Source organism: Pimephales promelas, chromosome 21 (assembly GCF_988280905.1).
Source record: "Pimephales promelas chromosome 21, fPimPro1.hap1.1, whole genome shotgun sequence".
In the NCBI taxonomy this organism is placed as follows: domain Eukaryota; kingdom Metazoa; phylum Chordata; class Actinopteri; order Cypriniformes; family Leuciscidae; genus Pimephales; species Pimephales promelas.
This window is the reverse complement of record NC_142789.1, coordinates 2,115,356-2,259,534: the sequence shown is the minus strand read 5'-3', so window position 1 is coordinate 2,259,534 and position 144,179 is coordinate 2,115,356. Positions and strand designations below refer to the sequence as shown.

General features: G+C 37.2%; 4 protein-coding genes and 1 long non-coding RNA gene across 15 annotated transcripts in view; 1 reads left to right on the top strand and 4 right to left on the bottom strand.

Moving 5' to 3' along the window:
* The window catches only part of kif21b (kinesin family member 21B), a 100,629-nt gene extending 76,222 nt beyond the window's left edge, over nt 1–24,407 (bottom strand). For all 6 annotated transcript variants that reach the window (XR_005621595.2, XM_039663338.2, XM_039663342.2 and 3 more), the window contains exon 1: nt 24,035–24,407. Coding sequence is in view for 5 of the 6 variants with exons in the window: in XM_039663338.2 (XP_039519272.2) it covers nt 24,035–24,075 (41 nt within the window). In the remaining variant the exon portion in view is untranslated. The remainder of the gene's footprint in view (nt 1–24,034) is intronic.
* Nucleotides 24,408–28,940: 4,533 nt separating this feature from the next.
* Nucleotides 28,941–32,790, bottom strand: LOC148969661 (uncharacterized). The gene is made up of 3 exons (XR_016148506.1): nt 32,613–32,790; nt 32,035–32,115; nt 28,941–31,703 (listed from the first exon to the last, which is right to left on the bottom strand). It is a non-coding gene; the product is annotated as an uncharacterized LOC148969661 (long non-coding RNA).
* Nucleotides 32,791–36,642: 3,852 nt separating this feature from the next.
* Nucleotides 36,643–41,606, top strand: lhfpl5a (LHFPL tetraspan subfamily member 5a). Its single transcript, XM_039663243.2, has 3 exons — nt 36,643–37,193; nt 40,886–41,125; nt 41,524–41,606. Exons 1-3 carry the CDS (start codon nt 36,782–36,784, stop codon nt 41,532–41,534), a joined length of 663 nt encoding a protein of 220 aa, XP_039519177.1. The 5' UTR covers nt 36,643–36,781; the 3' UTR covers nt 41,535–41,606.
* Nucleotides 41,607–45,862: 4,256 nt separating this feature from the next.
* On the bottom strand, nt 45,863–101,064 carry srpk1b (SRSF protein kinase 1b). Of its 4 annotated transcripts, XM_039663346.2 has the most exons (16): nt 100,961–101,064; nt 99,141–99,195; nt 65,519–65,634; nt 62,711–62,819; nt 62,527–62,614; nt 62,221–62,308; nt 61,229–61,335; nt 60,977–61,142; nt 58,508–58,533; nt 58,209–58,413; nt 55,759–56,160; nt 52,672–52,772; nt 52,404–52,511; nt 50,601–50,670; nt 47,363–47,455; nt 45,863–47,146 (listed from the first exon to the last, which is right to left on the bottom strand). In XM_039663346.2, exons 1-16 carry the CDS (start codon nt 100,971–100,973, stop codon nt 46,962–46,964), a joined length of 1,932 nt encoding a protein of 643 aa, XP_039519280.2. In that variant the 5' UTR covers nt 100,974–101,064; the 3' UTR covers nt 45,863–46,961. The 4 variants fall into 4 exon arrangements, with proteins under 4 accessions (XP_039519280.2, XP_088981006.1, XP_088981007.1 ...); XM_089124880.1 differs by lacking the exons at nt 99,141–99,195; nt 100,961–101,064 and adding an exon at nt 95,159–95,351; XM_089124881.1 differs by lacking the exons at nt 99,141–99,195; nt 100,961–101,064 and adding an exon at nt 82,135–82,413 and having other exon boundaries at nt 55,936–56,160.
* A 725-nt stretch (nt 101,065–101,789) lies between these two features.
* On the bottom strand, nt 101,790–143,857 carry mapk14b (mitogen-activated protein kinase 14b). 3 transcript variants are annotated; one of them, XM_039663291.2, is made up of 12 exons: nt 143,458–143,857; nt 131,541–131,670; nt 125,419–125,477; nt 120,511–120,622; nt 118,850–118,879; nt 117,191–117,238; nt 116,917–117,031; nt 114,197–114,268; nt 107,549–107,628; nt 105,755–105,833; nt 104,205–104,378; nt 101,790–104,126 (listed from the first exon to the last, which is right to left on the bottom strand). In XM_039663291.2, exons 1-12 carry the CDS (start codon nt 143,574–143,576, stop codon nt 104,059–104,061), a joined length of 1,086 nt encoding a protein of 361 aa, XP_039519225.1. In that variant the 5' UTR covers nt 143,577–143,857; the 3' UTR covers nt 101,790–104,058. The 3 variants fall into 3 exon arrangements, with proteins under 3 accessions (XP_039519225.1, XP_039519224.1, XP_088981434.1); XM_039663290.2 differs by lacking the exon at nt 107,549–107,628 and adding an exon at nt 109,097–109,176 and having other exon boundaries at nt 143,458–143,856; XM_089125308.1 differs by lacking the exons at nt 107,549–107,628; nt 143,458–143,857 and adding exons at nt 109,097–109,176; nt 135,274–135,296.
* Between the last annotated feature and the right edge of the window lie 322 nt (nt 143,858–144,179).

The following is a 144,179-nucleotide window of genomic DNA, read 5'->3' as shown; positions in this document are numbered from 1 at the left end:
CACTTTGAAATTATTTTTTGATATGTTTTATCTTACCTCAAGGGCATCCAAGATGTAGGTGTCTTTGTTTCCACAGGATTTTCAATTTTGATATTTTTTAGGTCAAACCGTTCTTGTCTGTCAGTCATATAATGGAGGTCTATGGTCACCACCTCAAGTCCAGATTAAACATGATTTAATGACTCGTAAATGTAAGTACACATTGATGGCCGAAGACAAGAAACGAGCGGTTTTTGTGAGAAAACCAACAGTATTTATACCGCTTTTGCTAAAGCCAGACCGATATTATCGGCCGATATTAGGCATTTTCCAAACTATCGGTATCGGCAGTTATAATGGCCGATACACGAATATTTCAAAAATAAAATAAAAATGGACAAACATACATTGCTTGAATAACAATTAAAAGAACATCTCCATCAGTTCTCTTATCTCAAACAAGCGTCCAGCTTTGCCGCTGTTAAATAAGCCGAGAGTGAAGCGGAATTAGCTAGTGATAGTTACGTTACGTTACGTTGTTACAGTGTAGTTGACTGACTGTCCTTTTAACTTTTGACAATGTGACTGAAGTATTCCTTTAATAGCATGTAAAAGTTCTCTCCTTGGCCTGTTATATTGAAAATGTATGTTACAATTTGCAGTATGACGTTATCCATTGCTAAATTATGGCTCATCATAGACTAGCTAACCAAAGCTAGCTAACGCCACTATCATCAGTGGAAGACCGTTAACGTTAACGAGCTTTGGTTCCTCTGGTCTGTTGCGACAATAAAATAAACAAGTTTCTTTTTAAAATGCATTATCATATTATTTTAGTTAAAACTCATACATAACTACAAATAACTAATGTTAGGGAAATCTGTTAATGTTTTGTTGCGCGTTTCTGTAAAGAAAATTTTTTTAATTATCGGCCGATATATAAATATTTGTATCGGTATCGGCCTTTAAAGTCCTTTATCGGTCGGGCTCTAGTTTTTACCTCTTGTAATCACAGTCACGTCCAAGTGATCTGAGGGCGCGGGTGCTTCGGTCTGCGAAAGCGCCGGAAGTGACCTCTCGCGCGGTTGCTAAAAAAATTCAACGCTGTCTGTTGATGTATCAAAATCATCTTCCATTACAATTTCCTGTATATCTAAATATGTTTAGATCTTCACAGTGAAAGGTAAAACTTCCGAAATCTTTGTGTAAACAATGAGTGACGTACGCATGCGAGAGATCACTTCCTGGGCTTACGCAGACCGAAGCGCCCGCGCCCTCAGATCACTTGGACGTGGCTGTGGTCACAAGAGGTAAAACGCTATAAATACTGTTGGTTTTCTCACACAAACCGCTCGTTTCGTGTCTTAGGCCATCAATGTGTACTTACATTTACGAGTCATTAAATCATGTTTAATTTGGACTTCTCTGTGCATGCTCTTTGAGGTGGTGACCATAGACCTCCATTATATGACTGACAGACAAGAACGGTTTGACCTAAAAATATCAAAATTGAAAATACTGTGGAAACAAAGACACCTACATCTTGGATGCCCTTGAGGTAAGATAAAACATACCAAAAATTAATTTCAAAGTTAACTATCCCTTTAAGTTCATAACAGTAATGAAGCAAGTAAAGCGGAAGTTTGTGTGTAGAAAAGCATTTTGACATCATCACCTCCCCCTCCAAATCTAAAGTCAACTCTTCCTCTCTCTCTCGCTCCATCCAGCGCCTGGAAAAACAGATCAGTGGGTCATAAGGGAGGGGCGGCAGTGCAGGAAACGGACCTCCATTTCCTCTCGCGACAGACCCTTTAACAGCCAGATCTCACGCGTGATTCGCTGAACCCGTTCACGCCAGCTGATGCCAGGTTCTCCCCCGTACAAACCATAATGTGAAAGATTTGAATGAGCGCTCGTTCACTACATCGCTCGGACAGAGACGTTTTGTATTCGTCTCACTCACCGGTTGGACGACACAGGAGCACTTCTTTAAAAGCAGTCTCTCAAGACGACAAAAGACACGTACGTGTGTGCCAAGGCTGCTTGTATTGTGCTAAGCATTCAGCATGCACTTGTTGCAAAAGCCATGACAACACATTAAAAACGTAAAATTACACACAGACACAGTAGTTTTATTTATTTGTTTTAATTAAAGTATATCTACAGACTAGGGCTGGGTAATAAATATCGATTTCTCGATATTAATCGATTCTCATTTTTAAGAACCGATATTGATTCTTAAACCTCAAGAATCGATTAGTCATCCTGTTTCATTTGAATGAATGAAGATCGCAATAATCTTTGTCCTTTGTTACTATTGATATTAAACAAAGTCTCAATTTTCAAATTACGTCCATTTTCTTTAGAAATTCAAAAACATAAATAGCGTTTTGGCACTTTGGCGCAGCTTAAGAGAAGCAGCAGCGCTGATCTCTCTTCCGGCTTAATAATACCAGTTACAGCGCCAAATAAACATGAATGAGCATCTGAAAGTGTGTTAAAAGATAAAGTACAACTTATCGAAATCCGTATCATGTCACATTGATTCGCTCAATCAGCGTTTCAACCGTGGAAAGACGTCAGTTAAACAGTTTGTAATCAATGTCATGTATCGTCATATTTACCTCAGAAAACCCACATAAACTCGTTAGTCGGCTAGAAAAAAATAACTCTAGAGAGGAGGATTTTGCTAAATATATACACCATATTACATATGCATTATAATCTTAATGTTCTTCAATATTTAATGCATATTTGAATAAATCTGGCAAGTTTTTATGACAGCCACCATTTAAATGTTTATATTTCATATAATCTTCTTATTATAAAAATAAATAAAAGTGTAATTTAAGTGTTTTTATAGCTACAAAACAGTTCATTGTTATCTTCATATTAGGATAATGAAGCCTATAGGCTACAACTAGACTCCCATAGTTTACAGCATTAGTTGAGAGATTTGATTCCCTTGAGAAAATTTGCCATTTATTGTAACTGAAATCCAAAACAATCGATATTGAATCGAAATCTCAATACCCAGCCCTACTGCAGACGTGCATCTCACACACACTAAACACACGGTAACCAAAGCATGACACAACGGGTGATGACACCAGTACAAAGCCTGTAGTATGGCACCTTTTACTCAGTCAGATTCATCATTCAGCAGGTCCAAGTCTCCTAAAAACAAATGCTTTAGTGTTTTGACTGTGGCGTTGACTGAGCTCCAGTTGTGTCCAGAAGCCGTCCGGCTGATAAGATAAATCGTGGCAAAAAAAAACACCAGTGGACCAATCAAACCAATAATAGGTTTATCTCCTTTTCAGCACCTGTGTGAGGGGTACTGCACACACACACACACACACACACACACACACACACACACACACACACCTCACAATCTTCAACATGTAGGTGTGAAATGCCCAAGCGACATATCCAGGATTTCCCTCGGCGGCCGCCAGGGCCAGATCTGATGCCGCCGGTCAAACTGAACAAACAAAGTGTTCATATCCCAACCACCCCAGACCAGGATCGTATTCATATATGCTACAGGTTCCCCACATTGGGAATATGTCTATATGTTATGATTAGAACAAGAACAGGAAAATATCTACTCAGGAAAGGCTTTCGCCGAACTCCCATCCGGGGCAGAGCTGTCTCTCCTCACTTTCCCAGTCTCTCTCTGAACCGTCAGCCTATTTGCCTGAGGACTGGGACCATTTGCATACAACCCTCAGAAGCACAGACATTATGGAAAGCTCATTTCCCATGCAGTTTTCCTTTAGCTCATTCATTTAAATAATATCCATCGTGGATTTAAGGCACTAAGAACAGATAACAATAAAGATATTAGCGTCCACACCAATGCAAGCCATCGTTCTGTTTATATGTTTGTTATATGTTTATTTGTAAAATTGGAATTAAACAGGGGTGGGAATAAAACAGCATGTGTTAAAAAAGTCACTTCCTGTGAAATTGCCGCAAAATATCTGTAATGAAAATTGAAAAAGAAAACAACTTTTTTCTCCATCAAAAATGTTTGTTCAGGTTTTTAGAATTTAGGATTATCTTGGTGTTTCCATCCAATGTTTTGTTTATGCAATATCCCAAATGCACATAAAAACAGATGGATGGAAACGGCTATTGTGACAGGTTCACAAAACATCTGCGCTGAAATGTTTTTCTCAAACTAGGCCTGCACTGATATATTGTCAAGTAACTGATAATACAATTCTATACAAATTTGGTAAAATACACTCAAATAAAACGCCAAAAACGAATTGGCGTTAATTGTTTTATATGCCACAAGTAATTGAAGCATCATATTAGAGTTTGAAAAACAGATTTTCATTTTGAAATTTGCCAAAGATTACATTTTATAGTGTTATTAAATTATTAGTATTTTTTAAAAGAACTAAGTCAGCGTTAGAAATATCTACCACATTTTACTCTTATCATTAGTTCTTTAGGAATAACGATATCCATCCAAATTTATCCGTATTACTTCAGTATTATTTATAGACCATTTTGCAAGATGTAAACAACACTGGTCCAGAAACACTTCCTGTTTCAGTTTGTAACTGTTTTCTTTATTTCACATGTAAAGAAAACATTGTTTAACTTTTTGATTCATATTTATATGTTCTGTTGGTTGTATTTTTATCCCAGCTTTTATGTAGTGTTAAAAAAATGAAACAGGAAGCGCTTCTGGACCAGTGTTTACATCTTGCAAAATGGTCTATATACTGTTATAGTGTTTATTGATATTTTTGATATGCTTTCATAATTAAACGTTTTTTAGTTATTAGTTTTGTGAACTATTTAGCTATATTTTTACCTTTAACTTCAAAACTCACTAATATATATATATATATTTATAGTTTTAGTAATAGTAAACAGGCACTTGAATGTGAATGATCATGTGTTAATGTGTTTATCTGATTTTTTGGACTGAGGAGGAAGTTTTGAGCGCTGAAAGCAGAAGTAGATCAAGCTCTTTTCAAGGAAAATTAGATCAAGGAAAATTAGATTTCATATAACATGCCCCTTTAAGCATATTAACAGATGAATACAAGCTGTAGTACGACCTCACACACACACACACACACACACACACACACCCTCTGCTCTGTGAGGTTTAATGAACTGACCACAAACAAACTCACACATACAGACAAACTTGGCTGCCAAGCCAAGGACAACAATCAGAATCCGCTTACAGTGTGTGAGCCATCTGCCTGAACCTGTCCGTCACACACACACACACACACGAGACATCAGAACCATGTCAGCACAATTTAGCAGCAGATCAATCCTGCGACTACAGGCCAGACGCCCGAAAGCAACAGTTAAAGGACTCTTATTCTCGTCTCCATCACAGAAATGACTTCATTCTGAAGACTCTATTTCTGCTCACACACACACACACACACAGCGCAGGCCGGATTCGAACCCACATTTCCAACATGAGCACCTCTGTGCAGCACTGTTTCCCAAAAAAAAGAAGGAATTGTTCAAATATCATTTAAATACATTTTAAAAGATTAAGTAAATTGTTAAGTAATTAATTAAATTTGATTAATAACATTTGTATGCATTCATTTGATTACCACCCTTTTTAACAATTACTAAACTGTATTAAATCATAAAACACAGAATCCATTTTCGGTGTTACCAGGAATAACAAATTATGTTATTAATGTACCATCGTCTTGACATTTGTATAGTATAGATGTTGTCGTTGTTGTTTTTATTATTATTATTTTACTTTTTTTTCTGTGCTTGTTTCAATGTAAATGTTTCTAAAATCAATAAATACAATGTTGGAAAAAAAAAACACAGAATCCATACAAAATTCAAACAGAATTAACAACAACAACAAAAAAAATCATAGGGCCCTATTAATGTAAAATTTTTAATTAATTGTTTTGTTTTTTTTTATTCAATTCGATTTTGATTATTAAAATTGTAGTAAACCATTAAAAACAGAATGCAGACACATTTACAGAAAACTGATTTTGGGAAAAGAGGAATTTGGAGAAACAATAAAACAGATTAAAAACATAATAAACCACTAGGTTAGGTCAAATGACGTTCTCTTGATTTGCGTACATGAAAGTGCAATAAGATGATGAGCAAAACAACAAAACCAGAGAGATTATCAGCTTGACCTTTATCGTGAACCCTACAGCCTTGCCTAACTCTCATCTGGAGAACATCAGATGAGTATGACCCCTGATGACCCCCAGGACCTGAAAGAGACATGGGTTTGCATCCTCAAACACAAATCACCTCAGAGCTAGTTACAAGCCCTACAGGAAGCACATTTCATGTGTGTTTATGGGTACGTGTGTGTGAGTGTGTGCTCTCATTGCCCTGCGGGCCCCTTTTTAAAGGTATAGAGTCTCTCCAGATGTCAGATCTCCTTCCCACGCTCCACTTTTCTTTTTTTTAAATACACCTTTCCCTCTTAAAACTGGTTTCTTCAGCTCTAAGAAATGTCCTCTACTGTCCTCAACTCCATCCCGGCCTCTTTCCTAAACTCAATCCCCCAAAACGAGTTCCCTCATCGCTCATTTCTTCTCTCTCCCGAGTCTCAAGATACAGTCTGATGACCCAAATGTGTTCTAGAGATTAGGATTAACTTGTCCCGTCATGCACATGCGCATAAACACACGCAAAAGACACACACACCTGGCAAAGAGTGTAAACGGCTGCTGCCAAAAGCCCGTGTCCCTTGATTATATCTGCACAAAACACATCTACAGGGTTTCATCAAGCTTGAACTGAAATACGGAAGAAGAGGAATTCATGAAAATGTAAACAGTAAAACACGTCAGCATGTGTGTGTGTGTGTGAGAAAGAGATAAAAAGAATGACTAAGTGTGTTTGTGGTTTTCTTGGACCTCTCAAGGAAGAGGAGGATGTCTGGAGCTTCACCTCAAACACACACACACACACACATTCATGCCCTTTAGAGAAGAGGTTATCAAACTGCTGGATTTAACCGAACGGGAAACTCGCCCCGCTCCTGTTCACTCGTCCTCCCCTGCTGTTTCTTAACCACGCTAGAGAGACTCCATCCATATCCCTCTGGAAAACAGATAATGTGTTGCATAATCATGTCACGGTCATATTCTCACGTTTTTACGAGCAAGATGAGGAGCATGTGAGCGTGGCAAGAGAAGTACAGTAAACAAAAAATAGGGATGCACTGATATGAAAAATCTAGCCGATACGATAACTCTTTATATTTGAAAGCCGATAACAGATATATTGGGCGATAAATCTAAATCCAGAAACATTTAACAGAACATTTACAAAAACAAAAGTCTCACCATTCAAAGCCACACTGTAAAAAAAATGATCGTGATTTTAACGGTAAAAGAAAACAGTGCAAAACTGTTAATTGGTTAAAAGAACCTTTCCTTACTATATACGGTAAATAACTGGGATAGAACTGTAATTCATGTAATGTTGCAGGATGTTCTCATTCCCTTAGAGCTACAGTCCACACTACATGACTGTTCATGTGGTGTGTAATATAGCTCTAAGGGAATGAAAACATCCTGCAAAGATTTATATCTGAAAGTGCACCGTATATAAAGTTATTGTCTTTCAAAAGTGAATTGTTGAATTGTTTTTGAAACGAGTCATTAGCAGTCTCGTCGTGACGTAGATGCACACTGGCCGCGCGCAGACGGAAGTGTAAACTTGAAGTCTACACATTCAAATACTTCATCATAGCATCATGTCGAGAAGACGCTGTGTTCTACATTGCAAAGATAGTTCAGCCACTTTGTTTTCATTTACCAGGGACGAGCATGTGAAGAATCGCTGGTCAGAGTTCATATTTGCAACGATACCACAACAGTATAGCCCGATTGTGTCCTCATCATTTTATTGACGAATAACGTTAGTTCAAAAACATAAATGAATTCAAATGTGGATCGCAAGCGGTTGTTTCTGAAGGAGGGCTCAGTAACTCACTTACCCAGTGTATATGGATCAGCTTCCTCCTTCGAATCACAACCTGTAAGTATTATTAATAATTGTTGCTTTTATGGGTTTTGAAGCGTCGGGGCGCGAGGAGGGAAGGCACAATAAGTATGTGTGTGCGCACACGTGTGTGTGTGTGTTACGTTCAGCGCAGCTTCTAGGTCTCCAATGTCAATTTTTTTTTAAATATGTGAAATGTTTGTCGCTGTTATTGGAGTTGTCATAAAGAATATCAATATGTTTATGCGTTATGCTAACAAACAATAACTGACTGGGTCTGTCATCTGACCAATCACCGCCGATTAGCGTCACGCAAAGGAGTGGTTTGGAAAAATGAGTTGTACGAATCATTTGGGAGTCGTTGAGCAAACCAGTTAAAAATAAATGCATATTATAAGACAAATAAAGTGTTTTTTTATCCTTGCATGCATGTTAAACTGTTTTTGGAAACTCCTAAAACAAAATTAGGAACATTTCAAATGCTATGATAAGGGCTCTTTAAATACACATGCATGTGTGTGCATTTTAATATATATATATATATATATATATATATATATATATATACACACACAAAATAATTATACACAGTGCACCCACATATATTATGTAAACACAAACTTTTATTTTGGATGCGATTAATCGCGATTAATCATTTGACAGGCTTAATAAAAACTAATGAAAAATGCAAAACTATAATAACCTTGTTTGAGATATATAATTTTAGAAGCTTTTCAAGATCAAAGAGGTTCAACTGTGGCCCGGCTCTTTTGTTTCACCGACATATATTGATGTATCGCTGAGCAACGGCTTGTAAGTAATTTTTCTCCTATAGTGGGCCATAAAAAGCTCTCGTTCATCGCCGACAGGTAATGAATAGAAAGCGGACGTCTACTCCGTCACCACACTTCCTGTCTTCTGTGTGTCGAGTCACCAAGGTGGCTGTGTTTTGACTGCCACACTGGTGCCTGCTCAGAGAACAATGCAAGCATGGGGTCGTAAACCATGTGGCCCCAGAAAGCCGAGGGTCATGTGTGAAGCTGATACAGCAGCGCTGAAGTGACACTGAGAGTCTTTGAAGTCAGAGAATGAGGGAAACTGTTGTTCAGTTCATTCAGTGTCCGAGTAACCAGAGCTTCGAATCTGGAAAATAATAAACTGAAAAAGGCCACAACAATGACTCTGAAAGGTTTCACTGTGAAGGGCTGATGCTGCTGTACTGGTGTCAGTTTAACTGTTTGCAGTTTAGTGTAATGGCTGATACGGCTTTGGTTTCATTTAATTACATTCGCCAAATAAGTCAAGTTGACTGCATTGTGATACAGTACACCAGACAGGTTCTGCAAATTATATACAATATCCCGGAAATCAACGTGTGAGACAGAAGCACACTGTGTTTGTTTAAATGTATTTTCACGTTGTTTAAAAAGTGTTTTTTGAAGAAAGTTTAATTAAATGGCATGAATCTGTTTTAAAAAGTTATGAATTCAGACTGCAGCTTAAAGGAGAAATTGATTTTTTTTTTAAACTTTTGCTGATAATTTACTCACCCCCATGTCATCCAAGATGTCCATGTCTTTCTTTCTTCAGTCGAAAAGAAATTAAGGTTTTTGATGAAAACAATCCAGGATTTTTCTCTATATAATGGACTTCAATGGGAACCAAACGGTTCAAGGTCCAAATGAGAGTTTCAGTGCAAACTGTTCAAAGGGTTTTAAACGACTCTAGACGGTGAATAAGGGTCTTATCAAGCGAAACAATCGCTCATTTAATAAAAAAAATAAAGTTTAAGTTTTATAAGCTCAAATGCTCGCCTTGCTCTGTTCTGTGATGAGCGTTCGTGACTCTCCAATTCAAACTTATTTATCAAAATGAACAAATCTTTTCCCGAATCAACTCGTTCATTTCGTTTGTTGAATGAACCAAATGACATGAAAAAAGATTTGTTCACTTTTATGAACAAGTTTGAACTGGAGAGTCACGAACGCGCATCACAGAACAGAGCAAGGCGAGCATTTGTGCTTATAAAACTTAAACTTTATTTATTTATTAAATGAGCGATCGTTTCCCTTGAAAAGACCCTTATTCATCGTCTGAAATCGTTTAAAACCCTTTGAACAGTTTGTAGTTTGCACTGAAACTGTCTTTTGGACCTTGAACCGTTTGGTTCCCATTGAAGTCCATTATATGGAGAAAAATCCTGGAATGTTTTCATCAAAAACCTTAATTTCTTTTCGACTGAAGAAAGAAAGACATGGACATCTTGGATGACATGGGGGTGAGTAAATTATCAGCAAAAGTTTTTTTAAAAGTGAACTACTCCTTTAATGGAAAACATTCAATACGAATTCTTCTAACACTAAATGATTTTGGTCATCCAGGCAATGTTTTAAAAATGATTCACTAAATGGTCATTGAGTCGTTTGCCTATCAGTGTTTCCCTTTGTGAGCCGGTGTGTGCATCCCATTATAGATCACATTGATTTTTACAGAATAATACATCACTCTCGAAACTCCATTAAAAAACACAGAGGAACAGAGCGCATGGAGATCCAGGTCATGGACAAACACAAAACTAGCCTTTGTTCACGCTGCTAAACCACAAGAACTATAAAAACCAAAGACGTTTTTTGATCTCATGTTGACCTAACCTAAAACTGAACAAAATAATCCAAAGCAATCATTATCTGCAATGTGTCTATTTCTACTTCATCATCGAAGCTTCCACTTTTGCATGGAGACTCCACAGCTCCGCAGGTGAATAACAGCCTAGCGTGCTAACATCTGCTACCACAGACGCCATATGAATCTCATGAGCACCGCTAGCAGACCATCTTATGGTGAATCGGGAGTTTCTGGCTTGGTTTTCGAGTCCCTTCGCGATTTTGGCAGACTCTGGGATTTTCGACTGTGTTAAACTCTACCTGAAGATGCGGTGAGAGAAAGAGAACGGACTGGCCGCAGCAGGTATATTGGCCCACCTCATTTATTAAAAGCTGGGAAAAGCAGATGAGGAAACAAGCTAGTGAGGATTGCCAAGGTTCAGGTCTTCCAAGAACAGACATTAGCTAGGATATTCAAAGCCCGGAACCAAACAACAGCAGACAATCTCATCTACAGCAGGGCTTTATTGTGCTGCGACCCATTCTAGCTCCTCAGCATATCAACATGGTCTCGTGGCCAGACTGAGATTGTAATTGAAAAGCTTGAGGTATAGTCCCTGCATGCTCTCTCTCTCTCAAGTCACTTTGTTAGATTGCATTGCTTAATCTCCATAACTCAACAAATCCCATTGCCACTCCCCTGGGCTCACAAAACCAAATGCATACGCATGCAAAACCAACACGTTTAAAAATACACTCATGCAAACACACACTATATGACCAAACCGCAGTTCAGACATTTACAATCTATAACGTTCCATATAAACTTGCAAACACAGAATTATAAAGCTTGAAAGTGAATAGAGGCTTAAGTACAGTCATTACTCAAAATGATCGTGTCGCTTTAGAAAACGTACAATTGAGTCGTATGGAATAATTTGATGTCCTTTTTGGAGCTTAAAGGGTCATTCCACCAGTGGAGACATGAATATGTATTGAAAGTGGGTCATATATGTAGTAGAATAGTATCATAAATTTCTAATTTGGGTCCTTCTTGACCGATAAAGTGCAGAAAATGACTTTTTAGTGCTTGTGGATTGTAGACAACAATCCCCATAGTCCATTGCAACGCTCATCTCCGCAGGCCACTCCCACTACTCCGCCCATCAATGCAGACTAGAGTTGAGCTTCACTCCTGGGAATCATTTCGCACAATGACATCAGATAATGCGCGCTAATATAATATGACGACGTAAGAGCGTCAAGCGTCCATCAGCCAATGGATAGGCGTGATTCTATATGAGCTTCAGACGATCGACACACTTACTCTGACGTGTAATTTTACACGTGAAATGCAGCCAAACCTTGGAGCGTTTTGTCTTCGGCATCTTCGTTAATCCCCTCGCCATCAGACGTTCGGGGAGTCTCCCGCATATTGATAACGGCTCCCTGATGCCCGTAAATTAGTTAAAATCTCCCGAATCTAGAGCGAGCGAACGAGAGCGCGCATGCGAGACAGATCAGACTGCGCTCCACACCGTATAGTGCGTGTACGAGGGAGAGAGAGAGAGACTTTATGTGTGTGCGCCTCATGACACAGAGACTCAGGCACCGAAATCGTTCTTATTCGTTCTGGTTATTACCGTTTTACTCCCTATTGGCACCACGTTTCAGTACCCAACCCTACCCATAATGCATCAGTCTGCTTATTCGGTACCGCCGTCCATATTTTCAAAAAGTTTCTGCCGGTGAAATCAAACGCACTGGCACTGATCAGTGATTGGTCTGTTAGCGCATTAGGCCACACCCCCTATGGGCGGGTTTGAAAGGGTGGGATCTACTGCTTGTAGTCTTTACAGAAATCTTACACTTCCTCCTACAGTGATCTAAAATGACGATTTTTGCGTCATTGTAGGAGGAAGTGAAAAAGGTAAATAGCGGATTTCTCTCTCTTTTGTCTCAGGGGAAAATGAGAGAGTGTTGCACGACCATTCAATAGTGTAACTGGGTTTCTAACAATGGAAATCTTAATGCAAATGGGTGGAGTGCCCTTTAAGAGTATTGGGCCCTACTGACATTTACTGGGTGGAAAATATAATCTGTGTGTCACACAGAAGCAAGTAAGTTTTGGAACAACATGTGGGTGGGTATGTATATCTTTTTGTTTTTGTTTTTTGTATGAACATCATTCAGGTTTTGTAACAAAGCAAGAGGACTTATTAGGACAGACTGATTTCCACTCACCGATTAACAGTCTGATGAATGAACCAGTCTCTCTGAACCGTCGACAACAGGCCCAATTAATGGTTCACACAGACCTTGAGCTCAAAATCTCCCGTTCTCAGGCCTACAACTCCCAGAGGGCCGTTCAGAGATCTGTAAGATCTGCAGGATGGGATTACCCCCATTACAGAGATCTGAGGAGGGCTTTGCGCACAAAATAATCATGTGTCGGCCAGTCGGAGAGGCGAGAGCAACAAAAAGCAGAATAATGATCGAAAGAAAGCACAGACATCAGGGAAAACCATGAAAACTGTGTGTGTATCCCAGCTGCGGGAGTGAGGTGAACAGGTGAACAATTACTCAGCGTCTGCGTCCAATTATGGACGTGATACAGTAATGCCACAGTATTCCACCCAAAGAAAAAAAAAAAGAGAGATTTTGGGCCAATCCACACCATCACATTACATTATCCACCTTATTCCTGACGAGTTTACTGTGTTTTGAATTATGGGCGGCATTTCCGGTTTGGGGAACTTCCATTCAAAAAGGCTAAAAAACGAATCATTTCAAATCATAAGGTTGCCTGATCCATCAGTTTTCCTTCATGATTTATTTTCAGTCATCATGAGAATAACGTTATACTTGGTATTTTAACGTGACATGTTATAACATGTTTTTCTTTTGCAATCCGCTGTAAAAGTATAAAAAAGAACAACATATACGGCACATTTGTGGTCTGTTCTCCCGAATTTAATTTACGATATTCCATTAATAATTCACTGAAATGCACTGAAAGTTATTCTCCTCAAAACTTCACGTCTCTTCCAGGTTTGTTTTCACAGGTAAATCTGTCAAAATGACGGAAATCACTTTGATATTGAAGTTAATGAACATTTTTGATTAAGCTTGTTATACAATACATATATATTTGCCTACAACAGTGATATTTAACCAAAAACTCGCACTTATGGGGCTATTTTTTTTTAAATTTCATTTTAATGTTCGATGGTTGAAGGGCGAGTCTATTAATGTCATCGCATTGTGACACTTTTGTAACGTATTGCGTTCGTAGAGCAAGCCTTTCACTGATTGTTTAACGGAAGTCACACCCATGATTCGTGCAAACCGTCATTGGGCGCAGGAATACTATGGACAGAGATGCACAAAATATCGGCAACCATATCGGTATCAGCTGAGTGGTGATAAGTTTTAAAGTTATCATTATCGGTCCGATAAGAAAATTTGTCCGATGTATATTATAGCCGATAAATAATGTTTTTTTCCTTTATCTGAGACACGTCATGTGTACTGTTCAACGTGATGGATTCAAACGATTAAAATATTTAAATCGCGATAAATCACATTAATGTCATAGTTAACTCACGATCAATAGCAATTAATCGCACATTTTTATCTATTCTAAATGTCTCTTGATTTCTTTTTGTCCCATTATTATTTCTCATTTTAATGCTCTCATCAACATGGAAAAGTGGATCGGCTTGCTTTGTGCAAATGTTTTTTATTGAAAACAATATTGTTTGTAGACTTGACCATCCATTTCCAGTGTGATGAATGAAGCACCGGTCTCGTATCTCTCACGGAGGAGCGGGGATTTTCTTACCAATGTTTAAACGCACATCAACCGATCACTTGTTTAGCGTTCATGTAAACACTACGTTCAGATTCACCAATCGGAATGAATTCAGTTAGATTGAAACAAAAGCTGCGCATGTAAACAATGAATGGCGACTGCAGAAAGCAAAAGCTGAATCCCGGACATCCACGGCCAGACAAGTCCGGGAAAAAGAGGACGGTAACCCCTACTACTAAGAGCTTGCTAGCTTAGCTTCCAAAAAAAGATTTTTTTGACTGTAGCCTTTAGCCTCTGACGATTTCGTCATCTGAGGATTTTTTCCAGACAAAAAAATACATAAATCTCTCGCCTCAGGGTGGAAAAGCACGGTAATTCGAAAATACTACAGGTTTCCTACTAATACAAAGCTTAATGCTAAATCCTGAAGTATCCGTTTAAATGTTGGCGTATATAATGATTGCTTGTTTCTGAGTTATAAAAAGTGACGCTTGCTTTAAAAGCTGCCTTATTTGCTGCCATTAATAAGGGAGCAAAACCCGTTTCATCAGAGACCCCCGGCCCCGTTTAAGCTCCTTACTGCTTAAGATACCTAATCACCAGCTGGCCCCTTAGATCCGTTAAACAACTTCTTTATTATCGTTTACAAGCTGTGCGATGTCCAGAAGGTCCCTGTGAACAAAGCAGACGAGCCCAAGCTGAGCGCTCCAAAACCTGGGTGGACTGAACCCGTGGGACCGTCCCGGCCCTGGTTCTGTTAATGCAGTGTGAAAAGAGTATTACAGGGACCAGCGCAAAGGGTCCAGTTCTATTCACTTCATTGTCCCACAATCCCCCCTCCTCCTCAATTCGCAGGAGAAAAGCGGGACTATGGGAGGGGGTTGGAGAGGGCAGCAGGGGGTCAGCATGATTTCAAAGCCCAGGGTACGAGCTCATCCTGAAAGGCTCTCGGACGGTCCGGCGGGGAGCCAAGAGAGTCAAGCGGAGCATGGAGGAGGAAAAATAGCCCATGTATGTGTATTTAAAATTCACAAAAGAAAAGCCCTATTGAAGTTTCCTGAACCTTTGCTGAAATTTGAATAAGAGCAAAAAAGGCCTTCTGTCAGCAAATGGTTCAGAAACACAAAATGGAAAAAACCATGAAGTCCTCCAGGTTAATTATTTTATAACTATGATAAGATTAAACACGACCAAAGAGGATACGCTGGGAATTACTAATGCCATGCCACCTTGATCTCAATTAAAGTCTTGTAACAAAGTAAAAGTACAAGTACACACACACAGCTTAAAACACCTAATCTCTCTTAAAGGGACAGATCACCCAAAATTAAAATAGTTTCCAAACCTTTATTCTTTTCTTGCAAAAGGAGAATTTTTACAAAATGTTCATGGCTCTCTTCCATAACATTTTTATTTTATGGTTCTTTTTTTACAAATGCAGCAAAAATTGAAAACTACAGTTTATCCGTGCATCAAAACACTTCGCTGCTACAGTGATGTGAATAAGTTTGGACACCCATGCTAAAGTTACCTAAAAAGAGGAATAAAAAAAAAAATCATCTTTTGGATATTTGGAAAAATGAGGAAAACTCCAACCTTTAAGGACACCTATTTTCTTTGTGAATGAATAATGTATAATAAATAAATAAATGTTTTTTCCTTAAAATACAGGGTGCATACAGTAAGTCACGGCACCCCTATGTTAAATTCCCATAGAGTCAGGCAGATTTTTATTTTTAAAAGCCAGTTATTTCATGGATCCAGGATAATATGTATCTTGATAAAGTTCCCTTGGCCTTTGGAATTAAAATATCCCCACATCATCACACACCTTCCACCACACCATCTCTTATGCATTTTTATTCATGTTATTTTTGTACAATTGCTCCGTCAAGAACATCTGACCGTAGTGTCAGTCCTGTAGTGGCTTCCCTCAACGGACCAATGTCATTGCTCTGCATGAGAGAGTTTAACATACAGCCGTTTCTTAGAGCCTTCAAGACACACACACACAAAACAGCGATCCATCACACGCACATAATTAATAAATGCCTCTCTTTGTACGCTTCCACTGAGAGCTAATGTTGATTTTCCTATGCAGTCCTTTGACACACGAAAGAGAAAAAGACACTTCCTGTTTTCTCTTGCCCTCTCTGACTCTCTCTTTCTCTCGCCACCTCCCTTCAAGCCTCTTCCCCTTTTCATTTGAAACACAACCGGCCTTTTCTTCCAACCAGAGGACGACGTCTAAAAGAACAGCGTCTAATTGACTCCGAGAGACATTATCAATTGAGGCTCTCATGTCAGTGAATCACGCTTGTGGGTCTGGAACGGCTTTTAAAGGGAAGCCTGAGGCAAACTGCATTCAACCACACGTCTTCACTGAAACTAACCTCACAGAAACACACCTCGGACCCCCTCGCTATCACTTCCTGTGTGGGGCTCTGAACTCTGAACGCAGTCAACTGCACAATCTACTGCCTTACATAGCAAACGATTTCCGGTGGAAACGGCAGGAAGGATAGTCATAGTGAAATTTTCACAGCACAAAATGCTAGTGTCTGTCTAACCTGTGTGACTTTACTTGACACGCAGTGAGGAGTGTGTGATGATGACATGGTTTGTTAATGAAAATGTTGTCTAGCACACATCCCAAACCAAATACTTATAAAACACCCTAAAAGTAGTTATTTTTGTGAGGGAAAAGTAGATGCTTTTGAGCAGGGGTTGCCAAGTCCATTCCTCGCGCCTCCACACATTTTGTATTTCGCTTTTATTTGACATGATCAGTTGAGAGGTGTGTGCAATTCAACAGTGTGTGTGCGCTATGAAGTGGACTTAAAGGGGTATTTCGTCATCTTAGGGAAGCTTGTGCTGTTTCTGGGTCCAAACTGGAAAGCGCAGGTACAAGTCAGCTATCATGATTACGGGTTAAATGAGATCAGACACTGTATTACCAAATTACATTTATTTTCATATGAAACATAGCTACATATATTCATCATTCATATTATAGTGATTTTGAATTGGACAGAAAAGATTAAGTGAAGTTTGTAATTAAATTATATTTATATGGAGATATATGGAAGAGGATTAGGGCCAAGCAATAATAAAAAAAACAAAACCATCGAGATTAAAGTCATTATAATGCGAGATTAAACTTGTTAAATTTCAATAAAAATAGTCGAAATACAATCTTGAGAATAAACTCATTAAATATCGAGATTAAAGTCATTATAATGCGAGATTAAACTCGTTAAATTTCAATAAAAATAGTCGAAATACAATCTTGAGAATAAACTCATTAAATATCGAGATTAAAGTCATTATAATGCGAGATTAAACTCGTTAAATTTCAAGAAAAAGAGTCGAAATACAATTTTGAGCATAAACTCATTAAATATCAAGAATAAAGTCATTGTTTCTCGAGAAAAAAGTCGAAATACAATCTTGAGAATAAACTCATTAAATATCAAGATTAAAGTCATTATAATGCAAGATTAAATTCGTTAAATTTCGAGAAAAAAAGTCTTGAAGTCTCTAAATTTAAAATTACGTTTTTTCTCGAAACACGACTTTATTCTCGATATTTAATGAGTTTATTCTCAAGATTGTATTTCGACTTTTTTCTTGAAATTTAACGAGTTTAATCTTGCATTATAATGACTTTAATCTCGATATTCAATGAGTTTATTCTCAAGATTGTATTTCGACTTTTTTTTTTCGAAATTTAACTAGTTTAATCTCGCATTATAATGACTTTAATCTCAAGATGGTTTTATTTTTTGTTATTGCTTGGCCCTAATCCTCTCCTGTATATATTAAATAAAAGTATGGTAATTTTTATTAAATATTATTGCATTGAGCCACCAACTCCTCTAATACGACATTGAAGGGTATTCTGAATAAATGCGAAGTGAACTTCAACAGATATCCCCTACTCAGGGAGTAGACTTCTTAGGGACCGCGTCAGCTTCATGCACATTCACCATATTTGCAGTTTTTTGTGTTTGTAGTTCTGAACTGAATCCTCATTTAAAGTGCAATGGGTTGAGGGCAATATCAATTTTAACATCTTTGCTTTGGGACACACTTATTCAAATCTCACATTTACTATTTAGAATGGCTTTATTCACATATGCTTGAGTTTTAAACCCACGGGACCCCACCCTTCCGGCCCCACAGGCCGTAAACATTTTATCAAAACTAGTAGAGAAACACACTGACAATGGTACAGCCCATGAGGCTGTTGAGGAAGTCATTGTATTAATGAGCACTATCTTATTCCACATTTATGCAGCCGACTTGAGAGCATTTCTGTTTGCTTAAATGAATCCTAAACTTATTTAATCATCTGATCTGCCGCAGGCTTAAATGGTTACTACTGCAAGTGCAGCTTAATGAAATGTTCAGCTAAATATGGCACATACAAACCAATCTCTTATTCATATTCCTATTGAACCAGAGAAAAGACGCATACATTCAGTGTATACAGCATAAGGGTTACAGAACAGCTAGTAAGCAGGTCACCTTTACAAAAGACCGTGCGCTGTGGGACGTATTTTAACTTGAGCTGCATTGTACAGGTTCTTTAATAGAGCTTAATGGGTGGCCGAATGGACTAGTCTCGATTACAAGAAAAGCAACCGCTAAGGTCAGAACGCTTTCAATAAACTCAACTGACAATCACAGAGGGGCCAATGTCTTTTATGCCCAGAAAAAGATTTTAATGTTTTTAAATTGCTTAATTAATTTTTTTAATAATATATATTATATATTTGTATTAATATTATAAAGAAAAAGAAGTGAAGCAGTTCATTAAAATACAATTAATTTTTGAAAAACATTTGTCCGCCAAATTGAAGTCATGTGGTGCAGCCATCATGCAGAGAAAAAAAAAAGGAAATGACTGTCAAGGTCAATAAAGTTTCTTAAAAATCACAGCTCGTGTTTATGTATTTATGTTTATGTGGTACGACTGCCCCAAAACAATAATCTAAAAATAGAAATCTAAAATAATGATTGAGATGTGTAGACTCGTACTCAGGGATTCAAGGAGTAAGTAAAACATTTTATTACGTTTTAATGACATTTAACCATCAAATGGTCTTCGTTTCCTGTTTACACTTCTGGGTCTATACGACCCCAACAATTGATTGAGTAATTGTACAAAAAATATAAATTTTTAATCATACAAATAATATATCATTTTTTGTTTACTTCTCATCTATTCATTAATGCTGTGTTTTTGAAGATATAAAGTATCCATATACCACACAATTCCTCAAATACACCATTAGCTTGCATATGAAACATAATTTTTATGATACATTGCATTTATGCTCTAGTACTAGACCTTCATTTCTATCTAAAAAATATCAGATTTAAGCCAGATTTTTTTTTTGACCCATGAAGAAAATATATATATTTTTTTTTTTTTCACATTTCCCATTCATTTCAATGTGGGCTCATATTGACCCCAAAGACCAGAAATGTAAAAATTTTTTTTTTTTACATACGTTCAGAACAACCGAATCAAGCCCAGTTTTTGTGTGCGTGTATAGATAGATAACGTACGAAAAGTCACAAAATCTTATTCCACTGAGATGAAGGGAACCTTTTTTTTATTAAGTAAAATTCGATTGGGGTCATATAGACCCCATGACCCGATTGAGGGCTCTGTCCTTTGTTTATTAGACTAGACTATATTTCTCTGGATCATGCACACTCTTATTTGTCATTGACCCAGTGATCGCCATGTAACTCCAGAGCATGCCAAGGACCCTAAAAGTCTTGGGGGAAGCTATTCCCATAAACAAGGCAATTACGAGTCTGGTTCCCAGGAGCCTCAACTATTAACATGATCCCCCTACAAACTCCTGCATTCTCAGCCAGACCCTTGAGAAAAGATCAAGCCGTGTCAGGAGGAAGCGGACTGGACGCATAAACGGGTCAGGCGTTTCTCAAACTGTCAGATGCAGGCACTTATCGGTTTGAGCTCAGTTCAAAGAAATATTTCTAAAAACAGTTTGAGATGTTAGAAGATTCCCAATGAAATCATCAGACGCGTTATCTCGTCGAGACCCCGGAGGACAGACAGTCTGACGCCACAGTATGGATAACCTTCTTTATCAGGCAAGAAAATCATCAGCAAAACAAATTTTCACTTTGTGTCTAATTTTAACAGCACTGGTGAGTCAACGCTCATGGAGAACGTCTCACTTGTCTATACCAGGAGGGAGAGGAGAGATGGCCTGCAGATGACATACACACACACAATACAGATGCAAACTCCCACCCACAGAGAAAAACACAATCAATCTCTCAACCGCAGGCTTTGATGGTGATTAAGAGGAAATGAGGTAGAAAAAGGGTCAACTCATGAGAAGTGAAGCTGAGCTTGCTACTTCGCTGTTGAGGTCACGCATTCTCACTGTGGCAAGGACATGTAATAATGGAGAAGTAGTTTATTCACAAAGGATAGCAATGACGTGACATACTGTAAATACAGAAGCGTTCATTTAATCACTCGCACTACTGTAAATTAGTCTACTGGTAGGAATTTCATCAAGAAAGAGCTTCTAAACTATCCATCGTCGTCTCGTCTCGTGCGTTGTTAGGGTGGGCATCAAGGCAGATTCTGGGTCAGCAATAAAGACAATCTGATTGGCTGATGTCCTTAATTTCTCAATGTCCTCCAAGCTCAGTCATATCCTTCCTGCCCTTATCCAATGACTGCTGGGAAATTTCAACTAAGAACTGCCAATGATGAAATAAACACCATTTTTGTGATTTCGCTGCTGTTATGTTTTGATTTCATTGAATTTAAACTTGCATAACTTAAATATAATTAGAGTGGATAAGATTAAATGCATATTTGGCGTGCAGAGCACTCCCCCCATGTAAGTGTTTAGGACTGGAAGTGTGGAGAAGGGGCGGTGGAGGGATGCTGCTAAACTATCAATGGAGTAAGAGTGAGCGAAATAGATCTAAATTAATTCACAATCTCGAACTTCGAATTAAAGAAATGGAATCGTCGATGCGGCCGTCCACGTCCCCATGTCACGTCCGTTCAGCTTGCCGCAACGCAAGACAATTTTTTTCTTTCGTATCGCAATCGATTAACAATTTACCTCACACAACTGGGGGTAATAGATAATATAGGACAAATAATTAAAAAGGTCAATTTAAAATTAATTTAAAACAAACAAAACTACCTGTAATTGCAAAAATCTCAAAAGAATTCTTTCAGTGCAACGTTTCGATCCCATGACCTTCATCAGGGACACACGTATTGTTCTGAAACGGATTATCGGAGAGAGAGAAAATGCAGGGCTGGTATTCGGTTCAATTCATTGGCTGATTGGATGGACTCAGTCCATGGACTCAGAAATAGCGCAATCCAATTTCCAAGTTATATACAAGTGGGAAACTCCGAAATCTACGAGATGCCGAGTTGGAAGGGCATGACAAATTTTTATCCTCAAACTACAGTATTCAATCTAGAAGATATCAAACATTTATGATATTTGGAGCCAACTTTAGATGAAAGATGCATCCAAATAAGGTGGGTTCATTTTTCAACAAGAGCAGCCACATGCAAACTTTACCAGATTTGATTTTCTAGAATGCCATATTCAGTGTTATGATTTCACCCATTCATTAAAGGGATAATTCACCCAAAAATCTCAATTCTATATCATTAATTACTCAGCTTTTATGTCGTTCCAAACCCGTAAGACTTTCGTTCATCTTCGGAACATAAATTAAGATATTTTTAATGGAATCTGAGAGCTTTCTGTTCTTGCATTGACTGCAACGTTATTTCCACTTTTAAGGGACAAAAAGTAAAGACACCGTTAAAATAGTCCATGTGACTACTGTGGTTCAACCTTTATGTTACGAATACTTTTGTGTAGTCTATGGAGGCACAGAAAGCTCTCGGATTTCATCAAAAATATTTTCAATTGTGTTCTGAAGATGAACGAAAGTCTTACGTGAGGATGAGTAATTAATGATAGAATTTTCAACGCGTCTACCCTTTAACATACTAAACCGCATCTGCTATAACATATCTGCACTCTTAGAAGAAAAGGTTCTATATAGAACCTTAAAAGGTTCTATCAGCGCTATGTATTTGGAACCCCTAAAAGGTTCTATACACTCTTAAAAAAAAGGGTTCCTCTGGGTTCTATATAGAACCCTGGGGTTCCATACTTGGCCAATAGAACCTTTAACCAAAAAAATAGTTCTATATACAACCATTTTGGAGTTCCATATATGAAGCGGGGGATGGAACCATTTCTGGTTCTAAATAGAACCATTTCTTTTTTTCATTTTTGTCTAATTTTGTCTAATCACTTTAATTACCAATCAAGCATTGAAAATAATTGACTTTCGGGTCACTGCACACTGCGGTCAGTGTGAACACCCCTTTATGTTATGAGCAATACTAACAGTGATGCTCGACTTAAGCAGCACTTAATAGTGTGTTTGAGGAATATCAATCCAGCCATGCCTTGCGAGCACTGGAACTCGCTCCACACAACAGTCTGGATATCTAGATGAAGTATAGCTTTAAATAACAGTCCGCCTTCATGATGTTCAGAAGAACACGTGGTCCACTTCATTCATTGATGTAATGCTCCCCCTCCTCTCGTCTGCAGGTGTGAGCAGCAGACACAGTAAAGCACGCTTACTACACAAACCGTGCATCAAAAATCAACCATGCACCTGCAGACACACTCCCTGACACAAAAGATCCACTTCAATCTTACATTACTGCAACAGCAGGTCCATTTGGCCCTTTCAAACAACACAATGCATGCATGCAAGCTCACAGGAGAATTGGAAATGGGGAGATAACACACCCAGACACCGGGTTTGATCTCTAAACTGCTCTATGTTCTGCAATCGGAGTCTGAAGGGGATCCAGACAGTCCTCAGACCACCGCCTCGAGTCATGCTCGTTCACTGCTCCTGCCTGCTGACACGCGCTTCAGTTTTACGACTGAATAATGGCATTAGTGTGATTGGCAATTCTGGTGATCATTGCAGACGAGGGCGAATCGAATCGACATTGATCTATGGCGATATTACTCACTGATGAGGGGTTTTAACAAAGGAAATAAGGACACTGAGAAGGAGCGCGCGCGCGTCTTTGTCATTATCACCTTGCAGACATTCCTGCATTATCGGATGTCCTTCAGCATTTATGCAAAACTCATAAAGCAATTAAATGCACCTTACAGCGATTAAGTGCACGAGACAAGTCAAACCTAAATGTAACTTATGCATTACGCATGTAATTATGCATGCATGTAACATGCATGTGGCGGCACATGGGAAACTATAGTTCGCGCACATCTGTGTTTGACACTTGCAAGAAATTTTACACTCAACGGGTTGCAATATTGCATCTGTGTGCATGTGCATCATCACCGGGTCTTACCTTGTGCAGCACACACCCTGAGCATTGCAACACCCTGTTTGTCCTACAAACTCTTTGTTGTGAACGTAAATAAACAGTGCATGATAAATAAAACATATGTAATAGCACGAACAGTGCATTATACTACAAACAATGCGAAATGATGGTTGCATATGGGCACAGTCGGCTGATTCTGACAGGCAGGCTTACCTTAAAGAGACCTTGACAGAGCAGTCGTTTTGTGTCGCCATGCTTTGTGTTGTCGTTTCACCTCCCCCGTCAAAAAGAGAAGTGATGCCGCAAAGTTCTCGCAAAGTTGAGCTGAAAACACTGGTGTGCGTTAAAACGCGCGCGACCGCTCCGGTCCGTCAATCAGCGTTACGCAGCCAGACATCGCCGTTCACCTCTGTAATACTGACGAAATCAGCACAGCGATGTATAAATCGCATGATACGTGAGGAACACTGGCATATTTTCTTCTTTCGAGCTTGTATCCTGTCATATGTGCGAGTGGCGCTCGAGCTTACTAACATCCGAAACCTCACACAGCGTCTGTGTCCTCGCGCGTTCAATGTGCAGCGCTACTGAGAGAGGTGTGGGCGTGTCCACACAATGATGATTGATAGGTCTTTCGACCACACATAGCTCCTGTTCCCGCCTACACGTGGATGTAATTGACCAATTAGAGCTCGGTGGATTAGCCTTTAAAAGCAGACTCAGCGGTCATTGAACGCGACTTCAACGTCTCTGAACGCCGCGTTGGGAAATACGGTTCATATGAATGAATCGGTTCGTTCGAACGCTTCACTGCAAAACAAAAACCGTTGAAAAATGATTCACCAGCCCGTTTAATTCGTCACTCAAAGTTAGCGAGAAATCATTTAACGTGTTGTTTAAGTTATATGTAGCCTAATTCAAATGAATGTTTCTCTTAATTAGCCTATTACATGTTAAAAACTGTTGATTCGAACAGCGTAAACCATAGCCAACTTATTGTGTGACTATTATTTGTTCACTTTCTCTCAAATTATGACAACAACCACTAATAAAGTTTTTTTTTTTTTTCAAATTATCATAACACAACGCAGAGGGGGACAAAAGCCCAGTTACATAGGCTTACTTGATAAAGTGAAGAGGTGAAATATGAGACGTGAAAGCTGATCAAAATCAAGGTAAATATTACTGAACAGTGCATCATCTTTAGTCAAGCTTTAATTTGGTCAAATTATGCGAAAATGTGAACAATAATTTGTCTATATTTATATACTTAACAGAAGACAAGAACAAAAAGGTCTCCTTTTATTCATTTTGTTTAGTAATGCTCCTGTGATGCATTTTGACAAATTGCGAATCGGTTCAACTGAGTCGTTCAAAAGATTCTGTTCAAATGAACAATTCATTCGCGAAACTAAAGTCACATCTGAAACACATTTAAGGGCAGCAAACGGAGAATTGCTCTGGGTTCGAGACGTATGATGTAAAAAACAGCACATTAGTCTCAGACCATGCAAAACAAAACAGAAATGTATTGGATACATTATCATATGACAAGAAGCATGTCCTCAGTAACAGATTGGGAAACAGAGATGACTTCACTTCTGCTTTCAACGTGGAACCATAAACGTTAAAGTTTAAATGCAAATGTGTGAGGAACAAAAGACTGGTTTATATAATATGATCCTTACATTTTCAAGAATTTCTCTTCGAATAGAAACCAAATACAATTGTTTGGGCTTCTACACTCTCAGAAAAAAGGTACAAAAGCTGTCACTGGGGCAGTTTTTGGTGCTACAAGTACATTTCAGGTGCTAATATGTACACTTTAAATGTTAATATGTACATTTTAGGCTCTAATATGTACATTTTAGGTGCTAATATGTCCATTTCACAAGCTAATATAACCATTTTAGGTTGTTATATTTACATTTTAGGTGCTAATATGTCCATTTCATGAGCTAATATGTCCATTTTAGGTGGTAATATGTACATTTTAGGTGCTAATATGTCCATTTCATGAGCTAATATAACCATTTTAGGTTGTTATATTTACATTTTAGGTGCTAATATGTCAATTTCATGAGCTAATATATCCATTTTAGGTGGTAATATGTACATTTCATGTGCTAATATGTACATTTTAGGTGCTAATATGTCCATTTCACGAGCTAATATAACCATTTTAGGTTGTTATATTTACATTTTAGGTGCTAATATGTCCATTTCATGAGCTAATATGTCCATTTTAGGTGGTAATATGTACATTTTAGGTGCTAATATGTCCATTTTAGGTTGTTATATTTACATTTTAGGTGCTAATATGTCCATTTCACGAGCTAATATGTCCATTTTAGGTTGTTATATTTACATTTTAGGTGCTAATATGTCCATTTCACGAGCTAATATAACCATTTTAGGTTGTTATATTTACATTTTAGGTGCTAATATGTCCATTTCATGAGCTAATATTTCCATTTCAAGTGCTAATATGTACATTGTAGGTGCTAATATGTCCATTTCATGAGCTAATATGTCCATTTTAGGTGGTAATATGTACATTTCATGTGCTAATATGTACATTTTAGGTGCTAATATGTACCACTAAGGTACCTAATATGCAGCCTTTGGGTACAAAAGTGTACCTTTTGAAAAGGCACAGTCCCAGTGACAGCTTTTGTATCTTTTTTTCTGAGTGTACGGGAGCACATTTAGCAGTTGCTCTGAGATGAGGAAAAGCACTTGGTCCAATTCACCACAAAATAATTTCACAAGAACAGTAGTTTCCCGTGAGGATTACACTTATCCTGTTGCAGATAGCAGTTAAAACATAAAGAAGCTGTTTCATATAAATGAACGCATGTTGCACAATGCACTCTGTTCAAACAGATGATGAAGCAGTTTATAAGACACGAATCATTCACATAATGTCCCATCATGACACTGCAGAGGAGAATGTTTAATAACATCCTTGAAAAAAAAACTTTTCTGGATTATTCACTTACGTAAGTGTTATTCAGGGCTTGCATATGAACCTTCCACGCTTGGAGGTTTAAAGCATCACATGATGCGGTGTTAGAGTCTTAGGAGAGGATTGTTTTTGTGGTAATTTGGGTAAGCCGATGTTTTGAAAATGCCTCAGTCTTTCACCTTATTTTTTGCATCTACATATAAACATAGAAAATGTAGGAAATTTTAAATTCTGAATGTGTGTGTGTGTGTGTGTATGGACCTACAGCAGAAAATGACAGAGACTGTGACTTGCATTTTCATTTTTCTTTGATGTTTCCATAATCCCTTTTGCGCAGTTTGCTATATTTAGCTTTGAGGTCATAAGCTGATTCAATTTCACATTCTTTAATCAACCTTTTCTGCTATCTGGAAATGAAGATTATTATGTAGGCAGTTTTCGCTGTATGTGTCCATGGGTTAACAAAGGACTAAGCCTGATTCATTCAACTCACATTTGAACGAATTCAAGTGGCAGTAGAGTTTTTGATGACAGGTGTGTATTTACAAGTCCCGGCACACTTCACACTAATGGTCGCCCCACACCAGACAAAAGCTTCATACAATAGCCAGGAGTGGAGCGGTGCGGATGACTCGTTCGGCGCATGTGTGTGTGAGGGAGTGTGTGTGTGTGGGGGGCAGATTAGCCACAGTCCATGTCTGTTTCTATCCCGTGAATACAGTAGCCGCACATTTGGGTGTAGAGCGAGGGAACGGCCAGGCACAGAGTCAGCTGACAGCTCTGACTTCATCTAGGTCAGTCTGCTGTGTGTGTGTGTGTGTGTGTGTGTTTATGTCTGTGCCCCTGGGCTACACACGTTCACATATACAGACTCCCTCATCCATCCCCAAATTACATCCATCCTCCCCCCAGCAACATCACCATCTGTGTGTGAGAGGGTCCTGCCAGACACAGGTTACACTCCATTCAGTCTAATGGGAAAACTCACCCTGCAACATGCTGACTGTGTATTTCACAGCAAATAGAGCGTTAAAACGATTGAAAAAATCAAATTCTGTCATTATTTACTCACCCTCAAGTCGTCCCAAACATTTCTTTCTTTCTTCTACAGAATAAACCAAACCATTTCGGTGACTTGCTTTTCTCAGAATATCCTCTTTTATGTTCCACAGAAGAACGAACATCATAAAGCTTTAAAACAACACGACAGAATGATCATTTTTTTGGTGAAGCACGTACTTTGTGAAAAAGAAGTGTGCTTTATTCTATTAAATGTGCTCTGCATCAGATCTTAAAAGTAGGGCTGTCAAACGATTAATCGCATCCAAAATAAAAGTTTGTGTTTACATAAAATATGTGGGTGCACTGTTTATAATTATTTTATATGTATATAAATACACACACATGCATGTATATTTAAGAAAAAAATATTATTTATATATAAAATATTTATATTTATGTATAATACAAATTATATACAAATCTATATACAGTACATGAAAAAATTTCTTAAATATATACAAGCATGTGTGTGTATTTATATATGTATATATTTATAAAATAATTATACACAGTGCCCCCACATATATTATGTAAACACAAAGTTTTATTTTGGATGCGATTAATCACGATTAATTGTTTGACAGCCCTATTTAAAAGTATAAATTTTAGTTTTATTACAGGTTATAAGTTGCAGGTTATATAATAATGATGAAATAAAATCCATGTATTTCAATAGAGTGCACTTTCATGTGTCTTGACACACTTAAGTATGCTTTTAAAAATGCACTTTGTAATAATGTCAAATTTAATCTTTTGTCGTGCTTTAAAGAAGTATGCTTATTTTGAGTAATGCAAATACTTGAGTATAATTTCAGCTGTGGTGTTAATCAGCATCACATTTTAAGTTAAAATATTTCAATTGTACTAAATGTAATAAACTGCATCATTACAAATGTGTATTTACAAATATGTTTTATTAAACACATGATAAATACATTTCCATAGGAAAAAAAAATACATTTAAGTATATTTTAGTAATGCTTGTTCGTAGCCTAGTACAGAATTTTGGTAACATACAATAAGGTTTTGTTTGTTAACATTAGTTATTAAGTAACATGGACTAACAATAATAATACTTGTTTTTTTAATAATCTTTGTTAATGTTAATTTCAACATTTAGCCTACTGTGCATTATTAAAATCAAAAGTTGTATGCTATCATTAGTTAATGCACTGAACTAACTAGCTAATGTTAACAAAGATTAATAAAAACTGTAACAAATGTATTGCCCAATTTTTAGTTATTTATATAATTTTAGTCTAATTTTTATTTAGTTAGTATTTAGATAGTTAATCAGCTAATGTTAACGAATGAGACCTAATTGTAAAGTGTAAAGTGAATATTTAAAGATTATATATAGAGCCTGTTTAAGTTTGTCAAAAATATTCAGCTGATTGTATTTAAATATAAATTAAACTAAAATACATTTTTAATTAATTGCAGTTAATGCATTATATGTCTTAAAACTTTTAGTTTACACTTAAGTTATTTTATAGTAGATTTTAATGTCCCCTTGTAGTCAATAATTGTTTTTTTGCCTTAAAGGATTAGTTCACTTTGCTTATGTTTTTGCAAATCTTTTTTTGAGTCATTTGGTTAATTCAACGAATGGCATGAATGAAATAACTTGAAGAAGATTAGTTCATTTTGATGGACGTGTTTGAACAGGAGAGTCACGAACGCGCATCACAGAACAGAGCAAGGCGAGCATTTGTTCTTATAAAACTTAAACTTTTTTATTTATTTTTGAAATGACGATCGTTTCGCTTGATCAGACCCTTATTTATCGTCTGGTGTCGCTTAAAGCCCTTTGAAGCTGCACTGAAACTCTCATTTGGACCTTGAACCGTTTGGACCCCATTGAAGTCCATTATATGGAGAAAATCCTGGAAAGTTTTCATCAAAAATCTTAATTTCTTTTCGACTGAAGAAAGAAAGACATGGACATCTTGGATGACATGGGGGCGAGTAAATTATCAGCAATCTGATAATTATCAGGCTCGTCTACAATGGTAGCCTAATGGGTTTTATGTGTCACTCTATATGTCGGACACATAACGGTAGGCTAATTAATACGATTAGCCTTTTGCTTGAATGTCCAGAGAAAGCAGGCTGAAGCATGGATCTACATGTAGGGGTATATAATAAAGAAACAAGCATACAAAACATACGCAACACATAAAACAAAGGAAAAGCAAAGGAAAAAACAGGGACCGACACATTCAACAACTGACAAAGAACAAACGAAACACTATATACACAGGCCAAACAAGCGAGGAAACAAGATACACCTGGATAGACCAATCAACATTCGGACAGTCCAGACAAGACATGCGGGATATATGACACTTGACTACGTTATCAAACAGCTAATAATGTGTTGCTAATGTTCCCGTTCTCCTTCTAAAATCAGTATCCTTAGAAACGCTTTCAACAACTCAGAACGTCAATGGAGAAAGTGGCGTGTAGTTCATCATAACATCATTTACATAATTCTCTCATATTCTGCTGTAATATTATAAACAACATTAAAAGCTTGATTTTTTACCACAGAGAACTTTTCTCCTTAAAACTGAAGTGAACCGATGACAAAGCTGGTGTTTCTGACGTCACAAACGACCTTGTAACCAATCAGATCAACGTGTGATGGTCTCTGAGCTGAGTGAGTGAGTGGAGGCGGGGCTCATTTACATATTCATAGAACAGCGTATACTAAATGAGGCGAGGGTAGAGTTACATAGTAGTTAATTTAAGGCATTACGTTTTTAAAAATAATTTTTTAATAATCACAGATGAGTTTTATGGGATTAAATTATCGACTACAGGGGGACTTTTATTATACACTGTCAAAAAATATTTTCATGATTTCTAACCACAACATTTTTTCCTTTGTCAAATCAACTTAGATCAATTATGTAGTTCAGAAAACCTAATATTTTGAGTTTCTGGTGATTAAATTAACCTCTTTCACTGTATTAACTATATATATATATATTAATATTATATTAACTACTTAATAATTTTTCCATTTCAATGAACTTAAAATTTTAAGGCAACCAGGTTACTTATCTTTTTAAGTTAAACCAACAATATTTTTTACAGTGTACACTAAAGTGTACTTCTTCATATTTTTTTTAGTTTTATTTTCACAAAAGCTCATTTTTAAATGTTTTTCCCCATAACGTTTTTTTTCGCCAAAGATTCTCCCAGCCAGCGCTTTGGTTGTGGACTAATTAAAGAGCTAATCTAGCTAGCGGCCACTTACCATGTCTCTCAGCGAGAGCTATTGGACAAATGTTATGCTACCTAATTAATTAATACCACCTAGTTTATAATGTGTCCCCAACACTTTTTAGATAGTTTCTATGCCCTGATGTTGTAACGTTTACGATTTATGTGTTTGGGGCGCATGTTTTAAATTAGTGTTTTTATTAGCTTGCCCTGCTAATCAGATGCTTGTTCTGTGCAACAAATGGCGTCTGGTTTTCATAAAGGAGGGAATAATTACCCCACCGAATGTTGACAAAGGCAAAGATGGTGTGATGAAGGCACAGTTGGCGGAGGAGGAAGTCAATGGTCGGGTCGGTCTGGTGGTCAAAAGAGTGTCTCTTCAGGGGTCCTTCATTGTGTGTCGCGTGCTGTTTCCACACACACACCCCTCCCCTGGGCTCCTAGATTTCACGCTGGGCCTGGTTTGGGTCTGGGGCGGAGGGGTTGAGCATAGCCTGTGGGACTTACCCCACTGACACGGTTATTGATAGTGTTAGTGCCACATGACGGACAGAAAGGCCCGCTGTGTGCAGGGATGACAGCGAGGTCACGGAGGAGCAGAAAGGGAGAGATTTCTTTTGTCTAGATGGGTAAAAAGAACAGACAAGCCTAAACTAGACCACTTGGAACCATATGAGTGCACATGACAGGAGAGACCGCTCACAATTGGGCTGAGCGATAGAAACAAAGACCGTGATGTGTGTTAAGTGAGAGTGTACAGTCCACTGGTCATCATTACTGATGAATAAACCCTCCGGTTTTTGAGGATGTCCACCAGTTTTGCAATAGAAATATCTATTAAGTGCATTTTGCGCCTTGTTTCCATGGGAACGGTTTTAAAAAGAAAAGTAGAGCCCATGTCCTGATATGACAACAAAAAAGGCTTTTGTGTAGTGTGTGAATAGAAGCTCACCTGAGGGCGAAACACATGACGGGTGAGCATCTGTCTTCAGCCACGGGGAACACTGCTCTTATGATCTCTGCTCACACCTGACTGTTCAAAATAGAGATTTAAAGGTCACGTTCTTTATGATCCCATGTTTCAAACTTTAGTTAGTGTGTAATGTTGTTGTTAGAGTATAAATAATATCTGTAAAATTATAAAGCTCAAAGTTCAATGCCAAGCAGATATTTTATTTAACAGAAGTAGCCAACATCGAACGGCCCGTTTGGACTACATCCCTCGACGACTTCCTTCTTTAATGACGTCAGTAGATCAGTTTCTTGACTAACGTCCGCCGCCCACAGGAACGCTCCCTCAACTTACTGTGTTTACTCAGGTCTTACAGTGATTTTCTGAAGTTAAAAACTGACGCTTCATCTTTTGTGTGATGTACAATAAACTTTATGAAACTCATCAGTATATGTTTGATCATCATTCGGACCTCTGGTCCGAAACAGCAGACTTGTAGGCTATTAATAATAAATAATGGATACATATAAGCAGATGACAAACGTTATAATAACCGTAATTAAACTACTAAACTATACCTGTTCCATCTCTATACAGCACTCTGAATCTGTAGGCATTATTGTCCGACTGGAAATGAACACCGTTACTGAGAGTTTCTGATATTATCATCATTCTGTGAGGTGAAATTGTCCTGTGAGACTGAGCGCGAGCTCATGAAGCTCCGCCCCCTGTGCCGGCTGCAGCAGCTCATTTGCATTTAAAGGGCACACACTCAAACAGCGTGTTTTTCTGAGCCCCCAAAAATGATTATTTAAATATGCTGTAAAAAAATGATCTATTTTTAGTTGAAACTTCACATACACATTCTGGGGACATCAGAGACTTATTTTACATCTTGTGAAAAGGCGGGGCATAATACAGGACCTTTATTATTAAAACCCTTAATAATAATATATAAAGGGTTAGTTCACCCAAAAATGAAAATGATGTCATTAATGACTCTCCCCCATGTCGTCCGTCAGACCGTTCATCTTCAGAACACAGTTGAAGATATTTTAGATTTAGCTTTCTAGATAGAGCTAGAAGGGCTTAGATAGAGCTTATAGAGCTTTCTGATTATAGATAGATCTAGCTTTCAGATTCTTCATAGTAAAAATCTAGTTATATTTTGAGGGCCCAGACATGCTCGAAAACTCACGAAACTTTGCACATGCATCAGAATTGGCGGACATTTATATCTGATATAGGTTTCAGAATCGGGCGTGGCAAAATGGCTCTATAGCGCCACCTATAAAAGTTCAACGGAGTGTGCTTTCCACTACGTTTCACGTACGTGTACGAAATTTGGTACATACGTGTAATGACCCAATACCTACAAAAAAGTCTCTTGGAGCATACCCCTAAACACAACATGAAGTCAGCCATTTTGAACTTCCTCTCAGATTTTTGTGCAGTTTTTGCCATTTTCAGGCCTCGTACTTTAACAAACTCCAACAGTTTTAACCTGGTCATCTTCAAATTTGGTGAGTGTAATCGTGAGGCCTTTGCGATATTAATTTTATATCAACACTGTAAAAAATATTGTTGGTTTAACTTAAAAAGTAAGTAACCTGGTTGCCTTAAAATTTTAAGTTTATTGAAATGGAAAAAGTAAGTTAACACAATGAAGGAGAATGAATTAATCGTCAGAAACTCAAAATATTATGTTATCTGAACTACATGAATTATTTAAGCTGATTTGACAAAATAAAAAATGTTGTGATTATAAATCATGAAAATATTTTTTTACAATGAAAATGTAAATTCCTGATAATTATCGAGAACTCAATTTTTACTAGTTGAAATGTTCATTCTTGATATCTGTAAGTGTACTTTAACATGTTACATTTGTTATTTCTGATATCAATAGTTATAGGAGAGTAATTTCGGATATCTAAAATGGCTTTCTTACAGTAACAATCACATTCATGTTATCAGAAATTAACATTGTCAGAACTATTGATATCAAGAAGTAAGAACGGTATTTCTTTCTAAAATGTGAAACTGAAACATATATATACTAGTACTGTGCAAAAGTCTTAGGCACATTAGTATTTGAACAAAAAAAAAATATTTTAAGCCAGTTATATCTTTTGCTGGTGTCAGAAATGTAAATTGCATTTAGAAACATTGATTTTTGTAATAATCCATTGATCTCTTGAAGAAACCTTCCTGTCATTGCTTCTTCTCCACACATGTTTTAAAGGTGTGTGTGTGTGTGTGTGTGTGTGTGTGTGTGTGTAGTTACCAATCAAAGGTCAGTATTTAGTGTTTGTTTGTGTTTCAAACTTTAAGCAAGGACATATTTGTGACTTTGCCTATTAACAATTCTAGGAAAATAGGAATATTAAAGCCTTTCAAACCAGCCAAACAATCTATGACTGAGCTATCTTTTAACATAAAGTGATACAAACATGACAAACACAGCGGATCATGGGTCTGACAGATTCATTTACCCATAAACATTATTAAGGAATAGCAGGGGGTGTGTGTGTGCCCGAATCGTCCCAGAGGACATCACATTATCATAAAGGCTGCAAAGCATTGTAATATGTCAGCGTGTTCGCATTAGGAAGCGCTCTGTGTTATTCATCAATGCTTTCACGGCTCTGACACTCAGTGGTGAAGTAAAATAAACTAAAATAAGCCCTGTTGGTGCGCTATGGAGAACACCAGATGGTGCGTCCCTCCCGTCCCTCACTTGACATGCGTCTGTCGGCTCTTCGTGACAAAGCCAGTGGGACGCTGGAGTCGGGCAGATGAGCACTTCATTGATTTCCTCGTTCGACCCCAAGGGGCCACTGTATTGTGCTTTTGTCCCAGCACCTTTGATTCATATGTTTTAATGATGAATTATTGTGCAATTATGCACCGGAGGGACAGGTGATGGGGATGGTGACATTATTCTCTCTTAAATGTCACTGCTGTTTGTCACTTTCTGAAAATGGTAGCAGGGCCAATTGTTGAAACTGACAGGGTGATTATGTAGTGGTTTGCACATATTATTCCACTGACAGCAGGGCTAATCTGATTTTGCCAGACAATATCTAGGCTATATGTCAAAGCGGAACATTCATAAAGCTCTGTCTGAACTCTGAACACAGAACTTGACTGTAATAGAATAATAAATCAGTGATTAAACTGAAGACGAGACGGCCAGTCTCCTGTTCCTCAGTGTAGAGCTTCTGTTCTGTTCCTAATGTCACAGCGCCTCCTGCTGGCTGAAGCGGATACTGCTGATCTATCTATCTATCTATCTATCTATCTATCTATCTATCTATCTATCTATCTATCTATCTATCTATCTATCTATCTATCTATCTATCTATCTATCTATCTATCTATCTATCTATCTATCTATCTATCTATCTATCTATCTATCTATCCATCTATCTCTCTGTCTGCCTGTCTGTCTGTCTATCTATCTATCTATTTCTCTGTCTGTCTGTCTGTTTGTCTATCTATCTGTCTGTCTATCTATCTATCTATCTGTCCATCTATCTCTCTGTCTGCCTGTCTGTCTGTCTATCCATCCATCCATCCATCCATCCATCTATCTGTCTGTCTGTCTGCCTGCCTGCCTGCCTATCTATCTATCTATCTATCTATCTATCTATCTATCTATCTATCTATCTATCTATCTATCTATCTATCTATCTATCTATCTATCTATCTATCTATCTATCTATCTATCTCTCTGTCTGTCTGTCTATCTATCTCTCTGTCTATCTATCTATTTCTCTGTCTGTCTGTCTGTCTATCTATCTATCTATCTATCTATCTATCTATCTATCTATCTATCTATCTATCTATCTATCTATCTATCTATCTATCTATCTATCTCTCTGTCTGTCTATCTCTCTGTCTGTCTGTCTGCCTGCATGCCTATCTATCTATCTATCTATCTATCTATCTATCTATCTATCTATCTATCTATCTATCTATCTATCTATCTATCTATCTATCTATCTATCTATCTGTCTTTCTATCTGTCTGTCTGTCTCTCTCTGTCTGTCTATCTATCTGTCTGTCTCTCTGTCCATCTATCTGTCTGTCTATCTTTCTGTCTGTCTATCTATCTGTCTCTCTCTCTCTCTCTCTCTCTGTCTGTTTGTCTGTCTATCTATCTATCTATCTATCTATCTATCTATCTATCTATCTATCTATCTATCTATCTATCTATCTATCTATCTATCTATCTATCTATCTATCTATCTATCTATCTATCTATCTATCTATCTATCTATCTATCTATCTATCTATCTATCTATCTATCTATCCTGATCAGAGAGATGCACCAAAGCGAGTGAGTACAGCTGTAACAGAATCTCCATCTGTTGAGTGAATGCGAGAGCGGTCTCAGACACAGTGTCACTGAACACCTCCATTAATTAATAATCCCATGATCTCACAGAGTTTGTCTGAACGAAGAGAGCACTTTCATCCGTTTCCAAACTTTCTCGTCAGTCAGATAAGTTGAAGAGCACACCTGACTCGGGTTACAGGGATTCTGGGTAACTTGAGCTGAGGGACCAGAGCCGTAGTGTACCGTTCCTTCAGAATGGAGATCTTCATCGTCAGGTTTATTTCAAGACGTGGACTGATTCAAGGAAGACTTGATCATCGGTTCTGCATGTGACTAACAGGACTTCTCACATCTCCTCTGTGTTAGCGGACACCTGCGGGTGGACCATCGTCTCCGGCTAACATGACGAAGCTGTTATCGGCCCAGGAGGCTGCCAGGATCTACCACACCAACTACGTGAGGAACTCCAGGGCGGTCGGCGTGCTCTGGACCATCTTCACCATCTGCTTCGCCATCATCTGCGTGGTGATCTTCATCCAGCCGTACTGGATCGGAGACAGCGTGGACACCCCTCAGTCGGGATACTTCGGGCTCTTCCACTACTGCATCGGGAACCCCATCACTGGAGAGCTGGTGTGTAAAGGCAGCGCGCTGGACTTCGGCTCCATCCCTTCGGGCGCCTTCAAAACCGCCATGTTCTTCGTCGGGATCTCTTTGCTGCTGATCGTGGGCACCATCGTTTGCTTTAGTCTGTTCTTCTTCTGCAACTCGGGCAGTGTGTACAAGATCTGCGCATGGATGCAGCTGGCAGCCTGTGAGTTTTTTATGACATAAACCTCAATAATAATTAGGGCTCTCAAACGATTAATCGCATCCAAAATAAAAGTTTGTGTTTACATAATATATGTGGGTGCACTGAGTAGAATTATTTTGTATATATAAATACACACACATGCTTGAATATATTTAAGAATATATTTTCATGTATATAGATTCTTATATAATTCATATTATATTTTTTTCTACAATATACATGCATGTGTGTGTATTATATATATAGCACACCCACATATGTTATGTAAACACAAACTTTTATTTTGGATGCGATTAATCGTTTGACAGCCCTAATAATTAAAGAATAAAATATTAAACCATAAATGAAGAAATGTAATTATATTATAGTTAGGGCTGTGCAAAGATTAATTGCGATTAAAGGTCGCACAAGGTCAGTCCTTGTCTTATTATAATATTATAAGATATTATTTATATCATAGTTTTTTTTTCTCAAGATTTTGAATTAACCTGTTTTTATATTTTAGTTTTAATTTTATGTATTCATTTTTGCTTGTGAAATATTTGCGTTTTTTTTTTTATTTGTTTCAGTTAGTTGACAAGGGAACATTTCAGATTTTTCATTTACGTTTTTCAAAAATTATTTATTGTAATTTGCAGCTTTATTTCAATTATCAAAAACAAACATCTTTTGACAGATTGTTTATCAGTACAATGGGTGTTAATGGCATATGAAGGTTATAATAAAGAACTGAACTCTTCAAAACTCGTTCATCTCGATTCTTGAGGCGGTAGAGACAGTGTTGTGAAACGCACGAGGACTTCAGCGCCCTGGATAGCTCCACATGACAGATTAGACACTGCTTTACTGTATTAGTGGAATATATTTGTACTGCTTTGTGAAATATAATGCTTTAAGTCTGGTCCCATATAATGAATCACTGAGGACACAGATAACCCTCCCATCACACCAAATTACATAACAATGCATTTGCAATGCATACTCATTAAAAGAAAGTGAGTGTGAAACTGAGAGAGTGTGTGTGTAAAGCAATATCCAGCGCAGCACCAGCTGCCCAGCAGACAGTGTATTGTCATATGAATAATGAATAATGAGTTAAGTGTGGCTGAAGTTGCCAGGCAACAGTCCTAATGCAAAGTATTTCTGAAAGTCGAGAGAGTATTTCTAACAACGATAAAAGAGAAATCAAGGTCATGCTTTTCCTCCAGTGGATATATTTCAGAGCGGGTTTGTTTTTAAGAGTTAGTTTGCTGTATGGACTCAAACATTAAAGTATACAATAATTCCTGAACAATTTACACCATTGTCTAAAGACAGATTTAATAGTAATGATCAAACTAATGGGAGTAAGGAGTAATCTGCTGTTTGGGAAGAGTAGCTATAAAAAAAAAATATAAATGAAAAATATAACTGCATTTTATTGAGAAATATCACACAAGCGAACATGCTGATGTTTTCTGAATATGATGCCCTATGAATATTGAGCTTTTATGGCTCAATAAACAGAAAATAGGTTTTAGAAATGCCATTACCTAGAAACACTAGTTTTTTATGCTCTTCAAGGATGATTTATTTGATCAAAAATTGTTTTTACGAACTTTCAACAGCCATTACTCTATTACGGTCTTCATTCTATTGTAATATGATGATTTGCTGCTCATGAAACATTTCTTATTATTATCAATGTAGAAAACTGTATTTTAAAAAGATTCTTTGATGAATCTTACTCGATGAAACTAATAAAAAGAGCATTCGTTTAAAAGATAGATCATCTTAACTGTAACATTTGTTCAATTTTATGTATCTGAATAAAAGTAATAATTTCTTTAAGTCGGATCTTTTGAACGATTCCAAACTAAAGCTGAAACTGAAAAGAAGCTGCAGAACACGAAATCCAGGGGGAGGAGTTGGATCCAGATCAAACTCCTCCCACCTTACATACACCTAAACATACCCATCTCCACCCCTGACCCCACCCCTAATCTTACCTAACCCACCCCCTGATCCCTAACCCCACCCCTAATCCTACCCGTCTCCACCCCCTGATCCCTAACCCCACCCCTAATCCTACCCGTCTCCACCCCCTGATCCCTAACCCCACCCCTAATCCTACCCGTCTCCACCCCCTGATCCCTAACCCCACCCCTAATCCTACCCGTCTCCACCCCCTGACCCCTAACCCCACCCCTAATCCTACCCGTCTCCACCCCCTGACCCCTAACCCCCACATCTCCGCCCCTGACCCCACCACTAAACTTACCTGTCTCCACCCCCTGACCCCTAACCCCCACATCTCGGCCCCCCTGACCCCACCCCTAATCTTACCCGTCTCCACCCCCTGAGCCAACCCCAGCCATCTCCACCTCCTGACCCTTAACCCTAATCTTACCCATCTCCACCCCCTGAGCCCTAACCCCACCCCCAATCCTACCCATCTCCTCCCCCTGATCCCTAACTCCACCCCTAATCTTACCCGTCTCCACCCCCTGATCCCTAACCCCACCCCTAATCCTACCCGTCTCCACCCCCTGACCCCTAACCCCCACATCTCCGCCCCTGACCCCACCACTAAACTTACCTGTCTCCACCCCCTGACCCCTAACCCCCACATCTCGGCCCCCCTGACCCCACCCCTAATCTTACCCGTCTCCACCCCCTGAGCCAACCCCAGCCATCTCCACCTCCTGACCCTTAACCCTAATCTTACCCATCTCCACCCCCTGAGCCCTAACCCCACCCCCAATCCTACCCATCTCCTCCCCCTGATCCCTAACTCCACCCCTAATCTTACCCGTCTCCACCCCCTGGCTTCTAACCCCACCGATCTCCACAACCTGATCCTAACCCCACCCCCAATCCTACCCATCTCCTCCCCCTGATCCCTAACTCCACCCCTAATCTTACCCGTCTCCACCCCCTGAGCCAACCCCACCCATCTCCACCTCCTGACCCTTAACCCTAATCTTACCCATCTCCACCCCCTGAGCCCTAACCCCACCCCCAATCCTACCCATCTCCTCCCCCTGATCCCTAACTCCACCCCTAATCTTACCCGTCTCCACCCCCTGACTTCTAACCCCACCCATCTCCACAACCTGGTCCTAACCCCACCCCTAATCTTACCCGTCTCCACCCCTGATCCCTAATCTTACCCGTCTCCACCCCCAGGCTTCTAACCCCACCCCCTAAACCTACCCATCTCCACCCCCTGATCCCTAACCCCACCCTTAAACCCAACCATCTCCATCCCCTGACCCCACCCCTAATCTTACCAATCTCCACCACCTGATCCCTAACCCCACCCTTAAACCCATCTCCATCCCCTGACCTCACCCCTAATCTTATTCAGCTCCACCCCCTGATGCCTAACCCCACCCCTAATTCTACCCATCTCCACCACCTATATATCTGGATCCAACTCCGCCCCCTGGATCTTGTGTACAATAAGGTTCTACTGGGTATTGGCGTAACAACGTAACCTGCAGAAACGGTCCCTGAAAACACATAACCGTCACTGAAAACGTCTGTCTCTGGAACAGGCGAACACAAGCGGAGTGATTCAAAGAGGGAAAAGTGCTAAACGCCGCTTAGCCAATCCAATTTGAGGACCGCAATAAACGTTGTATAGCCCATCTTTCCTAAACAAATCTTTTTGTAATATTGACCTGACTGGGCATCTTTTTGATATTCAGCGACTTGCATGGTGGTTGGTTGCATGATCTACCCGGACGGCTGGGACTCGGAGGAGGTGAAGAGGATGTGTGGGCAGCGGACGGATAAATACACACTGGGGAACTGTACGGTGCGCTGGGCGTATATCCTGGCCATCATCAGCATCATGGACTCCCTCATATTATCCTTCCTGGCCTTCGTACTGGGAAACCGGCAAGACAAACTGCTGCCAGAGGACTTCCAGGTGGATGACAAGAAAGGTATGAATCCAGAAGACTTGGGCGTGCTACTAAACGATTGACAGAAGAAATGAGCAGTGGAGCATGCATGTTTAAAATAGCATCGGTGGAGCAAGCCGGTATCTTGTGTCGTTTAGCAAAATTGAAGTCCAAAGAGACGTGCTGAATGTGCATATAGGATTTCTTTTACGTCCACGGCAGTTCTCTCTGTAATCCCAGAACCCTCTTCAAGCATGCAGTGCTAGCAAAAAGAAGTCTATTATCTGCGCCGGATGTGTGTGCACCTTTCATTAGTGCGATTATCCACTTGAACAACTCTGCAAAACACTATTTATCATGTCAATCCGGTGCTATATTCCTCATACACTGAGGTGAATGCTGTTGATAAACTAATATATCTGTGTTTTCTTTCTCTTTAGAGGAAGCATGAAGACTTCTGCACATCATCAGGCTCGACACACTATCTGTCCATCTCTGAAAGATGAAGGACAATCATCCTCGATGTCTGTAAAAGGGTGTTACCACCTTTCAGTTTACTAACATTTTTATGTAAACTTCTTAAATATATTTTATATTTTGAGACCATGGCCAAATTGAGGAATTTTGTTAAGAGCATTTGTTTAAAAAAAATCACTTTTGAGTTTAGTAAAAAATTAAATCAGTAAACCAGAAAGATCTGAGCTGATTATTATTTATGTGATATAGCAGTGACTCAAATATTTGTAATTCGTAAACTCATTCAGTGGCTTTTTCTGCTAGTTAGATGGTTTAGAGAGCGAAGGAAGAGTGAAGAAGGTTTACACTTTGCTTGGTTTGGTGAACTTTGACCTGTGAATTTGTATCACGTGTGACCATAGATCAGGGATGGGCAACCTCTCAGTCCTTCGGTCCTTATCTCCAACACTAATCTACACACATGAACAAGCTTAGCATTACGTGGTTAAATTACAACTAAACAAAAGAAAACAATGACTTTATATCCAAAATATATTTTTCTTGAATGACAGTGAAATTGGACAAACTCTACTAATTCTTTCTCTGTATGGAATGTGTGCAAAGGATTGTGGGCGATTAGAGGAGACAAACGATACACTTATAACGCATCCTTCAAAACAGGCGGAATGAAGAATGTGATGCGCAGGCTCCCTTCAAACCGAGTCAGCCGAGATACAGCCTTCGAAAACACATTTAAAAAGAATTTCATGAAATATTTTTCATAAATATAACATCTACACATCATCATAAATGATTTGCTATTAAAGGGTTAGTTCACCCAAAAATGAAAATTAAGTCATTAATTACTCACCCCCATGCTGTACCAACCCCGTAAGACCTTCGTTCGTCTTCGGAACACAAATGAAGATATTTTTGATTAAATTTGAGAGCTGTATAACTACCACATTGGCTCCTAAGGGACTGCCTCTTGACGGCCCAAAAAGTCAATGAAGAAAATGTTTAAATATCCCAAGTGACTACCGTGGCTCAACTATATGTTTATCAAGCGACGCGAATACTTTTTGTGCGAAAAAACAAACAAAAATAACGAGTTTATTCGACTATTTTTTTCTTCCTTGTAGGCCAGAACGAGACTTCCTTATAGATTTCCACGACGCATGCGCGAGATTTGCGATCTGCGTACACCAGCTTACACCACTTCAGATCGCAATTCTCGCGCATGCGTCGTGGAAATCTATAAGGAAGTCTCGTTCTGGCCTACAAGGAAGAAAAAAAATAGTCGAATAAACTCGTTATTTTTGTTTGTTTTTTCGCACAAAAAGTATTCGCGTCGCTTGATAAACATATAGTTGAGCCACGGTAGTCACTTGGGATATTTAAACATTTTCTTCATTGACTTTTTGGGCCGTCAAGAGGCAGTCCCTTAGGAGCCAATGTGGTAGTTATACAGCTCTCAAATTTAATCAAAAATATCTTCATTTGTGTTCCGAAGACGAACGAAGGTCTTACGGGGTTGGTACCGCATGGGGGTGAGTAATTAATGACTTAATTTTCATTTTTGAACTAACCCTTTAAAGCAGCTGTATGTTCACAAACCATTATAATTTAAACAGAAAAGCAAGCATACTATTTGCACAATTTGGCACGGCAGCCATCTTGTATAATAAATTAACATTCTCTTACCTAATGCAGCAAAACTAAAGTTTAATTCAAATTTTGAATGGATTATACACTCACATAAAGGATTATGAGGAACACCACACTAATACTGTGCTTGACCCCCTTTCACCTTAATTCTACGTGGCATTGATTCAACAAGCATTCTTTAGAAATGTTGGCCCATATTGATAGGATAGCCATTGAATCACTCACTCAACCAATTCGCTTAAAAGCTCAGCCATTCATGACTGAATCAAGTCTTTTTACCTTTAATTTAAATGCTCACGTCTAGTAAGAGACCATCACACACACGTTTTAGTGCCGCTCCGAATCTCCTGAATCAGAAATGTGCCTTTACAGAAATGCTATTTGTGTTGTTCTTGTAAATGGCATTATTAATAATAAAAATCTATACCTGTGCTATAATCATTCTGTGAAGACATGAAAGCACTAGCTCACGTTACAACAGTCTTCCACAAATTAAAATCAACGTGCACTTCATTTATTCAGAGAGGAAATGGGACATGCTGTTATTTCGTGATATGAATCAAAGTTAATCATGTAACACTTTACATTAAAGGATTAGTTCACTTTTGAAAAAACTTTTGCTGATAATTTACTCACCCCCATGTCATCCAAGATGTCCACGTCTTTCTTTCCTCAGTCGAAAAGAAATTTAGGTTTTTGATGAAAACATTCCAGGATTTTCTCCATATAATGGACTTCAATGGGAACCAAACGGTTCAAGGTCCAAAAGACAGTTAATAACAGTTTCAGATGCAGCTTCAAATGTCTTTAAACGACATCAGACGATGAATAAGGGTCTTATAATGCGAAACGATCGGTTATTTCAAAACTTATTCAAAAAATGTAACTTTTCTAAGGACAAATGCTAGCCTTGCTCTATTCTGTGAGGCGCGTTTGTAACGTCACATAATACGTAATTACGTTCAAAAGGTCACGGTAGCCGGAAGTTCAGAATCAAAATCGTCCGACATCGTTGTTTTTCCTTTTAATTCCTTTTTTGTAAACGGTGTTTGAGTTAGTTTGCACGTTCAACCTATGCGTTCAACTTGTAAACACTGACTCTGTACTTTCGGCTACGTCGCCCGTGACCTTTTGAACGTAATTACGTATTACGTGACGTTACAAACGCGCCTCACAGAATAGAGCAAGGCTAGCATTTGTCCTTAGAAAAGTTACATTTTTGGAATAAGTTTTGAAATAACCGATCGTTTCGCATGATAAGACCCTTATTCATCGTCTGGTATCGTTTAAAGACATTTGAAGCTGCATCTGAAACTGTTATTAACTGTCTTTTGAACCTTGGACTGTCTGGTTCCCATAGAAGTCCATTATATGGAGAAAAATCCTGGAATGTTTTCATCAAAAACCTAAATTTCTTTTCGACTGAGGAAAGAAAGACGTGGACATCTTGGATGACATGGGGGTGAGTAAATTATCAGCAAAAGTTTTTTCAAAAGTGAACTAATCCTTTAAGGTCTCATTTGTTAACATTAATTAATGCATTAACTAACAAACTAGCAATGATCAATGTACTGTATCTGTACAGCATTAATTAGCCTGGTTAATGTTAGTTCACACTGCATTAACATTAAGGGATACAACTTTGGATTTTAATATTAAAAGTATTGTTCATTGTTAGTTTGTTAACAAATGAAACCATATTGTAAAGTGTTACCGTTAACAAAGAGTATAGAAGAACAATAGGCGAAACTCTGATGCTTTTTTGGTAACAGCCACTAGGTGGCGCGGCCGCCATTTTGGGGTGAAAATTCCAACTGGAGTTACTGGACAACACCACAGATAACAGTTTTTTGAGGTAGTTTTTCTTGCATTAGTGAGTATTTCCATTTTAATCAACTTTACACCTTTACTACTATTATTAGTTACCAGCTCCACTAGGCCTGAAATATATTGTGTACGTTTTAATCCCCTGAATCGTGCTACAAACATGATGATCTTATAGAACATGATGCATTGCTATGTAACTTTAATTGCCACTTTGGACAGTGGCTGTTTTTTTTGTTGTTGTTGACATAGTCTAGCTTTAACGCTCATTAATATAAGATAAAACTGAAGAAAAAAAAACAGTTTACTGTAAAGCTATTCTATTGGTGTTATATATTTATTGTCCAACATTTACATTTTAGTACAATTACATTTATTTGCTGAATTCATTTATTTCATGGATAACTTAATTTGTAAGTAACGTTATGTGTACCTCCTGGAAACGGTCTAACGTTATTATAACTTTATGAACTGATATCACTTTATTCTTACCAGTCACACTTAATGTAGACAGTAATATAATTAATTAACTTCCCTGTCTCAAGTTATGTGGGGGGGGGGGGGGGGGGGTTTAGCCTGGTTACGTAGCAACTTCTTTTTTATCTGGTATAACGTTAACTGTTGTGAGTTAAAATAATCACCTAATCATTTCAACCTAAAAATGACCTCTGCACTGGACTAAATATATGTATAATATATGACCGCCGAGCCGCTTTCACCCCAAAATGGCGGATGCTGGTGTTGCAATGAAACGTTCTATTGGCTTTCACTTCTTGTCAATATACGTTTTTTGCCGTCAATCTAAACTACATACACTTTGAAGTCCCAAAAGCCATTTCAAAAACTTTATTTAAAGTTACTACAGAAACAATTTGAGTTCAGTGCTGAACAAGCAAAAGCAGAGACATTCATGAAAACAGAGAGCAGAGAAGCAGAGGATGATGTTTGTGATCAAGCTCAAACGAAACTGGCTTATCCAAGAGAACGCGAAGGCCTTTCAAAGTTAAACTAGGACAAAAACTAATATTGCTTGAAGCAACACTGGGAAGAAAAAGCATCAAGAGATGCACAGATTCATTTCAAGGCATCTCCGAATCAGTGATTCTTAAACATTTTTCTTAAGCCATTCATTTATAACAAAACTGTACACAAATAATGGGGCTTAAGACTGTACAACACTGATCGTGTGACGAACCAACTCTTTGGTATGAGTATGTACACAATGTGAAACGTTCTCACTGATTTTAGATTATGTTACTCAAAAAAACCTTGATCCCAAAACTCCTCCCTGGCATTCACATATTAAAGGTCATTATTACTGTTATACGACGAGTTATTCTAACCATGATAATCCTAAAATCAAAATGGGAAATTCTAACCTTTTATTTTTGCCCTCTGTGGTAAATCTACATGTGTGTGTTTCTCCTGCACTGTACGGTAGCTCACATTCAATTTGAAGACACTCACAACTTCAATAATGTCCCTTCATGCTCCCTTCATTCAGACATGGATGTGAAACCCTCTGTGAAGACAAGGAAAACATCGTTTGTTAAAACACTGAAGAAAAACTACAATCAGCTACTGAGTCCGTTTTACTCTTGCTTTTAAGAAAATGGACACCAAGTTGACAAAGTCCAACCTGTCGAGAAGACAAATCAACCCGGACACGTTTCAAACCATCCTGTGATATGACGGAAACTGATAGAAAAGTGATTGTTAGAGAAATCACCACTGAAATTACGTAAAAAAGCAACGACGAACAACTTCAGATTAGATCTGCTTGACCGGACCTTCTCGTCCTTGCGGCTAATTTCTGCCAGGACACCAGGAACGGCTCTTAAGACAGCGTCTGTCAGTGGTGAGCATTCATGAGTTCAGAGAAGTGCGCATGTGTGTGTGTGTTTGTGTGTGGTTTGGAGGGTTTTGGCCACTAGGAGGCGATCCAGGAGTGACGGAGGCATTCGGCAGCCGTGGCTCTTTTCTCTGGGATGAGGTCTAACATCGGGATGAGGAAGTCCGCGAAGTTCTGGGCTTCGTCTCGGGCCCACTCGTACTTCTCCACCAGTACGTCCTGCAAACCCCACGGTTTCAGCTTGGTGATGTGCCTTAGGTCACCTAGCACACAAACAAATGGATGGACACACCCAATTAAAAGTTAAAGTGAGAACTATAAGTTTCAGAATAGTGACATTTACGCACGCTCCCAAAAATGTTTGGCCATCCCATAAATGGCAGCGCTGACATACCTCGTTAATCAATCTATGACGAGTAAGTGAAACACATTAGCTGAGCGATTACTCATGTGACACGTGTGTCTATTGACAGATGTACCTTTCTTGGTGAAAAATTCCTTGGAGTATTTGCCATTCATGATGAGTTTACGAGGAATCTTCCCCAGCAGCTCGATAATCAACGCGATGTGATCTGTTCACAAAAGACAACCATTTACTACAAGCATTAGATGGAACTTTTAAAACTATTGACTTGAATTGGTCTGATAAAACCTTGAATGTTTGTCCTTGAATTTAGTGAACAAAACAAGTCCTATTGTACCTGTATATTAAAGAGGACATAATGGGCCTTTCTCTTTATTTGAATTTTTGAAAGAGCATATATTAACCCTCTGATGGTCTTCGTTTAGGAGTCACGTCCTGAGCATTCCCAGTCAGAAGTGACCGCCGGACACATAAAAATAAAACTTCATCCATTCCAAATTTTTTTTTTTGTGGAGGATTTAAATATATATTTGAAACAATCTTAAAAATGATTTCTTATTAAGTTTTAATTTTTTTTTTAGAAATAGTGATAAAAAAGTGTTTCCCATTCATTTCCTATGGGGGTCATTTTTGACCGAAGACCAAAATCGTGACTAATTTTTTACGACCACTTAGCATGCTCGGATCACGAACGCAATTTTTTTTGTGTTCACATCCCCAATGCCAGAAGTGTCACAAAGTTTCGTAAAATTCAGATGAAGCTGTGATTTTAAACAATTCAAAACAGATTTTTTTTAAATCTGAATTTATTGGTGTGTATGTGTATAAAAGTGTGTTTGTATGTGTGTGTGTGTGTGTGTGTGAATTTTTTGCACTCTTGATGTTGTAGAGTGTCACCCCTTTACTGCGATGTACTGTCTTTTAGAATCGTGGCCGATTTGTAGATTGTACAAAAATTCAGAGAACTTTTGTGTTTTTGTAAATTTCCCATTCAAATGTCCAAATTTCCTATGGGTTGGTCATTTTTGACCAAAGACTTAGCATGCTCGGATCATGATCTCAATTTTTTTTTGTATTCACATACCAAATGCAAGAAAAGTCACCAAGTATCATAACCTTCTGATGAAGCTGTGATTTTTTTAAAATTCAAAACTTATTCAGTCATAAGTGACCGAAGACCATCAGAGGGTTACTGATTTTGATTTTTGGGCTCTACTAGAAAAGGATTTTATGCTTGAATGTTCAAAAAACACATTATTTCACAAATATTCTCCATAGTTGTGGCTCCTCTATTCCCAGTCTGTCAGTAACACTCTGTTTAGTTCCTGTCTCTATGAAGCCCCGCCTTCTGATAAGCACAGTGTGTTCTGATTGGTCGGCTGGATCAGCGTGTTTGGGGAAATATCGACCTCAGTATATTATGTGAACCAAATTTGCTGTCCAGACTTTCAATAACCCATCTTGATCAAATCTGGACATACAAAAAAAATGATTTTTGCTGGCGGTCTGAACACAGCTTAGAGGACACAACCTCTCCAGCGATTCCCCTCCGTAATGACAGCTCAAATATTACACTGCGCTTGAGAGATGGATGCATTGGGAGTCATTTGTAAACTTGCAATGGCTCTCGTTCAAGTGCTAATTAATAGGCATAGTGTGATTTGTTCTCTCGTCGTAACTGTTTGTTCATGTGTTAGAGCTTTTTTGATTCACGGCGGGTCTGGAGAAGTTGTGTGGGCGGAATCCAAACCATGGGATTCGTATGGGCGTAAAAAACCTGGAAAAGTCATTGTCTGGAAAAGTCATGGAAATTTGTTTCACAAATATCTTTCTCTCTTATTATGACACGAACGGCTTTACATCAGCACTTGCGTCTGCACTGCACACAGTGATACAAGACTTTCGCTCAGGTTTCCGGACAATTGGCCAATCAGGACAGTGTTGCATCGTCACAAAAGTTTATCATTTGCACATCTATTTAAGTCTTGTCAATTTAAAAATTCAAGTTTTTTTTAAGTGATTCCAAGCAATATTTTTAATACAGTGCTTAACTTTTCTGTGCGCTCTCAGTCACGTCCAAATCGTGCGCACATCGCAAACAGCTCGCAAGAACCACATTTTCTGTGGCATATTGTGCTTAAATGGACAAAAACACAATTATCTCAAAATGTTGGTCTTGGTGAGTATCCTCGTCAACAAAGTTTGTTGTGTCTTCAAATGTAAACAGTCTGTTTTTAATTTACAGTGAAACTATCCAGTATTATTTCACATTTGTGCACTTATTTTTTTTTTTTGTATTTCTGTACCTGAACACTACTATTAGATCTGCCCAGTGCATAAAAACCCCAGTTCATTTCTATTTATTCTATGGTATTTATTTGTGCAACTGCTTGTAATTTATTTGTTTTTATTTTTCTGACTTTGTAAGTTCAATTCAAGCTTCCCTGTACGATATTGTGCAAAAATTACTCTAAAGTAAAAACACATACAGTACACAGAGCAATCATTTAGGATTTACCCGAGGTAATTGTATTGTTAAAAAATATATGTTTTCAATTAATTACATCATCCAAAACAAAATTCATGCCCTGGTTTAATTGCTAATATTTTTAAAACAAATTTCAACACATTCGGGCATCGCATGACGTGGGGAAACCTCTGGCACAGTCACAGCTTTAATTTATTAAAAATAGCAAGCAATCGATTAGCAATAATAGTCATTGATTTTAGATCTATGATACATTTAAACTAGGGCTGTCAGTTTAACCCGTTATTAACGGCGTTAACGCGAACACATTTTAACGGCGTTAATTTTTTTATCGCGCGATTAACGGTCTTTTTGTCCTAGCAAACTTTTTGCGCTTTGGTCGAAGAAGCAAAAAAACGTCCTCGCGCGGCGCAAGCCATTGAAATGAATGGGTTTCAGAGCGCAGCGTGAGGACGTTTTGTGCCACACACACTCGTTTCGGCTTGCGAGCCGGCCAAATAGTAACGTTACGTAAAAAATAAAATAAATAAATAAATAAACATTTGCACTAAACAAGCCAATCCACTTTTCCATGTTGATAAGAGCATTAAAATGAGAAAAAAAATAATGTAACAAAAAGAAATCAAAAGACATTTAGAATAGATAAAAATGTGCGATTAATCACGAGTTAACTGACATTAATGCGATTAATCGTGATTAATTATTTTAATCGTTTGACAGCACTAATTTAAACATGTTTTTTATTCTTATTTTGCCAGTATACAAAGACTGTCATGAATATTGCCTCAAAATAAAATGGGAAAGTCATGGAAATGTATTGGTAAAAATGTGTGTGAACCCTGGCAACCTGTGGAAGAATAATTACCTTCATCTCTGGAATAATCCTCTCCGGAGTGAGGCTCAAACAGGTAATCCCCTGTCGCCAGCTCAAATGCCTAGAAAGACACACACTTTGAGAAGACCAATATATGTGTGTGCGGACACAGCGTTCCTAGTATCCAGTTCTCTAGATGGTAGGTTGCTATCTGAAAGGCCAAACCAACCTTCTCACCCCTGCCCGAACTGAAGCCGCCACGACGTGACAAGACTCTTTCGTTACGCAGCGGGCTTGAAATGCTGATACAGATGGAGTTTAACCTCACCTTACTGTTTATTACCATAACAAAATATTAAAGAAAATTTCATTTTGGAGTACAACTTAACGGGATAATTCACCTCTGGAAAGATGAATGTGTATTTAAAATGGGTCATAAGAAATGTGAAATTATATTTGAATTTGGAGCTTTCTAGACTGAGAGAAGCCAGAAAATGTATTTTTACCACTTGTAACCAGATCAAATGGACGTGGCTGTGGTTACAAGAGGCAAAAACTATATAAATACTGTTGGTTTTCTCACACAAACCGCTCGTTTCGTGTCTTAGGCTAATGATGTGTACTTACATTTACGAGTCATTAAATCATGTTTAATCTGGACTTCTCTGTGCATGCTCTTTGAGGTGGTGACCATAGACCTCCATTATTTGACTGACAGACAAGAACACTTTGACCTAAAAATATCAAAATTGAAAATACTGTGGTAACAAAGACCTACATCTTGGATGCCCTTGAGGTAAGCTAAAACATACCAAAAATTAATTTCAAAGTGAACTATCCCCTTAGCTTCCAAAAAAAGATGGCCGACACTATGTGTTCATTCTGTGAGTGAGATCACCCTCTATGGGCGGGTTGAGGACATGCGGGACAGACCCGAATACTGACTGTAGTCTTAAGCCTCTGGACAGAACATCCTCTGATGACTCAAAATAACGATTATTGGGTCATCGGAGGATTTCCCAGACAAAAAATACATAAATCTCTCGTCTCGGGGGGATATGAGGGTGGAAAGCACGGTAATTCAGGTTTCCTGCTAATACAAAGCTTAATGCTAAATCCTGAAGTATCCCTTTAAGTATAGGGTCATTACTTTAGCAACAGGCTAACACCAAACTCAGTCAAGTTTCCACATGGAAAGCTATTTGGGTCATGGAAAGTTGGTGCTCTATACAGTGTTGTAGTCGAGACCACCTCACTCGAGTCCGAGTCTAGACCGAGACCAGAGAGAGTCGAGTCCGAGTCGAGACCGAGTCCAGTGAGGTTGATTACCTAATTTACTTTTATTTACTTAGAGAAATTCTTTTTTTTTTTTTTACTGAATTTACTTGGAGTTTAAAAAATATGATCAGTTTAGGGTAAAAAGGCCACATAGTAGGTGGTGTTAAAAGTAATTTTATTACAATTTGTCATGCGCAGTTGCACACTAGAAAATCACCAATCACTGGGCGTGTCAATCAATTTAAAGAAATATTTTATTAACATACATTAATAATCATGAAAAATATTTTTAATTGAACTCGAGTGGACTCGGGAATAAGTCCGAGTCCTAAAAAAAAAATGTTCGAGTACGAGTCAATTCCGAGTCCAAATGCACACGAGTCCATGACAAGACCAAGACCATTAAAATATGGTCTCGAGACGAGTCCGAGTCTCGAGTACTACAACACTGGCTCTATACCAGGCATCTCACTAAGAGAGACTCAAAACCTGGATGTTTTGGAACTGCACACTTCACTAGCGGAGTTTTATCCCATATATCAGAATCAAAAACAGTGTTTCTTATGTCAAACGCACCATGCAGGCTGTGCTCCAGATGTCAGCTGGGGTCCCATATCCTGATCCAATCAGCACCTCCAGAGAGCGATACTGCCGCGTCTGAATATCGTCTGTGAAGTGCTTATGCTGATGACGACAAACCAGTTAATTTAGGAGGAACCAACCACTGAAAACCCATGAAGATATCAGTAAATTCAACTAATGTATCAACCAACCAGACTAAATATAAATGACGTTCTGATTGAGCTGTTTTTTGTTATACATGTGTTGAAAACTCCAGACTCACCACCCAGCAGGCGTTTCCCAGGTCAGCGATTTTCACCTGGATCTTCTCCGAGTTCAGCGGCTCCAGGGGGTTAAGGAGCAGGTTTCCCGCAGCATTCTTAGCTGCAGTAAAACAGAAGCAGGAGAAAGACGATTTAGAGTCAATAACACACACACACACACACACTCAGTGTCGGTTCTTATGAGGTTCAGTGTTTGCTGATTTATAAAGCTTTGTAGGATGTTGAGTCTAATATAGAAGCAGCTCTCTATTAATCAATATCAGCAGCAGAATAAAAACATCTATCTGTCCGTGAACACCTGTGGTAACACACTCAGACAGACAGACAGACGCATGATTTTAGTTCTAGGAATGCCTTTAGGGGAACTAATTTAGCTCCAGTTTCAGAGTAGGGTCTAAAACAACACCATAGGAACTACCAGTGATGTTAGCATACGCTGATTGGCCGAAACACCAGCAGCCGCCATTTTTAAAGCTGTGTAAATAGTCTATATATTTACTCCACAAACTTATGCTAGGTTCACACTGAACGCGAATAGCGCGTCAAATTCGCGCCTGACGCGTGTAGTTTGACGCTTGACCACTTTGTGTTAATTCGCGCGTCAAGAGTGAAACTGACGCACGTAAAAACAAAAGTTTGAAGCGAAATGTTCATTGTTTTTATGTCGATCGAGCATTCATCAAGAGATGATAAATAAAGCCAGCCTTCAAAAGTTATTAACCTGTCCTGTGATTTTTCTCTCTCTCACGTCCAGACACGAACTTATGCACACGTATGTTGGTTGTCTTTACATCATATTAATATTTCATATAATCTAGATATGGAATGAATAACATTCAATACAAAATGAACATGTCTCGTATATTGAAATAAAGTTTTAAGTGATAAAATATTTGCTTTGCTGTGCATTAGAACCACACCAGGCATTTAGTCATATTACAAAATAATTTATTGAAGCATCCAGATACTTCACCATGTGAGCAAGCAGCTAGGCTCCTGATTGGTTAACGTGGCGCAAATTGACGCCAAAGTTCAGATTTTTAAACTTGGGCGGCAGACGCGAATTCGCGTCAAACGCTTTAATGCACAAATAGCACTAACTAAATCATTCGCGCTTAACGCGGCAGAAGTTGCTGTGCGGTCACGAAAGCTTATCGTTTGCAATGCATGCGTCTTTTAACAATGCCATTTATGAATAGGTGATTTTAAACCGCAATAAGCATCAAGAGTACTCACTCACAGTTCTGTAGACTGAACTGACTGCTTTTTCATGCCTAAATGGGCTAGAACGGTGAAATACTCATACCTGTGCCAAAATGGCCATGCATTTGCAAGTGTAAATAATAATTTGTCTGAACGGAAGTAAAGAAAACACACGAGTATAATGGATCCGTGTAGCCGGTCTTAAAGTGACAGCGTCCAAACGCACTGTTGTTATTAGTGTTGATCAAACAACAGCAAACAAAAAAAAAATCTCTCACTGCTCTTGACTGAATCGGTTTCGTAACTGTAATAAGAATACATTTATATTTAATTTTAATAGAGTTTTTTTCATATTTAAAGAATTTCTTATTTATGCTCGACATTTTTCAGTTAGGTTTATTTATCACTTTACTGGTCTTCAGTAAGCTTGAGAGTTTTTTTTTTAGGCTAGTATTAGTTTTTTAAACGATATTGAAAATGGTGATAAGAATTATGAAATTTCAAGGGTACGAAATATGTTGATATCAATATCATAAAAACCAAAAATAACTAACTATCGTTATTGTAGTGTTGCTTTCGTCAACGAAAATTATGACTAAATATCATCGTCAACGAACCTTTATCCAGTGACAAAAACGAGACGAGACGCAACGTGAATGCTGGTCATGTGATGATGACTATAACTAAATGATAACAACTATGCTAAAATGTCTCTTCATTTTTGTTGACCAAAACGAGACGAGGCGAAATGTTGTTTAACGTTTACTATGTCTTTCGTCGACTAAAACTAGACTAAAATGTCATCAGTTTTCGTTGACTAAAACTAGACTAGACTAAAAAGAGTATGAACGTGACTAAAACTAACAAAAACTAAAATGTCAGCTTGACACAAAGACTAGACTAAAACTAAAATTAAAACAGGCCGCCAAAAACTACACGTGAAGTTATCGTGAAGTAAAATTACTCATATCTTGATATAAGATTTTGATCATAACGCCCACCACTACTTCATTGAAAGCATGTTGTGTGTGAACTGTCCCTTTCCTGGATTAATACTGCCATTAAAGGAGTAGTTCACTTTTGAAAAAAACTTTTGCTGATAATTTACTCACCCTCATGTCATCCAAGTCATTCTTTTTTCAGTTGAAAAGAAATTAAGGTTTTTGATGAAAACATTCCAGGATTTTCTCTATATAATGGACTTCAATGGGGACCAAACGGTTCAAGGTCCAAATGAGAGTTTCAGTGCAAACTGTTCAAAGGGCTTTAAACGATTACAGACGATGAATAAGGGTCTTATCAAGTGAAACCATCGCTCATTTCATAAATAAAGAACAAAGTTTACGTTTTTTAAGCTCAAATGCTCGCCTTGCTCTGTTCTGTGATGCATGTTCTTCTGTTCGAACTCGTTCATCAAAATGAACAAATCTTTTTCCGAGTCAATTCATTGGTTTCGTTCATTGAATGACCCAAATGACTCGGAAAAAGATTTGTTCGTTTTGATTTCGAACAGTTTGCAGTTTTCACTGAAACTGTCTTTTGGACTTCGAAGTCCATTATATGCAGAAAAATCCTGGACTGTTTTCATCAAAAACCTTAATTTCTTTTCGACTGAAGAAATAAAGACGTGGACATCTTGGATGACATGGAGGTGAGTAAATTATCAGCAAAAGTTTTTTCAAAAGTGAACTACTCCTTCAAACACAGCAAAATCAGACGGTTTTAGTATATTAGCAAAACCAGTTCAGTGTTAGGAGACTGTAGGAAACACCAAAGGCGGAGAGAGAGAGAGAGAGAGAGAGAGAGAGAGGGAGGGCAGTTAGTAAGGCGCAAACAGAGAATTAAAGAGAGGGGCGTTCCTCCAGCGAGGGCTCCGCACTGACCGTCCTTCAGGCTCTCCTCCTCTGTGACCGCCTGCGCGCTGGGATCCACCTCCATGGTGAGGCCCACCTCCACTCTGGGGCCCTCAACAGAGCCGTTCAGCTCCGTCGTGGGGCTCTCTTGATCCTGCACCCTAGGGCACTGTGACTCAACAACGCCACAAATCAAAGGTCCATTACCGTCTGTGGCGGCAGGGGACGGAGGACTGGGCTCTTTCTCTTCGGTGCCGTTGCATGCTGGGTAAGGGTTAGTAGGGTCGGAGCCCTCGGTGCCGCTGTCGTAGGGGTTCACGGGGGTGTCGTCCTTCATCTGCTGCTGGAGATCGAGGCCCGGCTCGTCCTCGAGGCCCGGGCTGTGGCCGTTGACGCCGCCTCTGAGCTGAGACCAACCATCTGAGACTCCGTCTGGAGTGGGAAAAAGATCAAAAGGTTGGATTTCAATACAATCTCGCAGTTGAAACGCTGATTTCTCATGGCGGAAGTCTCTGAAGAGCAGCAACACCAGTCATAATTGATGAAGACAGTAGCTGGAAGCATGTTTTTTTCATAACGACTGGGATGCGAGGGGCACTACACATATTGCACAAATATTAGCGCCTACTGAGCAGAGCTAGTTAATAATGATATAATTAATTGCATTAACAACTGCTTTAGATTTACATTTAGTTTTCAAGAAAACGTATGTGATGTTTGCCTGTGCTTGACGATATAATGCTAAGGTGTTGCTGATGGATGTCAGAGCATTGCTAAGCAGTTGCTAAGGTGTTCTGAGCGCACTGATCTGCGGTTGCTAGGCGCTTGCTTACTGGGGCTAGGTAAAATTATGTTTTTTCTAATTAATTGCAATCTAATACAATCTAATAGTTTGTTAAAATCTCAGCCAGTATAATTCAATTCACAATTACTCTTTAAAAAAAACGCTTCTGTTTAGTGAATCGAAATTATTTCATTAAACAGAACCGGTAGTTTGAAATGGAATGAGGATCACCACTTTTGAAAACTAGCATAACAATAGCTGGTTTCCACATGCTTGGGAACATATTTTTGGAAATGGACAGATTTATTACCTCTAATCTCTTTATTAGACAAATGATTCCGAATCACATAGAGAGCTGGTGAATCAGAACTGAATCAGGAAGTGTGTAGCAGCTCTATTGCTTACTAGAGCCCGACCGATATTGGATTTTGAAAGCCGATACGATACAAATATTTTTGGGTTTTAAAATCCGATATTCCGATATATCGGCCGATATTTATTTATTTACTTTTTTGATTTCAGAAATGCGCAACAAAACATTAACAGATTTCCCTAACATTAGTTATTTGTAGTTATTTATGAGTTTTAACTAAAATAATATGATAATGCATTTTAAAAAGAAACTCGTTTCTTTTATTGTCCCAACAGAACAGACCGATGATAGTGGCATTAGCTAGCTTTGTGGTTAGCAAGTCTATGATGAGCCATAATTAAGCAATAGATAATGTCATATTGCAAATTGTAAAACTTACATTTTCAATAGGGCTGTGCAAAAGTTAATTGCGATTAATCGCATCCAAAATAAAAGTCTGTGTTTACATAGTATATTTGTGTGTGCTGTATATAATTATTTTGTATATAGAAATACACACACATGCATGTATATGTTTAAGAAAATGTGTTATTCCTATATAAAATATTTATATTTATAGAATATAGATTATGTATTTATATATATATACAGAATTTAAGCGCAAATAATTCTTAAATATATACATGCATGCATAGGTATTTATATATACAAAATAATTATATACAGCACACTCAAATATATTATGTAAACACAGACTTTTATTTTGGATGCGATTAATCGCAATTAACTTTTGCACAGCCCTAATTTTGAATATAACAGGCCAAGGAGAGATGATACGTCTCATTGCTGTAACTGTCACGCGCTATTAAAGAAATACTTCAGTCACATTGTCGAAAGTTAAAAGGACAGTCAGTCAACTACACTGTAACAACGTAACGTAACTATCACTAGCTAATTCCGCTTCACTCTCGGCTTATTTAACAGCAGTTAAACTGGACGTGATAGTCACAAATTTTGAGTTATTTGAGTTAAGAGAACTGATGGGGATGTTCTTTTAATTGTTATTCAAGCAATGTATGTATTGTGACCAACTCAACGAGTGTTGCCAACAGGAACGGTGTAGAGTGCCCTCTGGTGGACAAACTATACAACTCCAACACTCATGACATGGTTCAAGCGTGTTTCGTCCGTTTTTATTTTATTTTTGAAATATTCATTTATCTGCCATTATAACTGCCGATACCGATAGTTTGGAAAATGCCTAATATCGGCCGATAATATCGGTCTGCCGATATATCGGTCTGACTCTATTGCTTACCAGCCCAAGTCAAGCCAAGCCTTGCTCTAACCATACTAATCCTAATAATCAAGTGTCTCCCTCACCCAGCGTGCCCTCGGCTGTGATGTCATGCAGTGTGTGACCGCTGGGGACTGATGGGGTGCTGTCGGGCGTCTCCGTTTCATCCTCCTCTTCCTCAGGCCCTTTCTCCAGTCCTTCGATCTCCAGAATCCTCTTCTCCAAGAGCTCAGCCTGACGCTTCTGTTTCTTCTTCATCTTTTTCTTCTTGTTCTTGGACATTTTGGCCATCTGAAGGAGACAATCCATCGAGACGAATTTGAGTTTTATTTGAATAACAGATGTGGAAGAGTAAACGTGTGAATCGACTCCGGGGAACACTCACTTGTTTGGGGGCTGGAGCTGTACTCACTGCAGTGGAGGAAGAGGAAGAAAACACAAGACAACATCAGCATCTTGTTGCGCACAATCAACATCATGAAGCTACACAGAGTTCAAAAGTAGTGCACATGAGCTTCTCCAGAGATTCACACTGTGGGAATTTGTCATCCTTCAGTTGTTTAGATGAGCACATGAGTCACTGCTCTCCATTTAGAAACATCCCGCAGACTTTACGTCACTCCGAATAATATATCAATGGAGATGTTCAATGCTGAGAGGTAGCACTCTTTAGTTACAGCTAAATAAACCTGCACACGATCTCATAAAATCACATCAATAACAATATTTTGTAAGTAACAGAGCATTCATGAACTCCCTGATCCAGTTGAAATGTTTTCGACCAATACATGTCCAGAACCGTTACAGTTATTTGTGATTTCTAGCCAATAAAAACACATTTTAAGAATAACTAGATATTCCTATTCTTTATACATTACAGTTCCATTCTGTTTGGGGCGCAGTATGTTATTGCATTTTTTTTTAAATAAGCCTTAAAATGTCATTCATTCCTGTGAATAGATAAAAATATGGACATTTTGCAAGATATTTAAAGGGGTCATGAAATGTTCTTGATATTCAAACAAATAAGAGGTTCCTTTACAATAAAAACATACTGCAAGTTTCAGAACTCAAAACGAACTTTCCAGTTTAAAATATGAATTATTCTCCTCTACCATTGTACCTTTTAACCCTATAAGGACGGATTGGGCGGTAGCGCCCAAAAAAACATACTTTTACAAATGTGTACTTATCTTAAAACAGTGATAACCGGATACCCGGAGAGACCCGGCTTTTATACACACCGTCAAAGGCCAATGAAATCGATGTTGTTTGGCAGATTCACAAGCAACAACCGATGGAAAAATTGCAGATGGAGAAATGTTTTTCTTACCCAATCAGGAAAAGGTTACCATGACGTATTCTAGCAAATCGAGGACTCTGTAGCCCTGCAAGGGGTCGTACTATATAGTAAGGGATATGACGCAAACAGCGTCGAGTGGAGGAGGAGACGACAGAAAGCGAATGGACGCGTATATATATATATATTAGAGCCCGACCGATAAAGGATTTTGAAGGCCGATACCGATACAAATATTTTTAGGTTTTAAAATCCGATATATCGACCGATATATATATATATTTTTTTTTCTCAGAAACGCGCAACAAAACATTAACAGATTTCCCTAACATAGTTATTTGTAGTTATTTATGAGTTTTAACTAAAATAATATGATAAAGCATTTTAAAAAGAAACTTGTTTCTTTTATTGTCACAACATAACAGAGGAAGATCTAAATATATTAAAGTTCTGATAAATAAAATAATAATTAGTCTCTACATTGCCTTATAAGCTACCTTATAATTACAATGTCAGGTTAGCCAGTCTGTGATGAGCCATAATTTAGCAATAGATAACGTCATACTGCAAATTGTAAAACATACATTTTCAATTTAACAGGCCAAGGAGAGATGATTGAAGCGTGTTTCGTCTGTTTTTATTTTATTTTTGAAATATTCATTTATTGGCCATTATAACCGATAGTTTGAAAATGTCTAATATATATATATATATATATATATATACACACACACACACACAATTATAGCATTATTTATTATTTTAGCTCTTTTATGATGGCAAGCAGTAAAGGATTTACGGTGGAACAGGCTCAATTACTGGAGAGTGACGAGGAGAAAGCATTGCTTAGAAAATTCTAAGCATTCCTAAGAAAAACGCCTGGGACTATTTGTAAATAAAGTTAGATTTCTCATTGTTCTTTACACATTTTATTTAACAATTCCACATGTCTGTCAAGCAAAGGCTTTGACAAATATATTTTTTGTCCAAAAACTATTCACTATTTTTGTGCGATGTGTAATTTTCAAAATTTCCGTTTTTGAAATTCTCTAGTATTTTGTACATTTTTCAGTCATACTTCCTTTATAAACACATCACATGCATGCTTATGTTCGCTTAGGGTCTTCTGAATGCATAGATACCAAACACATAGTGTTGCATCTCCATTACATATAGTTTATAAGCCCAAATGTAAAAATAGAGAAAATGGACCCAGAGGGTTAATCAAGATGTGCTCTGAACAACTCATGTCTGTCCATCAATCGCAGGCGCGCTACTGATGTTGGATGTAAGACCATCAGTAGATGTAAAGTAGAGAGTAAAAACGAGGATGGAAAAATTATAATTTTTTTTTTTTACAAATATTGAACCTTTTTTATGCACTTTGCAAACCTAATAAACTAATTCCAAGAAACATAACATAAAAATGAGCCCTTCAATATTTTGGGTATTTGTATATGTTTCATCAGCATTTTAGCTTGATTACTGACCCTAGTGGGAACTCTATTGATAATCTAAACGTTGTTTCTGAAATGTTGTAGATCTTGGGGTCACCTGCGGATCCAGATGGAGGTGGAGCTCCAGATTTCTGCCACTCTGTGGCCTCCGCCGCCAGTCTCTTGACATACGCCTCATTCACATCCATCAGGATGTTCTCTGGCTTTATATCAGTGTGAATGATCTTACACTTGGTGTGCAGGTAGTCCAGGCCTTGCAAAACCTAGAGAGAGAGAGAAAACCCAGTTGTTAATTGCATTTGACCTTCTGTACAACCAAACTATACGACAATGAATGAAAAATATGCACCTGTCGAATAATGCTCTTGACACACGGCAGAGGCAGGCCCTGATAGTTAGACTTAATAATCCACTTCAGCAGATGGTGGCCGAGGACTTCAAACACCATACACACATCTGACAGAGCATGTTAAAGGGAAATGATGCTGAACGTATCTCTGGAGCTCTTCAGGAACACAAGCCAAAAGCTCCAGCTCACTGCGAGCTGTCCTCCAAAAATAAGAGAGCTGAATCTGGGCAAAGCGCCGAGTCTCACAGCTGTGGATCAAGAGATTGAGCTGCGCCTAAAAGCAAATATAGAATACACTGGAAACACACCAGTGGACGTCTCACGGAGATTTATGCATGTACAGTGGTGTGAATAAGTTTGGACACCCATGCTAAAGTTGCCTAAAAAGAGGAATAAAAAATCATCTTTTGGATATTAATCTTAATGCCTTAATTAGAAAAATGAGGAAAACTCCAACCTTTAAGGACACCAATTTTTTTTGTGAAAGAATAATGTATCATACATAAATAAATGTTTTTCCTTAAAATACAGGGTGCATAAGTCACGGCACCCCTATGTTAAATTCCCATAGAGTCAGGCAGATTTTTATTTTCAAAAGCCAGTTATTTCATGGATCCAGAATAATATGCATATTTTAATTCCAAAGGCCAAGGGAACTTTATCAGGATACATATTATCCTGGATCCATGAAATAACTGGCTTTTAAAAATAAAAATCTGCCTGGCTCTATGGGAATTTAACATACGGGTGCCGTGACTTATGCACCCTGTATTTTAAGGAAAAACATTTATTTATGTATGATCCATTATTCATTCACAAAGAAAATTGGTGTCCTTAAAGGTTGGAGTTTTCCTCATTTTTCTAATTAAGGCATTAAGATCAATATCCAAAAGATGATTTTTTTATTCCTCTTTTTAGGCAACTTTAGCATGGGTGTCCAAACTTATTCACACCACTGTATGTAGGCAGTGTTCTCAGTACTGAAAGGATACGGGTCCCGTTCACGCCTGAGATCTTGAAGTCGTCCAATAACTGCACCACTTTCTCCCTGCTGGGATCATTCTGGTCCGTGTTCCTGACCTGAATCCACCAGATGGGGATTGGAGAAAATAACTCTCAGACAGATTTACAGGGAACATTTCAAAACCATTTTCTTTGGTTTATTACAAAACAAACAGTGTTCTCCTTCCATGAAACTACTTTCCTCAGGCCATGTGGCTACAACTGACTTCACCTGACACTAAATGGTCTTGCGAATAATTCATCGTAATGGTTTCTATGGTGTCGGGGTCACTCACCGCTCGCAGGAGCTTGATCTCATCGAGTGCTGTTTCTGTGTAGTGCTCGGCACTCTTAACCACTTTCATGGCCACAAAACGCTTCCCTCTGCAACCAAAACAATAAATTACCTCCACGTACACACACTTCAAATACATAAATGGGATTACTGAAAGAGAAAAACCATCAGGTAAGTGAACATACTGTGTGTCCCAGGCCAGCCAAACAGTGGAAAAGTGACCCCATCCCAGCTTGCGGATTACGTGGTACCGCCCGTTGAACAGGTCGCCTATTTTCACATGGTGATATCCACCTAGAAAATGTTGGGGATGTTAGAAAACACTGCTAGAAACAAAACATCAGGGTACAAAATGAACACTGGTTATCTTTTGATTGATTCAAAAATGCAATCCATTTATTTAAAGATGTTTTAAAAAGATAACCTTAAGCAGTTTGGCATATTCCTTAACTATTGTTTCTAAAAAAGAATACAAAAAAAACACTTCGCTGCTTGCTTAATGCTTTAAAAAAGACAAATAAATAAAAAGAAAATAAATAAATGAAACAAGAAAATTATATATTTTTATATTTTCTATATTTTTATGATCAAGTCAAGGTTATAGAATGTAAAACAAATTAATTAAAGAACAAATTAATTCTTCATGATCTTTATTCACTGTTATGATTGGTATATCAAACTAATTTTCAGAGAAACAAAATATCACCCATTCTAACCCAACATGGGATTTTAGCAAATGTTTACTTTGTTTGAATTATTTATTCCAATAAAAACTATGATTTAATAAAATAAAATTGTATTTATTCCAATAAAAAATATTTTTTTATTTATTTAATTTGCATGCATGTTTTTAGGTTCTAGGTTTGTTGTGCTTGTTTGAGGGTTGCACAATATGGCAATAAAAATCATATTATGATTATGTATTAATATGATAAATAATGATAATTATTATTAGGATTATTATGATAATGATTTTTATTGCATTATTCAACAAAATAAGAACTATAGCGTTTGTAATAATAGTATTTCACTGTAAAGTAAAAAAAAAAAAGAGAATGTAATAAAAACAATAGTTGAATACTATTAATTTTAAATAATTTGAATACAAATAATTAAATTTTTTTTCAGTACAACTGAAAGCTTGCGATACTAATATTTATGTCTTCATTTCTTAAGTTTCAAACATTAAACAGGTAAGCTTTTATTTAGTCTGAAAACCACAGGGAACCCTTAAAGCTTCTCATTTGCAGACAATAGAGTATAAGATTATAAATGCTTCTCATTACAAATCTGGCGGATGTTGTTTACATAAGCGACGCAAAAGAGTCTCTGTGCTGTGCAACAGCATTTAGAGGGAATTATGCCACTCCGAGTCACTGAAAACACTGGATCATGAGTTGCTTGTGTGCATTAAGATAAGTGCTGCGCATCAATCTATAATGTGCAGCGCATATATTCATTTCATTAAACTGCAGCCTTTGTGATTTAATAATCGCACTAAACCATATCGTGATTTTATTTCGACGAATCGTGCAGCCCTTTAGCCAAATCATTATTTTGAATCCTGTTTATCATTCTATATGTGCAGTGTTTTCCAAATATGGCAGCCCTAAGAATAATCTGAACCAACACAGTTTAATAATGAAGTTTCTCATAACAGTCTCTAATGTTGTTTTGTGCCATTGCTTTGTTAAAGTATTTGTCAAAAGAACTAAAATCGAAAGCGCGGTATCGCCTCGTGTCCTTACCAAATAGCAATATCACTGTGATTTAATGAAATAAGCACAATGGAAGTGCACACATTGCGTTTCTTGCGTTTCCAGTGAACTCCATCTCACCATGTGCTGAGGGTTTAGCATGCATTGGAACCAAGCGGGCAACAGCTACGCATTTTCACACAAGCATAATTTCCAATATTTTTTGGGACAGATGTTTATTTTACTTTATTTGTAATGAGACAGGTTAAAGTCAGGTTTTCCGCCAAAAAAATAAAAGCTCAACTGCAGTTTCCGTCTAAATAAATGCGTTTTTAAAAGGGTTTTTCTCCTACAAATGTAGAAATTGGGTAGAAATTAAAACTCTAGCGCAAGGAAATACAAATATATATATATATATATATATATATATATATATATATATATATATATATTAGGGGTGTAACGATACACGTATTCGTACTGAACAAACATTGTGCCATGAAGGAACTATCCAGTGAGTTTAGCAGTAATAGTAGGCTGTAATGCTTTCAAGTAACATCACATCGGTTTAATTTTGACATTATGAATACAATTACTGCCCTCAAATGTTAATCTGAACTCAAATAAACCTGTTTATTACTACTACAATATTTCATTTCATTTTGTCCAAGGAGCCGTTTTGTTTAATAAGCTCCTAAGAAAAGTCAAGTATATCTCCATCAAAGTTAAAAAATATCATACTTTATGATGTTAGTTTTAATAAAAATATAATTTAAAAAAATTAAATCAAGGAAATCTCTTTGGCATTTCTTTCTTTTTGCTGTATCGGAAACATAACGAACCGTATCGAACCGTGACAGGTGTATCGTATCGAACCGAACCATGAATTTTGTGAACGTTACACCCCTTATATATATATATTTAACAGTGCATTTGTTTTATAATATATGGCTATTACTGTTAGAGGAATAGTAATATAAATTACTATATTATTATTATTTTCTAATTGATTCACTTTCTAAGACACCAGTGTGAATGTAACTTAGACCGAGACACTATCACAACTTAAACGAAGGTGAAGTCTAAAGTTTAGAAGGTACAGTACGTCAATTCACCAACTTTTTCCTTTGTTTAATTTGCACTGTGAACATGGGTTGGAGCTCAAAGTGAACACCAGACTGATTAATTTAGCTTTAAAATCTACAAAATTCCCCCCTAGAGGGAAAAATCCCGTGGGAAACACTGTAAATGCATATAATATGCTTTCAATTAAAAAAGTGAGGACAGGACTCCTACCCTTGCAGTAATCATTAGGGTCCTCTTGCTCTTCATCGTCTGAACCCAAGATCTCCTCATCTTGCTCCTGCAGTGAGTCAGGCTGCTGTGCGGCTCCCCTCGGGTGGGGATCAGGCCTGGAAGAACCAAAGCTTATCGTTAGAAAACAGATGGCCACCTCAGGCTCTCCGGCCAGACGTCTTCACACATCTCAATCTAGATGCGCTTCTAGATGTTACGGGAAGGCAGCCAAAAACAATCCAATGCCTTTAAAAAGCTGTTATTGGCCATAATTGAAAATCCTTTGTGGGGTTTGCTGCGTTTACAGTTTAATACCGCCATTATTTAGCTATTGCACCATATAATCTGTGGATGTCCACAGAGGCTTCTCTAGTGTGAGGGTCAGACATTTATGAAACCTATAAATCAGTGCAGGTGCAAACCGAAGGGACTGCAAGCATATTGCAGAATCAGACAGTCTGTCTTCTCTGGTTCACTGTAGCTCAGCGGGAGCGCTGAAGGAAATCTTAAGAGGCGTCAAGCTAAGCGAGATCATAAAGAAGTCAGTCGTCTCGAGTCGAAACTTAAAGGCATAGTTCACACCAAAATAAAAATTGTCATCATTCCAAACCTCTCTTTCTCATGTGGAACACAAAATATGAATAATATTATGAAAATATACAATGAAAGAGTCCCTTGCACACCCCACAGAAGAACGTCATACTGCATGCATGAAGACGATAATTTTAATATTTGGGTGAACTATCTAAGCATTTAACATTAGAATGAATGATACTGATCCTGCTTTACCTGACAAGTACAAATATGATTTCAATAACACTTTATATATATATATAAAAATGTTAAAATTGCTACATCAATTCTTATGCCTATTTTGTAATTGCAATAAAAAGCTAAAGTAGATTTGAATGAGAGCATTTTCATCATCCTGTCACCATGTCATGATACAGTATGTAGGTCAATTAAGGATTTTAGGCACAAAAAAGGGGCTTGTGCCAATATACAATTTTGCCATTCTGATTGTTTTAATCATAGACTTGTTATTAATGAATTCTACCTGCATTGTATCTAAATATCTCTTTGCCCTTTAATATCTTGCAGTGTTATGTCTACTGGCTGGCTGCATCAGCTGGGCATTAATGCGATTAGATATGCCGTTCCCGCTGATGAGCTCGCCTCGCTGCGTAGTGTAATCTCACTCACGCAATTGGCAATTTTCTGCATCCTAAACTGGGCTCTCAACTGCGGCTTGGAAGTTTGAAAGTCCAAAATAACATAAGCCATTACAAGGACACCTTCTGAATTCCCGCTATGGCTCATGAACAAAGCGCTGAAGATCTCACATCAGGTTTGTTTCTGTTCGTTTTAAAATGTGAAGCTAGCCTATACATCAAGATTATGGTCTAAATAAACAGGTTGAGAGGGAAATAGAAATGTGCAAGAATTATGAATAATAAATGCAGTTAAAGGTGCAGTGTGTGATTTTTAGTGACATCTAGCGGATCGGTTGCGAGTTGCATTAATGGCTCCGCCCAATGCTCACCCCTCCCTTTTGAAGAAGCTACGGTGGCTCAAACAGGACAAACATCTCGTCGTCTGAAACAGCAGAGAATAGCCAGAGGAAGCCAAGAGTGTGTAACATTGTCACTGTTTCTGTACCACAGTCTATTATAAACCACATCATGGATAAAGTTTACAACGCCATAGTCAGGTGAGGATCAAGGGTCTTAATATATAATATAATATAATAATAGTAATCAGCTGATTGTCTCACAAATGTAACCAGCACATTTCTCCCCACATAGTAAACCCATAAAACAGCGAGGGAGATTATTTATTTTTTTTTTTATTGAATTATTTAAATTATTTAATTTTTTTTAAATTATCACGATAATTTTTTTTATATCAGTCGATATCGATAATTATCACGATATATGTCAAATCTTTATTTCTTTTAAGTTTAAAGGCAGATTTTTGCTCCTAAGTGAAAGTTGTATAAACCAGAGAGTTAATTGTGTTTTTAAACTACTCTTTTAAAAATGGTGTGATTGTAACAGCGCGCGCACCTCCGCATCCCATAGACACCATTTACTACACACTAGTGTTGTCACGGTACCAAAATTTCAGTATTCGGTACCAATACCAGTAAAAATTCATGGTTCTCGGTACCAATTTCGGTACCAAAGCTTAGTTTAAATTTACATATATTTAAGTGTTTATCACGGTTACAAGTATGGAAACTGTACATTTGTATTATAAACACTTTAGAAAAAAATTGACCTAAAATAAACAATAGTATACACTTACACATTTTTAAAGTTGTTTGTAAAGTTCTAATCCGTTAACATTTATTTAATGCACAATGAATGAAGTGAACAAACATGAACAATCAAGTGTTTCTATTAAATAACATTTACAAACATTAATTAATGTTGTAAAAATATATTGTTCACTCAATGTGTTGATGTGAAGTAGCTAATGTTGATAAATGGTATCTTATTGTAGCATTACCAAACTATAGGCTACAGGAGAAAAAACATGTTTTATTTGATTTGACTGTACTTTTATTTAATCTAAAACTGCATTCATATTTAATTTTGAAAAGGCTTTTTAAAACTGCTGAGTTATAAAGGCAAGAATACGCCTAGAACTGGCACTGACATTAAATGACATAAATAGGGATGCATCGATACTAATACCAGTACTCTGGTGTCGGTTGGACACTACTGTGCTCATGTACTCGTAAAACTACCCCGAAAGCACTTTAGAGGCCGTTCACATGTCGCGCGTGTTTTTTTTTTTTTTTATTATATTTTTGCGCGTGCTTATTCTTTCCAAAGCGCTTGCTCTCACGCGGCGTCTGTCGTTGCTATGCAACGAGTTTTTATTATGAGCGCGCTTGCCTCGCGCCTATATTTGAAATTGCGAATTTGCATGTAATCGGCCTCTTATGGCAACGTGACATTAGCCTAATCCAAAATATTTCCATATGTGGCTCTTTCCTCCTTTCGTGTCAACAAGTGGATTCAGAGAGAGAGCATATCAGCGTTATGAAGAGGACGCGACTGTGCACCTTTCAGACAGCGCGTCTAGAACTGGATTAACCAGGTATTCGGTACCTAGAAAAGCTGGTACCGTAACATTTTTTTTTTTAGTACCGACTTGGTACCGAAGTACCGAGTTTTTTGACAACACTACTACACACAATAGGATTTTTTCTCTGATTTTGAAAACTCTTTGCGATTGACTTATCGACTGTGATCAACGGGTTGGTGATTCCTGTAACGTAATTGTTTTAAGGTCAATGACAAGAGTGCTAATCATCTGTCTCACGTCAGCTATCCCCACATAGCAAAGCCATAACACAGCGAGGGAGAAGAACTAAGTTACCGGTACGTGAAACAGTCCAACTTCAAATTTTACACCACTTACAAGGAAAAAGTCACCACTCGCAGTGTTTATGGCTAGCTTTTAGCTTTCTGCGTTCTGCTTCTCTTTCAAGGTAGTGACGAAAGCGCTCTGTAGCGTTGTTTGTTCGCGTTCGGCTACGGTAGAAACATGATGTCACAATACGTCGACCTTCATAGAAGGGGGTGCCCGCGGTTATGTAGATATAAATGTCTCATTCTAACGTGATAAAAACATTACAGTTTATTAAGTAAGTTCTTTATACAAACCTTAGTGGAAAACATTTGCATTTCTGTTAATAAACACCCAAAATTTTTATACACATTGCACCTTTAATAAGAACAGCCTGACTCCAGAACAGAGAAAAAGCTTTTCCACAAATCCCCGAAGCTTTTCCCACACAAATCCCAGGCAACGTCACATATCACAGATTGTTCTCACAAACATGAAATTGTTTATTTGAGAAACGGTTATCTCTCTCTGCTTGCCAACTGAATCAATTTTGCGCTTCATGCGTCAACGAGTATTTCAATAATGAGGGCACCACCAGCGACAAATACACGGCAAACATCTACTTCAGATCCCTGGGATTTACTAATTCTGCTCTTGTCACTCGAGTTGATTAGTTTTTGATTAATGTAAGCAAACTTAGTAGTTAGCTAAAACAGTACATGTGAAGAGTTCAGATGCAAAAGCCTCTAAATAAATGCCATTTGAAATTTTCTTCTAGAATGGTTATTTTTATCAAGCTTGTATATTTAAGTTCAGTAATTTCACTTAAATGGCAATTAATAGGTAATCTTCATTGCCATTTAAGTGAAATTACTGAACTTAAATATACAAGCTTGATAAAAATTATCATTTTAGAAGAAAATTTCAAATGGCACTTAGAGGCTTTTGCATCTGAACTCTTCATGTATTGTAATGTATTCAACGATTGTGTAGTTATGTAGTTTGTGCTAAGGGCTGAACATGGAGGGTGTTACACCAGAAAACAATTAATTTACCAAGATCACAGATAATTAGAGGCTGTTCTAGAGGGAGTTAATTAGTGGAGGTATGCATGAATGCTACGCTGGTCAGAGGGGAGAGCTGCACGTATGTACACACACACACACACTCCTGGCTCAGAACAGGGCAGATGTTGAAGCACAGCAGCCCTGCCAACCCCTGATCTAATCTTAACTCCTATAGAGAGCTCTCGCATACAGGGCAGGGTGATAAAGTCCCACTGCAGTCAATCAGTTTATCCCTTAAAACTAGGGATGCACCGAATATTCGGCCACCGAAAATTTTCGGCCGAAAATGGCCCAAAAGTGCATTTTCGGTTTTCGGCCGAAAGACTTTTATCACCGAAACAATACGGCCGAAATGTTGTGATGACGCAAACAGAAACCGCGACCTGCACGTGCTTGTCTGAAGCAACATGTTTGCGGTGCGGACGTATTTCAGTGAATCTGAACCCGCGAGGAGACGGAAGCCTTGTTTATCCACCTATATCTGCTCTAAACAACGCGCGCCGCCATGACAACGACTCCGGATGCGAGCGGGTCAAGTAACTGTGGAGACTCGCGCTGCGGAGGCAGGCGAAAGTATGCGCAAGTCTCCTCAGACAGCGCGCGCACCGCTCCAAACGGTCGAGGCGTTTTACTGGACCCGCTCTCCGTTGTACTATTCCTTGAAACGACAGGGGACGACTCAAGTAACTGTCCTCTAACCAGTAGGAATCGGTGAGAAGAAGAAAGATAAACACATGACAATGTTTATTTTTTAGTATACCACCACCAATACAAAAATAATCATGTAAAACCCAGTAAACCCTGAGATTATTACTTGTGTGACATTACAAAAAAATATATATGGGAACATGTATGTATAGAACTAAATGCTCTCTTAAATATTTTCTACATTCACTAAACATGTTTTGTTAAGTTTCATGTACATTTGTATTAATCATGGACCTTTGTTCATTTAAAAAGGCTTTTTATGCTATTGTATGCTACATTTTTAAAATGTAAGAAACTAATTTAGACGTGCAAAGGGTGCTGGTGTGATGAGAAGAAGTTTGCACTCGGCTTTGTTTTTGAGAGAACATTTAATTTTAAAACCTTTCTGCAGGCCATTAGATTATTATTTAATGTACACATGAGTGGGGTCAAAAACATTTTAGTTTGAATTTTATTTTATACTGTGCATTGTGCTAAATAAATATTCGCATAATTTGTAATTAATTTATTTATATTAATTTATGCAATTGCAATGCCTTGATTTTAGTAACGTTTGTACACAGTCATAGCCATAAATGCAATGATACTGATAATTGGCATAATTTCTTTCGGTGTTTCGGTTTTCGGCCTTGGTTTCCTCTTTTTCGGTTTTCGGTTTCGGCCAAGAATTTTCATTTCGGTGCATCCCTACTTAAAACTCATCTTTGATAACCAAAATGACATATTTACACACTTTTTCCTTGAATTTTTAGTTTCTACTCAGTGGTCTGGGGTTGATATGCTCACACAAAAATCGCTACAAAAGATGCTTTCCAACAGGTTTTTTTTCGTAACTAGGGATGTAAATTTCTGCCAAAAATGGCATTCGAAAATCGAGGAGCAAAAGTCGATTATCGTTCAAAAAAAAAAAAAAAAAAAAAAACGCACGCTAACAATGACAGAAAGGGAGGCCAAAGGTCAATTTAATCTTTAGTGATTTGTCATGAAACTGTTTATTAATTGAACAAGTAACATGTTTTCGTCATTTTTTTTAGATAACGGTAGTTAAAAACACAATAAGCACGACCGTCCGTTTTTGCATCACCAAACCAGACGCTCGTTAAATAAATAAAAAATAATGTCATATGTCATAATGATTTTATGTGAACCTGCCTTGTAACTGCAATAGCCCACTTTTTAAACAAATTAGTTTCAATCAAAACTATTTGTGTGATGCCACTGCGCAATACACACATTACCACGGGATAGCGGGTGTTCATTTCATAAACTGTGGACAATGGTAGCTTATTTAATGTTGCCTATAAATTAATGTATATGTCCAAAAAACGGATAATGCCATCATACTTGTCACCAGGGCCTGAAATTAACACCCGACCACCTGCCAAATGCGGGTGAATTTTGCTATTGGCGGGTAACACTGTCACTCTACCTGCCACATTGGCGGGTAGCCAATGAGAATTGAGTGATTCATTAGGATTTTTACATTTCAACGAAGTCCGCTATTGCCGTGGACTTTAGCTAAAATGTGGCGGCACATTACTGGGGTAAAGAGGCCAGCTGAAACAAAACAAACAGCCAACAAAAAGATGAGGATGAGAAAAAGAAAAGTAAAGAAGACATTTTAATACAAAGTGAACAATCGGCGGCAATGGCAAGGTTCGTGAGCGGCTGATTTATGACAGCGACTGTTGTTTCGTAACGTTCATGCGATCAGAAAGAAGATGAGGCTCTTTTTCTGACTACGCGTGCGAGTATGAAACTGTTGGTGAGATGGGATGAGATAATGTAATGCGTCGCTGTTGTAGGTTACAGTACAATGACAGTTGCACAGATGTGTGTGCGTGTGCAACTGTGCATGTTGGGAGTTGGGAACCGGTGAGAAAATGTCCGGTACCCGGTAATTTTATCAGTAATAACATTATTAATTTAGTTCATATTTAACCGTTCCTGAACGCTGTAACTAAAAGCTGTTAAGAGTAAGACCTGTACGTGACTAAATCCGCCATCAACACAGCCGCGTGTAATTTGTTTACGAGCTGCGGTAGGTCTATCTGTTGAAATTCCCGTGTTTTTTTTTTTTTTTTTTTTTTACGTTTATGAGGCAAAAAAAAAAAATGGCTGGTAAAAAGTCTCTGTGGCGGGTGAATTTTTAAATCCACCTGCCACAGTGGCCGGTGGCCGAAAAAATTAACTTCAGGCCCTGCTTGTCGCGTAATAATCTGTTTGGTTGTAAAATGTATTACCTGAATGAAATTAACTCGAATATCTCGTCCTGCGAAATCATTCATTCACAGACAGCATACGAAGAAGACGTTCAACTAGATCTTAATCGCTTGTTGGAAAACCTGTTGGAAAGCATCTTTTGCAGCAACTTTTGTGTGCACATATCAGTGAACACTCCTGACCACTTTGTGAGTTTCAGGTCTTTGTAAACTTAATGCGTTTTAGGAAGGATTGTTCCAGTGCACCTATGCAACCACTGTGGAGGCGGATGCGTGAAACCACAGAAACTGAAATTTCTCAGGACAGCAGCATGTGTCCAAATTTGATTTCATTAAAAACAGGGCTTTAAGTGTAAAATACCAAACTTGTCATTTAATGCTGAGAGATCACTGCAGACAAAACATCTCCCTGCACCGCAGTTAATGAGACAAGCCACTGAAATAAAAAGCAAGACATCACATGTCTTCTGTATGGTAGAAATGCATCACCCAGTAGAGATTCTGCTGTATCATTTATACCATGCTTCATATATTAATGTGGCAATCAGTGGGCAGGACCTACATGGAGTGATGGGAAAATATAGAGCGGGGCATTTCTCAAACAACGAAGGACTTATTATTAAGTAGTTTTGGTGAGAACAACATGATTCTGAGTTTATTTTTTGCAGTTGCTAAGCAATGTCACAACTTACTGCAGTGATATAGAATTGAAGTGATGTGCAGTCTAGGGTGAATGTGCACAACGTGCCCACCCTGACACCACACCCATTAGTGCTTGTTGAAGCACATTTGGCATTGGAGTTCAAAGTCATGGGCATTAATATGGAGTATGTACTCCTTAAGAGCTTAAACTTTTCTGGAAAAGCTTTCCTTGAGTTGTTCCAACATGGATGCAGGGATTTGCTTCCATTCAGACACAAGATGCATCATTGAACAGGCGTGCCATTGGAGAGCAATCAAGTTCATTTAAAATAAATAAAAATCTTTGATTAATACTACTACTAATAAATGTATTATTCTTTATAAAAATGTTTTCAAGCCGAAAACGATAATCATTCTCTGACCACTGTTTTGTTTGTGGAAACCATGAAAATGTGGTCTGTCTTCAGATAACTGATCTGTTGCAGGAGGGATGGAAAAAGACATAATAAGCCTAAGCCTAATAAGATGTGAAACCCAAATGTCTGGAGAGATTGTGGGTGGTCCTATTTTCTACTGTTGTCAGCTTACACAGCACAAAGCAGTCGAAATACCAGAATGCCTTGCATTTCATTGGTGTCAGTGCTGTGTGGATAAGACTATTTTTGACTGTTATTTTAATGACCCAAGTAATTTATTCAAAGAAAGATTATTAACCACAACTAGGGCTGCAACAAACGATTATTTTGATAATCGATTAATCTAACGATTATTAGAGTGATTAATCGACTAATCGTTGATTATGGAAGTCCATACTATGGAAGTCAATGAGACCAGAAACTGTCTTTTTACTGATATTCTTCTAAATATCAGAAAATCGGCTGAATGGATTCGAAAACTTTAAAACTTAACTGTTTAACTCTGAGGGAGTTGTAAAATGAGCCTATTTTCAAAAAAAAAATAAAAAAAAATTGGAGTATCCCTTTAAAATGACATGGTCATTTTCTATTGTTTTGTGGACTTAACAGACACATGGCAGTCATTGTAAGTCCCCAAGTCCACAAATGCACATGAAGTGTGCCATTTGGGACAAGGTTATAATTGTCTCAGCATATTTAATTAGGCTAAAAAGAACGAATGTTTGCATCAAAATGAATTGCACACTTCAGCTTTAAAGTAGCAATGTATCAGAAGTAGCGTTAGATCTTCCATATTGTGATGTATACATTGATCGTTGATCAGATTTAGAGCTTTGTTGATTGTAAGAAAGGGGCAGGGTTTAAGCGGACTAAATGATTGGAGAAGATTGGAAGATCAAGTTATAACATTGATTCGAATAGTATTGATTTTTTTTAATATTCAAATTATATTCGAATTTCGGAATTCGTTCCAACAAGCCTAATGCGCATCCGGATCAATGTGGACGTAGACTAAAATCCCAATGGAACAGCTGTGTTGATGGCTGGTCACTGACGTTGCAGAACTCCCTGTTGTGCTCTCTATAGGGGATCATCACGCTTCCGGGTTTCATGGGCGGGATTCGTCAACTTTGTGCATGTCCACTTCCGACGCAGTTCAACAATGCCTGAGACGAATGCTATTTATGTCACTGCTCTGTTCCACTTTGTAAATCTAACCAACAACGCCAACTAGAGCCCGACCGATAAAGGATTTTGAAGGCCGACACCGATACAAATATTTTTTGGTTTTAAAATCCGATATGCCGATATATCGGCCGATATATATATAATTTTTTAATTTAAGAAAGGTGCAACAAAACATTAACAGATTTCCCTAACATTAGTTATTTGTAGTTATTTATGAGTTTTAACCAAAATAATATGATAATGCATTTTAAAAAGAAACTTCCTAAAAGTTTCTTTTATTGTCACAACAGAACAGACTGATGATAGTGGCATTAGCTAGCTTTATGGTTAGCTAATCTATGATGAACCATAATTTAGCAATGGATTACGTCATACTGCAAATTGTAAAACATACATTTTCAACATAACTGGCCAAGGAAACTTCCGCCGGCCACAAATTTTGTCATGCTTATTTGAGTTAAGAGAACTGATGGGGATGTTCTTTTAATTGTTATTCAAGCAATGTATGTCTCGTGACCAACTCAACGAGTATTGCCAACAGGGACGGTGTAGAGTGCCCTCTGTTGGACAAACTATACAACTCCAACACTGATGACATGGTTGAAGCGTGTTTCGTCCGTTTTTATTTTATTTTTGAAATATTCATTTATCGGCCATTATAACTGCCGATACCGATAGTTTGGGAAATGCCTAATATCGGCCGATAATATCGGCCTACTGATATATCGGTCTGGCTCTAACGCCAACCCTACGTAAGTTTTCATGGATTCCCGACTGAATTGAGTATAAGGAAGAAATGGATTAAAATTTTAAAATAAAACAAGGTAGCACGTTTATTTGCAGCCGGCACTTTAGCGAATCAGACTAATTTACCAGGGATGCCGTATAAATAAACTTAGTGTAGTACTTCATCAATTCGCCAGCGAGATCGGTGATTCAACGGAAGTGGCAGTGCACTAAGATCACTGAATCCGGAAGTACTACGAATCAGCGTGATAATCCCCTATAGCCTAAAGAATTAAGACGTCAAGGTGAAATGAGGTTTGTTAGTTTTGTGGCAGCTAGGGTTGTGCCGATAGACGATAGTATCGTGTATCGACGATAGTCTGACATATCGCCGATGGCAGATGCCTTTGACAATATCAATACGATAATTGTCTCGTTTTACCATAATGTATTAAATTATTATTATTAGGCCTATTATTATTATTATTATTATTATAAAGCTAGTATTGTTATTAAATGAATATTAGGAACTACAATTAATTTGCCTTGCCTAAATTTACAACGACATCACCTCATAACAATTGCAACAACACACGCACTAATGAGGACTCCTCTAAGAGAATGTTTTTAAAACAGACTAAAAAACATCCCACATCAAAATATAATTGCAAGGTGATCCATTCACAAATTATCAAGTGTGCTCGTTTTAACAGACGCAAAATTCAATTTCCTACAGATCCAAGATGAAAACGGCATCGTTGTTCGTCAGTATTTGTTTTCGTAACACATTAACAAAACGTTTAATGACACCAACACTAAAAACAATACAATTACTAAATAGTATTAATAATAATATCACTAAAATAGTATTATTAGTTACAGTTATCGTCGTCTCTGAGGGAACGCGGCGTTAATGGAGATGCCGAAAGCAGTCCGTTTTTACTTTCACTTTCAGAGATTGAGCGCGTTTACATGCGACGACGTTCTTAACCTGATTATGTTGAATAAACTTGACAATGCATGTGGTCATGTAAACGTTTCCTTTATCAGAGTCAAGTCATAAGTATAAGTATAAACCGATCGACTCAGCTAGACGTTTGGCCCTTGCTCTTGTTTCTCCCGGCATTTAAAACACATTAACCCGCGTACTTTGTGCTTACTGAAGTGCGCAGAGAGCGCACTGGTAGGGGGACACATATCGCAAACTCCGACTTTTTCTGACCCAAGAAATTATTAAAACGTGTTTTCATCTCTTGCAGAAATAGGCCCTAGTCAAAATGCTGCATGTAACGGCATGAAAATAGGCTAATGTGTCCGTAAATTTCCCGTTGACAAACAAAAGGATTAGGATCTCTTTTTTTTTACCTCATTATACCAGGAAATAACCTGATCCTATTAATAAACACTCCACCTTTGCTAGCAAAATAGAAAAAAGATTATCGTATATAAAACGAAGTAGGCTAATAAAACAAGCAAATTAATGAGTAGGCTGAATAATCAAGTTAATAATCAAATAAGTTAGCCCCGCCCCCTCACGATAATATCGTGTATCGCCGATCTCACAGGCTGACGATAGGACGATATGAAAATGGAGCATATCGCCCAACACTAGTGGCAGCTCCTGCTTTGAATGCAAGAGGCAAGTTCATGGACATCTACAGAGTTAAGAGGACTGGACGAACCTTTCTGACTGGTATACAGAAAGTCTGGAACATAAAGGGCCTGCACGTGTGACATTGACTCCTCAATCAAGAAACGTTTTCAGAACCAGCAAAGCACTGAATCCTGCCCTGGAGTAACCAAGACTCAGAACCAACGTTCTACTTAAATCCATTGATCCTTTAAAGAGCAATAATAAAAATTAAAGCGAGGAATAATTCATCCGTTTGTTTCAGCTGGCAGGAAGCAATAGAGGATCTACAGGAGGGGGATGTAATCTACTGTTAAACACACCACTTCAATTATGCTTAATCTCATTCTCAAGTCGATACTGTATTGTTTTTAGCCTCAGACGGCACGCCTACGGACAGTCTGATGCATGCTGCACCAAAATGACAAGAGCTTTCAAAATCAAAACAATGAATGTCTGGGTCATTTCATTTTGATTACAGTAATACGATTTTCCTCATTTTTTATCTATTCAAAATAGACACTTGAAAACAAAGGCATCGGATTGGTACATTGGGTACTTCATAGGAAGAACCAGTTGCTTGTGTACAGTGGTGGAACGTAACGAAGTACAAATACTTTGTTACTTTACTTAAGTACATTTTTCACGTATCTTTACTTAAGTAGAATAAATAGTGCATACTTTTTACTTTTACTTCGTTACATTTTGCAGCAATTATTATACTTTCTACTCCACTACATTTCTACAACTTCTGTTACATTTTCCATCAACCCGGTTACACTAAATAAAATGCGTCTCGCACGCAGTGTGTTTATCGTACAATTTATACCCGAAAATGTGTTTTTACGTGCATAGGAAACGCACCGTGTGTAATATACGTTTGGTTAGGATTATGGCAAGCCAAGAGGTTCAGAATTACACCATAAATGAATCGCGTTTAATGCCAAAAAAATAGTTATTAACATATAGTAAGGATAAGCATGTTGTGTATATTGCCTAATTGCAAGCTTGTTTCAGAAATGGTGACAAAAAAAATTTTCCCATCATTTTTCCCATCATTATAGGAGTATTAAGTTGAATGAGCTAGAATTAAATGTTTTATTAATAATTAGAAAATAGACATTAAGAGAATAAATTGTTAAGGCCATTGCACACCGAGTCCGAAATTCGCATCCGAAATTTTCGCACGTTAAAAAAAAAAATTCGACCTCACGTTATGTCAGTCACGCTTGCACACCGCCTCCGAAACTTTCGTCCGTCATAAAATTAATCGGATCGGGTTCGATTTTCTGCGTTTTTCGCATCCAGAGCCAGCATTTTGAGAGGTCTTTTGACAATTCAGGGCCGGGGGGAGCTCGTCCTCAAATCATTGCACATATGCGCCGTGCTTTCAGTTTCGGTTTTCAATTCGATCAAGTGTTTATGTTCTCTTCTCTATATTGGATTATGAAATTAATAAACCTCCCCTTTCAATCAGATTGAAATTTAGGATCAAATAAGGTGTGATTGAGCAGCCTATTCGATAATTAATGTATTATTTGGGCACAATATATACACAATAACAGCCTAGCTGTTCTGTCTGCCCAGCGCTTCCACCGGGCCGCGCGCGGGTGTGTGTCCATACCTGGTCCATACCAGACAGTCTCCGTTCAGAATCGATTGGTTCATGAGAATTGGTGGTCTTGTTATTAATATGTGGCTCCAGAATCGCTAGCAAAGCATCAAACTGTCCCACTGACATTCTGAGGTAAATTTTGAATCGCTCAGGATATTTGCAATTCCTTGAAAAGGAACTCTCCTTCCTCTCGGCGCAATTTCAGGATTGGATGGACGTAATATTTTCTCTTTCTTCTCTTTTCAATAAGAGAGGGCAAATCATCCTCACTGCTTGACGAATCCATTTGGTATTTTTGCGTTTTTTCCCGCAAAGGTTTAATAAATACGCAACGGACTCGGTGTGCAAGGTTTCTATGCGTGACGAATTTTTAGGCTGACGAACACGAAAATACGCATACGAAAATTTCGTACTCAGTGTGCAATGGCCATTATACAAGTACTTTTACTTTTAATACTTAAAATACATTTAAAATCAGGTACTTTTTACTTAAGTACGGTTGTCATTGTGTTACTTCTACTTTTACTGAAGTAAATATTTATCTGGTTATTTGTACTTTTACTTAAGTACAGAGATTCAGTACTTCCTCCACCTCTGCTTGTGTAGAGTAAGTTTGTGAATCTTTGAAATCCGCTTGAATCGCTTTACTATAAAACCAAGCTTCTGGTTTGTAAATACATCATCACAGGTGACCGGTGCTCAGAGAGGTCGCATCAAAGAGGCTATTTTCTTATCGCCTCTTCCAGATCCAGCCTATGAATCACATTTCCATAATTCCCTCCATTACTTTAAGTTGTTTTTCATCGAAGGAGGATTCTATTAAAAGCCTCAAGCCTTAGCAACCAGCCTGGACTATTCATCTGAACCAAAACTTCACCTCCCATGGCATCCATCACAACATTCGGCAAGAGACAAACAAGGGGGCCGTGTGTGTCTGTGCATGAGTGTTGGTCCGTGTGTGAGCGTCGTGAGTGGGAGGAGAAACGTTTGGCGCACAGAGAGTTAAATTCACTCTTAATACAGAGAACAGCCTTCAGAACTTCTCCAGCCCACACAACAAACCACAACACGTCTGACATTCTCTTGTCTTGTGTCAGAGTAACTCACACGCATGCATCAAAACAATCCGCTCTTCCAGGAACAGAAATGCCCAGCTCTGAAAAGTCCTACCATTGTTTTCAGTGCTTGCGAACCCAAAGCAAAGGAAGGTTGTTTAAATCGATTTCATTTAGTGCAAACCCTGCTTCATGTGGCCTTTGACAGCTGTGGTTTTGCTCTAGTAACAGTCACTGATTGCAGTGATGATCTTGCCGTCAGTAGAAGACCTCGACAACCCCACCGTTGCAGTGGCTTTCCTTTAACATGCTTTTTAGCCTCAAATCTCAACCAAGGTGAAGGTGCACGAAACAGCGATGAGCCATTGATGGCTCCCTTGCTTTCATTTCCCCTTCTGGCACGATTTATCCCAGTCAGACACTTCAAGGTGCCTGGATTTAATCTGAAAAACTTCACACAGATCATGTCCACCATACACTTTATGAGCAGCACCTTCAAGGACATTGACATTTTTAAGTTAAACGCAATGGCAATTCTAAAGTTAATTAGCATTTGCTCGACACTGCAGAACAGGGCAGTTTTTGTTCATTGAGCTGCATGCATTATAACCAACAAAGTAAACATGATGTCAATAAGAGATGTAAACGGCTTAATTGATTATAAGAGTGCATCTTTGTGTACCTCACATTACAATTGACAACTTCTGTGATTATAATGGCTGCAATCTTTGCTCGCTTTCTGTATATATTAGGCTACTATGTATTTTTCACGCTGCTACATTGCAAAGTTTCTGGATTGACAACCATATTTAAATACACGATTGACAATGACAACCATAGCAATGGACGGAACAAAACAATACAATACAATGCTGTAAAGTGAAAGTATCTGTGCACTAAATCTGTAAAGTGTGAGTGTAAATGCAAAGTAATACACCTTCCAGCTTCCACTTTGCTCATTTTATTACTAACTTTTTAAATCAGTCACTAAATGAGTTTATACATTAACATTTACAGACTCCATTCTTGTTTTATGATTTTTCCTGACAATGATTATCTTTCATTTCATGAAGTTGATATTATTTTGGATTTATTGTCAGTACTGTGCTCACAGTGGTAGGATACTTTGTACTGTGTGTGTGTGTGAGAATGACCCTGTTGGTCCGCCACCACAGAAGACAATTCTTAATCCAGAAAAATATTTATATTGTTTCTTCTTTGCATCGAATAAAACTGCATGAATACAGCTTTGAATAGCATTTTTGCCACTGAATCTTTTTTTTCTATTATTATGCAAATAAAACATTGCAAGAACAAATATATTTTTGACATTATACAAATACTTATCGGCAGAAATAGTGTTCTCATGCAGTATAATATTTTCTAATTGGTAAATATAGCCTAATAGTTCATATATATATATATATATATATATATATATATATATATATATATATATATATATATATATATATATATATATGTATGAAGAGTTCAGATGTAAAAGCCTCTAAGTGCCATTTGAAATTTTCTTCTAGAATGATAATTTTTATCAAGCTTGTATATTTAAGTTCAGTGATTTCACTTAAATGGCAATGATAATTACCTATTAATTGTTATTTAAGTGAAATTACTGAACTTAAATATACAAGTTTGATAAAAATCATCATTAAAGAAGAAAATTTCAAATGGCATTTAGAGGCTTTTGCATCTGAACTCTTCATATATATATATATATATATATATATATATATATATATATATAAACTGGAATAAACAGTTTCCTAAACTCAATTTTACATGATTCCAGACTCCATTATTTTCCCTTTTAAAACTCTAAAGGAGAAATACTGAAGAAAATGAACACGACACAAACAACAATTGGATAAATCAACTTGTCAATCACAAATCAAACCAAAGCTCTCAAACATATGGTAAAGCAGACACATGCTTTTGAGACAAACAGGAGAGCAACTCTGCTCCTTACCTGCAGGACGCGCGGATGCCCATGAGAGACAGTGCTAATGAAGGCAACAGGGGTTTGCAGGCCAGAGACAGAGCCATGTACCAGAGGCAGAGGAGGGCCACCTCAGTGCACACTGATGCACAGTGAGGCTGAATGCTGAGGAGCGTTCTCTCTCTCTCTCTCTCTCTGCTGCCGTCAGCAACAAGAGCCCGCCCTCCTGCGCTCTGATTGGCTGGGGAGAGCCAGAACTGCATTGCAGGTAAAAACACTGCCGCCTCCTCATTTCTCCTTCATAACGCGCTGCGTTTTGCTGTCACTCCATCCCATCTGCTCTCTCACTCTCTCTCTAATTACAGCAGAAAAAAAATCAGCCGGTTCACAAGAATGCGAGTGCTCTCTTGCTCATAAGATCCGTGTCTCAGCGGGTAGCCAGTCCTTAACAGCCTTATTAGTGATGGCAGGTAAGCAGCACTGAGTCATGGCAGGGTCTTTGTAAGAGGGCACTCAACACAATAAAGTACTCTTATCTACTCAATTACGCTTACCAAAATCATGATCTGCCGGTTGCCCATCACAGAATGGCAGGCGAATGGGAATCTTTTATCTATAATCAAGCAGAGTTTGCACCATTTGCAGAAATTAACTGTATTGAAAACAAAACAGTAGAAATAGGCTTCAGTCGAGATCTTGACCCAATCCACTCGGACATTCTCTGCTTCCACGTCCATTGAAATGCATTGCAGTTAATCAGTTTTCATTCGTTTTTTCTTGTCATTTTAAGTGTAAAATGGTCAAACGGTGTACATGGGGTACATGCAACTCTGACACTAGGTTCCCGAGAGGCTGGGCGACGGTGTGTATACCCTTTACCCTTTCCCAAACATCTCAACCGAGATAAGTGTCCGCTCTGGATTAAGTTATGCGGTAGACACCAACTGAACGTGGATGAATTAAACAAGGATGTCTACATCTCTAAATCAAGTCAACAACGTATTTGAAGGTTATCTTTAAAATCTAAATTAGAAAACGTTAACGTTAGCTTCTAGTTGCGTTGTACATCATGTCACTTCATTAACGTATCTGTAAATAACCGAGATAACAAATGTTAACAATGTTGTGCTGAATGATTCATGTAAATACTGTAGCACCAAACGTTGATGGCAATGATATGCGGTTTATCACGTTTACACTGTGACCTGTACATTTTTGCCTGGAGCTGAAGCTTTTCATCGACCTTCTCAACAATAAAATTATTAATATAACCCTCCAACGCATAGTTAAGGCCCTTTAGGTGCCTTTGAGATGATATATAATCTTTACGTCTCCAAAAATCACCAATCATTAAAAAGAACCGGTTCATGAGAATCATTTGGGCTACACTGGTCACACTGTATGTTTTAGGGCTGTCAACTTTAGTCGTTTATTCGACTAATCGGTCGAAGCCGCCTTGGTCGACTGACATTCTTATTGGTCGACCAGTTGCATTTTTTTATTTTATTTTTTACCAATAGAAAGAAATTTTCAATGATTTATATATTTACAGTTATATATTACTGTATTCTAAATATAATTAGCCTATGTTTTATCCTCAACTTTAAATGCTTTAATTTAGGCTATTTTGTAACAGCGCCACAGTTTAGCGCACCACATGGAACAATTGGTTCGCACCTTTGGCTGGCTGTGCTGCTGCTTCGCGCTCAGTAAGGGATATAGATAGTTTAGCTGTATTCATTCAGTTGGAACGCTACTTGTTTTGGTTTTTATGTTTTTATACACTATATGTTTTTATCTCGATGCGGCTTGGGCGCACTTGGAAAAAAAAGAGCGCGTGCACGCCGCGCCCCTACATTTGAAATCCAACTTGAGCGCGCAAAAGACGTGAGCAGTCCCTTTAATGGCTTAACGAATCAATAGATTGTGTTTTCTTGATATATTTTTGTATTTATTTGTAAACTATACGCATTTGAAAACAGCCTAAATAATGTAACCTATATATGCGGCCCTACAATACAAATATTATTAGGATTGTTTTTTAGGCTATTTGTTTTTTTGTGTGTTTGTTTTAAAACGCCTAGATCGGCTGGACAAAAGTTAACCTATTGCTTTGAAAGTAAAGAAGAATATATAGCCTGTATAAACGAGAAATTTTGTTAGGATTTTTTATGTTAGAATATTTTTTGTTGCGTGTGGTGTGGTCAGGTGCGCGATTGTGTTTGCCACTACAAGCCTAGGACAAAGCTCCTCACTTTGCAGTTAAAAAAAATCACTTAATTTGCAAAGATTGTATTATTATTATAGTTTTATGTATTTTTGATGTTTTTTCGTTGTTGTTTTATAAATTCTCTATGACAATTGTTAAAAAATGTTCAATCAAAACTGTCTTTTTTTTTTTGTTGGTCGACTAATCGTTGCGCAGGACAAGATTTTGGTCGACTAAGGATTTCTTTGGTTGACTACAGCCCTAGTATGTTTTTGATTCAGTAAAATGAATCTGGGAAAAGCCTTTAAGCTAATGGACATCTATTCTATTTTTTTGTCATACTGCACAGCTACTTGAGCAAATGATTTCACCAGTTCATCTGAATTACAATTATTATAGTAACATTCACTTCTGTTGAGGTCAGACTGAGAATGAACTCGATCCATAACAGCGCTTCAGACGAGAGCAGTCAGAAGAGTCACAACAGAAGACAGGTAATAAACAAAGAGAACACGATACACTCATCAACTGCTTTTCTAATAGACGGAGAGACGTAGGTGGAGGATGCTGGTGTGAACAAATACAATCTAGAGATGTACAGATGAATAAAGTCAAATGCACAAAAAAATGTGCAGTATGCAGAAAATTACAGATGCCCTTGGTCCTACAGTAGGACACTTCATTAGCTAAAATGCATTTGATGCTCTACTAGTTTCTTAGCAACCACAAAACCTTTGGCAATAGAAGAAAGGTAGGGTCTCTGTGACTGACAGGACTATAAAACACTTTGCCACGAGCATTGCATAATTTTTCATTATGCAATTAACAAGCCTTTTATGGTGTTGATACATTTATATAAGGGTTTCTATGTGTTGGTACTTCAAGCATGAACTTCAATGCTTTGGATTCTTGACATTTTCGTTCCTTTCGCAGCCCTGAATAAATTACGCAATTTGCATAAGCACAATCAACACATTATGTATCAAAAAATGATTTGCATGTTGGTCTAGTAGCATCTACTCTCACACTGAGCCAATGGAGGGCGACATTTTGACCTCATTCCCCTATCATTTACTGTCTCTACTCATTCCTGCACTACAGCTATCAACAAAAACTGCCAAAACATTTATTTTCTTTACTATTTTTTAAAGGAAATTAAATGTCAGCCATAAATGCAGATCAATTGGTAAGCTTAAAGAGGCTCTTCTCAAGGATTTGCCTGTATTTGGGAACCTGTCAAAATAAAGGTTTGGTTTAACTAGAAGAAACGGTGACAGAAATAGATCATCATTATTGTATAAAATGATAAAATGAAGAAATTTTAATAAAAATAAATAAATTACAAGCATAGATAAATACAACAGAAATTAGATTCAAATGAAATTAGGGATGCAAATTATCGATTAATTCGATCGATAAACGATTTACTGATGGTGCCTATATTCCTGAGAAGGTAAATTTCTCACGGTATCAATTTAACAAAAAAAGCTAAATATTGAGTATATACTGAATAAAAAATGCATGTTATATTGCTCAATTGATGTTTTATTGTAACAGTTGCGATACGTCACAGAATAATGGCATTTATGTAGTTTAACAAAATAAATTATGCACAGAAAATACATAAAAAAATTATTGTGCACTGGCTGAGCAGTTGCATATGAAAGATTAAGCAACATAAAATACATTTTAAATAAAAATCTAGATGGGTAGGCTTAGCCACAAATGTACAACTAATAAGGTGTGGCCCCTTTAAGAGCTGCGCGCTCCCTGTTGAACTATCGGCAGTATCGTATTGTATGTGCCGTGTGCCTCGAACACCCCTTTTGCTGTCTATGCAAACATGTATGAAGGTGTGACAGAAAGTTAGACTAGTTTCCCGGGAAAAATAACAAACCAGGAGGGGTCCGGGCTAAAAAAAACAGGAGAAACCCGGGGAAACGGGAGTGTAGACAGGTATGAGCCAAGTTATTGTTAGAATACAGATTTTTGAGGTTAGCACGCCGTAGTCAATATCGATGCACTCCACTCCGTTTTGAATGCCTCATGTTTGGTTTCTTTTTAGCCGCCTCAAGTTTGAGTCAGGTCTCTCGCGTTAGAACATCGCGTCACGTTCGCAATTTTCAATTAGCCGACAATTAATTTAATTTAATCGAGTAAATTCTTGTCGACAATTAAACGATAATCGATTAACCGTTTGCATCCCTAAATGAAACAGTGCTTTAGTTTGTGTTTTTAGGCAAGTCTAACAGTATTCAGGTACAGATATTGAATAATTAAATGTAAAACAACACTGCATATTCTTAACTGTATAAATTAAATATAATTATTCTTTGTTAAATCTACAGAGATTTTCTCTTTATATTTTGTTGTTTGATTAACATTAATGTCTATCAGCGGGTATATTAGGCTGCTGTCACTTTAAGACTGAATGCACTGACTGATCCAATAAAATTACACAGATTTTCTTTCTCAATAGTTTACATTAGTGTAACTGCATAACATAAGTGACTGCGTTTAGGAGGATCCTCGCCGAGACGGGCATTTTGACAATTTTGAGAATATGTGTCTGATCAAACATATAAAAACATTTATATTACATGGTTCAAGTGACCCAATTTCTGATTTTTTTTTTCACCTCATGTTTAAATCACTTAGGTGCATGTCCAAATCTGTGTTTAAATCTTTGTAAACCCTAAGTGCTCTAAACATTATCTTTGGGTAAATACATGAGAGAATTAGGCCTAATCTCTATAATGCAGAATAACACTATTACCACCACAGTGCAAAACTGCATACTGTACTCCATCTATGCCACTCTGCAGTATGCTAAACATTTATTTTTTTCAGTCAAGCTTTATTAGACAATGAGAGGGGGGTGTCATGTTAAAACTGATGGAATTAGCTTGCGGTCTGCGAGCTGCAGTTAACCGATCATCATTGGGCATGCTAGATTAAACCTGCTGTGTTATGCAATCTGTACTAACCAAAGAGAGAGAGAGGTTATCACAGGACATGATGACAGCACATCAGTCTCTGCTGACTCGGTGAGTGCATGTGTTTTTACATTAGCGCATGCATTTCATAACTCTAACTCTGTTTCCTAACCAGCTGCAACAGCGACACTGCACACTTGGTCACCATTTCTATGGTTTTGTGCCAGATAACCCAACTGAAAAATCTGCTCCTTGTGCATACTTCCCATGCAAAAGTTACAGACATGATGCTAAGCTATAGCAGGACAAAATATTGATAGGGTGATATATCGCTTTCCTTCAATCAATACGCAGGCGCCAAGTAGGGATGTAACGATTCACTCGCAACCGGTTGAAAATCTATAAAAATGTGTGACGGTGAAATGTTAAACGAATCGCGATTAGAGGTAGACGATTAATCTGCATTTTTTTACATAATCGGCACTGGCCAATATCCAAGTATATCAAGCTGATTATTAGGCAGGCACATCTGTGGGCAGCCTAGTGTTGTCGCAGAACACGTGTTTGACGCACGCTGCCGCTAGAGTCATTTTCCAGCAGACCTAAATATGAACGCGTTCAGGCACAACACTGACCGTTAGTTAGTAGCTGGATTAAACATGGTTAAAATGATGGCCAAACAACGTAAAGTGTGGCCGTATTTCACTGTAGACTAAAAGGTCCAACAGCGGGATGCCGTTGTGGTGCATTTAAAGTTTTTGTAAAATATCATTTTCCCATCTGGTGGTTGTTTTTGTCGTTCAACAGCAATTTACTAGTGAAATACTAGTGAAATTAAATAAAATATAATAAATCTTATATATAAAAAATTAAATCATTTAAAGTTTTTGTGATAATTAGGTTATGTCCATTTGTCCGTCAACAAACAAAACAAAAATACATGTTTAAGGACATTTTTTGAGAGGATGAAATATTTTTGTTGAGAAAGTTTGTCTATGTTATGTAATTATCATTTCTTTTACATTTTATCTTTCAAATAGAGGTTAAAAAAACCAAGCAAATATCGGCCAAAATAAGTCGGCAGCGTTTATCGGCCGACCCGGATTTCAAAAGATCGGTCTCGGCCTGAAAGAAACCATATCGGTCGACCTCTAATCGCGATACATGTTTTAAACAGCAGGGGCGTTTACTGAATAGCCTACTGTGAAGTTGTGAACCTCGCTTTACAGGCACAATAGCGGCGAGCACACACTGGCGCGAACCTAGCGAGTGTTTTCACTTCATTCCTAAGGAACTTAAGCTTGTGTGAGCACTCACTTATGATAGTAATGAACTGAAAACGCTTGGTTTGCTCCGCTCGCGCCGCACCAGTGTGTGCCATAGACTGTGTGCCAGTGTGCACGTGCTGTCAAACACATGGCGACGGCAAGCGTAGATGTTAACTCATTCAAATCGGAGCTGTGGCGGCATTTTGACTCTTCGTAGACTAATAATAATCACCACCGTGAGAAGCACATCACCTCCGTTTTCACGTAAATGTCATTAATACGACAAGTGTGAGAGCTACGGAGATCACAAGGTGCGTCAGCGTTTCCATGGCAACCATGTGTCATGTTTATTTTACTATTTCTTTCTCCAAATATGTACATGGATTTATTTATTTATTAAATAATTTGTTGATGGTTACGACATATTTTGCTAAATGTGTTCAACTATTTCTAGTTTAATGATACAAATTATGACAAAATTAAAATCTTTCCTTTATTACAATGTAAAACGCCTGTCAATGTGGTACAAATTTTACAGTCTTTTACTTAGAGAGTGAAGGTACCAGTGTCCAGCCTCTTGACCAGACCGACAGAAACAACCTTGAAGCGAATTTTTTTTCAATGTAGTTTTATTATTTGGATAATATATTTCAAAATGAAAAAGAAATGTGCAACATTTTGTCTGAGAAATAATAAAAGAGACACTTTACAGTCTTCTAAAAATCGTGAGAAAATCGTATCGTGAAACCGGTATTGTGAATCGTAGCTCATCGTGAGTTGAGTGAACCGTTACATCCCTAGCGCCAAGTATCGATATTTAAATAAATAAAATAAGGCGCTCTAAATAGATTTCCCATCTACTTCATCGCTCCTTGAGCAACACATGAACGAGTGGAAGACGAACATAAGAAAAAGAGGTTTTTAATGGGATGGCGGACAGGCAGGGTGAATAAAATAATAGATGCCCGGACACGTTTAAGTTATGTCTGGGGCAAAGTCTGGGCACAGTTTCACCTTTTATAGCATTGATGGGACAAACTTGTTGTAAATAGACATCTTTGGCACTCTTCACAGAGCTGCCTGCTTTCAAATGCTCCCGCATGTATCCGTGTATAAGGACAGAAGGATGAGTAAACAACCCTCTACAATGGAAGAAAATCACACACATATGCAATTTAATTTCAGGCAAGCGACTGACAAATGGCCAATGGCCTCTGACCTCAAGCACCAAGGCCAAAATCAAGTTGCGTTTCCACTGTCGGGCCAGTAGTCCTGCAGCGCTACCCTAAACCCCGGCCTTAACACGCCTCCAAAGAACAAAATCACACTACCCCACCAGTTGACTGAAAACTAGCAAGATCGCAAATTAAGCATGAAAAAAGCAAATGTTTGGTCTTTACTTAAAGGTGCTTTATGTAGTTTTTAGCAGCCTCTAGTGGTGATGTTTCAGATTGCAACAACAGCGCTCGTGTACTTGTGCGTGCTCGAACTCAAGAGCGAGCATTCACTAGAGGCCACACTGAGACTTTCAACACACCGTGGATCATTGTAATGTGTGATTACAACCCCTTCACACACAGGCAATAAAAACAGGATTCGTTTTAGAAGGAAAGTTACATATAGCACCTTTAAAGACTTAAGATTCCAGCATTAATGTTTTACAATAAAAACGTTACAGCGACAGTAATGTCGATTTCAATCTGAGTGCACATCAATCATGCCGAATCAAACCGGTTTTTACCATTTCACATAAAAAGAGATCACATACCTATTACTCAGTTGCACCTGCTTCCATCACAGGAATGCACAAAACAACCTCCATTTAAGTACAAAGGCTTAAACATTTAGAAAAATACTGATAAAATATCATACATTTATATCACATTTCTTTAGAACCATTGAGTATTTATACATTTTCCACTAAATTATGCAATCTGAAGAGGTTTGAGCAATCTCTCCTGTCAAGTCAAGGCACCTTTATTTATATAACGCTTTTTACAATACAGATTGTTTCAAAGCAGCTTTACTGTGATGACAGGGAAATAATGTAACAAAGTTTGTTTCTGCTGTACATAAGAAAATAGCGTCATAGTCCAACTTAAGTTCAAAAATTGTTTGTTTTTGTTGTAAAAATTTTATCAATTTAGTTTATTTATATATAGCCGCTCTGGAGAAAACAGTGATTTCATTGTCCAGCTCAGTTCAGTTCTCATTTAATGGTGTCAATGCAGGCAAATCAATAATATTGTTGAATATTAAGTGTCTCCTTTAAGCGAGACAAACAGAGGAAGCTCACGAGAAGAAAACAGGAGTTATGAGTTATACAGGTTAACCAGAGTTTTTTATGACATGCGGATGAATGCATTAGTGCAGTATTAACAAAGGCACAGGGAGGGAAGAGACAGATATAACATGAAACCAAATAAATGCACTATTATAATCATATATGATTTGTCTATCTTCTTTAAGCATTCTCTGGTATTTTCCATAAAAATATATATAGTATGCATTGATCATTGCAATGGTTAGCATAAGTAGTCTTTAGGATCACATACTGTATATTTATAGGCCATTTCTTCCTCATACAGTGATCAGAATCCCCTTCAGATTGCAATGATGTTAATTCAAACACTTGCTGATGCCTGGGAGAGAGTTTTGAATTATTGGTTGATTGGTGATCAATCACCATTGGCGGTGGTTCAGGCGATTCCCCCTTCTATGTAAAGTGCATTGAGTACCCAGAAAAGCACTATATAAATGTAATGAATTAACTAATTATAATTATAATAGCATGGGAAATGAGCAGCAGTGTTGACCCTCTCCTGACTCGAGTAAACTCCACCTCTGTCTATGACCCAGTTAGCCTGCAAAACTGAAATGTCGTTTATTTAACAAAATTGTTTATTGATCTTTACTTATAAAGAGATTATTTTCTTATATTATTCATATATAATCTTTTTAGATTCCTAGATTTATTTGTTGCACTTTTTTTATATAGTTATTTTGTAAATCTAAAATACCTTTTTCAGTTTACAGTTTTTATGCGTGGCTGCATTAAGTTCACATCATAATAATTCCATCAATTCATACAGTGCTGGTATGAATTGCAGCTGTATAGATACTGTACACACTCAGGTATCGGATCGGTACTCGGTATCGGCCGATACCCTGAGTCTAGGTCTCGGAATCGGGAAGAGAAAAAGGGTATCGGAACATCTCTAGAAATGTGTATAAACAATAAACAAAAATGTTAAATTCTAAAGCACCGACTTTTTGTTATCCTGGAACATTCTTTTGTATTCATTTAATGTTTCATGTAGTTTACCTTGCTATTTCACTAGAGTTTACTAATATGTTGTATAGGGCTGTTGGAACGAATTCCGAAATTCGAATATAATTCGAATATTAAAAAAAAAAATCAATACTATTCGAATGCTAAAGTTACTATTCGAATATTGATTTTATATATATTTAAAAATAAATATATACTTCCGAAGTGACCAGGTGTAAACGGCCCCTTATCGCTTTCTTATTAACAATAGGAGAGCGCGGGACTAGCTTTCGCGTGGCACATTCGTAAGGTCTCGTTTACTCCCTCTCTGCCATGCACGCGCCGCGCACTATGTATGTTATGCGCGGATTCCGGGAGATTTTAACTAATTTGCGGCCATCAGGGAGGCGCTATCAATATGCGGGAGACTCCTGAAACCTCCGACGCGATATGACGATCACATCACCTCAGATCTGAGCCCCTATTCATCAAGCCAACGCGCCGCAATCTATCGCAAATCAAAGTGAAAGTAAGTCGCAGACGCTTAACACTACCATCTTCATTAAAAGTAAAGGAACGAAATGATATTACACGTTCTGTTGCCACTCTCCCTTATTGCTGTCTTTGCTGATTTTAAAATTAGCCGATGATCAATAATCTGTATATAGCGCGGGAATTGAAGATCGGATTTATATCTGTTTTGCTAAAACACATTTATGTGAGCAGGTGTAACTGTAAATGGAATCGTTTTGATAAATCAGAGCTATCCGATCTGAGAGAACGCATGAAGTGGCCAGGTGTAAACAGCCCCTAAATGTTTATTGTAGTAACGTTAGATGTCCCTCTAGTGGGCCGAACGTGTAACAACAACCACAGGCTATAGTGGCATTGACGATCCATAAGAATGTGTAATGTCGTAAATATTAATAATAGGATAAATTTGAGCATTTAATATTCGAATATTATTCAAATATTACATAAAATAAGGAATGGAATTCGAATAGTGTTATAGAGGAAGATTGACAGCCCTAATGTAGTACTAATATGTTGCCGATGTTGATCCGCGTTTTCGTCCGAAGTCGATCAGATTCACGTTTTGCCTGACGAGCTTCAGCAGATAAAACTTTTTTTATTTATTTTTTTGGAGTTTGTGTGCGAGTGTGTGTTGTGCTGGAGGCAGGACGTTTTGGGGGGTTATCAGACTCCATGTCGTCAGCTAAAGTGCCGTTGGTCGCACAGTAGGGTTGTGCCGATAGACGATAGTATCGTGTATCGACGATAGTCTGACATATCGCCGATGGCAGATGCCTTTGACGATATCAATACGATAATTGGCTCGTTTTACCATAATGTATTAAATTATTATTATTAGGCCTATTATTATTATTATAAAGCTAGTATTGTTATTAAATGAATATTAGGAACTTCAATTAATTTGCCTTGCCTAAATTTACAACGACATCACCTCATAACAATTGCAACAACACAAGCACTAATGAGGACTCCTCTAAGAGAATGTTTTTAAAACAGACTAAAAAACATCCCACATCAAAATTCAATCGCAAGGTGATCCATTCCCAAATTATCAAGTGTGCTCGTTTTAACAGACGCAAAATTCAATTTCCTACAGATCCAAGATGAAAACGGCATCGTTGTTCGTCAGTATTTGTTTCTGTAACACATTAACAAAACGTTTAATGACACTAACACTAAAAACAATACAATTACTAAATAGTATTAATAATAATATCACTAAAATAGTATAGTTACCGTTATCATCGTCGTCTCTGAGGGAACGCGGCGTTAATGCAGATGCCGAAAGCAGTCCGTTTTTACTTTCACTTTCAGAGATAGAGCGCGTTTACAGGCGACGACGTTCTTAACCTGATTATGTTGAATAAACTTGACAATGCATGTGGTCATGTAAACGTTTCCTTTATCAGAGTCAAGTCATAAGTATAAGTATAAACCGATCGACTCAGCTAGACGTTTGGCCCTTGCTCTTGTTTCTATCGGCATTTAAAACACATTAACCCGCGTACTTCGTGCTTACTGAAGTGCGCATGTGAAGTGCGCAGAGAGCGCACTGGTAGGGGGACACATATCGCAAACTCCGACTCTTTCTGACCCAAGAAATTATTAAAACGTGTTTTCATCTCGTGCAGAAATAGACCAAAATGCTGCATGTAATGGCATGAGAATAGGCTAATGTGTCCGTAAATTTCCCGTTGACAAACAAAAGGATTAGGATCTCTTTTTTTTACCTCACTATACCAGGAAATAACCTGATCCTATTAATAAACACTCCACCTTTGCTAGCAAAATAGAAAAAAGATTCTCGTATATAAAACGAAGTAGGCTAATAAAACAAGCAAATTAATGAGTAGGCTAAATAATTAAGTTAATAATCAAATAAGTTAGCCCCGCCCCCTCACGATAATATAGTGTATCGCCGATCTCACAGGCTGACGATAGGACGATATGAAAATGGAGCATATCGCCCAACACTATCGCACAGACTGTATATAAGGATAGAGAGGCTCGATGTATTTCACAGGAAATCCGACCCGGAGACCTCATACATAAATATGAATATTGGCCTTCAGAGGTAATAGCAAAACCCGAAAAGTGGATCATTGCAATGTGTGATTCCAACCCAGTTCAAACACAGGCAATAAAAAAAACGATTCATTTTATAAAAAAAAAAAGTTACATATAGGACCTTTAAGGTTAGCGGTTCCTCAAATCCCTGACCCTAAGCAATAGTAATAGTGATAAGAAAGGTCTTCAAATACATATTTGCTAATCTCAAGTAACTCAAAACAGGAGCCGCCCTGCTGCTAAAGAGGCCAGTGCAGCATCTGCATGGCACACAGGTCCCCAAAACTGTGACCTGATTAGTTTTCCACCACGCCGAGAGCCACATCCGCAGTCTTCCAGACCCCCAGTGCTGCAGTTGTGGAGGATACAGCTTACATAATGAGCATCCACACTGCAAGCAAATCCCAGTGCAGTTGACTGCAGACAGAACTGTGATACCAGCCCTTTAAGTTTCCCAGCACTGCACCACAACTTGCGCACAGTGACAGACAGGGTGTAGACACCTGGAGGGACAACTTCAAGGGAACACAAGGGTTGAATCCCACTGTGGCAGGATGCATGACAAAAAGAGACGGTCAGAGAAGTTGCATGCACACATACATCCGTCAAACCACCAAGGAGGATGCAACACCCACATCAGTCCCACTTCCACAAAGGACTAATCCATCCCGAGCACATCAGCTGTCTGATTAAAAATGAATCCAACATCAATAAGTAAGCAGTGCCACCTCAGCTCACACTCCACACACACACACACAGTTGCACTCACTTGCACCTCAGACCGCTGGCTAGTTTCACCACAGCTGTGTTGAGCGAAAAGATCCAATCCAGGAGCCACATGGCAGAGGAGGACGGCGTGGGGCAGGACGGTATTGTGTGAGCCAGAGTTAAACCACAGATGTGACAGAGTGTGTGTGCCTGTTCTCCGCTCACCGGCCGCCTCAACGCTACCGATCCGACTGGAGCGCAAGAGGGAGGGCAAGAGAAACAGGAGCAGAGGAGGAGGGTGATAAGTGAGTGAAAACTCACTCTCGCCAAACACGGTGTGGCATAAACGCAGTCGACGACAGATTCACATGAAGAAAAGTCACACACTCACTCCGCCTCTCTCCTGCAGGATCTGTCCATCTGACATGTCGTATTTCAAGGACACAAGCAGACCCCGGAGGGCATGTTCCCTTCTGCTCGGGCTTCACCTGAGCATTCAGTAGACGAAAGTGTGCGTGTGTGTGAGAATAAAACGCATCGGGCTTGATGGCTGTCACAAAGCACTGTTATGTAACAGCTCTCTTCAGGGCAGGCAAGTGGTCGTCCAGTATTTAAGAGACACACACTGTATTTCTTCAGATTACATGATCATCAGAATTTTAGGATGTATTTTTGCTACTGATCTCCATTACGTTTGCTTCTCTGATTCTGAAGCGTTTTATTATCATTGTTATTATTTTACTTGTTTTAAAGGGGACATATCACGCAAAATCCACTTCTTTTTTAGCCCTTAAATGCATTTTGTTGTATATTTGGAGTGTTTATGAGTACAGAAAAGATTAAATTATTCTCTTCAGGTGATTCGTTTATATCTTTATATTCTGTTTTGGTCATATTTTTCTGTTCTGTACGACGTTTTGTTGAACAATTACGTCATGGTATTTGCAGCGGAAATGACAAATAAGGACATCGACTAGCAGCCCAATACTTTGAGCAATCCTCCATTATTATTTCTCGCTCCGATTTTGTAGTCCGAGCTCAATGATGCAGAAGTTACGAGAGGGCAAGTCAAAATGTTCAGTTGTTGGATGTACGTTAGTGACCTGAAGCACTTCAAGGATTCCCACTTCAACAACCTCCGCCAGTATAAAGAAGGGTTTGCCGATCGACTTCGTCTGAATGAGGGGTAAATTCCCCCCAAATATCTTTGGAGACGACGAACAGAGCAAATCGATAAGATGCAAATATCGTTAATAAAAATAAAGTACTTTACTTCCTTAAAACACATGGTGGTCATGGTTTAGCAGTACCTTTGTCTTTCTTTGTTTTGGTTTTGAAGTAACGTTACACGTCTGCAGTATTATAGTTCTTGAGTTTCATCAATGGTCATTTAGCTGTGTTGTTTTCTGATGCTTTTCTAAACGCATCATATTATCATCATCAATATAGATTTTTAGTGGTAAGATTAAACCGTAGTCATTTATCTTGTTAGTGTGCTTGTTTTAACAAGAGAAATAATCAACTTTCCCTTCATGGTCCGTTCATGTGCTATGGTAATTATGGCAAATACCAAAAGCCGATGTGGAAAATGCACATGAACACCCCCTCACGTGGTATTTTCCAATGGGCAACTCAGAATATTTTGATGGACAAATTGCCGAGATGAGATAACCTTTGACCATTTTAAAATGGCGGAGAGCACTGAGAGAGTCGTGAATGGTAAAAATATATACTATTCATGATCTAGAAAATATATAGCATATTATTTACCATTAGAGTTTTGATAAATCATTTTCTTGCTGTTGAACTAAAAGCACACTATTTTTAACGATTAAAATAACAGTCAAGGGTAAAAAAAATTATTTCCCAAAAATTAAAACGGGAAAAAAAACTAAATTTGGTAAAAAAATAAATAAAACGAATTTCATAGGGCCCTACCGATATGAATGAATGGAAAACACTCGCTCTCCTCCACGCCAGTGCACGCACCGGAAGCGATTTAAAGATTTTAAGCTTGTTCAAAGTGCAAGCTAACACTGTCATCAACACAAATCGACACAAATATAACATACTAATTATTTTTAGTGATGCACTTTTTTTTTTTAACGAAATCAAAATTTTATTTAATTTAACTGGAGCTGTACAATCGTTTTTTAAAACAAGAAACTATTTTTTACATTTAAATAAATAGGCCTATCATACATATTAATGTACTGTTTTACTGTAAATAAAGTAGGCCACTCTTATTATATATAAATATATTATAAAAGTATATATATATTGCCCTCAGAAACAAACCACTTTTTTTTGCTTCTGGTTTTTACGAAAAAGAAAACGAAGTGCTTGATGTTAAAATTATAATTAAACAACCACGAAAAAGATCTCAATGCGTTACTCACGCGCACAGAAAGATGCTTTTCTCAGACAGCATGCGATCCCGAATTAAATTCAGTTCTCTTTAGCGGCATATACCGGCGGTTATATAAATATATGTCTTGGCGAGTATTTACAGTCGGTTTGGTCTGAAGTGAATGTAAAAAATGAGGGCTGGGCAACGATTAATCGCATCCAAAATAAAAGTTTGTGTTTACATAATATATGCGTGTATGGTGTATAATTATTTTGTATATAAAGATTCACACACATGCGTGTATATATTTGAGAAAAATTTGTTATTAATATATACAATTTTAATATAAATTATGTATAAATATATACACATTATATACATGCAAATATTTCTTAAATATATACATGCATGTGGGTATTTATATACACAAAGTAATTATACAATACACACTACACACATCAATTATGTGAACACAAACTTTTATTTTGGATCAGCCCTAAAAAAAAACTGATGTCATTATATTACACCCGTGCATTAGATCCGTGTCATTATTACTGTAAAACAAACAACAAAAAAATGGGAATCACTCACTGTTCTTGACTGAATAACTTTTGTAGCTTTAATAATAATCAATTTATTTGTAATTAATACACTGACTATGCATGCAGTGATTATTTTTACATTTTACATACATTCCAATCGCCTCAATAGTCGTTGCTCTGCTGTTTGTGCACTCCATATTAGCACGGTTTTGTTGTTTGTACTCTTATTACAGTCTTTTTATACTCTGTATTTGATATTTGACTGAAACGTTTTTTTTATTTGGTGTTATTATTGTGTTTTAAGGGTATGGTTGCATTTGTACTGTTCCGTCTTCTCAAGTCATCACGTTGTGTGTGAGGTTAGGAAAGAGAGAGCGGGTAAGTAAGTCTTGCCAAGTACTTTGTGCACCACATAGGAATTCCAGTTCTATTAGACATACTAGTTTTAGGAGAGAGTGATTTGTTTATCTGGTTAGTCAGCATAGTTAAGTTAGGGTGTTTTAATACTGAAGACTTTTCTACATTTAGTTATGATGAATAATCCGTCACACCACAGCAAAGAACGTCAACTTTAACAAACTACATTTAATGCTTTGCAAAACCAAAACAACAAAAAAGATGCATAAACTAAAAGATTGATTCTTTGGATTTAAGAATCTCTAATCTAAAATATATAAATAATGCCTTTAATTCATATATATATATATAAAAGACATGTTAGCTGCTAAATAGATAAATAAAAGACATGTTACATCTACGTCATTCATCGTGCCAAGCGTTACTCTTGTGGCGTGAGTCGACTTGTGTAGGCCGTCTGCCGGAAGCCAGTTATTTCAGTTGATAAAGTTTTAAATAGGGATATTTTTCTTCCACAAACACCTTTATTAACCAGCAAGAGCCATGCAGATTTACTTTTATCATGGATGGATGCTTTTTTTATGGACTTCAAAACGGAAACAGCCATTCACTGCCATTATCAAGCCAAAGAGACAGGACATTTTTTAACTCTGATTGTTAGTCTGAAACACATTTTTATTACTTTCCACCACTGTTTCTACCCACTGATGTTTTGGAATCATGTTCCGATCTCCTTGGAGTGTTTTCAGGACTTTTTATTGAGAAATATACGTATACACATTGGATTTACTCACTTTTTGGAGGGTTTCTTGGTTTTGGTCCTTTTCTTCCTCGCCTGAAGTGCAAGTACTGTCAGAGAACAGAAGAATTTATTTGAGCATGCATATAATAATCTGCAAGTAGTATGCATGATAGTCTTCTAGTCTACAATACATACTTCTATGTATGTTACAGCTGAAATTAATATCTTTCATGAGTCCAGTATTTTTTATGTCGTCCCAAAACCATTACCAAATCATGGTAATCATAGTGTTTGGTTACACTTTATTTTGATGGTCGAAAAGGGATAGTTCACTTTGAAATTAATTTTTGGTATGTTTTAGCTTACCTCAAGGGCATCCATAGTTTCAATTTTTATATTTTTAGGTCAAACCGTTCTTGTCTGTCAGTCATATAATGGAGGTCTAGGGTCACCACCTCGAAGAGCATGCACAGAGAAGTCCAAATTAAACATGATTTAATGACTCGTAAATGTATGGCCTAAGACACGAAACGAACGGTTTGTGTGAGTGTACGTCACACATTGTTTATAGGGAGATTTCATAAGTGTTATCCTTCACCGTGAAGATCTAAACATATTTAGATATACAGGAAATTGCAGACAGAAGCGCCTGCGCCCTCAGATCACTTGGACGTGACTGTGGTTACAAGAGGTAAAAATGATATATATACTGTTCGTTTTCTCGCACAAACCGCTTGTTTCGTGTCTTAGGCCATCAATGTGTACTTACATTTACGAGTCATTAAATCATGTTTAATTTGGACTTCTCTGTGCATGCTCTTCGAGGTGGTGACCATAGACCTCCATTATATTACTGACAAACAAGAACGGTTTGACCTAAAAATATAAAAATTGAAAATACTGTGGAAACAAAGACGCCTACATCTTGGATGCCCTTGAGGTAAGATAAAACATATCAAGAATTAATTTCAAAGTGAACTATCCCTTTAAGACATTGTACGAACTATGAGCAACTTTACAACCAAATCGTTCACAACTGTTAGTTTAGGGCTCGGGTTAGTAGAATAAGCTAAAACGTACTTGCAAAATTAAGTTTAAGTCAAAGTGGACCATTGAAAAAATAAAGTGTTAACGTACCTAGTTTTCAAGATAACACACTGTCGTTACTACAGATAATACAGTGGTGACTTCGTTTAAACCAAAACTGTCATCAACATAATATGAACCAAAATATTCGAAAAGCTTGTTATATTGTTCCAATATTGCCTAATATTTACTTCAAGTTTTACAGTAGTCAATAATTTGGCGGTAACCATGATCAGAAAAAAAATATTTTAATTGATTCATTTGTAATTTTTTGGCGGTTTTATCAGTTTGCACTGTTAGCATTTTGACGACACAAACAACATCAAAACGAGAGTTTTCAATAATCACAGCACTGTTTTACAGTCATTAAAATAAACCTATATTTTTTGAACGAGCCAAAACAAGAGAAAGTTCAGCTAGCAGAAGCACACACGAACGATGCTACAAGAATAACGATTTAACAACAACCAACTTACCGACAATCAGAAACGAGCAACCTATTATTACGTTACCCATAACAAGCAACAAAAGTCCAGATATTCCACATAATATGAACAGATGTAACGTTACGTTAAAGCTAGAGTAACGTTACTGTTGTTAACGTTATATTAGCAGCAGCTAAACACATGGGCTTTGTCTCTGTCAAACACACTAGCACCTCTCCTAACGCGCCTGTTCACAACACGGATATGACTCAGTCTGAGTGCGATATTTATTTCTATTTACATGTGTATTATTGATACAAACTATTTTGGATGACAGTAATTAAGTCGTTTTGATGCTCACCTTTCCTTTCCATGCTGCACCGGCGGCTAAGAGCTCAGATTCTCTCACATGTAACGGTCCCGCGCATGCGCACAAAACTTGCCAAACAACAACTGAACCAAACAACAGAAGTACAGTATCACACCCACATGTACACACGAGACGAGTCCCCGCATAGAGGAGATGTCAAACAGTCGAGTTAAAGTTGTTGCGTAAACAAGGGAGCATTTAAACCACACTGTAATTGGTCTCTTGTATAGTATAGAATATTATAATATAATATACATTCAGCCAACGACATAAAATAAATATTAAATCAGCAGAAAAGCTATTACATAGTCAATAATAGGCTACAATAGCTTTAAAAACAGATATGTTGTGGTAGATGTATAAGTATTACATCATTCAGACAAAAAAAAGCATTCTTCTCAAATCAGGATGCTATTGTGACAACTTGCCCCAGATGCATGTCACACAGTTAATTTTATTTATTTATTTTTCTTCCCGGGGCTACAATAGCGAGAAAATACTCCAAGACTTTAAACACACATTGTACTCTGCATACATTTTACTCTCATCACCTTATTTTTTACTAATTTCTTTGAGTGTACCTTTGGTGTCACGAGAGGTTAAAACATGTCTTATAATTGCAGTGGTTTGTGGTAATCTTCAAGACATATTTTTATTTAACATTATCCCACACCTTGTACTATGAGAAATTACCACTTGGTGGCAGTGCTTCCAAAGAATAGTTTGTCCTGATGACGCAACTCCACATTTATTTAAAATGTAGTATTTATTGTTTTAAAATATAAAACCGTTATGTGCAAAAGAAATACAAAAGAATGAGTGTTGTGAAAAATAATTGCCTTTATTTCAGTATAGCAGTGGTTGTTCACAGACCACATAACTTATGGGTGTCTAAAGAAAAAATGGTTAGATGCACAAAAAAGTGATACAATGATCTCTTTTCTATGTAAAATGGTTCCATGCGACAAACTGAAATATTTTGCTGCTCTGATTGACACGTTTAGTGATTCTCCACTCCTCGGGAAACTGTAAAATGCGCATAAATACACACCCCTCACATATAACAATACATGCTCAACACAGAAAATATTGCTGAATAAAATTAAGTGATAATATACAGTGAAAAAGAAAACACCTTAAAAACAATCTGATACAATAAGTTAGATGCCGGCTGCGCTTGAGAGTCTGGGCTGTTAAATCAAGATCAACGGAATAGCAGAGAGTATTGGCTCAGGTTCTTTCATTGTTGCAAACATGAACTTCCAGGCTGTACATCTTTCCCAGGGCAAACAATAATAAAGGGGAATAATCATTTTATCGTGGGCCATAATGCAACCGTCTCTCACTCGCAAAGTTTTTCTGTTGACAATCTTCTTTCACACCCATTTCTCTTCATTTACATAAATAATAAATGAAGGCAAATGGCAGGGAGAGAAACTACGCTCTAGTCTAGCTAGATGATCAGCTGCCTTTAACATGGAGTTAACTCTGGGAAAAAGCAGGCAGATAAAAAGGATGGATCGCACAAAACCAGTTAAAAACATGTCCAAATCCCATTTAACCCCAAAATAAAATAAAATAAAATACATTTTTATATATATATAAAAAGGAAGCATATCTTTAAAACCTTTTGCATTTTGACATGACTTTCATGATTTAAAAAAAAAAAATAATAATAATACATTATTGTCAATGCCGAGTCCCATTACCGCAACATAAAGCATTACAACAAGATGGACAAAATAATGTTCCATTGAAATAATAAATCTAATTTTTGTTGCATTACGGTAATGAGTCTCCGAGTCTCATTACCGCAACACAGTATTAGAGGATTTTTTTTTTATTTAAAATTTAAATCTATAAAGCATTACAACAAAATATTATCATGACGGACAAAATAATGTTCCATTGAAATAATAAATCAAATTTTTGTTGCATTACGGTAATGAGTCTCCGAGTCTCATTACCGTAATACAGTATCAGAGGATTTTTTTAAATTAAAATTTAAATCTATAAAGCATTACAACAAATATTATCATGACGGACAAAATAATGTTCCATTGAAATAATAAATCCAATTTTTGTTGCATTACGGTAATGAGTCTCCGAGTCTCATTACCGTAATACAGTATCAGAGGATTTTTTTTAAATTAAAATTTAAATCTATAAAGCATTACAACAAAATATTATCATGATGGACAAAATAATGTTCCATTGAAATAATAAATCAAATTTTTGTCCAGTGCATAAGAGCAATGAGATTTTGTTGCATTACGGTAATGAGCACCCAGTCGTGAGGTAAAATGAATAAATCATTAATATATTAACAATATAATAACATTATTATTGGTTCTCAAAATAGCTGTTTTCTCTTTTTTCTTCTGATTTTGGATTTGTCTATTCTAAAGAGGATTTGCCCATTTTAATGAATTCTTGCACTGAGCACCAATATCTAAATATTTTCCCATATTATATATTTCCGTGTATTGATATTTCGTGACTGTTCTCGATGCAGTGGGCAGAAGAACACAGCGTCCGTTTACATTCTACACACGGCACGAAATATTAATTACAATCTCTTTACGTGTTTAGATTCACTCTTTAGTTGCTATTTATAACGCGGGTCACATTCTGTGATGTGTGCTTCGCTGCAAATACTAAATAAAACTGTTGGTGCACATTATTTCCATGTATATACAGCTGTGCCATTTTATTTACATATCTAAAACTTAGTATTCTGACAGTGCAGAATTGTTCTGGCCTTTATTTATTGAACAGGCTGCAAGCGGAGTTCGGAAGTAAACGTTTCACTTCCCCAGAGAAAGAATATAAAATGATTAAGAGTTTAAAATGCGTTTTGTTTTTCATGAGAATGCACATTTTTCTCTAATTTAAAAAAAAAAGCAGTTGATTTTACTGGGGCACAATGCACAAAACATTACATTCTCTGTGTCCTTTAGGAACGTTTGCATGTGTTTTTCCCTCTCATTTTGACGGAGCGTGTATGAAGGCATGGATAAGAACACGGGGAGCCAGCACTTGATGATGGCAGGCACTTGAATGTCATTTTCCTGTACGCTTGATTCTCCTCACGACTCCATCTCGTCTCCGTCGAACATTGGAGGTTCGAAGCTCACCACCTCCTCGTACGTGAGTCCTGTGGGCAAAGACACCGACTGTTGAAAGCACTAGCAACAAGAGCAGGGCGCAGAGGTCGTTCAGTAAAATGGCTTACGTTTCCACTCCTCGATCTCGAGATCGCGGCTCTCGAAGCTCTGGTCGTACGGTTCTGCCTCGGGCTCGTCGTCTGGGTCGTGATACTGGGAGAAGTACGGGTGCGCGAGAGACTCTGACGCAGTGATGCGTTTATCCGTGTCCAGAACCAGCATCTTCTCCAGCAGGTCCACAGCTGAAACACAAAATACAAGCAGCAATTATAATCACAGAAGGGTTTATGAGCGGGTACAGGAAACACTAGAAACGGAAACCAATTGTGTCATTATTAAAGTCGAAAAGAAATTAAGGTTTTTGATGAAAACATTCCAGGATTTTTCTCCATATAATGGACTTCAATGGGAACCAAACGGTTCAAGGTCCAAATGAGAGTTTCAGTGCAGCTTCAAAGGGCTTTAAACGATTCAAGATGATGAATAAGGGTCTTATCAAGCGAAACGATCGCTCATTTCATAAATAAATAAAAAAGTTTAAGTTTTATAAGCTCAAATGCTCGCCTTGCTCTGTTCTGTGATGCCCGTTCGTGACTCTCCTGTTCGTGACTCGTTCATCAAAATGAACAAATCTTTTTTCGAGTCATTTGGTTCGTTTGACTCGAAAAAAGATTCGTTCATTTTGATATACGAGTTGAAATGGCCGAGGTTTCTCTAGATAAGACCCGTCTGGAGTCGTTTCAAGCTCTTTGAAGCTGCACTGAAACTCTCTTTTGGACCTTGAACCGTTTGGTTCCCATTGAAGTCCATTATATGGAGAAAAATCCTGGATTATTTTCATCAAAAACCTTAATTTCTTTTCGAATGAAGAAAGAAAGACATGGACATCTTGGATGACATGAGGGTGAGTAAATTATCAGCAAAAGTTTTTTTTTTAAAAGTTAACTACTCCTTTAATGTCTTAATGGTCACATTTGATTAATTTATTGCATCATTGCAGAATAAAACAAAAACGGTAACACTTTACGATAAGGTTCATTAGTTAACATTAGTAAATGCATTAACTAACACGAACTAACGATGAGCAATGCATTACTTACAGTGTTTATTAATCTTTGTTAATGTTAGTTAATACAAATACCGCTGTTCATTGTGCGTTCATGTTAGTTCACAGTCCATTAACTAATGTTAACTAATACAACCTTTGATTTTAATAACATATTAGTAAATGTTGGAATTAATATTAACTAAGATTAATAAATGCTTAAGAATTATTGTTCATTCTTAGTACATGTTAACTAATGAACCTTATTGTAAAGTGTTACCACAAAAACGTATTCACCCCATAAGTACTAGTGCAAATTAATCAGAATTTATTGATTTTATTTTTTATATTTCTAATAATTACAAATTGGGTGGTCAGTAGAATAAAATAAATGCGATTAATGTGTTTTGACTGAAAAGAATGGATAATGACTCTGTAAATTACTCTTAAAGTCACACATTGACGTTATTTCTCGAGTCATGTGGGTCGGTTCTGAAAGATGTCTGGATTTCAGCCGAACGGAGCGGAGGGTTTCATCAGGCCATGGGTTGTATAGAAAGGCAGAATTGTTACCTAATGGATTTGCGCCAATAAACACATCTGCAAAGCTCCTCTTGGGCATATACGGAAGAGAGTTGATGTAGTTCCTCGCCTGTTGATTAAAAAAATAACATTAAAATATTACACACAATTAAAAAGGAGTCAAAATAAGGGGACAGTAAAGCAAACAAAGATGGAAAAGAGAAAAGCATGACAAGAACAGAACGCTGCAGGGATGACAGATTTCTGAAGGCCGAAACCCGGGAACATGTTAGCATTATCCTGAAGTCAATGAGTTCTTGGTTAAATACCTATAATAAGGTCTGTGGTGAACACAAGATCAGTTTTATTCTACAACATAAAACACATCACTTAAACCTCGCTTGTGATTTTTTGAAAGCTAACTAGTCTCGAAAAAGGCAATTGTTAACAAGTGTCTAAATGGGACTACATAGAGTAAAAGTTGATCCACTTTTTAAACTATTATAACTTAAAATAGAAAAATAAAGAGAAGTCGGAAGTTTAGTGATGGTGCCGTTGAAGTCATGTGACTGTGGCGTAGTTCGTTTATAGCCTACGTTTAGCTTTTTACTTCTACAAATTGAATCGAAGTTGTATTCATTTGTTAACCGTATTCTGGACAAATGTGGGCAAAATAGTTTTGATTTACTTTTAAAAAATACTTCCCTTGATCTGAGCGGTACAAGACTTGGCTACTTTTCCTAAGTTTGCCTCCCGAACACACACTTTTTTTTTGGACTCAATTCTACAATGTTAAGTGGGTGAAAAAAACCCCCCAAAAATGTCAAAAATGGGCACCCATAGAAATGAATGGGAAAAACTGTAATTTAGAGCAATCTAAAATAAGCCAAAATAAGAAATAAGTCACTTCATCTTTAGGTTTTAGCTCTAAGAACTTATTGGAATGATATTTTAATGTGGTTAAAAATTTAAAAAATAAAACATAAAATAAGCATAATTTACACAGAAAATATGGTACTTTTTGAAGTAGATAAATTCAAAAATACCCCCAAAATAAAAAAAAAAACACCATAAATGGACAGACAAAACTTTATCAAAGACAGTGATATAACATTTATAATACCGTAAATAAAAATTAGGATCACACCGGAGTCCTCTGTGCCCACATTTGTCCACAATTACAGGATTAAGGGCTATAAAGTGAATACGGTTTGAGGACTAGGATTATCATGGTAAATAAAACATGCAAGAATTATGAACTTATTTTCTGCAATTGAGAAAGAAAAAAAAACCTAACCTTTGTTTTGTGATGCGAACTTATGGGACGGCCTACAAAAATACATAATCCCTGCGGCGCTCTATTGAGATTACATTATCTTAATACACAGTTCCTCAAAAATATTTGCACACTAAAACTACATAAATGTCATTGATTTTTTATGGCATTCAGATATTTTTAGGTGCAATTTTCCATTTCCGTTGAAATCTCGATCAGGACTTGATGTTTCCCAGTGGACCTCCGACAATACAGACCAGCGCTACTGCATGTGAAACACTGCGTCTATTTTTTACATTGTATGTTCGAGCTTAAGCAGTCTAAATCTCACTGCATGCCTGGGTTTAAAACCAGTGGCGGCGCTCGCCTTAAAGCTCAGGACTGTGGGCATCTACTAAAGGCCAAGTATATAAGAAAAGCAGGCAGTAGTTGGGAAAGGGGAACGTTGGGAGTGGCGTGGAAAATTAAAAATGACCCAGGGCAAACATGGGGGTAAACTGAGCCAGTCATTCCAGAGCGGCCGGATTTTCTGCCACTTTCACCGGTTCGGAGAGGGTCCGTGCGCTCACCTCGTGGCTCGGCATCCGGCTTATTAGAGAGGCCGGCGGGGTTCCCGTCAGTCGCATTATCTGCTGAAGCTGGTTTATATCTTGGGGAACCCAGGTCAAGGGGTGTACGGTTAAAATACACTCAAACAGGAGAACAATGCAGCTGCGGTTGCTTTACTTAATGCTGAGATCATTTAAGAAGAGATGCATTTACTTGAAAAGCAATGACAACTAAAATATATTTTTAATAAAATATTGCATTTATTATAAATGATTTTAATCATGTACATCATTATTTGTATAAAGATGCATGTGACTTGTAAACTTCACGAAATAGATGTGACGCTCTGATGATTCGTTTACTGGTGTGGGGGCGGGGCAACCTGTCACTCACATGAGATCCACCAATAGCAAACCACAACCATCCACGGACAAAATCAAGCCCCGTCTATTTATTCTTATTCCAGAAGACATTTTACTGGGATATATACGGCACAATATGGGATCGCAAATGTGCTTAACCTTCAAATGGTCTTCGTTTCCTTCGTTACCTCTGGGCTTCGTGGTCTATACGACCCCAACAATTGATTGAGTAATTGTACAAAAAATATACATTTTTAATCATACAAATAATTCAAAAGCGTTCGTGACTCTCCTGTTCGAACTCGTTCATCAAAATGAACGATTCTTTTTTCGTGCCGTTCGTGGTTCATTCAACGGACGAATCGGGAAAAGATTTGTTCATTTTGATAAACGAGTTTGAACAGGAGAGGCACGAACGCTCATCACAGAACAGAGCAAGGCGAGCATTTGAGCTTATAAAACTTAAACTTTGTTATTTATTTCTGAAATGAGCGATCGTTTTACTTGATAAGACCCTTATTCATCATCTTGAATCGTTTAAAGCCCTTTGAACAGTTTGCACTGAAACTCTCATTTGGACCTTGAACCGTTTGGTTCCTATTGAAGTCCATTACATGGAGAAAATCCTGGAATGTTTTCATCAAAAACCTTAATTTCTTTTCGACTGAAGAAAGAAAGACGTGGACATCTTGGATGAGATGGGGGTGAGTAAATTATCAGCAAAAGATTTTTTAAAAGTGAACTACTGCTTTAAGGATAACATATTCATACTAAAACCCCCAAAACGTACTAAAATTTCAGAAAACAAAACCTAATGTCTTTTGTCACTTTGCTTTTCAAGTAAATGCATCATGAGTATCATTTAAAAACGAGAGAAATAAAAACAAGCAAGTGCATGCACCCCGTGTTAATCAATCCGGGGTTAAGAAAGACACAGGAAATACAACAGGAAGTGCAGGACGCAGGAGAGAAAGCCATTCGTACTACACACTCATGGGCTGATTTTGCAAATTCATCTGCCAGCTGTCTGACTACAACTGACTATTTTAAGGTGATTGCATAACTAGTACTTTATGCCAGTGAAAGAAAAAGAAAAAAAAACGATGCGACATGCATGAAGTGTGATCGGGGTGAGTGAAGAAAAGCAGAACAGATCGACATTGCGACACAGAGGGAGTCAAACTCAGGCAGAACAGAAACACTCACAGACTCCGAAGAGACTTTCATCAAGAACTCTGGCCCTGGGGTCCCGACGAGCATCATGATAAGCTTCAACTGATCAATATCTTTAAGAGCAAAATAAAGGAAAATGCAGGGAATGGGGAGACTATGAAAGCAGGGACTGGGGGTGATAACAAAATGATGTTTTAAACCAAAGAATTAAAACAGCACAGGAAAATGGGATAAAGTTAGAAATAAAAACTGGTTCAAAGCCAACATGCATTCTGCAATGATCATGTATGGAGCTTACGAGACTTCCAGATTCTTCAATTGCTTCATTAGCATAGCAGAAGTGAGTTAGCACACTTACCTGACTGAACTACAGTGTTGGGGTAATGCGAGTATCGTAATCAGATTACTTTTTCAAGTAACGTAAAGAAATGCATTACTTTTAAAGGTGCATTGCGCAAGTCTCTGAGTTTTTGCAGAACTACGCCCCCTCTGGCGACAAGCGAAACTGCAACCTCACGCTTCCACGAGCTGTTCATTACCAAAGCAGCATCAGCCACACAAATCTTGTGTTTACAGAGTACAGTCGCCTGTCATGTATGGGAAAAACTGGTATTTTTAACATGAAATGTTGAACAATGCACCTTTAAATTTACAAAAGATTGTTACTTTTTCAAACACACCGCTCCTGTCGCATGTTCAGAGAGAAATCATGAGTAAGCGTAGAGGCGTTGTGTGCGCTGTGTGTGTGAACATGACGGTTATCTAGATTAAATGTGAATACATCAACTCATCCCGCTTGGACAAAAACAGATTCAGCATTTCTCAATTAATAAAAACAGTGAAATGCAAATTCACAATATTACACAAACCTGCAATAATTAAATTAAATACTTGTATTTAATCTCACTTTAACCATACAAATAACCAAAAATGACTTAAGTTTAACATAACATCGGTTTCTTTTCATTTTTACTGCTAAAGAACGCGTGTTTAATTGTCATTGCGATCAGAAAGACAGAAAACATTGAAAGGTTTGAGCGGCGCCCTCTACCGTACAGATGTGAATTTGCATTTCCTTCAGCCTGAAGCTCATTCATTTCACTATTGGCAAAAACTGAACTTTTGTTTGTTTTTTTATCAAAAAACAAACAGGCAAGCCGTGAAAAAGTAACACAAAAGTAACAATGCAGTATATTCCATAAAAAGTAACCAAGTAATGCAATTAGTTACTTTTTAGGGAGGAATGGAATATTGTAACGGATTCCTTTTAAAAGTAACGTTCCCCAACACGTTGCGTGAAGCAGCACACAACATACGAGTTAATGCAACAGCATGACAGGCTTTATGCTTTGTGATGGGATGCAATGACCATGAGCGTACAACAAAATCAAAGCAGCTTCATTAAGGAGATTTGTGGGCCGCGGTATATGACACAGCCTGCGTTTACATGCATAACCTTTTCTAATTAAAGGGATAGTTGATTTTGAAATAAATTTTTGGTATGTTTTATCTTACCTCAAGGGCATCCAAGATGTACTGTAGGTGTCTTTGTTTCCACAGTATTTTCAATTTTGATATTTTTAGGTCAAAGCGTTCTTGTCTGTCAGTCATATAATGGAGGTCTATGGTCACCACCTCAAAGAGCATGCACAGAGAAGTCCAAATTAAACATGATTTAATGACTCAGTACACATTGATGGCCTAAGACACGAAACGAGCAGTTTGTGTGAGAAAACGAACAGTATTTATATCGTTTTTACCTCTTGTAACCACAGCCACGTCCAAGTGATCTGAGGTTTGTGGCTGTGATTACAAGAGGTAAAAACAATATAAATACTGTTCGTTTTCACACAAACCGCTCGTTTCGTGTCTTAGGCCATCAATGTGTACTGACTGAGTCATTAAATCTGGTTTAATTTGGACTTCTCTGTGCATGCTCTTTGAGGTGGTGACCATAGACCTCCATTATATGACTGACAAGACAAGAACGGTTTGACCTAAAAATATCAAAATTGAAAATACTGTGGAAACAAAGACACCTACATCTTGGATGCCCTTGAGGTAAGATAAAACACACCAAAAATTAATTTCAAAGTGAACTATCCCTTTAAGGTCCATATTTTAATTGGACAGTAGCATTTAGTAGTATTTTTACTTTGTTACAGTAGTACTAAAGTACATTTTTCAACTTTCACTTTATTCCAAAGCATAATATTGCACTTTTACTTCACGTTTTTCATAAAAACATGTCACTCCTCATTATTTTGCAGTGAAGTCGTCCTCACCTGCTCAAGTGATGTCCGTAAACAAACTGATTCTTTTTAATGAACCTGAATCAGTACGCAAATGAAAATGATTCAAATGATTCAGTCAGAGTGAGTCTAAAGTTAACGATTCACTGAATTCACAATTCTGACTCAAAATGAGCCAAGAACGGGAGATCCTCAGAGCTAAAACGTGGCTGATGGCGTGGAAAGTTATTAATGCCGAATTTAATCATTTATTTTTGTAAATGAACATTACATTTAACATATTTGACTGTTTGTTAAATAAATCTGCTGTAAAAGGCATTTGCATAAAGTCCTTGAGTGTGGATATGTCCACATTACCGGGTAGAAAAACTAGACATTTATGTTGGATGTTATTTGTCAACATATATTTACACACATTTTGTTATTTTCATCCCTTAATTATCAGTAATTATCAGCAGTAGGCTAGTGTAACAAAATAAAATGTTCCGTCTGTTTTTCCATCATGTTTCCCGAGCTGCTTTCATTTGGTTATCTATGCAAACTTTCACAAGCTCTTTTGCAGCATCACACGGCACGCTAAAAACAAGCTAACTTCATAAATACACGTTCTGTGTGAATACTAGCCCCAGTACATGTTTTAATTTCAGTAATTCTAAGTAACTACATAATATTATTAGCCCTATTATTATATAGTATTTATAATATATGAAATTATTTATCATTAAAATCCTAAATAACAAACAAGAGCTTGATGGTTTTCACGATGTCATTGAGTTTTTTTTTATATGTTTTTGATATCTTCTCAAGGCTGCATTTATTTGATCAAAAATACAGTTAAAATATTACAATTTAAAAGAACTGTTTTCTATTTGAATACATTATAAAATTTAATTTATTCCTGTGATCAAAGCTGAATTTTCAGCATCATTACTCCAGTTACATGATCCTTCAAAAATGAGTGTAATATGTTGATTTGAATGATGCTCAACATTTCTCATTATTATCAATGTTGGAAAAAACAGTGATACATTTTTTCATTTTTTATTTAAAATATATATATTTGTAACTTTATACATTTCTTTACTGTTACTTTTGATCAATTTAATGCATCCTTGCTGAATAAAAGTGTTAATTTAAAATATATATATATATATATATATATATATATATATATATTGTTCTAACTCCAAACATTTGAGTGAAAGGCAAAGGTTAACTGCCTGTGTCTACACCAATACCACTCAGAAATATATATTTTTTTAATATACAAGACATATAAGAGATATATAACAGTTGGTTAAGGTGGATTTTTCAAATAAAGTTTATCATGACCCAAAATTCTGAATAATACAGGCATTTGCCAGCAGCCCAAATCTTCTAGAAACCAGTATATCGTCTTATTTTTGTTTTTTGTTATGGTTGATGGGTTTAAATCTGAACATTCTTACATTATCAAAACATGGTCGCTTACATTGGAATATGACCAAATTCTGATTAATGTAAGAATATTCTTATGCATGCAAACGCAGTTTATCTGAAAGCGTGCAAATATGTTTAATAAATGAACGTGAGCTACAGTAAAGTGGGCTAGTTTTACACTGTTCCAGATCCACACGGACTTCAACTCAAATCTGGCACAGGATGATGTTACTGAGCAGCACAAACACTCAAAGGTAAGAGAACAGTCGAGGAAGAAAGAGAGGTGTCTTAGTTTGTGCAAAGACTAAAAAGAGCAAGCAAGATGATGATGACCGATCGGGGCGGTCCAGTTAGAAACAAGCACAAATGCAGCCAGTCAACATGCAGCTCACACACACAAGCTTTAGTGCATCAGAACATTTGTGTGTTGTGCGCTTTAAAATCTGTTTTTGTGGATTTAAAGTAGTTTGGCAAAAAATGTGCAGCAATTTCTAACAATGAAAGTAAATTTTTAATTTTTCTTTTTTTTTTTTGGCATCTCAATGTGGTCCTGTTCAATATCATACAGAAAACTGTACACTGTTTTCTGAAAAGTTCTGTTCTGTAATGTTGTTTTCCCCTGTGTGCATACATGTATGAATTATATCATTGGTTATTAGGTGTACTTTGAGTCTCTAAGTGTCTTTTTTGGGAAACAAACCTAAATTTAACTTTGGAAAAATATCTTTGTGAGAATCTTTGTAGCGAATGATGACAAAAATGAACACGTTAATCAAGACAAATGATTACATTAATAACCATACATTAATGGATTAATCACGATAAAATACTGTTCATCTATTGACAGCCCTAATATACACGTTTACTTATTTAAATGAATCAGTGCGGATTGGAATGAATAATAATTGCATTTCTGTAATATATCAGTTGCAGGATTGTAGGTGCACAGTGTAGATTTGTGAAAGTCACCTGACACTCAAGCACACACAAATTGAGTGTTAACTAATATTAACGAATGCGGTTTTACACACTATTATAATGCACACAGAAAGCAGATTTATCTGGCAACCAAATAACTACTTTATCCAAACCTATCCGTTCGCAGACTTCTTTGAAATGCAGATCACACTTCCTTTCTTGAAAGGCCGAGACCTCATTTAATGTGTGAGTGTGTGTGTGTTTGATTCGACGACCTTGTGAAGTAGAACAGAAGCAGCAACGCATTAATATTCCCCACGCTATGTCCTTCAAGACGGAGTAAAGTTCATGTTTTTGTCAACAGGGCCGCCAGGCGGTGTGACTCACTGGGAGACGGCTGATTCATTTCCCTCAGGATCACGGCCTCGCTCTATGAATTAGGCCCGGCTGACACACTTACAGATCGGGAGGAGGGAGTGGGGCTAAAGGGGTATTTCCAGGAAGAGCGGTTTTGTGCCGGGCATGAATGATGGGGAAAGGATACGATCGGTGCCGGGAAACAGAGTCCGTCCTGTGAGGAGCTCGGCCATTATGCAGCCCACCGACCAGATGTCCACTACAACACAAAACAAAAACCCTCTCCTCATTGGTGGAAACAAAATACATTCGGTTAAAGACAATGCAATACTAACTTTATTAATAAATGTGTGTTAGAAATAGAGCCAGACCGATATATCGGCCGGCCGATATTAGGCATTTTCCAAACTATCGGTATCGGCAGTTATAATGGCCGATAAATGAATATTTCAAAAATAAAATAAAAACGGACAAAACATGCTTCAATCATCTCTCCTTGGCCTGTTAAATTGAATGTATGTTTTTTTGCAGTATGACGTTATCTATTGCTAAATTATGGCTCATTATAGACTAGCTAACCTGACATTGTAATTATAAGGTAGCTTATAAGGCAATGTTGGGACCAATTATTATTTTATTTATCAGAACTTTAATATATTTTGATGTTCCTCTGTTCTGTTGTGTCAAAAGAAACAAGTTCCTTTTTAAAATGCTTTATCATTATTTTAGTTAAAACTCATAAACTACAAATAACTATGTTAGGGAAATCTGTTAATGGTTTGTTGTGCGTTTCTGAGAAAAAAAATAATATATATATATATATATATATATATATATATATATATATTGGCCGATATATCGGAATATCGGATTTTAAAACCAAAAAATATTTGTATCGGTATCGGCCTTCAAAATCCTTTATCGGTCGGGCTCTAGTTAGAAATCAGGAATGGTGAGAGTTTTTCATCTTCAAACCTAACTTCAATCCAGTCTGGCTAGTGCGCTTCCCATAATGTTCGGAGTGATTTGTGGCTGTTCGAAGTTCGAACACATGAGCGTTTACACTACGAAATCAATCCGGGCGAATGCGTTTGACGACGTCTGAAAGTGGACAAGCTTAAAACTAGGGCTGGGCTCAAAAAAATAGATTTTTCGATTGATCGTTTTTTAAAATGTGGTCGATTCAAAATCGATTCTCAACGGCCACGAATAGTTTTTTTCGTTTCGACAAACAGTTTAATGAAACAGTAATGGATTCACTCACTAGTTCTTAAAATGTGCACAGCCATATGTGACTGCCGTTAATTTTGTGGTCAAAACAACATAATATAGCATTAATTGAAAGGAATACGAATTAATAGCCTATTTAATTCAGTCAGGACTAAAAGACTATCGAGTTTTATTTTACATTGGATTACTGTATTCAGTTTCTGTAGTATTTCTGACCTATACCAAAAACTTTTCACTTTTCTAATTTGTGTCTTTATTCTATTGTATTTATTTGTGCTACGTTTGTCAATTTAATTCAAGCTTCCATGTGTTGCATAAACTCTTAACCAAAAAATAATAATACCCCATTCTAAAAACAAACATTTAGGTGAGATCAATGTAATAAAAAAATGTCTAAAAAAAGATAACTGATATTTATTTACCCATCTTAAACTTAAAATCCTGTTTGATCAAGGGGTGTGACTGTTAATACGACCAATTTTCACCATCAATTTGGCATCTTGCATCATCCTGTCTATTCATTGTATGCATTTAGTGTACCTAAAATAAAAAGAGTTTAATATACAGGTTTGTGGCTCTTAATTTCTTTGGACATAAGTTTACAAGAGGTTAATTAATACACTGTTCTTTTTATAAATATGGATTTGTATTACATCTATATTCATTATAGTCGAATCGAGAATCGAATCGAATTGAGAGCTTGTGAATCGAAATCGAATCTAATTTGAACATCTGAATCGATACCCAGCCCTACTCAAAACCTTTTAGACCCCGTTTACATCTGTATTATTTAGTGCCATCCACTTGTGATCCGATCGACCAAAACGGATATAAACGGCATAAAATTCCGTAATGATAGAAACTATGGTGAGAAAGCTGCAATGCGCATTCATTTTCAACAATTAATAATACTATTGATTATTAATACTTTCGATGTAATTACAAAAAATTACAACTTTTTAACTGTTATAGTATTTATTTTTATTTTTTATTAGCTTTTATTGTGAGTTTTAATCATTTTATTACATGCTTTTTCATTTTTTTTTAAACAGCTTTAATTTTTTATTTAAGTTTTTTTTTTTTTTTTAATTTTCGCAAAGTCATCACAAATAATTTTAGCTTTAAGTTTTTCAATCCAATATATTTATACTTTACTTTATTTCAATCACTAAAAAAAACAATTTTAATAGTTGTGAGGAGTTCATTATTTCGCTTGTACTTCTATAAAGTTACCACAAATGTTATTTTAGGACATTTTTTAGGTTTTCGTCCCAAATTAACATAAACGTAAACTTTTAACTTGTCAGAAAGAAAGAAACCAGGCGATATGCAACTGTTATACGATCAACAAACGTGGAAATACTTCACAAATGTAATAAATCTCTGTTTTTAACCAATAAGAATTGAATCAATAAACAAAAATCGTAACAACAAAAACTTTAAACCACCAAGCATTTTTGCTAATTAAGGCCACGTGGGAGGGGAAAATGGTATTAACCAATAACATTAATATATCAAATCCCATCACAACTGAATATTCAGCCAGAAATAATACACAACATGAAAGTTCAATGACTTGTGAATGTCGTTTCATGTTGTCTTCCGTTACAAAATGTGATGAATTATACAAACACAAAAGCTATCAACACACAAGAGAGGATTCTGGGTAATGCTGACCTGTCATGTTGTAGTGCATCCAGTTGAGCATGATCTCTGGTGCGCGGTACCATCGGGTGGCAACGTATCCCGTCATCTCATCGTCCGTCAGCCGGGCCAAACCAAAGTCCAAAATCTGGGCACGGATATCATAAGAAGCGTTAGTCATGAACTAGAGCGCTCATATAGCCCGACTATAAACCCACTGTTGGTCAACAGAGGATAATAATAACAGATGTGACGGTGGAAAAAGCATCAGATGATGAGGATCTTGGCAAACAGAGCACACTCTCACCTTCAGTTCACAGTCTTCATTTACAGCCAAGTTACCGGGTTTAAGATCCTGCACGATAGAAAAAGGTGAGCAAATAGACTGAATAAGTGAGAATCACTTTAAATTTGCATCATGTTTTACAACGCTTTCATGCACTGATAAACATCATCCTGGGAGCTAACATGAGGCCACCACAGAAAAAAAAACTCTCATTATAAACCATAAAGGTGTTTACACAAGCAGCGGTGCAGATGAAGCCCTAAAACCAAATCTGTGTACCTCAGCAAACCTGCAATAAAACTACCGCTCCGAACTAATGAGAAAAAAACTCATATCCGTACTGACACAAATACGTTTGGATCAAATCAGTTTCAAATTCTCACTGCCATTAATCTAGCGATTTGTGTGTGTATTTATAATGCATTTAACACACCAGCCCCACCCCAGACCTATGTAGGTCATCTTACACTTCATAAAGCAGAGCAACAACTCACTGCGTGATAGAATAGAGTTAGACGGCCCGAAACTTCAAGATATCAGGGCAAAAATGCCCTTGTACGAGTTTTTATCTAATATTTACTATATTTATAAAAGTTCATATTAGGGCTGGGTGATAAATATAGATTTATAGATTCTCATTTTTACGAACCGATATCGATTCTTAAATCTCAAGAATTGATTAGTCATCCTGTTTCATTTGAATGAATGGGACATTGTATCGCGGCCGCGCGCATCCAAAAAATCGCAATAATCTTTGTCCTTTGTTACTATTGATATGAAACAAAGTCTCAATTTTCAAATTACGTCCATTTTCTATAGAAATTCAAAAACATAAATAGCGTTTTGGCGCTGTGGCGTGAGATCGCTCTGGAGAAGCAGCAGCGCTGATCTCTCTTCCGGGTTAATAATACCAGTCACAGCGCCAAATAAACATGAATGAGCATCTGAAAGTGTGTTAAAGGTAGAGTACAACTTATCGAAATCCGTATCATGTCACATTGATTTGCTCAATCGGTGTTTCAACCGTGGAAAGACGTCAGTTAAACAGCTTGTAATCAATGTCATCGTCATATTTACCTCAGAAAACCCACATGAACTCGTTAGTCAGCTAGAAAAAAATAACTCTAGAGAGGAGCATTTTGCTAAATATATACACCATATTACATATGCATTATAATCTTAATGTTCTTCAATATTTAATGCATATTTCAATAAATCTGGCAAGTTTTTATGACAGCCACCATTTAAATGTTTATATTTAATAAAATATTCTTCTTATAAAAATAAATAAAAGTGTAATTTAAGTGTTTTTATAGCTACAAAACAGTTCATTATTACCTTCATATTAGGCTAATGAAGCCTATAGGCTACAACTAGACTCCCATAGTTTACAGCATTAGTTAAGAGATTTGATTTCCTTGAGAAAAATTGCCATTTATTGTTACTGATATCCAAAATAATTAATATTGAATCGAAATCGAATCGAATTGTGAAATATGTGTCAATACCCAGCCCTAGTTTATATGAAATCGAGACGTTCTTTGTTGAATCAAATCAAATGTTTTTCGGCCTGTCGATATATCGGTCTGGCTCTAGTTCCTAATAATCCTTTAGGTGAGTGTATAATATGTTGTATGAATAATGAAGTGTAGTTATGGACAGAAAGCATGGTGTACTCACTCTGTGGATGATGTCTGCTGAGTGAATGTACTGTGTGGAGAAAAGACAGATTGTTAAACGTCCGACACATCATCACATTACACGAGACCAGTCTTCACAATACACAAGTGTTACAAACCTTACACAGTTAGCTTTTAAAACAAATTCACAGAGAATAAATTATAGTAATTGTCCAATTATTCAACAGAAGAGTTAAAGGAAAACTTATAGCCACAGTGTACAAGAAGTAGAGACGGATATTTTCTTCTGGGTTATGACACGCATCTGAGTGAAGGAAAAATGTATCGGATGGACTCGGATCTGGATTAGCAGTCGATTGGAAGAAAGGAAAGGGATTTCATTGGAAAAAGTCCTGCAAACGTAACCAGAGGGACGTCGTTTCATAAAAGATTAAGTTGTGACATTTTGATTAAGAAACTGTCACGATTCCTGTCTTGTGTTTTCCTTGTTTTGTGTGGACTTTAGCTATTTCCTGTTCCGTGCCATGTTTTGTAGTCCTTTGTAGTTTTTCTTGTTGAAGAGTTCCCCCAGGTGTTTCTGATTAGCCACACCCCCTTGTTCCCTTGTTTAGCTTGTTTGTCTGTGTATTTAAACATCTGTGCTTCAGTCGTTGGGGGTCTAAACACGGGAACAAGGGGGTGTGGCTAATCAGAAACACCTGGGGGAACTCATCAACAAGAAAAACTACAAAGGACTACAAAACATGGCACGAAACAGGAAATAACTAAAGTCCACACAAAACAAGGAAAACACAAACAGGAATCGTGACAGAAACAAGGTCAAAAAGAAACGCATTCACAGATTAATTGTTCACGACAAGATCAATAAGCCGCATTTAAAAAATAGATAAAGTGAATATCCATTTCCTGCTAGCTTTAATATTGATGAACTCTATTTGTGGTGTTGGTACTTTGTTGATTGACCACAGAAAATAACTGTAAAGTAAAACTGTCCAACAAGTGCATTACAGTAAACACATTTTATGTTCCTATAGATAAACTGAGGGATTAGTCAAAATCATATGATGTGCAAAATCTAATATTACAATATGAGCGATTTATACAGTACAGGTACTTTTGAAACTGAACCCCTAAATGTAAACCAAGTAATAATAAATGTCTACTTTTTAATAATCTAGAGCTAATAATATCTAATTATAATAATATAATTATTTGATTTTTAATAATCTAATATAATAATATTATATTTAATAATATGTGATTAATTAAAAAAATAATAATTAAGTCTGGCATCAGTCCAAAAAAAGTTTCAAACTATTTAACAATAATCAAAGTAAAAATTAAAAGATTAAAAGCAAGATTTAGAACAGTTATAGATTATAAGACTGGATATATAGACAAATGTGCTTGCAATTCATGTGAATCCTGAATATGTAAGAATATTATGTGTGAAGTTGTAATCTTTGGCAACTGTAAAGAACAAATCAAAACATCAGTCCCATTATAGTCAGTAAATCTGTCTACAGTTTAAGTGTCTGTCTGCCACATTATAGATTTATTTATTATTATGCCACGGATATATGCCTCAGTATAACCCGTACAGCCACAGTTGTTGTCAATAACCCAGAATATTCCTTTAAGCTCACATTACACTGATCAATTACAGCAAAGTAGCAGTGCCAAGAGTGGACAGGGCCAAACCTTCAGTCCTCGAAGGATCTGATAAATGAGGAACTGGACGTGATCGTCTGTCAGCTTCTGGCACTTGACAATATTGTTGAGGTCGGCTCCCATCAGGTGAGTCACCAGATACCTGTTAAACAAAGTCATCATGACACAGCAACTCCACAGATCATGACACTGAAGAGTGAAGACGAAGGAGGAGTGCGAGTTAGTGATACAAATTGCAAAATGAACACATTTTTGGGCTGTAGTGCGTCTGAATGAAAAACTTAAATGTATAAAAAAGCTGAAATATAATGTTTACTCTGAAGACTTGAGTGTGCATTCATGCTTTTGTCAAGAATCAACTCAGTAACTATTCAGTGAAAATAGTTTCCAATTGAGTGTAGCTTTCATGGGGCAAATTCCTACTGTTATGTCATATATTATCATAATATATCATGATCAATTTTACTTTTATAAATCATGCATCAAATATCAACGCTGTTTACGTTGGAAATACAGTGCAGCACTTCCGGGTTCTACGGCAGAACGCCGCCTCATTATTGGCCATTAAAGGGATAGTTCACTTTGAAATTAATTTTTGGTGTGTTTTATCTTACCTCAAGGGCATCCAAGATGTAGGAGTCTTTGTTTCCACAGTATTTTCAATTTTGATATTTTTAGGTCAAACCGTTCTTGTCTGTCAGTCATATAATGGAGGTCTATGGTCACCACCTCAAAGAATGACTCGAAACTCTGACTCTTTAATGACTCGTAAATGTAAGTACACACTGATGGCCTAAGACACGAAACGAGCGGTTTGTGTGAGAAAACGAACAGTATTTATAGCGTTTTTACCTCTTGTAATCACAGCCACGTCCAAGTGATCTGAGGTCGAGGGCGCTTCGGTCTGCGCAAGCCCTGGAAAGCGCCAGAAGTGATCTCTCACGCGGTTGCGAAAAAAAACAAACCATGATATATCGAAATCGTCTTCCATTGTGATTTCCTGTATATCTAAATATGTTTCGATCTTCACAGTGAAGGGTAACACTTCTGAAATCTCTGTGTAAACAATGAGTGACGTACAGAAAGCGAGAGATCACTTCCGGCGCTTTCTGGCACGCTCGCGCAGACCGAAGCGCCCTCGTGCTCAGATCACTTGGACGTGACTGTGATTACAAGAGGTAAAAACGATATAAATAGTGTTCGTTTTCTCACACAAACCGCTCGTTTCGTGTCTTAGACTTCTGTGCATGCTCTTTGAGGTGGTGACCATAGACCTCCATTACATGACTGACAGACAAGAACGGTTTGACCTAAAAATATCAAAATTGAATGACTGATCGTTTCGCTTGATAAGACCCTTATTCATCGTCTGGTGTCGTTTAAAGCCCTTTGAAGCTGCAAGGAATCCAAGAGCCACTCATTTGACCCGGCCATGAGCCCTATCATTAACCTTTGCTAATCTGCACTCTCGTCAGCACGAGGGGCGAGTTAACCAGACCGTAGTGAAAATCTCCCGAGCAGAGTCGTCTACATAGCAGATACATGCGGTTCAGAAATATCTCCTCCCTCTTGCCCCCGAGCTCTGCTCTCACACTCGTTCTCCAAGAGATTTTCGGGGTTGAGGTATTTATAGGAGTATTATAGTATTCTTAGCTCTTGTTTCCATGCATCTTGCAGTGCTTGTGCAAGCGTTAGATGCAAATAGCACAGCGAGACCCTTCCTCCAGTGTTTGCTCCTCTTCACAACCAAACACAACTCACACTGGTGCTCTTGTTCCAGGGAAACTCGCGGTGCGCTTTCAGTCGTGACCTCAGACGGCTCTAAAGTGAACTATACTGAGACTGAGCTCAACAGTTGGACAGGAACGGTCCTTAAAGAACCCCTGAGATTAAAACGGGACCTTTATGACGATTAGCTTCGATGCGTTATGTTCTAGCGGCTTTGCATCAATGGCCCAGATTTTTACAATGTTTTCTATACGAGCCAAGCCACGGGTGTCACACATCCGGGATCGTCTTGTTCCAGGTTTCACACTGTTCGTCCCTGACTGTGTGGTTAGTAATCAAGGGTTTCAATATTTCACTTTGCTTTTGTTAACCGTTGAAACACAGAAGAGGCATTTAATGCTGCTCAGACGTGGCACAAATGCATTTACACAGAATATAAAACTGGCGGGATTTAATCTGGCTTTCATGCTGCATTATGCCTCTACACAATCACAGAGGAGCCTTAAAGGAACAGTTCACCCAAAAATGGAGACTATCCCATAATTCACTCGCCCTCGAGCCATTCTTTTTTCGGTCGAAAACAATCGGTGTTATATAAAATGATATCCTGGCTCTTCCCAGCTTTGTAATGGCATTGAACAGAGCTCGAGTTTTTGAAGCTTCAAAAAGCGCATTCATCCATCATAAAACCTCAGAGGGTTAATATAACGAAGGGTTAATCTCCAGAGGGTTAATAAAGCTTCTGTGATGGGTTTTTGTAAGAAAAATATACATATTTAAAACTTTTTATATAGGAAAATGAGTAACTCATTGATGGTTAATGTTCTTATCAGTATCTTATTAATAACTAGGGATAACCGATAATTCTTTATATTTGAAAGCCGATAACCGATATATCGGCCGATAAACTTAAATCCAAATTTTTATCTAATTTTGAGAGCCTGATTACAAAAACAAAAGTCTCACAATTAAATCCATGTCCATGTTAGTGTTGTATAGCCGATATGACAGATTTGCGCTGCACCGATGTTGTACCGAAACGTATTTTCATTTTTTGAAGAGATTTCAATCATATTTTAAGAAATTCAAAAACATAAACAGTTCTCAACAAGTGTCTCAGCTGAAGGGAATAATACATTATTTATCGGCTTTAATATATCGGCCACATTTTCTTACCAGGCCGATAACGATAACATTAAAAATGAACATATATCGGCCGATACCGATATGCTGGCCGATATATCGTGCATCCCTATTAATAACCTCTTATTATGAGGTTTATAACAATAATTGGGGAAATAGAAGTGTGCAACTTTGCAATTAATATTAATGTGAACTTTAAATTTCAGCCACATATTTCATAATAATGGAATTTAACAATAATATAAAGAAATGCAGTAGTGAGTTATGTCGAGTTTTGCATGCAAATATAGATAAAACAAACATGCTTCAGGAACAGTGTTTCGGTATATTAGCAAAATATTTTTTCCAAGTCAGACCACCATAAAATGATGCATGACGCTAAAGAATTAGTGTTGATACACTAGATTCTAATATTCACAACATTAAAATATATGAAATTATCATATGATGGTTGAGCTCCAGAAAATATCAGCATGAGTCAAAAGTGAACATTTAAAAAAAATGTAATGATCGTACTTTTTTTCTATTAATAACTAAATAATTAATCATTATATTCTACCCTAATATTATAGGTATATGTGTGCATTAAGCTTACAAAGCAAGTAAGTGACGCACAAAAATTATTAGTAGGATGATTAATTGGCCCAAATTTCATAATTACAACATCTCATAACATAAGCCAAGGCAATCATTTTTTTTATCTCTAATTCCCTGCATGAGCGATTATTCTTTTGTTTGTGTTGTGATTATTCTGAGAGGCAGATATATGAGGCACTAACAGTTTGCAGGTTATTGCCTCTGTGCCACGAGGAAATTATGCTGAGCGCATGAAGCCTGTTGCCATGGTAACTACGGATATTCCCAGCCACGGCTCGCGGAGCAGAGCTCGACGGGATGTAAACGCTGCTGCTTTCTGATTATCGCTTTGACGACTGGACGCGAGGTGCTCGAGCGCTTCCGGACCCAACGCACGCCGCATCATCAGGGCTGCATCTAATCAAGCTTTTATTGAGCAATGCAGGCTTGTGAAGGAGACACCTACACATCCGATAATTAGATGGGCCGCACACGACTACGCCTGAGTAATTACTGAAGTGTGCCACTTCATACTGCGTTATCCTTTTCATGCCACATCCCATAATGCCACACAGAACAGTCTTTCCAGAAAAAAACAGGTTTTTTTAGTGATTGTTGCGAGCAAAAATCCTTGATTATGCGGCCCGTTTTCTTAAAAAATGAGATGGAATATGCGGGATATTTATGCAATTTTATGCGACGAACTTGCAAAAATTGCAGGAACTTGAAAAAAATGATGAAAAAGAGAAGAAAAAAAAAAGTGATTCCTAACACTGTTCTCACTAGGCTAATGTAAAGAGTCATTTCTTCTTACTCGCATATACTGTACATCACAGAAAGTGCTGGAATATTTAAAGCTACACTGTGTGATTTTTACCCCCATCTGTTCCTCTCAATCCCGATTTCGTTTTAACTCCTACGGTGGCCGATGTAGTCCAAGATTAACATGGCTTCCAGTTCGACCTCGTCCATGAGTGTTAACTCAAACGTAAACGCGAAATTAACGGGTATGTCCCTCTTTGGCTAATGTACTTTCAAGATGGAGGGGCAACATGGCGACCGACATTAGAACCCTTACCCGTATGTATTTCAAATGGCATATTCTACACTCACGAGAATATTTTATTACTTGAACGAAGCCAATATACATTAATGAGCTCATATATTTTTGAAAGAAAGTGTTTTTAGCTAAGAATAAACTAAAAGAGATACACTGTGTAGCTTTAAGATCTTGTTTTATTTCAGACCTACATCAAACTTACAAAACATTGATGGGTCAAACAAGTTCTGTTGCTAATATAAAGGGATGAAGTCGAAGAAGTCGACAACTATATCGTGAAGAGGTACAATATCGGGTATAAACATGTTTCATGAACATAATGTTTCAGAAGTGGTGTGATGGCAAGTGCAGGGTGGCCAGAAATGTGCCTGATAGGATGAAAAAGGTTCACATGAACTCATTAACCGTCTAGAAATGAACCAAATACTCACACGTCATTGAATTCTTCTAGACTGGTCGCGGGCGAGAACACATCTAGAAGACCAATTACCTGCAACAAGGACAAGACACATTATAAGATTAAGGTCAAATCATTCAAAGAAGTGTTTTTGCTCTATTCCATGAGTGTACACTTCAACCGAGTACACATACTGAACAAACTGTACTGTAAACACATTATACAAGAAAACAAGCTGCACTTGATCATCTGAGTTGTTTTCTGCTGTAAGCGTGCGGCCCATTGCGGTTCTCCTCAGAGGAAACGGCACACAGAGTGAGAGGTGTTGCTTCCACTTGTGAACATCCTCTGCTAGACTCATTTATACTTTGTGTGGGCATCACTTTATCATTGATCTCTCTCTCTCTCTCTCTCTCAGAAGGTACATGTTATACTGGTTAAACCGTTGATGCACTTCTGATCCAGTTATTTTAAGAAAAAAGGTTGAACAAGTTGCAACAGAAGCAAGCTCAACTGATTTTGTATCCTCACTATGTCCTGAGTAAGGAAACAAAAACCCCGAAGAATCCCATTAGGGGAAAGTTTCGAAAAGACCCAAATATAGCACACATTCACTCTTTCTCTCACGTGAACCTTTAGATATCATCATGAAAGTTGGTCGAGTTGATTACTTGCATCAAGACAAACAAAAAATGTATTACAAGTTTTTGGAAACTGTTTGTTAACATGGACAATCTAATTACGCTAATTTGCATAAATACCACAAGAGATCTAAACATTGGGTATAGCAGGTGAAAATGTCTTGAAGAATCTTGTTGACCCCCATTTTGGCTTAAAATGACTATTCTGCCCATGGAAACATTCATGTACCTTCTCAGTGTTTCAGGCAAAATGACGACTATTAATTACACACTTGTTTTTTTGAAAGGCTGCATTATTTGATCAAAAATACAGTTAAAAAGATAATTTTTTAAAAAAAATATTACAATCTAAAATAACTGCTTTCTATTTTAATATAGGCTATTTTAAAATGTTTTTCCTGTAATCATAGCGTAATATTCAGCATCATTACTCCAGTCTTCAGTGTCGCATGATCCTTCAGAAATCACTCTAATATGATGATTTGCTGCTATTATCAATGTTGAAAAGTTGTGCTGCTTCATATTTTTGTCAAAACGTGATACTTTTTTAGTTTTAGTTGACGAAAAGTCTTTGCATTTTTTGCCAACTTTTAGTCATTGCTTTTAGCCAAACTGCAGTGAAACTATTTAGTCTTTAGACAGAACGTGTCATATTCTCTCTTGGCCAATCGATTAAGCTTATTTAAGAAATTATTGACATTGCACCTTTTCCATTAAGGGACAATATTTTGTTTGTTGAATCATTAAACCAAATGACTCGGAAAAAGATTCGTTCATTCTGATGAACGAGTTCGAATAGGAGAGTCACGAACGTGCATCACAGAACAGAGCAAGGCGAGCATTTGATCTTATAAAACTTATTTATTTATTAAATGAGCGATCGTTTCGCTTGATAAGACCCTTATTCATCGTCTGGAATCGTTTAAAGCCCTTTGAACAGTTTGCACTGAAACTGTCTTTTGGACCTTGAACCGTTTGGTTCCCATTGAAGTCCATTATATGGAGAAAAATCCTGGAAAGTTTATCAAAAATTTCTTTTCGACTGAAGAAAGAAAGACATGGACATCTTGGATGACATGGGGGTGAGTAAATTATCAGCAAAAGTTTTTTTCAAAAGTGAACTACTCCTTTAAACAACTGATTTGTCCAACACTGAACTCAAGAGACATAAATCGGAAACGCTTTACAATAAGGTTCCATTTATTAAAGTCTAGTTAACTACATTAGTTAATATTCTATTAATATTAGTTTCTATGCGGATTTACTCCATGACAAAAACCACCCCAGTCATTCTAGAAGGATTCATTCTTTCCTAATAGAGCTATTCAAGTCATCTGGTGAAATTGCGCTATTTTATTTTTCTGCGATATAAAAACAATGTCATTTTTTAACAATATCGTGCGGCCTTAATCCTCGCTAAGTGTTTTCTATACAGAGATATAGACATCGGTAAGTATCGGTATCGGCCACAACAGCACTATAAATACCGGTTATCGGTATCAAACATAACAGCACTATAAATATTGGTTATCGTATCGGCCACAACAGCACTATTAATTTCGGCCATAACAGCACTATTAATATCGGTTATCGGTATCGAACATAACAGCACTATAAATATCAGTTATCGGTATCGACCATAACAGCACTATAAATATCGGTTATCGGTATCGACCATAACAGCACTATAAATATCGGTTATCGGGCAAAACAGCACAATTAATTTCGGCCATAACAGCACTATTACTATCGGTTATCGGTATTGACCATAACAGCACTATTAATATCGGTTATCGATATCAAACTTAACCCCCTGAGCCCGACGGCGTCGTCGACGATGCCACACGTCACCTCCGATAAATGTTTACATAACTCGATGACAGATTTATCGATTTTCTTACCGTTTTTTCCAGCAGAAAGCTAACGAGCTAGCCATCACGGGGGTGTCTTTCGGGTCTTTCTAGCCTTTACAGAAGGTTTTCTATGCAGCCTGGAACTTGTGCTTCCTTTCAGAGGTTTTCAGCAATAAATCCAAACGCTTTATGTCAAACTTTGATAATCTTGAAGCCCATAATTCATAAATATTCGGTCATTTTTGCCGCTAGCTCGATGCTAGCGGACATCCTGGATATCACGTGATGTTTTCACGTGATGGTTTTTGACCAATTACAGGCTGATCCGTTGTAAACATTGGTGTGCGTCATTACGCATGAACCAAGCGCTGATATAGTGTAAAGAGATAGAGAGACTCACGGAGACGCGCGATTCACAGAGAAACACAGCGAAATGGACGTAAATAAAGCGCTGGTCTATTTTGGTGCATTGCAGGATGAAGGATTTTCAGGAGAACAGAGCTTTTTGACAGATGAGGAACTAGATTACCAGGATAGACCCAGCTGAAGTGCCATTTATTTATTTACTGTAAAAAAGTATTATAGTAGTATAAATGTATTATAAAAGAATAAAAAGAACATAATAAATAAAAGAATAAATAAAATAGAAATGCAAAACCTGTGATGTGGCCCTCTGTGTGATTGCTGATAGGAACTGTTTTGAGGCTTGGCACCAGTGAATTTCATGAGGCCCCAAACGCCTGGACTTCTTTTGGAAAAATGTCAATATTTTTTGTTCTGTACAAGTTATAATGTTTATTCCTGTGCTCCAGGACTCCAAAGACATGAACAAACTATTTTCCAGAGGAAAATTGCTTAGCTTTTATTTATTTGTGTGTGATTTCAATAAATAATTGAGTGATTCCATTTCCGATTTATTTTTTCATTTGTCTTTATGGTCCCATAACTTATTTTACATTCAGGTGACATCAATGTAACACAAATATGCTGAAAGTTCAATTTGTCCTGAAAAAAAAGAGGTGTGTCAATTGTCTGTGCACCAAAGGGTTGATATTTTACAAGCTTTTTTAGTAAATGACACCAGACGGAAAATTTATTGTAAAAATACCCTTAGGTCTCAGAGGGTTAACAGCACTATAAATATCGGTTATCGGTATCGGCCATAACATCAATATTAATATCGGTTATCGGTATCGGCCATAACAGCACTATTAATATCGGTTATCGGTACCAGCCACAACAGCACTATCAATTTCGGTTATCGGTATCGGCCATAATAGCACTATTAATATCGGTATCGAACATAACAGAACTATTAATATCGGTTATCGATATCGAACATAACAGCACTATAAATATCGGTTATCGGTATCGGCCATAACATCACTATTAATATCGGTTATCGGTATCGGCCATAACATCATTATTAATATCGGTTATCGGTATCGGCCATCACAGCACTATTAATATTGGTTATCGTATCGGCCATAACATCACTATTAATATCGGTTATCGGTATCGGCCATAACAGCACTATTAATATTGGTTATCGTATCGGCCATAACAGCACTATAAATATCGGTTATCGGTATCGGCCATAACATCACTATTAATATCGGTTATCGGTATCAAACATAACAGCACTATAAATATCGGTTATCGGGCACAACTGCACTATAAATTTCGGCCATAACAGCACTACTAATATCGGTTATCGGTATCGCCCATAACAGCACTATTAATATCGGTATCGTCCATAACAGCACTATTAATATCGGTTATCGGTATCGTCACAACAGCACTATTAATATCGGTATCGGCCATAACAGCACTATCAATGTCGGTTATCGTATCGAACATAACAGCACTATTAATATCAGTTATCGGTATCGGCCACAACAGCACTATCAATATCGGTTATCGTTATCGGCCACAATAGCACTATTAATATCGGTATCGAACATAACAGCACTATAAATATCGGTTATCGATATCGAACATAACAGCACTATTAATATCGGTTACCGGTATCGGCCATAACAGCACTATTAATATCGGTTATCGATATTGGCCACAAATTTTCACATCAGTGCATCAATAGTAAGAACAAAAACTCGCAGCTCGTGTGTCAGTTGATGCCACTGTTTTCAATATGAAAAAGGGTGATTTGAGGGTTATTAAGCATTCACATCTGAGACAGAGAGACAGAGCCAGGGAACCTGAAAGTGCGTGCATGAAGGAAAGAGAGAGAGAGAGGAACAGAGAGCGAGTGGAATAGAGAGCGAGTAGGTGGCTATGATCCAGCATAGAGTTTCACCCACGCTCAAACAGAGGCAGATTCGTGGACTCTGGCCAGAAGGCAAAAAAATAAATAAATGAAGGGTGTTTTCTATGCAAAAACATGGTGAGTGCCCTGACAAAAGCAGGCAATGAATAACATCGCATAGGAACTACTGCATGCCTGCTGAAAAAACAGCAGCACTTTTGACCTTTGACCTCGGCATTTTGAACACAGCATACAAAGTTTGGTCACAAAACTGTTTTAAAAAGCAAATATTTCACATGATGTATTTATGATCTTGCGCACTATGCAGTAATAGAGCATAATCTCTCCCCACGCCCTCATTAGCTCTCAGACAATAATCAATAGAGTTTCATAACGCACAGATGAATCCCCCACCGCGACCTGTGCTGGCAGAGGAAGTGAGCTTGCTTAATAGACATGAAAGTGGAAGGAGAGGAAATCACAGATCATGAGCCGCATGCCATTTCTGTGAGAACTAGAAATACAGTCAGCGCAATCGGTAATACTTTACTTGAAGGGGTGTGCATAAGACTTGACACATGTTATGATTATGAAGGTTTTATGCATGTTTGACAACTGTCATTCACTCTATTACATTTTTAATGCAAATATGACATTGTTTGAGATGTCTTTGCTATAACAACTTGACAAACCAATACATCATAACCTCAGAGTCAGAGTCTTTGTCATGACAACTTGACATAGCAGATTAATTATCAAACTTAAAGGAGTAGTTCACTTTTAAAAAAACGTTTGCTGATAATTTACTCTCCCCCATCTCATCCAACATGTCCATGTCATTCTTTCTTCAGTCGAAAAGAAATTAAGGTTTTTGATGAAAACATTCCAGGATTTTTTTCATATAATGGACTTCAATGGGAACCAAACAGTTCAAGGTCCAAATGAGAGTTTCAGTGCAGCTTTAAAGGGCTTTAAACGACACCAGACGCTGAATAAGGGTCTTATCAAGGATCAAGGATTCAACACGAACGCGTGGGGGTGAGTAAATTATCAGCAAAAGTTTTTTTAAAGTGAACTACTCCTTTAAGACAATTTATGTTGACTTGGTAATGCCAAGTTGTCATGACAAAGACACTGACAGGTTATGGTGTATTGGTTTATGTCAAGGTGTCATAACAAAAACATCTCAAACAATGTCATACTTGTATTAAAAATGTCATAATTCAGCAAATGACACTTAATGACAGTTGTCACAAACATTCATAAAACCTTCAAGACATATGTCATGGTTATGAAGGGGTCATGTCAGTCTTATGCACACCCCTTCAAGTAAAGTGTAACCGCTCAATCTTACTGCGTATGAAGGTGGGAAAAAAGAGCAGTGAAAACATCTTACATTCTCGTGTTTCATGTGTTTCAGCAGCCGCAGTTCTCTGTATGTGCGCTTGGCGTGGATGATGGACTGGAAGGGCCGGGACAGCTTCTTGACTGCGACCCTCAGGCCTGTCTTTGCATCCAGCGCCGAGCTGTGGGGAAAGAACACAATGTTAAGAATTCGATCAACATCGCAGACCACAAGATTACAGGAGACTCCTAGTTTCACAAGCACTGACATTACAGGAAAGAAACAAGATTACTAAAAAGCTTAAAAGCATAAAATGCTCCATTACCATAATAAAAGTGGTACGTTTCATACAGCAAGAGTCAGAACATGATTTAGCATAGGCAAATTACATTCTCAAAGGTCTCCCTCCTCCACAAACATGACTTTTTACAACCATCTAGCTTTAATAACACAGAATGTGCCTTGTTTGGAAAGCCTTAAATATCAGCATCCTTCGGCAGTGGAGGAAAGACCACATTTTACAATTTTATATGATTCGCCTCTGCCCACGGGACTTCAGGGACATATTTAAGAAAAAACATGCTGGGAAAAATGTATCTGAGATTGTGGGGATTACAAATCTGTAAAATGAACTATTAAAGCATTTGTGTTGAAAATGTGCTACATGCATGACATCAAATAAAACCGTATAAATGATCAGATAAATGTCCGTATTAGCAACCTCACAGGAAAACTGATTCACTGTCGGTCAACAACACTGGAATGACATCCGTGAATCCCACTAGCGACCTGGACCTTAAGAGGCGATGATGTAGAAGTAGTAAGGGTGTCACAATATTGATTTTAAATCGAAATTAATCCACAATCTCGAACTTCGAATTAAAAAATGGAATCGTCGATGCTGCCTCGCCCCCATGTCACGTCCAAAAACGCGTGTGTTGAAGTGCTGCGAGTCTGTGGTCAACCTCCTCTAACTTAGCCACAGCCATTCAAAAGATAGCAAGATAGAGGAGACCCGTCGACAGAACGTGAACCCCCGTCCTCTTCGTTGAAGTCGCAGGTGTGGATGTTTTTTGGATTTCCAGTAAGTTTTGTTGACGACGCTCGCGCTTCAATAAAGCCACAGTTTGCAGACATCCCAAGTCTCGCGAAAGTGCGCGGAATAATTAAATCTTCCAGTTCTCAAGATTATTGGCATTTGTCATCAAAAAAACAATATAGGTTATACAACCACTATCTAAAAATCTGATTAATACAGGCCATTAGCCAACTGTTATTTTCAGATTTCAACAAATCATTGTATAAGCATAATCTGGTAATGGTTATGCATGCATATTTTGTTAAATATATATATATATATATATATATATATATATATATATATATATATATATATATATATATATTCATGTATATGTAATTCTTATTTAAAGGGCACCTATTATGCCCCTTTTTACAAGATGTAATATTGGTCTCGGGTGTCCCCAGAATGTATTTGTGAAGTTTCAGCTCAAAATACCCCACAGTTAATTTATTATAACCATTTGATAATGTCATTTTTGGGGCCTGTTTAAAAATGAGCTGTTTTGGTGTATACCACCTTAAGTGCAAATGAGCATTTCTGCCTTTGGATGAGGGCGTAACTTGATACCTATGGCAGTCGGTAAGCAGACGGGCTGAGAGAGTGAGAGACACGCTGTTTTGAATGTCATTGAGCCGTACGTTTGAATGGGAATATATAAATAGTCTCTGATCAGACCCAGATGACGAAGAGACTCCGGCAGAATAAACACAAATGAGAATGAACCAGTACGTCTCGGTATGGTTATTTGATACATTTATGTACAGAGTTATAATGTAATGTCGTTGAAACAATGAAGGATGGTGTTCAGATCACAGAGGGCGGGGTCTATGCCACAACCACACTGTCAATCAAACCCCTTTCTCACTTTCTACGTCACAAAGAGCTGAATCTCAGAACAGCTCATTCTGAGGCAGTGCATGTGATTTATTGAGATTGTAAAAAAACTTGTAAATTTTTTTTTATCATTCTAGGGTGGTTTTGCTCACACACTGCCAACACACATTTATGTTCAAAGTCAACACCATGTAAAAGTGAATTTTCCATAATAGGTGCCCTTTAAAAATTCAACAAATCATCTACATTACAAAACATCTGCTCAATTCACAAAGCATGGCTCAGAAAATGGTCATCATACCAAACAGCCTCCGGCCCCTATTCAGTTTTCCACATAAGCGCTGGAACAATGGAGGAGGCGCGAGCGTGGCGGCTCAGGCTTCTGCGGTCAGGAGAGCCAACGGGCTTTCAGGAAGTGTAGGCCAGTTTGGCGGATGGAGGAGCCTGAGTTTCTTGCACTATTACCATTCTCCAAAAAACACACCTCGCCAAAGCGTCTGCCCGCCCAGACAAATAATAACACACCGTCACACACAAACCCACAAGACACCATAACGGAAACAATAGCCATTTACAGTACAACAAACACGCACTCTAAAATTAACAATTAAACCATTTATTCCTGTGATCAAAGATGCATTACTCCAGTCTTCAGGGTCACATGATCATTCAGAAATCACTCAAATATGAAAATGTGGGTAAAATTTTTGCATGCATAAATACAAAATATACACAAGGTTTATTAGAGTTAACTTTAAACTAAAACTATTAAAAACACTTCGGTTAATTGAAATAAAATATTACTTGCAAAAATTAAAATATGATGCCTTGGAAATAAACGGAAATATGTTTAAGTTGAAGCACTGTAATTATTAACACGGGGGGAAACTAAAACTGAAATAAAAATAAACTAAACCTCATTAAAAAAAAATGTTTTTGGACTGATAAAATGACAAAAAGCACATGCAAATTATGACAACTAAAAAAAATATAAAAATAAAAGCTAACTCAAAATATTAGAAAAACTAAATAACACTAATACACAAATACACGCAGGATATATAATTTTTTTTGTTTGTTTGTTCACTAAGGCTGCCGTTATTTGATCAAAAGTACATTAAAACTAGGGCTGTGCAAAAACGTATTGCAATTAATCGCATCCAAAATAAACGTTTGTGTTTACATAATATATTTGTGTGCGTTGTGTATAATTACTTTGTATACGGTATATAAATACACTAACACACGCATGTATATATTTAAGAAAATGTGTTATTCATATGTAAAATATTTATATTTAAATAATATATAAATAATATAATATAGAATATATATATATATATAGAGAGAGAGTATTTACATGCAAATAATTCTTAAATATACACATGTATGCATGCATGTGTTTATATATATATATATATATATATATATATATATTGTGTAAAGACAAACTTTTATTTTGGATGCAATTAATCGCAATTAAACTTTGCACAGCCCTATTTAAAACATTATAAACTAGTATAACATTTTTTTTTTTTTTTGCATGAACGCACTGTACCATCGGATCACACCCTTGGAAAAATGTGTGGCCACGAATGAACATGCAAATCTTTGTGACGTAAAAGTATTGAAATGACCTGCGACGATAAATCACGCTCAGACATGCTACAGTTTTGACAGACACACAATGCCCACAGTGAGGAACACAGCTTTACAGTGCAGTCTCGCACTGATGTTTCTCTAGTCTCTTACATAAGGAGCAGTGCGTGACTCAAACTAGCCGGACGAGGGATATAGCCACAGCTGAAGTCTCTCCACTGCAGACGCTGATGGGTGTGGTGCTGTTTATGGGAGATATCTACTTACACACGCATTGTAAAGATGGCTACAGACTGAACATTAGGTACAGTTAGCCAGTGATATCTGCTGGAACAGAAGACAACACACCGGTACAGGACCCGTGTTCAACATGCATGATGGCTCTCGCCCAAAAGAAAGATCTAGTAGAGAGAGCGTCGAGCCAATGACTCAGAGCTGATTGTGAAACATGGGAAACCACCACAGAGCACAGGAAAAGTCCCATTTCTGCTTATCCTCTTTTTTAACTCAAACTAGGGCTGCACGATTTGGGGAAAATGTCACATTGTGATTATTGAGGTTAATATTGCGATTGCCATATAATAAACAAATGGATTCATGAGTCAACTTGCTTGGTTCTAAAGTAAAATGCACACACAGATTGGTGATCATTCTATGTATTAATGTGTATTTCTCAACTCAAAGTACTAGCAACAACAGCTACATAATTGATAACACATAATGATCAATAAACCATTGATGTCTGGATAAAAATGAAGACATTTTAAACATTAATTATAGCCATCCAACAATACAGTGATTCCATCACTACAATTGAAAGCTATCCACTTTTAAAATATTTATTAGGCTTAAAAAATATCCGCTTTTAATAAACCGCTTTTAAATTAAGCAAACTACCCATATTTACCTGTGCCCTTCCTGTCTTAACAGGTTGTAGATACACACAAATTGAATAAAGTTATCAAACAGTCTGCGCTGCATGAATTATAAATTATATATACACTCTTAGAAGAAATGGTTCTATTTAGAACCAGAAATGGTTCCATCCCCGCTTCATATATTGAACTCCAAAATGGTTCTTAGAGCCAGACCGATATATCGATATTATCAGCCGATATTAGGCATTTTCCAAACTATCGGTATCTGCAGTTATAATGGCCAATAAATGAATATTTCAAAAATAAAATAAAAACGGACGAAACACGCTTGAACCATGTCATGAGTGTTGGAGTTGTATAGTTTGTCCACCAGAGGGCGCTCTACACCGTCCCTGTTGGCAACACTCGTTGAGTTGGTCACGATACATACATTGCTTGAATAACAATTAAAAGAACATCCCCATCAGTTCTCTTAACTCAAATAAGCATAACAAAATTTGTGAGTATCATATCCAGTTTAAAAAAATAAATAAATATAATATCGGCCGATATATCGGAATATCGGATTTTAAAACCCAAAAATATTTGCATCGGTATCGGCTTTCAAAATGCTTTATCGGTCGGGCTTTATTCTATATAGAACCATTTTTTTTGGTAAAAGGTTCTATTGGCCAAGTATGGAACCCCAGGGTTCTATATAGAACCCAGAGGAACCCTTTTTTTTAAGAGTGTATAGAACCTTTTATGGGTTCCAAATACATAGTAAGGTTCTATATAGAACCTTTTCTTCTAAGAGTGTAGACTAATCCTTATTAAAGCTACAAAAGTTCTTTAGTCAAGAGCAGCGAGTAATTTTCTCTGTTCCCTGGTTGACTCTTCTGACAGAACGCTTTATTTGCTGCTGGCCCTTTAAGAGCAGCCGTTGCTGAGGCGCATTTGCGTTCACACAGAAGGCGTTCTGGCAATTTCCCGGGATCAACGCGTTGTGTAAAAGGGGCTTTAGTGTAATACTCACAGGACGCGCCGTCTGAAGCCCCTTTCACACAGCACGTTGATTTAGGGAAATTGCCAGAACGCATTCTGTGTGAACGCCAACAGGACCTGGGATTGATACCGGCATCGATGCCGGGTTGGAAACGTAGTAACATTGCCGGAATCAGTCCCGGAACGTGTGCTGTGTGAACAAAAGCCAGGACCAATGCCGTAAGGGGTGTGTCATAGTGATGACGCTCGTGCCATCGCGCGACTCTGTAGCTCTTAAAGGGTTAGTTCACCCAAAAATGAAAATTAAACCAAATAGATGTATTAGCTTTTGGCAAACTGTCCGACGCTGGAAAGCGAAAAACAGCACCTCGTTTGCATTTAAAGATACATGCTTGAAAAAAGCATGTTTTTCCTTTTATCCTACAACTCAAAAATCATTCACAACACGCTATAATAAATGAAATGTGGGGTGTGTTGAGTTGAAACTTCACAGACACATTCTGGGACGCCTGGGAGATATTACATCTTGTAAAAAGAGGCATAATATGTCCCCTTTAAAATTAACTTCTCGTTTACTGAACAGATGTATGAAGTCAATATCACATTAATCATGCTGATATTTGGAGGGAAAAACAGCACTCTTCGTGGGATATTGATTAACTATATTAAATTATATAAATATAAAAGACAGAGGTATTTTTGCCCCGTTATCTTGAATTTTGGGGGGATGTCAAATGCATTTTGCATCACGTAGTGTACGCGTGCGCTCTCTAGGTGTGTTTTGTAGTGTGGGTCATACTCAATATACATATCGCACACCCCTATAGTCACAATAAAGAAGAAAAGATTACAGCAATTTCGGTTTTACTCACTCAGTTTCACATACTGATTCAAAAATCAATCACCAAAAAACCCTTTCACTTATTTTACAGAATGAACTTTATATCCTGAAACTTTACTGTATGTGCCCATATCAATGTTAAATTTGAATAGCACCAAATATAACTTTGATCCATTCTAATACATTTTCTATGTATAAAAAAGAAAGAAAAAAGCATTTTCTCTGTAAACTGTATTTTTGTTATTTTCATGAACAGATATTTTACATATTGAACCTGGAATGTGAGTTAAACACAGTATAGGGAGACTCAGTTGTGTCTTCAGTTCGACCTTGTCTAGGTCATGAAGAAATAGTGGCAGGGCAATAAAAACAGGACGGACGTAGAGGGAAGGAGTTTCCAATGAAGAGGGCCGTGACTCAACCGCTGCGCTCCTGTCCTAGATCACACTCGGCTCAAACACCTGCTTCTGCTCAGCTGCCGTACGTCATGTTCTCCACAGATGAACTACACTTCTTCAATCGAACTGTTTCTCTTTTTTAAACACATGGATTTCCCCTGATTCAGCCACTCCAAGAGAAACTCCCGATCTTCTGCGGGCAGAATCCAGATCTTCCTGATTCTTTCAAACAACAACACTTGTGAACTCAACTCAACAAACATGTTTGCAAACATCCACAGCCAGGAATTTCATGATATCACAGATCAGTAATTCCACTGGTGCTCCACACCTCGAACAAAAAACAAAAAAGGTCCACTGAACAATATTGCATTGGTAACCTGTATATCCCGTTCTCGAATTTGATTGGGCGGGAGGCTTTATATTAAAGGGACACTCCACCCATTTGCATTAAGATTTCCATTGTTAGAAATCCAGTCATACTATTGAATGGTCGTGCAACACTCTCTCATTTTCCCCTGAGATGAGAGAAATCCGCTATTTACCTTTTTTACTTCCTCCTACAATGATGCAAAAATCGTCATTTTACGTCATTGTAGGAGGAAAGACTACAAGCAGTAGATCCAACCCTTTCAAACCCACCCATAGGGGGTTGGGCCTAATACACTAACAGACCAATCACAGATCAGTGCCAGTGCGTTTGATTTCACCGGCAGAAACTGTTTGAAAATTTGGACGATGGTACTGAACACGCAGACAGATGCATTATGGGTAGGGTTGGGTGCTGAAACGCGGTGCCAATAGGGGAACGGTTCCGACGTAAACGGTAATAACCAGACCGAATAAGAACCAACATTTCGGTGTCTGAGTCTCTGTGTCATGAGGCACACACGCAAAGTCTCTCGCTCTCCCTCGTGCGCGCACTATTAGCTCATTTATTTCAGTAATTCAACTTAAAAGGTCAAACTAATTTATTATAGTTAATTATAGTAATTCAACTTAAAAGGTGAAACTAATATATTATAAAGTTCATTTATTTCAGTAATTCAACTTAAAAGGTGAAACTAATAAATTATAAAGTTCATTTATTTCAGTAATTCAACTTAAAAGGTGAAACTAGTATATTATAAAGTTCATTTATTTCAGTAATTCAACTTAAAAGGTGAAACTAATCAATTATAAAGTTCATTTATTTCAGTAATTCAACTTAAAAGGTGAAACTAATAAATTTTAAAGTTCATTTATTTCAGTAATTCAACTTAAAAGGTGAAACTAGTATATTATAAAGTTCATTTATTTCAGTAATTCAACTTAAAAGGTGAAACTAATCAATTATAAAGTTCATTTATTTCAGTAATTCAACTTAAAAGGTGAAACTAATAAATTTTAAAGTTCATTTATTTCAGTAATTCAACTTAAAAGGTCAAACTAATATATTATAAAGTTCATTTATTTCAGTAATTCAACTTAAAAGGTCAAACTAATTTACTATAGTTAATTATAGTAATTCAACTTAAAAGGTGAAACTAATATATTATAAAGTTCATTTATTTCAGTAATTCAACTTAAAAGGTGAAACTAATAAATTATAAAGTTCATTTATTTCAGTAATTCAACTTAAAAGGTGAAACTAGTATATTATAAAGTTCATTTATTTCAGTAATTCAACTTAAAAGGTGAAACTAATCAATTATAAAGTTCATTTATTTCAGTAATTCAACTTAAAAGGTGAAACTAATAAATTTTAAAGTTCATTTATTTCAGTAATTCAACTTAAAAGGTCAAACTAATATATTATAAAGTTCATTTATTTCAGTAATTCAACTTAAAAGGTGAAACTAATATATTATAAAGTTCATTTATTTCAGTAATTCAACTTAAAAGGTGAAACTAATAAATTATAAAGTTCATTTATTTCAGTAATTCAACTTAAAAGGTGAAACTAGTATATTATAAAGTTCATTTATTTCAGTAATTCAACTTAAAAGGTGAAACTAATAAATTATAAAGTTCATTTATTTCAGTAATTCAACTTAAAAGGTGAAACTAATATATTATAAAGTTCATTTATTACAGTAATTCAACTTAAAAGGTGAAACTAATATATTATAAAGTTCATTTATTTCATTAATTCAACTTAAAAGGTGAAACTAATATATTACAAAGTTCATTTATTTCATTAATTCAACTTAAAAGGTCAAACTAATATATTATAAAGTTCATTTATTTCAGTAATTCAACTTAAAAGGTGAAACTAATATATTATAAAGTTCATTTATTTCAGTAATTCAACTTAAAAGGTGAAACTAGTATATTATAAAGTATATTTATTTCAGTAATTCAACTTAAAAGGTGAAACTAATATATTATAAAATTCATTTATTTCAGTAATTCAACTTAAAAGGTGAAACTAATAAATTATAAAGTTCATTTATTTCAGTAATTCAACTTAAAAGGTGAAACTAGTATATTATAAAGTTCATTTATTTCAGTAATTCAACTTAAAAGGTGAAACTAATATATTATAAAGTTCATTTATTTCAGTAATTCAACTTAAAAGGTGAAACTAATATATTATAAAGTTCATTTATTTCAGTAATTCAACTTAAAAGGTGAAACTAATATATTATAAAGTTCATTTATTTCAGTAATTCAACTTAAAAGGTGAAACTAATATATTATAAAGTTCATTTATTTCAGTAATTCAACTTAAAAGGTGAAACTAATATATTATAAAGTTCATTTATTTCAGTAATTCAACTTAAAATGTGAAACTAATAAATTATAAAGTTCATTTATTTCAATAATTCAACTTAAAAGGTGAAACTAGTATATTATAAAGTTCATTTATTTCAGTAATTCAACTTAAAAGGTGAAACTAATATATTATAAAGTTCATTTATTTCAGTAATTCAACTTAAAAGGTGAAACTAATATATTATAAAGTTCATTTATTTCAGTAATTCAACTTAAAAGGTGAAACTAATATATTATAAAGTTCATTTATTTCAGTAATTCAACTTAAAAGGTGAAACTAATATATTATAAAGTTCATTTATTTCAGTAATTCAACTTAAAAGGTGAAACTAGTATATTATAAAGTTCATTTATTTCAGTAATTCAACTTAAAAGGTGAAACTAATATATTATAAAGTTCATTTATTTCAGTAATTCAACTTAAAAGGTGAAACTAATATATTATAAAGTTCATTTATTTCAGTAATTCAACTTAAAAGGTGAAACTAATATATTATAAAGTTCATTTATTACAGTAATTCAACTTAAAAGGTGAAACTAATATATTATAAAGTTCATTTATTTCAGTAATTCAACTTAAAAGGTGAAACTAATAAATTTTAAAGTTCATTTATTTCAGTAATTCAACTTAAAAGGTGAAACTAATATATTATAAAGTTCATTTATTTCAGTAATTCAACTTAAAAGGTGAAACTAATATATTATAAAGTTCATTTATTTCAGTAATTCAACTTAAAAGGTGAAACTAATATATTATAAAGTTCATTTATTTCAGTAATTCAACTTAAAAGGTGAAACTAATATATTATAAAGTTCATTTATTTCAGTAATTCAACTTAAAAGGTGAAACTAATATATTATAAAGTTCATTTATTTCAGTAATTCAACTTAAAAGGTCAAACTAATACATTATAAAGTTCATTTATTTCAGTAATTCAACTTAAAAGGTCAAACTAATATATAATATCGACTCATGAAAAGTGAGATATTACAAGCCTTTGTTATAATTTTGATGATTATGGATTACAGCAATAAAAACCTTTTCACAATTTGAGGTTTTCATATCTGTAAGCCATAATCAAACTTATGACAAATAAAGGCTTGAAATATCTCACTTTGCATGTAAAATATCAGTTTCACCTTAATAAATGCACTTTTGCACCATATTCTAATTTTTCGAAATAGAGAAGAAACGACTATTACAACTTCAGTTTCACGCTGACATTAAGTGGTTCTCATGACAGTGTCTTTATGTTCACAGAGAGCGTCCTGTGTGTCCAGAAACACGTGGCAGGAGCGTTGCAGCCTCCAGCAGGAATGACTGACGTTGAACAGACCTGAACTGCTTGATTTACCAGACTGAAATGTCCTGGAAACACACACAATGGAGCGCTATTTATATCCCGGACAGAGGACACCGCTAGGACAGGATCCGCCCACATTATTAGGGACTGTCCAGGATAAAGAGCCCAGAATGGACCGTCCACCAGACCTGTGCTGACTTTTCCTTCCTGAAACCCCACAAGCCACATGGCCAACGGTTTTCTCTCATTCATTAGCCCAGCACACACACTCACACAAGCACAATCAATGCAGAGGTTTCATACCATTTGAAGTCACTCATTTGATGTAAAATCTGGGTCATGGAGGGAAACACTAAGAGTCCTCGAGTCGCTCATGTAAATGATGTAATATTTAGCACAGGTTTATAACAGGAGTCCTCACATGCACAACTGACCCAGATCAGTGACGAGGACTGAGACGACCACCTAATCCTGGAGTTATGAGTCACAGCCGAGAGTGACATCATGTTGTCCTCATGGTCTGACTCCTTCACTTCACATGCACTGAAACATTGCATTTTTCGGATACACCTAAATAGGGATGCTCCGATATGAAAATCTTGGCCGATACATGGTAATTCTTTATATATTGGCCAATAAATATAAATATTATTATTTTTGAGAACCTGATTACAAAAACGAAAACGATGTCCCAAAGCACACAATTATAATCAATGTAATTTGATGTACGTTGCACAGCACTTAAACTTTACTTTATTATTTAGATTAAAATATGTTATTAATTCACATTACTTATCACTTAATAATATTTTATATTAAATTTATGTATGATTGCCTTTTTAAATAACATATTCGATAACTAATAAAACCCAGTGTTGGGTGTAATGAATTAATTACGAAGTAATCGAATTACTTAATGATGTTGAAATGCACGTTGCTTTAATGTACATCGTGCAAAGAATACTGACAGTACGAATCTAACACGTGCATTATATGTTCAATATCTATAAATACAGTGAACATACGCCATTTGACACCCGATTGTAGTGACTTCTGCAAAGCAAAGCAAAACAAATCCAATGCAATCGTATTAAGAGTGCAAGCCCGTTCGGGTTCTCGGTTTGAAAAGTGTGTTTTCTGGCTCAACTTGCAGTGCTGCAACATGACTCTCCACAAACAGACCCAAAACACACACACACACCGTGGACCAAACGCGAGAGGCCCGAGCGGCCAGAACTGGTTATGCAAGAGCTTTAAGCACGATGTTATTCTCCAGAAGAGATATTTACCATACGGATCCATACGCTCCAGAACCCACGGGCGATAAATTCTGGTACCGCTCCGGCACCTCCCATATGGTCTTATTGAGCTCCTGTCGATAGAAATTCGGTCTCTCCGTTTGGGACATTCCTGTAGAGGAGTGGAAACTTCTGCCGCTGTCCTGATCTCAGTGCTTTGATACACACACACACAAAAACTAACTAAACAAAAGCGCGAGCTCCGCGTTCACAGAGCTGTCCTCGTGCATCAGAGGACATCAGTCAAAATGCACTGGCGCTGAAGATCGTGCACGAACTCCAACTCTGATCCTTGAGGATCGCTGTGTGGCGGAGGGTGAGATTTCTGGTGCGGACCTCTTGGATTTGTCTTTCCCTTTTTTTCTGTTACAGGTTCTCCTCTGACGAACACGCTTGACGTCACGAGATAAGGGAAACTCTCGGGACTTCGCCACAAACCTCGCGAGAACTAGAACCTAAGCGACAGAGCGACTGCAACTGTTTATTTTTTAGATGAACAATGTAAAGATCTAAAATGGAGGGGGAAAAACATATAAATATATATAAAAGTGGAAAGACTTACCTTATACATCAGTCGATCTAATCGATCTTGGAGTCAGTTTATGGAACTTCGCTAGCAATAATATGAATATATATAAGATGTATGTTTTTTAAATCTTTTTTCTTTCATAGTGGACATTGAAATATATGCGTTTGTGTGTTTTCAGATACCA

What these genes read in the sequence shown, in the direction of transcription:
- lhfpl5a (XM_039663243.2), top strand. Translation starts at nt 36,782, where the DNA reads ATGACGAAGCTGTTATCGGCCCAGGAGGCTGCCAGGATCTACCACACC. An exon ending in ATGGATGCAGCTGGCAGCCT is followed by an intron (nt 37,194 to 40,885) that starts GTGAGTTTTTTA and finishes TTTGATATTCAG; the next exon opens with CGACTTGCATGGTGGTTGGT.
- srpk1b (XM_089124879.1), bottom strand. Translation starts at nt 82,367, where the DNA reads ATGCAGTTCTGGCTCTCCCCAGCCAATCAGAGCGCAGGAGGGCGGGCT. An exon ending in TGGCTGGCCTGGGACACACA is followed by an intron (nt 62,615 to 62,710) that starts GTATGTTCACTT and finishes TTTTGGTTGCAG; the next exon opens with AGGGAAGCGTTTTGTGGCCA. An exon ending in ACCTCCATCTGGATCCGCAG is followed by an intron (nt 58,534 to 60,976) that starts GTGACCCCAAGA and finishes CCTCCACTGCAG; the next exon opens with TGAGTACAGCTCCAGCCCCC.
- mapk14b (XM_039663291.2), bottom strand. Translation starts at nt 143,576, where the DNA reads ATGTCCCAAACGGAGAGACCGAATTTCTATCGACAGGAGCTCAATAAG. An exon ending in CTAGAAGAATTCAATGACGT is followed by an intron (nt 120,623 to 125,418) that starts GTGAGTATTTGG and finishes TTTGTTTAACAG; the next exon opens with GTATCTGGTGACTCACCTGA. An exon ending in AGATCCTTCGAGGACTGAAG is followed by an intron (nt 118,880 to 120,510) that starts GTTTGGCCCTGT and finishes TTCTCCACACAG; the next exon opens with TACATTCACTCAGCAGACAT.